At 40.8% G+C, this 121896-nt stretch overlaps 5 protein-coding genes and 1 non-coding gene across 8 annotated transcripts; 4 read left to right on the forward strand and 2 right to left on the reverse strand.

Annotated features, from left to right (window-relative positions):
- Positions 1–22802: 22802 nt before the first annotated feature.
- Positions 22803–74045, forward strand: LOC124882112 (pleckstrin homology domain-containing family G member 1). Of its 3 annotated transcripts, none has more exons than XM_047388290.1 (17): positions 22803–23105; positions 42899–43440; positions 50988–51088; positions 54053–54122; positions 59995–60041; positions 62198–62348; positions 62689–62820; positions 63801–63983; positions 64066–64161; positions 64513–64599; positions 67542–67575; positions 67673–67765; positions 67856–67917; positions 67995–68186; positions 68296–68415; positions 68543–70349; positions 71437–74045. In XM_047388290.1, exons 2-17 carry the CDS (start codon positions 43048–43050, stop codon positions 72423–72425), a joined length of 4557 nt encoding a protein of 1518 aa, XP_047244246.1. In that variant the 5' UTR covers positions 22803–23105; positions 42899–43047; the 3' UTR covers positions 72426–74045. The 3 variants fall into 3 exon arrangements, with proteins under 3 accessions (XP_047244246.1, XP_047244245.1, XP_047244247.1); XM_047388289.1 differs by lacking the exon at positions 22803–23105 and adding an exon at positions 28557–28947; XM_047388291.1 differs by lacking the exon at positions 22803–23105 and adding an exon at positions 41334–41398.
- Positions 74046–82397: 8352 nt separating this feature from the next.
- tcp1 (t-complex 1) lies at positions 82398–87594 on the forward strand. Its single transcript, XM_047388318.1, has 12 exons — positions 82398–82552; positions 83000–83085; positions 83167–83295; positions 83788–83885; positions 83968–84078; positions 84202–84383; positions 84705–84831; positions 85316–85491; positions 85590–85713; positions 86032–86224; positions 86317–86480; positions 87190–87594. The coding sequence occupies exons 1-12, from the start codon at positions 82480–82482 to the stop codon at positions 87395–87397; spliced, it is 1671 nt and encodes a 556-aa protein (XP_047244274.1). The 5' UTR covers positions 82398–82479; the 3' UTR covers positions 87398–87594.
- On the forward strand, positions 82774–82911 carry LOC124882584. The gene has a single exon (XR_007041946.1). It is a non-coding gene; the product is annotated as a small nucleolar RNA SNORA29 (small nucleolar RNA).
- Positions 87588–96084, reverse strand: acat2 (acetyl-CoA acetyltransferase 2). Its single transcript, XM_047388319.1, has 9 exons — positions 95930–96084; positions 93656–93790; positions 93375–93556; positions 92268–92385; positions 92035–92178; positions 91841–91963; positions 91600–91754; positions 89869–89979; positions 87588–88339 (listed from the first exon to the last, which is right to left on the reverse strand). Exons 1-9 carry the CDS (start codon positions 95976–95978, stop codon positions 88169–88171), a joined length of 1188 nt encoding a protein of 395 aa, XP_047244275.1. The 5' UTR covers positions 95979–96084; the 3' UTR covers positions 87588–88168.
- An 807-nt stretch (positions 96085–96891) lies between these two features.
- On the reverse strand, positions 96892–103249 carry LOC124882225 (WT1 associated protein). Its single transcript, XM_047388478.1, has 8 exons — positions 103044–103249; positions 102469–102504; positions 102314–102369; positions 102160–102218; positions 101946–102073; positions 100805–100983; positions 98163–98317; positions 96892–98069 (listed from the first exon to the last, which is right to left on the reverse strand). Exons 2-8 carry the CDS (start codon positions 102496–102498, stop codon positions 97411–97413), a joined length of 1266 nt encoding a protein of 421 aa, XP_047244434.1. The 5' UTR covers positions 102499–102504; positions 103044–103249; the 3' UTR covers positions 96892–97410.
- An 853-nt stretch (positions 103250–104102) lies between these two features.
- On the forward strand, positions 104103–111604 carry sod2 (superoxide dismutase 2, mitochondrial). The gene is made up of 5 exons (XM_047387240.1): positions 104103–104256; positions 109715–109920; positions 110112–110228; positions 110750–110929; positions 111027–111604. The coding sequence occupies exons 1-5, from the start codon at positions 104228–104230 to the stop codon at positions 111170–111172; spliced, it is 678 nt and encodes a 225-aa protein (XP_047243196.1). The 5' UTR covers positions 104103–104227; the 3' UTR covers positions 111173–111604.
- The last annotated feature ends 10292 nt before the right edge of the window (positions 111605–121896 follow it).

Genomic DNA, 121896 nt, shown 5'->3' on the forward strand with positions numbered 1-121896 from the left:
AAGAAGGCTCGGGAGATGGAGCTGCCTCCGGAAGATGTGGAGGAATTCTGCAATTTCGCAGATACCATCCTTAACCTCTGTGCAGCGTCGGCTGTGTGCTCCTCCCGCATCGCTGCTTGGCAGACCCTGCTACAGCGACAGATGTGGCTTCGGCTCTTCTCCTCCATTCCTGAGGATTTTAAGAGGGAGTTACTGGAGTCAGTCCGGATGGGCTGTTTGGTCCTCATTTCCAGTCCATGCTGGGCCACATGCAGACCTCTCAAGAGGAGCTTGAACGGGTCAGGAGACATGGGTCTCTTAATCACTCTGGCTTCCGTTCGTCCCATACCACCGGCCGTTGGCGGGATCGCCGTGATCTGATTGTTTTGAAATAAAACACATAAATTTCTCTAACAGCAAGTTTCCGGTTTATTCCGGCTCAGCCAGATCGTAGGATCTCGCTGTGCTTTCCTCACACACATCCTCCACTCCAAATGAGACAGCCCCTTTTAAACGTCCGTTTAAGAGGCCTCGCGATCTCACAGTTTTCAAGCATGACTCCACGAGAGCATCCTATGCTGCTCCGGTAGAGCCGCGCTCGCTGGCTTCTCGCTCCTGTCCTTTCCAGCTGTCAGCGGGTGAGATCACAGAGGATGCACAACAGCAGCTCCCACAAAGGGGCGCACCAGTTATGCCCCCGCTCAACACCAAGCTACGAGCCTGGGTGAATACGCCCCTGGTGAGGCTGGTTTACAGCCCTTTCGATCCGAGCTCCCCATGGGTTACCTCCGATCAGAATCCGAGTCGGGTAACGGCGGTAGGGGCTCTAGCCTGGCACCACAGATAAATGCGCTCTCAGAGCATCACTCAGAGTGGCGGCGCGTATGTTCCCTGGACAGGTGGATGGACGGACTGATCAGGAGAGGTTACACGCTGCAGTTCCTGTCACACACCCCACCGTTCAGAGGGATTTTGGAGACAGTCCTGTCCTCCCCGGAGCAGAGCTCCGCTGTCATGTCGGAACTGCAGGAACTCCTAATAAAAAACGTAATTTCCAGGGTTCCTCGCGGAGAGGAAAACACGGGGTTTTATTCCCAGTATTTTCTGGTTTCCAAGAAAACAGGAGGAATGAGACCGATTCTCGATCTGTCTCTGTTCAACAAAGCGATCATGGAGAGACGTTTCCACATGCTGACAGTCAGACAGGTGATGGAGAACGTTCACCAGAACGACGGGTTCACCTCCATAGATCTGAAGGGTGCTTATTTTCACATCCCCACCATCCTGAAACACCGCAAATATCTGCGTTTCGCTTATCAGGGGATCACATATCAATACAACGGCCTGCCGTTCGGTTACTCTCTCACCCCACGCACGTTCTCCAAATGTGTGGAGACAGCGTTGCAGCCGCTGCGCTCGGCAGGGATGAGAATCCTCTTTTATCTGGACGACCTGCTTTTGCTGGCTCGGTCCAGAGAGGAAGCGGCCGTACAGACAAAGAAGCTGGCTGCACATCTGACAGTCCTGGGGTTTTCAATAAACTGGCAAAAAAGTTCTGTTTTCCCATCCCGGATGATCGTTTATCTGGAGGTGGAGCTAAACTCAGCCACAATGAGAGCCCGGCTCTCTCAGCCGAGAACAAATGCGTTGTCGGCGCTTCTCCTCCGTGTCAAACCTCACAGCGTGGTGACAGCTCTGTCACTTATGCGATTACTGGGAATGATGTCAGCGGCTCACGTGGTTGTACCGCTGGGTCTGCTTCATATGAGACGTCTCCAGAGATGGTTCATCCACCTGCGCATAGATCCTGTGCATCAGAAGAGGCAGATGATCTCAGTCCCTCCTTCATTGGGACCCGACTTGGCGCACTGGGGAAATTCCCGCATCCTGTCAGAGGGAGTTCCCCTCAGCAGACCGGCGTCACACGTCTCAGTGTTCGCAGATGCATCCCTGTCGGGATGGGGAAGAACGTGTCAGTCTCAGGCGGTGGGAGCACAGTGGCCAGACCACATGTCTCTCCACATAAACGTGCTGGAGCTTCTCACAGTGTGGAAGGTGACACAGCATTTTGCTCCTCTGCTGCGGGATCAGCATGTTCTGATCCACACAGACAACAGAGTGGCAGCAGCCTACATAAATCGCCAGGGAGGTGTGTGCTCGGCCCAGCTGCTAAACATTTCCAGGCGGCTGCTGTGCTTGGCGCGCATGAACCTGCTCTCCATCAGAGCAGTGTACATCCCCGGCGTCTTGAACAGAGGAGCGGACATCATGTCCAGAGGTGGTCCTCGTCCCAGGGACTGGAGTCTCCACCCCGAGTTGATTATTCAGATCTGGAGCAGATTTGGGAAAGCAGCAGTGGATCTTTTCGCCACACGGGAGAATGCACAATGCCAGTTGTGGTGCTCACTGAGCCCACGGGAGGATCCACCGTTAGGAGTGGACGCCTCTGCTCACAGCCCGTGGCCGAAAACGCTCCTTTATGCTTTTCCACCAGTTCCGCTGATCCCACGGCTCCTGGACCGAATCCGAGAAGAACAGCTCTCAGTGATTCTCGTAGACCCCGAGCGCAAAAGCGCGGCATGGTTTCCGAGCCTGCAGCAGCTGGTGTCAGGTCGCCCATGGCAGCTGCCGTGGAGAGAGGATGCACTCCTCCAGGCGGGAGGGGCAATCGGGAGCGTCCCAGAGTTAGGTCAACGTCTCTGGGTCTGGCCGCTGAACAGGAGCGCTTAGAAAGGCTGGCCTCCCGCAAGATGTGGTGCACACGATTCAGGGCGCATGAGTCCCCTCTACCACAGAGTAATACGCATCAAAGTGGGCAGCTTTTCAGCGCTGGTGTGCAGAGAAAAGCGTGGAACCTTTTTCATGTCCTTTAGGCTGCGTGCTGTCATTCCTCCAGCAGCTGATGAACAGAAATTTAGCTTTCAGCACCATTAAAACTTATGCTGCAGCTATTTGTTCCTGTCATGAGGGTTTTGGTGACAGTATGGTCTTTAACCACCCGCTTATGAAGCGTTTTCTGCGGGGTGTACGTAGACACAAACCCGTGTCTCGCCCTCTAGTCCCTCAGTGGGATTTAGCGCTGGTCCTGCGCGCACTGGTTAAAGCCCCATTTGAGCCCTTAGATCAGGCTCCACTTAAAATTCTGTCTTTTAAAACAGCCCTGCAATTTGCTCTGACATCTGCGAAGAGAGTGAGCAATTTATCTGCACTCTCTGTCGCTCCTTCATGTCTCAGAATACGAGCCAACGGCAGCTCAGCTGTGCTGCGTCCTAACCCTGCTTTTACACCTAAAAGCATCACGAGTTCGTTCAGATCGAGTGATAACTCTGGATGGTTTTTATCCTCCACCTCATAACTCTGAAGAGGAGGCCACCTCTCATCTCCTCTGTCATGTGCGTGCGCTTTCATGTAACGTGGCGCGCATGGCTGCACTGCGCCGCTCCCAGCGTCTGTTCGTGCATTACAGAGAAAACTCTGCAGGACGTCCTCTATCTGTCCAGCGCCTTTCACATTGGCTGTGTGAGGCTATTTCACAGGCTTACACTTCCTCTGGATTGGATCCTCTAGAGAATCTCAGAGCTCATTCAATCAGGGGGATTTCATCCTCCACAGCTCTGCATGGAGGAATGACAGTGGAGGACATCTGCACAGTAGCCTCATGGTCATCTCCATGCTCATTTATTCGTTTTTACCTGTGAGATGTGTCAGGTTTCCCCATGACTCATTCTGTTCTGACAGAATGATTGTTATTTCGTTATTGAGTCACCCTTCCTGCATGCAGACGCAGGGTGCCATAATATTATTATCAGCCACGGTTTGTGACTTATGATGTTATTGTCACTGCGGCTGTATTCATTAAGCCTCCGTGTGAGCAGAGGTTATTCTCCTCTGTTGTGTTGTCTGTGGTTGTCTAGGTTGTTATGCTGCATCATTACGCATGATCCAGTTGCTGATCTGTCTCCATGTCCCTCCTGGAGGTTTTTTGACCTGCTCTGCTCATTGTTACACTGTTACAGTTCGTAACCTTCGGTTTTCCTATTCACAGCAGCAGGTCTGTTATCTCAGCCTTTTCATTGACCAGAGATATTCTCTGTTCATTGTGATGCGCAAGATGCTTGGAGTGCATAATTACGCATTCAGAAGGCTGAGTTTGGTGTCATTATGCGAGCAGATGTTTCAGTTGTGGTCTGGATGGATCCTCTCGATGTGGAGGAGCAGCGGCTCTACTCCGAGCCCCTCCCGGATGGCCGAGCTCCTCACCCTATCTCTAAGGGAGTGCCCGGCCACCCTACGGAGGAAGCTCATTTCAGCCGCTTGTATCCGGGATCTCGTTCTTTCGGTCATGACCCAAAGTTCATGGCCATAGGTGAGGGTAGGAACATAGACCGACCGGTAAATTGAGAGCTTTGCTTTTCGGCTCAGCTCTCTTCACCACAACGAACGGCACAGTGCCCCATTATAGTGGCAGCCGCACTGATCCGTCTGTCGATCTCCCGCTCCATTCTTCCCTCACTCGTGAACAAGACCCCGAGATACTTGAACTCCTCCACTTGAGGCAGGAACTCCCCTCCAACCTGAACAGGACAAGCCACCCTTTTCCGGTCGAGTACCATGGCCTCGGACTTGGAGGAGCTGATCCTCATCCCAGCCGCTTCACACTCGGCTGCGAGCCGCCACAGCGCATGCTGTAGGTCTTGGCTAGAGGGGGCCAGCAGGACCATGTCATCCACAAAAAGAAGAGACAAAATCCACTGGTCCCCAAACCAGATCCCCTCCGGCCCTTGGCTGCGTCTAGAAATCCTGTCCATAAAAGTTATGAACAGGACCGGTGACAAAGGGCAGCCCTGCCAGAGTCCAACATGCACCGGGAACAGGTCCGACTTAGTGCCAGCAATGCGGACCAAACTCCTGCTCCCCTCGTACAGGGACCGGATGGCCCCTAATAAAGGGCCCCCGATTCCATACTCCTGGAGCACCCCCCACAGGGCATCACGAGGGACACAGTTGAATGCCTTCTCCAGGTCCACAAAACACATGTGAACCGGTTGGGCAAACTCCCATGAACCCTCGAGCACCCTGTAGAGGGTATAGAGCTGGTCCAGTGTTCCACGGCCGGGACAAAAACCACACTGCTCCTCCTGAAGCCGAGGTTTGACTATCGGTCGGACTCTCCTCTCCAATACCCTGGCTTAGGCCTTACCAGGGAGGCTGAGGAGTGTGATCCCCTGTAGTTGGAACACACCCTCCGGTCCCCCTTCTTATGAAGGGGGACCACCACCCCAGTCTGCCAGTCCAAAGGCGCTGTCCCCGACCGCCACGCAATGTTGAAGAGGCGTGTCAACCATGACAGCCCTACAACATCCAGAGACTTGAGGTACTCAGGGCAGATCTCATCGACCCCCAAAACCTTGCCACCGCGGAGCTTTTTAACCACCTCGGTGACTTCAGCCTGGGTGATGAAAGAGTCCAACCCCGAGTCCCCAGCCTCTGTTTCCACCACGGAATGCGTGATGGCAGGATTGAGGAGATCCTCAAAGTACTCCTTCCACCGTCCGATAATGTCCTCAGTCGAGGTCAGCACTCTCCCGCCCCCACTATAAACAGTGTTGGCAAAGCATTGCTTCCCCCTCCTTAGGCGCCGGACGGTTTGCCAGAATCGCTTCGAGGCCAACCGGTAGTCCTTCTCCGTGGCCTCACCGAACTCCTCCCAGGCCCAAGGGTTTGCCTCTGCCACAGCCCGGCCGCAGCATGCTTGGCCTCACGGTACCCGTCAGCAGCCTCAGGAGTCCCACAAGCCAACCACAACCGATAGGACTCCTTCTTCAGCTTGACAGCATGCCTTACTGCCAGTGTCCACCACCGGGTTCTGGGATTGCCGCCGCGACAGGCACCGCAGACCTTATGGCCGCAGCTACGGGCAGCAGCATCGACAATGATGCGGAAAACATGGTCCAGTCAGACTCTATGTCTCCAACATCCCCCGGGATCTGGTCGAAGCTCTCCCGGAGGTGGGAGTTGAATACATCCCTGGCCGAGGGCTCCGCCAGGCGTTCCCAGCAGAACCTCACTATGCGCTTGGGCCTGCCAAGTCTGTCCGGCTTTCTCCTCCTCCAGCGGATCCAACTCACCACCAGGTGGTGATCAGTGGACAGCTCAGCCCCTCTCTTCATCCGAGTGTCCAAAACATGCGGCCGAAGGTCTGATGATACGACAACAAAGTCAATCATCGACCTCCTGCCTAGGGTGTCCTGGTGCCAAGTGCACTGATGGACACCCTTATGTTTGAACATGGTGTTCGTTATGGACAATCCGTGACTAGCACAGAAGTCCAATAATAAAACACCACTCGGATTCAGATCGGGGAGGCCATTCCTCCCGATCACGCCTCTCCAGGTGTCACTGTCGTTCCCCACGTGGGCGTTGAAGTCCCCCAGCAGAATAATGGAGTCTCCGGGAGGGGCACTATCCAGCACCCCCGACAGGGACGCCAAGAAGGCCGGGTATTCTGCACTACCACTCGGCCCGTAGGCTGAAATGATAGTCAGAGACCTCTCCCCAACCCAAAGGCGCAGGGATACGACCCTCTCATCCACTGGGGTAAACCCCAACACGAGACGGCTGAGCTGGGGGGCAACAAGCAAACCCACACCAGCCCGCCGCCTCTCCCCGTGGGCCACTCCAGAGTAGAAGAAAGTCCAACCCCTCTCAAGGAGATGGGTTCCAGAGCCCACGCTGTGCATGGAGGCGAGTCCGACTATTTCTAGTCGATATCTCTCGACCTCCCGCACAAGCTCAGGCTCCTTCCCCCCCAGCGAGGTGACATTCCACGTCCCTAGAGCCAGCCTAAGCATCCGGGGATCGGGCCACTGAGGTCTCCACCTTCGTCCGCCACCCAATCCTCTTTGCGCCGGTCCCTCACTGTTCCCCCTGCAGGTGGGCCCCTGTGGGGTTACAGTACGTAACAAACGTTACAGAAACTCTGGTAGAATCCCTTCCTATGAGGCACAGGAGAAAAACAAGATGATCAGAGAAATAGTAGAACACAGGACTCCAGCAGCAGAAGTCGAGTTGTTTACCACACTTTGTGAGACAATGAGCTGATGCCTCCCTCTGGTTTTCCACTCCTTTTGAGCCCAGGTTGATTGATCGCTGATGAGCAACAGCTGCGCAGCAGCACCTGCTGGTCACACCCAGAGTGGGAAGAAAAACACAGCGCAAACACACAGACTGCACCCAGCCTGCACACAACCACCGTATGACAATCAGTTTTTTATTAATTTATTATAAATTTCTGTTGGGACCACAGCCATGGATTTCAACATCAAAACTCCAGTACAAACTTTTCTGGAACTTTCAAAATACATTGCATCTAATCGACTTCCAGCACAACTTCAGAAGAAGGAAACGGGATAACTGCGGACTTCCTGTGACGTCACTGCCCCAATAAAAGCACCGCTCTTGCTACATCCTGCCTCTTCCATGCCGGTGATCATCGGGATAGGAGGGGAAACAGTGCGCTAATGTCTCTTTGCTGGCAAACAGATGTAAACTCTTCAAACTGGATCCAATGGTGTCATAAGATCACGCGATCATATGCACAAGTGAAGTACTGTTGAATTACTGTTGAAAGAATCCAGTATTCATTCATAAAAGGGAGATTAAGGTATAAGCATTGCTTTATTTTCTCTCTGAGGCCTGCAGAAGAAAACTGTGTTCCAGAGTTCCCTGCAGAGACGCGGTCTCTATGAAGCCGAGTCTGAAGGAAGGACAACAGGAGCCTCATCCTGTGGTAACGTGCAGTGTGGTCAGCGGACAGAACGAGCCGTCTTCCAGCCACTGCTCCGGAGGTTAGCTAGAAGCTAACCCTTTGCTCACGGAGCGGCCGCACCTTCAACCCCCCCACAGCTACGGAGGTTAGCTGAAAGCTCACCATTTGTTGACTGTGGACGTTTCTTCAAACTTCATCGGACAACTCTTCAACACGTTCATAAGAGGTTAGGTTTGGGCAGAATAATAGAGAAGGAGTTAGATTGAAATGGTCTAAACATTTTTCATTTTATGAAGTTTGGTTTTGTTTGGGTTGAACTCAGCTATCTTGGTGCTAGCAGACTTATCTGCAGCACACGTGTTCTGTTTTGTGTTCTTTGTTTGTATGTTTTTAAAGTTAAGACAAACTTTACTTGAAGGGTGATTTTAAACAGAAGATTGATCATAATGCGCCGTCTGCGCTTATGCATTTTAACCCTTTTATTGACAGTATTTTCAAAGGTGTGTGTTTGATTCTGGTGCTAAGCTATCAGCCTCCTTTGTTAGCTTCAACTGCTAACAGATAAGGACACGTGCTTGCTGCCAAATAATATTTACCCAGAAAGGTTTAGTTTTCAATCCAGTAAATGTGTCCCTAACATCATTTTACTAAATTTGATAACTAAGTAAACACCATTAAGCCCCATTTCTCCAGAAAGATTTGGCTCTTTTCCAAAATATTCCCTTAAATATTTTATCATTTCCTTTAATAATATTTCTTTAAATATTATTTTAATAAATAAAGGCAGCTAATGAGACACCATTGAGAATTAGTCATCCAGAAGGTTGGTTTTATTCAGCAGATCATTCTTTAAAACAATATTTTATTAAAATAATATTTTATCTGATCTTGCATTGTGAATGGTTGTCTACAGGTGTGCTGATTATTGCCTAAATTAGTTCCAAGACTAACGTAACTTCACTTCCAGATTCTTGAAGATAATCCTTGGTATTCCATGGTAATGTTGCATCACTCTTTTGGTCATGGTTTCAACCATCTTTAATCAATTTGTTTATATTGTACATAGCCCATTAGTCTCCCCTATTCTTTCATTCTGCTTCGTAGTTTAGTTGGATTGTTTAAGCATAGTAAAGAGTTTGTTGATTGAAAAATTTCTGACTTTGAGTTGACTTATTTTTGTTAATAAATTCTTGGATTTTAAGAAATTGTTTGAATTCATTCCATGTGTGTGCAGAGTTTTTGCTGTTCAATAATGTCAGAGCTCGTCTCACACCTTTCTATTTTGTCCTAATACCACCACTTTACTGGGCTGGTATGCACAGGATAACCCTTAACAGACCGAAATATTATTTGATAGAATATTAAAATGTTAATATTAAATGTTAAATAATATTCTCAGATTCATAATTACAACATGTCTAAACATTATGCAGCATATTTATCTTTGATCATTGAACTACTGTTAATTAAAAGACTGATATAAGTATGTAAATATTTGTTCTTACTCTGATATTTTCAGTTTCAAGCTATTTTCTCTTGTCTCTCTTCACATCTCTCACTGGTGTCCCAGATCCTGAGTTCTGTTACAGCTCCACGGGGATATATGTGTGTGTGTCTGTGTGTGTATTGCAGATTTCAGCTCTGTTCTGGACTTTAGCAGTTGCTTGATGTCACTAAAGTCACTGATGGCCTATATTAGCTACGCACTGTACAGGAAATTTGATACAGTTGGTGGACACTGCGATGAACCTAAAGGCACATCAAGACAGAAAGAGAAGTGGAGATTATTAAAGGTAGAGTTCCAGTGAAGAGCTGAAAGAGAAATATGTAATTGGTTTTGAGACTGTGCCTTAGTTTTGTCTTTGAAGGGTTGTTTAGATTTTTACTCCAGCTTGTCCCCTGTAGACACGTACAGAAAACATGTGTGTTCCAGTTTCAACTGGTAATTATTACAACATAATAGCATTTTAACCGTAAACTCTAACACCATGCAGTGGCTGTACATCTTTAAAAGCAGGTTAGAAATACTGCCTTTTCTGTTTTTATATTCACTGCTTGAGCTTTATTACAATACAGTTCAGTGCTTGTATTAAACGTTTTAATCATACTTCCTTACCCTATTACACGCATTAATTCTTTAGGTAACTACAACTTTACTTTTATACACAAATTATTACTGGTGTTTTAAATAAGAAAATCCTTCATTGCCATTTAGCTAAGTCACCAAAGAAAATATTTGCCTTAACTGAGACAGAATAAGTCAAACCTACTTCACACAGACTTTGGCTTGGCCCCCTGTGACACTTTCATAAAAAAACAGATAGGTTTAAGAGTTTAAAGTAACTCCAGTCTCCATTATTGTACATTTTATGCTTGTGTTTTTATTCCATGTTATTGAAGGTAACCTTAACACAAACATTTGGAGCTTTTTTTTGAAGCTTTTATTTTCTGCTAATTTTAGAGGATCAGCATTTTATCTCTTGTGCAATCTGCATGGATCTACATGCCTGTTTTAGGTGGCTCACTGAAGATTTGCAGTTCCTCACCGTAGGGTTTACAATTAATCTTGGGCTTGCTGGTTACAAAACCTACAATTTACTTTATTGTGGTGATGGGGAGGGGTTGAAAGAGGGTGAAAGACATGATGGAAAGAAAGTGAAGAAGAAGAGATTTCAAAACAGAATCAAAGGAAGGGGACTGGAAAACGGCAAACAGGAAATGCAGCCGAAGAAGACAGATGGCTGATTCTTGGAGGGGGATTAATATTTGGGAGAGGAGCAATTTTCTTTTGGTACTGTAAATAATGGCCCCTTGCTTGCATTGGACGGCTTTCACAGCCCCTTTTGTGTGTGCTGACATCTTAGGTTCCCAAAGAGAGAAGAGGGCCGGAGAGGGCTCAGTCTCCAGGGTTTTTCCTGGCATGGGAAAGGAAGAGTATTAGCCTGATATGAATATGGGAGAAAATAAAGCCCCACAGGTCAAAGGGAACCTGCCAACATGCACTCCTGGCTCTTTATCCTCCTCAAACCCACATCAGCACACATGCAGACACCACCATCCGCAAACTGGCGCCAGAATATAATGGAACAATTCCCCAACTGTGGTCAAATACACATAAGTTTTCTCTACTGTACTTTATCTTAGTCTAAGTGATAATGTGGTTTGACTTCTATTTTACTAAATGGCTGACTTTGTTGCCTTTTTTATCTATTTTTATATCTTCTGTGTTTGTATTTCTAAACAAATGCCAGATTAAGATTTCCGATTGAGGTTTAGGCTAGTATTAGGAATATAAATATCTGTTTAATATTTTCATACCGCAGGAGGAATTTAGATGTTTCTTTCAAACCTGCAGATGCAAAGTGGCGATGACTTATTTCTAAAAACATTTGTGTAAATTAACCTTTTTGCATGTCATTAGCCTCCTAGCATAATTGCCTAAGTTATATTTATTGAAAATATGACAGGAGCAACTATGCTATGAGGCTAACATATATTTAAATGCCAATTTGATTACATGATTTTGTACAGTTCTTTTTTTAATATTGTGAAAACATTGAAAGAATTTATGGCTGACTTTTTCCCTATTTTACTTAGGATGATTAAAGTTAAGCATAAACTCTTTTAAGCTGCATATAAACAATGACAGCCATTAAACTTATGGGGCCTCATGTACAAAAGAGTGCACAGATTTTATATTAAAAGCTTGCGGTAGGGAGAAATTCTGAGACTTGCGGTGCACAAAAAAAGTCAGATGTACGAAACTGTGCGTAGACATGTCACCGCACATGTAGCCTTCCTCCTGGTTTCCCTTTGTAACACTGAGGCTAGCTCCATGCAGAACTCCAAAATAAATGCCCTGGGCAATCTAAACTGGCCAGTAGGGCATGCATCGTCATGTGCCAGCAGGTCAGTACGATGTCTGAATAAAACGCTCCCTCTGACGTCTTCCATCCTCCAGCTGTGCCAAAGTTGCCATCATTCCACAGTTATGTGCAACTTTATGCAACTATTTATGGACATGTGTGATTGTCTACAAGTTGTCCACCATGGGAATCATCAAACCATACTTATTTGGAATGAATCTGCTGATCAGACATTGTTTTCTTTTTCAGTGAGAATGAAAGTGTCCCTTGGATGATTCACATGCATTTTATGCTCCTCAGCGCCCAGACTGATGAGCATTTCTATCTACAAGTGACAAAAGCAGAGTGAGTTTCACAGTTTACATCTGATTGAGGTTGTTTCCAACGTTTTCTGAGGTGTGTTACGTTATCGTATGAGGCTAAAAGTAATTCAGTTTCACCGCTCTTGTTTAAACCATAAAAGCTCAAATTCATAAAAAATGCATCAAGTTTGATGCTCTATGAATTAAATAAAGGTGAATTGAGTCATATTTTAGTGGATTTAGGTGAGGTTTAGTTCTCTATGGTTTATTATTGTCGATTGAGAAAGTTTGCGTGGCTTCCACAGATTTTCACAGCAGGTCAAAAGTTTACACACACTTATGTTCATTTTTGTACATGCCAAGTTGTGCGCAAAACATTGCACCACAAGATTTTTGTGCGTACGCATGCTTCGTACATGAGGCCCCTGGTATTTGTCTTCGGAGACTGCACAATCTGTAATAATTTCCATGTCGTATGACTCGAACAGTCAAGACGGTTTATTAGCATCTATTTGCTTGCCAGTGTTTTCAAAGAAATTCAAGTTCCTACATTAATTTCAGTTATTTCAGCTGCGCATCTGCAATATATTTATCATATCATCTTTCTAGAATTGCGCCGCTCAAGGTGGCAGCAGGTTGGAGTAGCTCTGTTACTTTTGATTCTGATTTATTATTTTTTGGGAACTATTCCTCTTGTGGTGGATACAGTTGATTTTTTTTGGACTACTGTCCACTCTGGTGTCGGATGCTGTGCAGCTTGGAGGATTTTTCTTGATACTTTCTATTTTTGGACATTTGTTATGATGCATTGCCATGGCAACGGGGTTGTTTCTTACAACCGGGAGCAGCTGATTAATATCTCAAAAGCTCAAATAATACTTCAACTACTACACCAAATCCCTGATGAGTTGAAAAGGAGACGCCGTGGATGCAGAGCAGGAGCTAAGAGAAGAGAGAGAAGGAGGAAGTTCAAACCATCTCCTCCGTCGATTATGATGGGCAATGTGAGATCGTTGGGAAACAAGTTGGATGAACTCCAAGCCCTACAAAGGACCCAGCCAGAGTACCGGGCATGCAGTATCATGTGTTTTACTGAGACATGGCTGCAGGATCATATCCCCGACTCCAGCGTCTCTCTGCCGGGCTTTTTAACCATACGAGCAGACAGAGACTTAAAGAGGAGCGACAAATGTAAAGGAGGTGGACTGGCAGTATTTGTGAACAACAGATGGTGTCATCCGGGACATGTTACTGTGAAGTGTCAACTCTGCAGTCCAGATATTGAACTGTTGGCAGTAAGTTTTCGTCCATATTATTTACCCAGAGAGTTCACCAGTGTTATTTTGGCAACAGTTTACGTTCCACCTTCCGCTGTTGCCGACACTGCATGTGATGCCATCAGCTCAGTTGTTGCTAAGCTACAGACACAAAACCCCAATGCTTTTGTGGCAATTTCTGGTGATTTTAACCATGCTTCACCTTCTGCTACACTTCCAACGTTTCAACAGTTTGTCAGCTGCTCTACCAGAGAAAACAAAACATTGGATTTGTTTTATGCAAATGTCAAGGACTCATACATCTCTACAGCAAGACCTCCGCTAGGCAAATCAGATCACAATCTTGTTTTTCTCTGCTCGAAATATAAGCCCCTTGTTCAGAGGCAACCTGTAATAAAGAGGACTGTGAGAAAATGGTCACAGGAAGCTGAAGAAGCTCTGCAAGGTTGCTTTGAGGCTACAGACTGGGACGCACTGTGCCAGCCACATGGAGAGGACATCAATGCCATGACTGAGTGTGTAACCGACTATATAAACTTCTGTGTGGATAACATCATCCCCACCAGAACCGTGAGATGCTTCCCCAATAACCAACCTTGGATCACCAGTGACCTGAAGGACCTGCTTAACAAGAAAAAAAGAGCCTTCAGAGAGGGAGACAGAGAATTATTGAGGAGTTTACAGAAGCAACTTAAAGTCAAGATGAGAGACAGCAAGGAGGTGTACAAGAAGAGGCTGGAGAGCAAGCTCCAGCAAAACAATATCAGAGATGTGTGGACAGGGATGAAGAAGATCACAGGCTTCAAGCAGAAGGATGATCAGACCGATGGACGTCTGGACAGAGCCAATGAACTGAACATATTCTTCAATAGGTTCAGTTCAGAAAGAAGCTCAGCATCCTCCTCTCCTGCTCACAGCCAAACAGACATCCCACCCTCCTTTGACCCACAGGATCCACAGCTGTCCAGTAACACCTCACATTTTTTATCTTCCACCTCAGCCCTAGACCCTTCTACATGTTTGCCATCAACCATATCAGAAGATGCTGATGCTTCCTTTGCTTCCCCCTTCCACCTGTGTGTCTCAAGAAGTCAGGTGAAGAGACAACTGGAGAGACTGAATAGGAATAAGGCTGCAGGTCCAGATCATGTCAGCCCTAGAGTCCTGAAGGCGTGTGCAGAGCAGCTCTGTGGGATTCTGCAGCACCTTTTCAACCTTAGCCTGGCCCAGAAGATGGTTCCGGTGTTGTGGAAGACCTCCTGTCTTGTTCCGGTACCAAAGAAAACTCACCCATCAGTCCTCAATGACTATAGACCTGTTGCCCTGACATCTTACATCATGAAGGTCCTAGAGAGACTCCTGTTGGCCCACCTGAGTAAGCAAACAGTAAACCATCAGGACCCCCTTCAGTTTGCTTATTGCTGTGGAGTTGGAGTTGAAGATGCCATCATACACCTGCTTCAACAAACCCACTGTCATCTGGACAAAGCCAGCAGCACTGTGATGATCATGTTCTTTGATTTCTCCAGTGCATTTAATACAATCCAACCTGATTTGCTTTGTCAGAAACTCCAGAAGACTCAGGTGGAGGCCTCAACAATCTCCTGGATTAAAGACTACCTGACAAACAGACCACAGTTTGTGAGACTGAAGGGTTGTGAGTCTAACCAGGTAGTCAGCAGCACAGGAGCACCACAGGGGACTGTACTCTCACCATTCCTTTTCACTCTGTACACCTCAGACTTCCAGTACAAGACAGACTCCTGTCATCTGCAGAAATACTCGGATGATTCTGCAGTCGTGGGGTGGATCAGAGATGGACAAGAAGCTGAGTACAGGATGGTGGTGGACCGCTTTGTGGCATGGTGTGGAAACAATCATCTCATTTTGAACGTGACTAAAACAAAGGAGATGATTGTTGATTTTAAGAGAAACAGGAATAAGTCAAACACTATTTCTATCATGGGAGAAGAAGTGGAGGTGGTGCAGGAGTATAAATACCTCGGTGTTCACCTGGACAACAGACTAGAGTGGAGATGCAACTGTGAAGCCATCTACAAGAAGGGACAGAGCAGACTGTACAAGTCCTTCTCAATAAATTAGCATATTGTGATAAAGTTCATTATTTTCTATAATGTAATGATGAAAATTTAATATTCATATATTTTAGATTCATTGCACACTAACTGAAATATTTCAGGTCTTTTATTGTCTTAATACAGATGATTGTGGCATACAGCTCATAAAAACCCAAAATTCCTATCTCACAAAATTAGCATATTTCATCCGACCAATAAAAGAAAAGTGTTTTTAATACAAAAAACATCAACCTTCAAATAATCATGTACAGTTATGCACTCAATACTTGGTCGGGAATCCTTTTGCAGAAATGACTGCTTCAATGCGGCGTGGCATTGAGGCAATCAGCCTGTGGCACTGCTGAGGTCTTATGGAGGCCCAGGATGCTTCGATAGCGGCCTTTAGCTCATCCAGAGTGTTGAGTCTTGAGTCTCTCAATGTTCTCTTCACAATATCCCACAGATTCTCTATGGGGTTCAGGTCAGGAGAGTTGGCAGGCCAATTGAGCACAGTGATACCATGGTCAGTAAACCATTTACCAGTGGTTTTGGCACTGTGAGCAGGTGCCAGGTCATGCTGAAAAATGAAATCTTCATCTCCATAAAGCTTTTCAGCAGATGGAAGCATGAAGTGCTCCAAAATCTCCTGATAGCTAGCTGCATTGACCCTGCCCTTGATAAAACACAGTGGGCCAATACCAGCAGCTGACACGGCACCCCAGACCATCACTGACTGTGGGTACTTGACACTGGACTTCTGGCATTTTGGCATTTCCTACTCCCCGGTCTTCCTCCAGACTCTGGCACCTTGATTTCCGAATGACATGCAGAATTTGCTTTCATCCGAAAAAAGTACTTTGGACCACTGAGCAACAGTCCAGTGCTGCTTCTCTGTAGCCCAGGTCTGGGGAATGCGGCACCTGTAGCCCATTTCCTGCACACGCCTGTGCACGGTGGCTCTGGATGTTTCTACTCCAGACTCAGTCCACTGCTTCTGCAAGTCCCCCAAGGTCTGGAATCGGCCCTTCTCCACAATCTTCCTCAGGGTCCAGTCACCTCTTCTCGTTGTGCAGCATTTTCTGCCACACTTTTTCCTTCCCACAGACTTCCCACTGAGGCGCCTTGATACAGCACTCTGGGAACAGCCTATTCGTTCAGAAATTTCTTTCTGTGTCTTACCCTCTTGCTTGAGGGTGTCAATAGTGGCCTTCTGGACAGCAGTCAGGTCGGCAGTCTTACCCATGATTGGGGTTTTGAGTGATGAACCAGGCTGGGAGTTTTAAAGGCCTCAGGAATCTTTTGCAGGTGTTTAGAGTTAACTCGTTGATTCAGATGATTAGGTTCATAGCTCGTTTAGAGACCCTTTTAATGATGGGAAGCAGCATCAGAACCAGGGACTTAAAAAAGCTCAACAAGCTGATAAAAAAGGCTGGCTCTGTTCTGGGGACTCCTCTGGAACCTCTGGAGATCATTGTGGAAAGACGGATTCTTCATAACATGAAGAACATTATGGAGAACTCTGAGCGTCCTCTTCATGAGACTGTCCTACAGCAACAGAGTGTCTTCAGTCAGAGGCTTCTTCAGATCTGCTGTAAGACGGAGTGCTACAGGAGATCCTTCCTGCCCACAGCCATCAGCATCTACAACGGCTCTTTGAAGAAACCTACATAATATGAGCTATAACAACATTTAATTTCCCTTTGGGATTAATAAAGTATTTTTGAATTGAATTTGAATTGAATTGAATTGAATAAATGCAGGTAGGTCAAGAATTTTTCATTTGTAACCTTTGTGTGCTAGACCAACCAGAGGACCCTCAAGTCATCTAGTTGCCATACAGGTAATTTATAGTTGATTCATGTTACCTACTGTTTAACATAACATTTTAAAAAACATCAACTATAATCATCCTTACTTCTTGCAGTACTGGCTCAGTAGACAAAAGTGTCAGAAAATATCAGAGAAGAAGGGGAGGCATCTTTTGACATTTCTGGAAGAAAATGCGTATGTCTCTGCTCAAGCAGCATTTTCACAGTGTTCTGACAAATAATCAGACGTGTTTGTCGGCATTTAGGAAACTAGCCATCAACATTTTAAGTGGTATTACTCATTTGAAAGAAATTCATTGGTCTTCACTTCCTACCATATTGAGAATAGGATGCCTCTGAATGAAGACGTTGTCACTGATGACCAGAGTGTAGATAAGAAAAAATAAGAGATAGTATAATTTTTAGTTGTGCATGCACTAATATCACAGAAAGGTATGACAATACTACAAGATCCTTGATTCTTCATTTTTTTATGTACCTATTGGAAAACTGCTAAAGAAAAACAACATTTTCCTTTTTAATAAAATATGTCTTTACATTTTGGCAGTTAGAAAGAGTTAAATACATATTCTCCTTTTTCATATATTTGCATAGTTGCGTTTGGAGGGATTTTGGGCGCTATTATTGGATTGGTGTCATTTGTGTTCAAGTGTTTGTCAAAATAATACATTTATTCTTCCTTATAATCTCTTTCATCTTGGAAAGGGTCACTTGAAGGTGCAAGATAAATGAAAAGCATACACTTGGATTTTTTTGTAGCAATTTATAATATGAAAACCAGAAATTGTATGTGTTTTAGTGCTATTGTATGTGATAACCCTACACAAAGTGGCGTATAATTGTGATGTGGAAGAAAAATAATACATGTTTTTCTTTTTTTTTCTTTTTTACAAATTATAAAAGTGTGATGTGCATATTTATTTGGTTTCCTTTACTTTGATTCACCTTAACAAAAACTAATGCAACCAATTGCCTTCAGAAGTCAACAAACAGTGCCATGAAGACCAAGAAACACAACAGACAGGTCGGGGATCATGTTGTGAAGAAGTTTAAAGCAGAGTTGTTATAAAACAATATCTCAGTCCATCAACCACAAACAGAAAGAGTTGCGACAGATGATGTGCCATCACATGGTGGTGGCAGCATCATGCTCTAAATGCAGTGAAAGGTGGTTCTAGAAAGTATTGACTTATGGTGGCTCTCAGAGGGTCTCTCCATCCACTTCTTAATTATGTACTACTTTGTGTTGGTCTAATGATTGAATTAAAGCAGTGCTTTTCCGTGGTCCTTGTTTTTGATTTGTCTCTACTTCGGCTTTTGCTAAACTGCAATCATCAGGGGTGTTAAAGCAGAGAAACGTCTAAAACATGCAGGGCAGTGTGCCTTAAGGACCAGGGTTGAAAAATATTGCATTAAAATGTGTGGTTGTAATGTAATGATGTGTACAAAATATTAATGCACATGAATACTTTTGCTCTGCACCTGGATTACCATGTACTCCTTTACAGTTAATGTCTCTTAAACTACCATTTTATTAACCACTTCCATTATTATTCAGAGCAAAACTGACTGCGTTCATTGACACATATGAAACATAAAAGCTGTGAGATGTGGGTGGAGGCTGGAGCGACTCAGAACACTCAGAGTGAAATCACTGTGGCGGACATTCTGAACAAAGGGGACAAATGCTTTACTTATTAACACTTCCTCTGATGAGGAGATGCAAGGAGAACCTTTGGTGACATTTAAATGACAACCGTAATAGGAACATGATTCACCTGCTTAATTATGTGACATCCTGTTGGCTCCTCGTCTGTATACAAGCCACTGAAGATAGACGGGAAATGGGAGGAGGGGCCCTTCCTGTTTTGGGAATTTTTTTCTGTGCTTTTTTTGTTAATGTTGGATAAAACCTCTGTCAACTTGTAAATGACAGCCAGGTGTCATTTACAGGCAAAATTATTTTATGTTTTATGAGGTCATTCAGTGGTATGAACAGACCCTGCAATGGCTGCCAGATCGGATATGACTGGTTTCCTAATGTAGTCGCCCAGTTGGCTTTAGCATGTAACATCAGTATGTTTTCTAGCTTAATGTTTGTTCTTTAAGCATTTTAAGAGGATGCAGTTAAATTAAACTTTCACTGGAAATGTACATTACTCTTTGTGCCTTTCATGTATTAAGCAGTAAATGACATGAAAAGTTGACCATAGTTTTCTAAATATAGTGTAATAAATTAAAATGTATTATTGATAAACATGGTGTAAATGGCTTGTAATACAAATCTAACTTAGAAAAACAAAAATAAAAAATACAACTGTAACCTAAATATACAGTACATCAGTTAAGAAAATCAACCTTTTAGCTGGGATAGCTTTTACAAAATAAAAGCTGTTGAAGATATTTATGAATAATGGTTGCATGAAATTTTGTCAGCAATTAATAAAAGATTTTATTCTACTTTTTTTAAATTTTAGATGCTTCACTGGTTGAACTGCACTCTCTTGTTGTCAGAGTGCTGTAGAAGAGAGCAGCTGTTTGTTTGTTTTTTGTTTTTTTTCCAGACACAGATCTGCCATTGTACTGGAAGGTAGAGTATTCTGTCAACTCAACCTTTCCTATTCATGTAAGTATCCACAAAGTCTTATAAACCTGACGACACATGCATGTTACGGTTCCAACTGTTTTTGGAACAACTGGGTTGCAGTGTTACTCGGGGGGGGGGGGGGTATATAGTTTTTTTGGCAAATAATTGCAGAGAATACTTCCTTTTTTGTATTTCATAATGTTTCATAGATCACAAACTGTTAAGGTTTGCGAGATAGAACCCCAGAATGCAGACGAGCAGGCAGCGTGATGGTAGTGAAAAACAATTTAATAAAAAACAAAAACTCACTCTAAGAAGAGGTAGGAACAAAACAACGGGCAGGCAGAACAGGCAAAAAAACAGACTTGGCCAGGCTGGTGAGACAGGCGTGGCGGGACTACAGGACAAGAGCAATATCTGAGTAATGTCTTCGCGATGAACAACTGAACAGGAGTGAATATATGGAGAGTAAACCAGGTGGAGCTAGGAGACATTAGTTTGGAGCAGGTGAACCAGATAAAGATAATTAACAGACAGAACAGAACGTTGCGGGAGCAAGAACAGAGACTCTTGAATACAAGCAATAACTAAAGCATGCCCAGAACCAAAAACCAAACTTGACAAAACATGAACAAGACTAAAACATGACCAGAAAAATAATAAACAGAAGCATGATTCAAAAACTGTGAGAGAAATATAAGAAAAATCCAGAAACCAAAAACCAAACAACCCCAAATCATAACAACAAATCGTCCTAAATAGTCTCTGACCAGGGAAGAGTAATGTAGTCCATGTTTGTTCAGACTATATATTGTGATTCCCATGCTCGTCTCAATCTCTGACCCTAATTTTCCCCAAAAAACTGAGCTTTTTTTTGTTTTTCATAAAAAGAATAAAGGTTAAATATATTTTCTGAATATGTGCAGTATATAAAGAACTAATTCAGGTTTAACCAGACCAAGTATTTTTGTTTTTGAGTTAGAACAAATTAAATGTTTTCCAACTTCCTCTTGTTTTGCCATGGGAGGAAGCCACAAATCGCATGCAAACTTGGGTGTCATTAGCTGTGGCATTACCCAAACTGTACAAACGTGCTCCTAGCATCATCAAAAAGCCTATGTTGCTCAGTTGATTACCAGCCCACTGTTGCCAAATCATCAGAAGGGGAACTGGCGTAACTAGAAGGGATAAATGACTGTGTGTGTGTGTGTGTGTTTGTGTGTGTGTGTGTGTGATTTCTATTAGCTTTCTAAAGCTAAAGAAAGTGGAGTTGAATGCCAGTGCAGAAACGATGTGGGTACATAGACATCTGCAACTAAGGGGGACTATTAGGTAAGGACTGCTTACTGTGAGTGGTTTGAGACAAGGGAGTTGCCCACAGCAGAACCAAGCGCTGAAGAAATGAGAAGAGTAAGAATGCTGCCATTTAAAACTAAAAGTTGCAAGAGGGTTCTAATAATTATTGAATTGTTTATTTGGCAACACAGAGCCAAGCGACACGCTAACTCCAGAAACACAGCAGGGCAACTTAAAAACCTCTTCTTTTAGCTCTTCTAAATAAAAGTCTCAAACATCAATACAGTATGCCAAGCTTAAAGCCCATGTCTTTGTATATGGGGCTCATAATAATTGTTTACAATTATTTCTCATGCAAAAGTGAAATTGTGTCACCAACTGGATAGGTGTTGCTTTGTGAGACAGATGTTTTGATGAGAAATATAATCACCTTTTTAATATTGTGTAATCTAGAGCCACAAGATCTTTACTACAGCCTATTAGGTTGTGTTAATGTGACAGTTCTCACCCGAAACTTGGAGCATATATTGCTTACTTAACTGTGGACACTGACCATCTCCTAAAATTGCATTTCTTCAGATCCGGTATTCCTGCTACGTTTCTTGCTGTGCTTATTGGTTGTCTTTCACAGTCTTTTTGGTCTTTTTTGTATTAGACCGCACCTGTGAAATGTGTAATCTATGGTCCGTGTTGGCACTCACAGTCTGTGCGACCACATTAAGCTGGGCAAAAGACTTGCTTGACCCTAATGGACAATTACAGATGTTGGAAGTAATTCACACAGACCTCATAGTCTGTGTGAATTATCTTGCAGACTGGGAATAATGTATTTATCCTTGAAAGGCACATTACTGTTGGATAGATATTCCAGGCCATTATATTTGCACTCAGTCTCTAACCTATGTCAGCTCTGTTTTTATTGTCACCTCTCACTTGAGTAAGGAAGTTCCCTCAAAAATATTATGCACTTAGAAATGTTAAACAAAGATTTAGGGCATTAGAGCGAGTTGTGTAGTTTTCTTATCAGAGTTGGTACTTCCCACCATCTGTTGTTGCTGCAGTGGCACTTGCAGTTTTGTTTTCCCTGGAAGAAATGGTGAAAACGTGGAAGTGAGAAAGTTGTGTGCTGACATGGCCATGAGTAGCTTTATCAATCTCAGGAAGCCTTGCTACCAGGAGGAAGGAACTGCCACTGGCTCCAGGAGAAGGGACTTTTTCTTCATTCTGCCCTCCTAGCATACAGCACAATGACAAAATAAGTTATACGTTCATGGTAGCCATTTCCATGGATTTGTGCTGTTGCTACAAATGAGTTCATGAAATGTGTACTTTTGTTGTTGTTTTCAGTAAAGTTAACCTTTCCCGCCCAGAAACCAAAGCATGCATTCCAGGCATTTGGATATGAAAGTTTGGGTTAGGCAGGAAAAGGTCACTTAACTGCCTCTGCATGCAGTGTGACCCACTTGTTGGTGTATTTTGGGGGTTAGACAAGACAGGTTATCCATCTGTAGTCCTGTTTCTTGTCTTCTTTTGCATGAATGTCACTTTTTTCCTCACTCGTCCCACTCCTTTTTAATGCTAATCACTGTCATTTCACATTAACAGTTTGTCACTGCTGCTCATCTTCCATTAGCCTTTCAGCAGGTTGTCACAGTTTCAGTGACAGCTCTTGCGTTTTCCAGTGTCACTTGTGTTGCCTGCAGAGCTGGCAGCTCTCCAGGTACTTGAAGCGATTGCACTATGCAAAGTGAGGGAGGATGCATAGAGCCACTGGCCATTTGGAAAAGGAGAGAGAGACTCTTTTTGCAGCAGTAATTGTTCGGGAAGTGGGCTGCTTGGATGTGCAAGCTTTTGCTCCCTGTCGCTCCCCCTCCCCTCCCAGTGGACAGTCAGTTCTGTTGCGTTGTTTCCATCTGCCCCCCTTGCTTTCCTTTCAGTGTCTCTTTCTCTTTGAGCTGACCTCATATTGTAGAGGTGTGGACCGATAAAACAGAGAACTACCTCTTTAAGTCAGTTGGCCTTACTGAAACTTTGCGAATTTTTGGACATGGATCTAACATGTAAAAGGATACTGGGAGATGACTAACTGAAGAAAGGCTAACTGCGAGAATGGTCTCTTAGAGGTGAGTGACAGGTTGCCTCACTGTGTAGTGAATTAGAGAGACATTAGTAAATGTTAAAAGGGACTGTAAAAAAATTTATTCTGGGTATTGGCTCTGACATTCCAGGTTTTTGCTTGTAATAAGAGGTCAGGTCCTTCTTAAATCATCCTTGAAGATGTTGCTGCCACCAAAGGGAGTCTGACCAGAAATTACACACGCTAAAGTTTCAATTTGGCAGAACTCTAATGGCACCTTTGCCTACTCCTCCGTGTTTAAGCCTGAAAGACCTGTTAAATGTCCGTGTTTAAAGAGTCAAGGACTTAGCAACTTCTAGTTGAGTTCTATCTTAAACATTTTTGAGTTCCAACATTAGCCAATATGATCTGTCAATACATCATTTTTAGGGTTATTGCAATGACATTGGACTCTTGCCTGAAGTGGTGTGTGTGTGTGTTTGTGTGTGTGTGTTTGTTCTCCTATGTGGTGTGTCCTCATTTGAGGAGTCCTAAGTGGAGCAACCAGCTTTTTGATGGGACATGAATTTAGATACAATTTGTTAGATAGAGATTATTTTATCATTTTAATATGATGGCTGTTTATTGGTTTCACTGTTTTTTTAAAGTTTAAGAAAAGGAAATATTCTCAAAGAGACATCTTTGCTCTGATTTTTTTTTTTTCTGCTTTTCAAATGTTCTTTTGTTTGAGCTTGGTTAATCTGTGGTTCAAATTCATAAATATGGTTCATTTAAGAAATAAGTGTTCAAATCTATTTTTGTCTACACAAGGACAATCAAGGACTGTAATATTATCAGTAGGCTACTGTAAGTAATTTTTTAATATGTCTCTTTATTTGCCACTTCATTAGGTACCTATCGCTTGTACTGGGTTGGACACCTCTCTGGTCTTCAGACCTGCATTGTTTTTTGTGGCATAGATTCCTCAAGAAATCTAAAGCATTTCTGAAATGTTTGGTCCATTGACATGCTAGCATCATATAGTTGCAACAGATTTGTTGGTGGCACATCCGTAATGCAAATCTATCACTATACCACATCGCAAAGGGGATCTATTGGATTGAGATCTGGTGAATGTGGAGGCCACTGGAGTACTGTGAACTCATTGTAATGTTTAAGAAACCTGTTGGAGAATATTCAAGCCATATGGCATGGTGCATTAAGCTGTTTTAAAGTGCCCATCATAAGGTGGGAACGCTGGGGCTATAAAGGGTCATCAACAATACTTAGGTAGGTTGTAGCATTTTAATGATGCTCATTTGAGGCTAAGAGTGTTTAGTGTGCCAAGAAAATATCCCCCATGTCATTACACCACCAGTAGCAGCCTGAGTCATTAATGCGAGGCAGGATATACCCATGCTTTCATGTTGTTTATCCCAATTCTGACCCTATCGTCTTAATGTCACAGCTGAAATTAAGACTTGTGTGTTGTTAGCTGACAGGAGTGTCATCAGTGATCATATTTGCCAAACCCTGGTTACAACAAGTTATTCGTGCTACTGTTGTCATTTCATCATCTGGAACCTGTCTGCATTTTCTCTTCTGATCTCTGGCATCAACAAGGCATCAAAAAACTGCAGTTTACAAAATAGTTTCTCATTTTCTGACCTCTCTCTGTGAAGGCAGGAGATTGTTATTCAATAAAATCCCAGTAGATCAGCGATTTCTGAAAACCTCAAACTGGCTCGTCTGGTAACAACCAGGCCTCATACAACGTCACACAAATACCCTTTCTTCACCAATTCAGTGGTGAGTTTGAATTTCATCAAGCTGTCCTTACCACAGCTAGAACTGAGTTGCTGCCATACATTTTGCACATTTGCTATTTGAAGACCTAATACATAATAAAGTGGCCAGTGAGTACATGTCCCTGATGGAGGGAAAATTTCCCCTGTTCGGTCTCTTTTCCTGGAATGGGAACCCAGTCCTGTATTTTAATCTGAGGCCAAACACAGCTTCCTCTGTATATCCACCACACATGCTCATACACACAGTGACTGTATACCCATGCAGGTTGTTGTTCTCCACCCTAATACACTATTGTTTTAGTAGTTAAATACAATAATTCATTTCTTCTATTCTAAAATAAAAGACACGTGTTTCTGCTTCTTTGCTGCTCTGTGTTTATTGCTCATCATTTATCTTCCACAATTCACACCTAACTTGTTGTAAACTGTTCTAAACAAATACCTTAAATATTTTTTTCTCAGGTTCTGCATTAGCCATAGTACCACCCTGCTCTATCTTTACCAGTGGTTGTCCCTGCCGAAGTTGCTATGTTGACGTAACTGCTGAAGTTTTTGTCTGTGTCGCCACTGTTGTTGTTTAGTCTACTGGAATGGAAAGGACGCTTCTTGATTTGCTAGATGCTATCTTTTGAGCTCTTCTGGCAAAGTCTGAGCGATTCCTCCTCTTACGTAAGCTGCAGCTGGTGCCGCAGTCAGGCTGCTTTGGCCTGTAGGACTTAGCAATCCCTGGACCTGTCCTGGCACTGCAAGTGGACATCTGCAGAGAGAATGAATGCCATCCAGGAATCTGGAATGTTTAGAAATATGGAAGTGAAAGGAAATCAGTGGTAAAGTCATGAAATGTAGATTCCACTGAAAAAAAAAATGGCATTTGTATGAGCTAAACCTGCTCTTTATTCATCAACTCCAATGCTGGACAGGTCTTCCAGCAATAGTTTCTGCATCTGGAAACACTTAAGTTGAAACAGACGTGATTGATCACATTAACAAAAATGTTCAATATGTAAATAAGATTTAAAACAAAGCTGAATGAGAAACTGCATGGCCATTTTGAGCAACTGCAACTCAAGTTCCGCAAAATACCTTTTGTTTGCATTTAGTAGACTCAGCGCTCAGCAGCACGAGGAGTTCAGGAGGAAGTTTGCTCATAGCAACACAACAATAGATAAAAGACTTTAAGAAAACATAATTCTACTTTCATGTACAACATGAAATCAAAATATTCATTGCTGGTTATTTTACACAAGTTAATGTTTTAAATACTATATACTTTATAAAATGTAATAAAGGTTTGAAAGTAGCTCTGGTATATTGTTTTTTTTAGGATCATTCACTTTATAATTTACTGGCTGTGTGTGTTTAGTTTGTTCTCTACAGTATGAGACAGTACGACAAATTATTTTTCAAACATACGAACTTCTTGGAAGAAGGAAAAACAGACAAAACTGTTGATTAATTCAGTTGTCAGGCTGCAAACAGAAAAGCTGTGAGTGATGGTGACACTTTCAAGAATCTGTAAAGATAAAGCGGGACTGTGTATTTTTTGCAGATGATCCATCAGCATTGACAGTGTCACAGAGGGAGGGGGAAACCATATATGAATGACCCCTCCACCCACAAACTCCCGCCATTAGTCACAGTCTCCCTCGCTTTCCGGATGTATTTTTGTTAATATTCACAGTTCACTTGTTACCACAGAAACACTTAACCTCCTTTTATAAACTGGACATTTGAAGAAGCTGTCAGATTGTCCGAGCTGGAGTTGGGACCTTATTTCACACTCATATGCAAACACACTCACACACATTGCCAACTGCAGTAACAAGCTTCAAATTAGTTATCCGCCTCTATCTGGGCTTGAAGTCCTCCTCTGTTCAGTGCACAAGTATAAATGGAGGGAGAACATGTTTATATTTGATCACACAAGGAGCTGAAACTTCTAATAATACAGTGTATAATCCTTTTGGAAAAGAAATTTTAACGTGTGTACAAGTAAAACCTTTTCCATCAGGATGAATTTCTTTGTTTTGTTCATCATAACCATCTTACAGCATGCGTTTAAAATTTTAATATCGTCTCAAATCTTCAACTTTGTGTCTATTGAGAAATTAGTGAGTGGTGATGGGTGAGAAGTCGGAGGGACGTGACATGAGCTGTAGACAAAAGGTGAAATATTGGTGGAACTGTTAAAGAAAAAAAGTAAAGTAATGTGCCAGAGATACAGAAATAATTTTGGGGTCAATTATATTGAAAGAAATCAAGTTTTTTCAACAATTCTTTCTTTCCTTTTTGCATCAGAAAGTGCATATATCAAAGCTCATTCAATTCAATTCAACAATACTTTATTAATCCCAAAGGGAAATTAAATGTTGTTGTAGCTCATATTATGCAGGTTTCTTCAAAAAGCTGTTGTAGATGCTGATACATAGTCTCTTCCTACCAAATAAGAGAGTATTGTTTCTCTCATCGAGTTAAGGCTTGGGGAGCACCCACAGGTCATCAGATAAGGGGTTTCTGCTGTAGCCTTATGTCATCAGCAGGTCATGCTTGGCTGAGCTGAGGAGTTTTGAAGATCCCTCTGCATGTTTGCTAAGCTTGTGGTGCTCATTATAGAAGGCCTGTGTGTGCGTCAGAGAAGAGGGGGTTGCAGGTGAACCATTGGGATTCAGAGCAGAGCTTGAGGTCCTTCGTGGGTCAACGCATCCTCTGACCATTTGAGAGACGGGTTGTGATTCTCAGGCTCTGTTCTGTTTGTGTGACTTTATGATGGTTGTCTGGGGAGGGAGGGTCTCTATTATGGCAAAAAGGGAATGCAAATTTGTACCTTTACTTAATTCTTTTAATATGAGTTCTTGTCTTCCACAGGTCTAGTTGGCTTTCTGCAACTCATTGTAAAAGTCTGCCAACTTCCTTTGTTTGCTGTCCAACCACCAGTTTTCTTAATTCAGTAAATAGCTTAATATAAATTCAGTGAAATTAACTGAGTTGGTTATGGAAAAACTGTTATAATGACTCTGGTCAGTTTTTGTATTATTATTATTTGGAGTAAAATACCAAAGTTAGCCTAGCTTATTTTTAAAGTGTCAAAATCCTGAAAGGTTCGGAGCTACAGCTTTATTCAGATTAATATTTTAAAAAGAAAACCTTTCTTTGTTTCTTTGGCATTCTTATTTTTTGGGAATGTTTTGTGATCATTCTGTCCTGCTTTTTCTCTAATCTGCAACACAAAAAGCAGTCCAATTTCTCTCAGTGGATGAGGAGCTTTTGTCCAAGCCGGCTCGCAGCCTATTGATCACTCATAACCCCCTCTCCTTCTTGTGAAGTGTGGATCAGTGTGCAATCTGCAGTTGTGCACCAGCTGCAACAGCTCAACAGCTCTCTCGTTGTGCTACAGATGCCCATAAACATTTTTTCTTGCTGTGGAAACTTTTAAGCAGCAGCCTAAAAGTTCAGTTTTTGGCTAGACTGGCTTTGAATAAAATAACTAAAAGCTGGAAAAGATAAAAGACCTAAAATAAAGAGCAAAGGACGCACTTAATGTGGGACTCCTGTCTCCTTGTAATTTGCTGCAGGAGAGTGAGAGGAGGAGTCAGGGGGAGGGGAATACCCAGCAGGGAGGGGAGCATGAGAGAGCAGAGGCCATTCACTTTGACACACACATACACAGACTCCAATGCAAACACATGAACACTTCCAGACACACACATGCACACTGTGCGATGCAGAAGAGAGGGAGGGAGGGAAGCTTTCAAAGACAGAAGCAGACAGAGGAGATCCTTGGCAAGCTGAAGAGAGCGCAAGTAAAGAGCTGGAGGAGTGGGTTCAGGAGAAAACCTGGCCTTGGTGTGTGAGCTCCGGTGTGTCTTATTAGGACAGGACCGCACACTAACTTCCAGAAAAAAAGAAGGACACAATGTGTTGGAGAATTTGAAAAATCTAAGGATTTTTTTCCTGGAGCTGCTAGGAAAACTTTTTTGTAAAACTCTGGATATGTCACTTTCTGTGGAAATCCAGGTTCCATCTAAACTTGCTCGTCATTACTTCTGAAAAACATTTTGCTTTCATTTCTGCTATAGAGGGGCCAAGCCACAATGCCTACTGGTAAGACGGGAAATTGTCCAGATACACTTTTTTGTTTTGTTTTGTTTTTTCTTAAATATGCACTGACAGAGTTCTGATGTGATGAGACTAGATTTGCTGCCCGACATTCTGCTTTGATGTTACACATGCTGGCGGTTGTAAATTTCTACATTTTATTAATTTTTGCAATCACTATTACAACCACAGTATCCCTATCCAAGTGCAAAATTCCTGTGTACTCCTTGGTTTATTACTTTCTTTACAAATCTTAAAGTAAACATGTGGTGCTTCCCTCTTGCTGCATGTTGAGATGCCATTCTGCAGCCTGTGACCCAATTTAGAGCCTCAAAGGGCAGCAGCTGGCAGCAGGCTGCAAATTGGTATGAAGCAAAAAAGGAGAGGAGGGGGAATAATTACTTTTTAGCACAAACTCTTGTGTTTTGAGGTACTGGAGACAATGGAGTACTCAGTTTTTCTGCACCCTCCCTGTATGTCCACTGGGATGGGAGGGTTGCCCATCCTGAGCACATAAATGCACATGGTTGGGTGTTTGTGATATAATCCCCAAAAAGTTTTTAGTTTTAGAGTCTTTCACCTGAGACCACAGATGTCACCTTGCACCTCCAGCTGTAGGATATTTTTTCCAGTCATGTCAGAAATGAAGGTTGGCATGTCACAGTCACAGGAGAGACTAAAGGGTGTGAACAGCAAGCGTTGCATTGGTGTCCCGTAGGCAAGTACGAAACTGTGGGTGTCTGAAAATAGGGACAGTATGCGGGTGAATGCTTTTCCCACAGCAACACGGCTAAAACTACACTGCACATTCCTGAGTGGTGTTTCCGCAGCGTCAAAAACAAAGAAATCTTTGAAGACTTCAACTTTCATAGGGTAGCTTTATACTTTAAAGGTGTTGTGGTTGTGCTGGGTGTTTTCACTTAATTATGTGAAAATGTTGTTAATTAGTTCACTGGCTGCATGAACGTGTTTACTTCGGTTTTATGAGACCATGAAAACCCAGACGTATGCTAAAGGGATAGTTCAGTAAGGTGAAGTTACATTAACAGGTAACAATCAGGTAATTTCCTACCTACACTAGATGATTCATGATGTCCTCATTTAGTGTAAATCCAGATTCATTGAATGAAGAGGCTGAAACTGACAGCTAGTCTGAGAGGGGCCGAGACCAAGATTACTTCTACCTATTTAAAGCAAGCCCCATCTCAGAAACATCCAAGCAAACTATGAACCATTAAACCGTCCATTTTCATTGGACGGTGATTTACTAACAAGCTGACGATTATTTACACAGGAAATGTAGTTAGGAAGCAGTGCACCACCAATGATCTTCCTGTGTAAAACGTATTCTGAGAATGATACGTGTAAAGTATTTCTAGCTTGAAATAGATAGTAAAGTGGTGTAAAAATCCAAAATATAGAGTGAGCAGTATTTTATCATTTTTCCCCCTGTTACTTTTATATCAGGTTGTTATTGTGACCAGAAATGTTTCATATGTTCCAATCTCAAAATGTAAAAATGTAAGTCTGAGTATGTTTGCAAGAATTAGACTGTCAACGCTGATAGAAGTGCCATTGTCCTTGAGAAGAGAGGTGGAAGTTTTATCAATCGGCCGCATAGTCCTATCAGCACACAGCTGGTAGGGGATTGCTGGGGAAGAGCGTTGTGTTTATATAACATCCAGGAGATATTTTGTTTTCATGAGCTGTATGCCAAAATCATCCGTATTAAGACAATAAAAGACCTGAAATATTTCAGTTAGTGTGCAATGAATCTAAAATATATGAATGTTAAATTTTCATCATGACATTATGGAAAATAATGAACTTTATCACAATATGCTAATATTTTGAGAAGGGCCTGTATAACATCCAGGAGATATTTTGTCGATAGCCAGTTAGCAGAAGTCGCCAAGGCCACATTGGGGCGCCAGATTTAGAAAAACAATAAATGTTGTGGTTCCGGCAGTTGTGAATTTCCAACTACCTTAAGAGTTTTACTGGTATGTCTCAATTGCAAATTCGAAAAGCCAAGTTTCTGGTACTTTCCGCAGATCTGGAGCGTACAACTTTTCCAAGATTATATCCTTTAACCTCTGAGTCCAACTGCTGCCAGGCTGCAATTCTGTTCAAGAATCGTGTCCAGCTTGCGATTCTGCTCTCTTAACATTCGAGTATGAATGTTGATCACTCTACAGACTCCATCCAACATCGCAGGCAGCTTTGGAATGCTTTGAACAGCTGCCCATGTTTTGCGAATCACTCGATAAGCCAGGTAACCACCAACTCCAAAAAGCAGACATCCTGTTATCAAAAGTCCAAATATGTACACGTTATATGTCCTCGACCGACATCGTAGTCAGGCACACAATCTTCCACTGCTGCCAAGAATCCATTGTGTATCCAGAGAAGAACGTCCCGTCTGGACAAGAGGGTCTCCTTTACCCTGTCTTCCTGTTGAAAAGAAAAAAATTTGATCAATTACGTTGAGAGTCCAGTTGACCAAATCCATAATTTAAAAGTTTGGAGGATATGCAAAGCGAGGCTCTGAGAAAAATACAGACAAAAAGCAGAAGCAGGGATCTGCAGGGATGGAGGGAGAGAAAACATGTGTGCCTTCCACCGAGAGCAAGAGAAAAAAATATATATATATATTTATTAAGTGAAGTGTTTTGATGTTAATTGATGCACCGGCTGTATGCTGTGTGTTTACTTTGGTTTTATTAGGCCATGAAAGCACAGAAGTGCAAAGTTTAAAGGTCAGTCATTACCAGCAAAGGGACTCAGCAGCAATAATCTTCAAAAGAGGCATGTTTTCTCTTCTAGCTCCTCTAGTCTTGCTCCAGCCATTCATGCACAGCAATTGCATTTGAGTATATTCCCCGAACCAGTGCAGTTCTTTGTAGGTCTAGTGGTGAGTTCAGTGGAAACCCGTCCTGTGCCTCCAGTCCTATGTTTCACCTTTATCTTTATGTCTCCAACCTCTGGCCCCTCTGTTCGTCTGCCTCTGCTCTCCGCATTAGTTGGGCCGTAGTGTGAAATCTAGAGCGACACTTTAAGGTCTTTAGCGTCAGTTGCGATCAAGGCTGTATCTCTATCAGAAAGGGAGACAGACTTGAAGACAACTGGAAAATGGGAAGGCGAGGCTCAACAAGGCTATAGACTCATAACTGTTGCGTTGTTTGGTCCAATTTACACAAGGATAAACTGTTAGTGCATGATTGGGTAGAATGGTTGGTTTGAAGCAAAAGGCAGTATTTATAATAGAAATGTTGAGTGGGGAATGGAAGAAAGGAAAAAATATGGGAGTGGGTGGTGTTTAACCCCTGGCCTTCTTTCTCATCTTTTCTTCCTACTTCTTTCCTCTGGGACATCTACCCCTTATTCCTCAGTCATACTCGCAGTTACTCATGTCCCCGAGGTTAAAGACGCTGCCAAAGTGAAAACAAAAGCAACTGCACTGCAACTGGTTTCAGTTATCTGTTCAGAGTTCTTGAGTTTCTAGTTAGAAGCTTTCAGGACAGTCAAACATTGAGTTGCCATCTTGAAGGCATACAATAAACAAAAAGTTGCAAGGAAAATTGACTGAACTAGTAATGAGTTGGGCAAAGTGTGTAGCCAAATCCTGCCTTGGGCTCTCACTCTTTGTGTTGTGAAAGGTTTGTCTTTTCCTGCAACGGTTGGTTGTTTTCAGTTGAAAACTTAAGGTTATTTCTGCATTTATGAGAAAATCGATTTAGTTTTCAACAACTGTCATTCGCAGAGCAGCAGATGGGAAATGCTTGTAATGGGATGCCCAGTATAGTGTTTTCTGCCAATCATGTCTTTCAATGTGCATATCCCTTACAAAAGTAATCAAATCCCAACCACCACTGGAAGAAAGTCAAACAGAAATCGTCTTGTTTGTGCTCTGTCAGTTTTACCACTTTTATTTTTTTTACTTAACCAATATTTGCTTAAAATTGCATTGAATTATCTCTTTTCATGAATCTTCTTACTGGGTAAAGTACATCTGTGCATTGAGCCTTAGAGAGAAAACACTGCCCCTAAATACGAACATGAGCCACAGTGTTAAGTACCCACATGATTAACAGGTTGGTTGATGGTTATTTTCTTAAATGTAAAAGAATGGACATGGTCTGATGATAAGGAATGTCAGATGGAAGCTGAATTGTGAAGTTGGCAGGGTTCCTGTTGAGAAATGCCAGATGTGTTTTAAGTTTCATCAGAAAATATGATGATGGAGAAAGACAATGACAGGAAGGGAGAAAGAAAATGATCGGAAGTCAGTTTATGACTGACTGTGAGTGGTATGTGAGAATGTTATTAAAGGTGCAAGTGGGCAAGAATGAAAAAGGGATAATTGATGGAAATAGCTGAAAAGAAAAGTCCTTCAACTTGTTGGTTTGGTTTGATGTCTTGGCCTCTCCATACTGAGATGGAACAGAGAACAATGATCTTGTTTTCTCTCCTTTATTACTCCCAGTTACAAGCGTAAGTTAATTTTCATAAAAAAGCTGCTGTTGGAACTGGAGATTAATTTGTTGTTTTTATTTTAAATTTTTTATGGCTAGCTTTAGGTGTTTGCGTTTGGAAAACTCAGCTGTTTTATGAGAGACCGACTGATATCAGACGTATTGTCATATGTTTTTGTCCCTTTTTCTGAATTTAACTCCAGTAAAGAGGGACATTTTTTGGTCATTCAGAAAACCCACAATCAATTAGTGGCTTGTCTGCAGGCTACCAGTGTTTTGGAACCTCCAGTTTGTCTTTGAAGAATTTCATTTAAGGCAGTTGTTAAAATAGCTGCAAAAACTGGAGTAAACAGTAATAATTTGACCATAAAGCTCTGCAGCTTTCCACGACTATCCTAGATGCTCCTGGCAATATCCAAATAATTTAAAATAGTCATGCAACTAAAACTTAATCAAGCTTGCTTGTATGGTAGCTAAGTCACAGTGTTTCAGGCCAGGAATTCAATATGTCATCTAATGTTTTACTTCCTGAAATGTAGTCCTGAAATGGCATGAATAAAGTGAGCAGCTTGAAGGTCCAACAGATGAAGATTAGGGCCCATGATGATTGTAGTATCTAAAATTGTCTGGTAGTAATGAAATGTTTTTCTTCCATATTATTATACTTTTAGGTTTTAGAAGGTCAGTCTTTCTGCCTTTGGTTTGCTTGCAGTGTCTTTAGAGAGAAATAGGGATCTAATTTCTGCATTCAAATGTAGAGTTCTCATAAAGCTACCAAAGGTTGTTCTGTGTAGACTTTTTTAAATTAGATTAGAAACATATCTTTAGCCTTTTTTAGGACTTGGATGCACACAACGTAATTTCTGTAGATTTCTTTTTTATCACATTTATGGTGCTTTCTATTTATGCTCTGAAGTCAGATTTTCTTGAGAATCTGCGCCAAAATCAAGTCGACTGGAAAAGCTGGAGCTTGCCAGCAACCCTGAGTTTATTATCCAAGGCAACAGTGTGTACATTAAATGTAGTTTTTTTTATTTTGTTTTTTTTAAATGTCTCCTGTGGATCATTTGCATATAGGTCCAAACCAGTAGTATTCTGGACATTTAACATGCAGATTCAGCATACCCTTGTATTCATGAAAGTCTGGGCCATGTCACTTTATCTGCCTCTGTAATGTATTTGTCTGCCTCTAAAATGTTTCCTCTCTTGCTCTTTCATTTGAGTCTCTTGATGTAGCCAAACCAAAATGGTATTTTCTCAAGTGGCTGCCTTTACAGGATGAAGTTCCCTTCTTTGATATTCCCTGTACTGTGTTTTATTGCCGAGGGATACACCCTGGGAATCACATGTTGGATGTTTGTTGCTGGAGTCACCATGCTACATATTGTCAGTGTCTTTCTCCTGCTAGAACCCAATGATTTAGGGAGTCACTTGACTTTAAATGAGCACGTAACATCTGCGCATAAAGTAATGTTTTGACAAAACAGCTTCATAGTTTAAATGACTGCTGGAGATGCCAATTACAAAACGCTCCCAGAGCCTTTTGAGCTACTTGTGAGGCCCCCAGGGCCGTAAAGAGAGAGCAGTGCTCTCAGCTGTTTGCTGACCACTTCACTACAAAGAGCACTTCAGGTGGCTGTAAAGAGTACGGCTGAAGTGAACCGGTTAAAATTAGCATGAGTCATTAAACCTGTCTGGACTGGTAGTGAGGCATGTCCGGCTGGCTTGCACCAGTGGAGGGAATTCACTGCACTGCTGTTAGAGTAGCTACAAGTCGGTACACTGTGAGTCTGTGTGTTAAATACTAGCCACCTTGTTAAGGCTCATGTTGGGTTTTTTTATGCAAGTCTGTTAATGCTGCAAACCAGCCTAGATAAGGATTACTTGTAATGATAATGAAAATGACAGTGTGACTTTGATGAGAAAGTAAGAAGCTTTCCCCTTTTATAACAGAAAAATGTCTATGTGCTGAATATTTGGGAGCTTTAAACGTTATTTCTGTGCATGATTTAAAGATTATCCATGACTTTAGGGCTAACTTACATGAGTCAAGAACAACGGTTCCTGCAGTTAGTAATCCCGATGTTGTTCTCTTATGACCATGAGTTAACCCTCCTGTTATCTCATGATAACCAATATGTTTATCTCTTTACCTGGAGACATCAGTCTCCCATTTAGTCAAGGCAATGGTATTTTATATCCCCAGAAAACTATATTTTCAACTCATCACAAGGTATTTATGGCAAGAAACTGAAAGTATTCTTTCAGCATCAGCAGTAAAATAATTTGCAACAGTAAGTCAAGTCATACATGTGTAATTGTTTCTGGTGATGATCCCTAATGTGATGTTTTCAGCTCAGCATTGCTGCATGGCTTCCTTAATGTCTCATAAAGAGGGAATAGTTTTGTTATTTTGTGATCCATCTGATCACTACTTCATAAATGTTAAGAAATGTTTGTAAGAAATGTAACAAATTTCCTGTTGGCTTATATTAATTATTGCATTGATCTAAAAAGCCACCAATGAGAGCCATTAGCCTTATGTTTTTAGCGACCCCTTGTGTTGAACCTGTGGTGATGTTTATTTGGTTAGATTTGATTAATGTCATAAAAAATTTGCAGAATTGCAAGCTGACAGGAGTCTCCACTGAGGACGCCTACGGCAAGTTATAACTGTAATGGTAGCATGTACTGCACGGTGGCACAGTTGGTAGCACTGTTGCCTTGCAGCAAGAAGTTCCTGGGTTTGATTCCGGCCTGGGGTCTTTCTGCATGGAGTTTGCATGTTATCCCCGTGCATGCGTGGGTTCTCACCGGGTAATCCGGCTTCCTCCAACAGTCCAAAGACATGCCTGTTAGGTTAATTGCTCACTCTAAATTGCGTGTGTGCATGGTTGTTTGTGTGTTGCCCTGCGATGGACTGGCGACCTGTCCAGGGTGTACCCCACCTCTTGCCCATAGACTGCTGGAGATAGGGACCAGCTTCGCCATGACCCACTATGGAATAAGCGGTAGAAAATGACTGACTGACTGGTAGCGCTTAATTTTTATTTAAAGTTTGTTGAAGAGGTTTGCACAATTTATTTGCAATGATTCAAGGCAATGCAAGTATTGTTTTAAATTACAAACATCTGAAAAAGTTTACAAAAACCAAGGTCAACCATAAGTCGCAGTGAATCAAATCTTCATATTATATTAATGTATGCTGAAAATAGGAGGTCATCAGGAAAAATTGGTGTGTTTATAATTTCCTAAAAGGTTTGTGAAAACAAATACTAAAATACTGTAGTAACCTTGTCAGGCTTGGGTGGTATGATAATGTTGCCACTAAAATACACTGAAAACGGAAAAGAAGGCATGGGGCATGTGCAGAAAGCAGGTTTTTTTTGCCTTAAAAGTCATTTGAGAAAAACATATTTTGGATATACAGTGGGGAGAACAAGTATTGATACACTGGAGATTTTGTAGGTTTTCCCACTTGTAAAGTTTGTAGAAGGCTTACATTTTTTTCCTAGGTACTCTTCAACTGTGCGTGACGGAATCTAAAACCAAAATCCAGAAAATCACATTATGTAAAGTAATTAATTTGCATTTCATTGCATGACATAAGTATTTGATAAATCAAATCAAATACTTCTGGACTGGCTAGGCCACTCCAGGACCTTGAGATGCTTCTTACGGAGCCACTCCTTAGTAGCTCTGGCTGTGTGCTTGTTGTCATGCTGGGAGACCCATCTACGACCCATCTTCAGTGACCTTACTGAGTGAAGGAGGTTGTTGGCTAAGATCTCCCGATACATGGCCCCATCCATCCTCCCCTCAATACACTGCAGCTGTCCTGTCCCCTTTGCAGAAAAGCATCCTCAAAGAATGATGTTTCCACCTCCATGCTTCACGGTAGGGATGTTGTTCTTGGGGTTGTACTCATCCTCCTTCTTCCTCCAAACATGGCGAGTGTAGTTTAGACCAAAAAGCTCTATTTTTGTCTCATCAGACCACATGAACTTCTTTCATTCCTCCTCTGGATCATGCATGGGCCTGGACATGCGCTGGCTTGAGCAGAGGGACCTTGTGTGCGCCGCAGGATTTTAATCCATGGCGGCGTAGTGTGTTACCAATGGTCTTCTTTGAAACTGTGGTCCCAGCTAGCTTCAGGTCATTGACTATGTTCTGCCGTGTAGTTCTGGGATGATCCCTCACCTTCCTCGTTATCATTAATACCACATGAGGTGAGATCTTGCATGGAGCCCCAAACTGAGGGAGATTGACCGTCCTCTTGTACTTCTTCCATTTTCTTATAATTGCGCCAACAGTTGTTGCCTTTTCACCAAGCTGCTTGGTTATTTTCCTGTAGCCCATCCCAGCCTTGTGCAGGCCTACTATTTTATCCCTGATATAACAGCTCTCTGGTCTTGGACATTGTGTTTGTTTGACTGAGTGTGCGCACAGGTGTCTTTTATACAGATAACGAGTTCAAACAGGTGCAATTAATACAGGTATTAGAGGGCTTCTTAAAGAAAACAGGCCTGTGAGAGTTGGGATTCTTACTGATTGGTAGGTGATCAAATACTTATGTCATGCAATAAAACGCAAATTAATTACTTAAAAATCACACAATATTATTTTCTGGAGTACCTATGATAAAAATAAAAGACTTCCTACATGTTTTGTAAGTGGAAAAATCTGCAAAATCAGCAGTGTATGAAATACTTGTTCTCTCCACTGTAAAATGCGCTTTCTTATGGGTGCAAGCCTAAAATGTTAGCATAATTCACACAGCACAGCCCCTATCTGGACGGCACTGAAATATACCATTGAGTAGTGTTTTTTTTATCTGTAGTTAATAACGTCAGTCAACTAACTAGGACTGCAAAATTTGTTTTGTAATCTAAAGATAATTAGAAATGGAAATAGAAAATTTGTTCTCTCAAGATGGCATGATTTATAATGAACTTTTAAATATGGCTTCTGTCGGGTTGTGCACAGACTTTCTTCTAAATCTAATTATTGAATGCAACAAGCTCTTAGTTTTGTTACTGTCGCTTATTATATTGAAGTTAAGTCAAATCTATAAAAATAGTGCACATACTTGACAATGCTAGTGTCCACTTGGTTTCTCATAAAATATTTAAAAATCCATTTGCAAACATTTTGTTAATCAAAATGAATGATCAAACCCTTGCACTTAGGGCTTACTGTTTGCCAATCTTCAGTCTGCTTCTTTCTGGCTGTCAGTGTTTGCCTTTCAGCTGGGCCTAATGTTGAACATATGAAATCCTCGCTCTTTGTTTGAATTCAATGAAAGCCAGAGATTGAGGCCAGGTTGCTGAGACACTCGCTGTATTCACTCTCTCCCTCCTCTGCCAGGAAACACCGGCCTTACACACAATCCTTAATCCTCACGTGCATGTGGAGAGACAAAACACACACACACACACACACAGAGGAGAAACAGTCCAGCCCGCATACTTAGGACCATAATTAGAGATCATTTAAAAGGATCAAGTTGAAAATAATCTGGACAGCAGGTAACTAAATCCTGGTCATCTTTAGTCTGTGCCTCTGTGTGTGTTTTGAGGTTGGACTAGTTGATGTGTGTTTGTTTGAGAAGGAAAAGAGTCTGTTCACCCAGGAAACGGACAGGGTGTGCCCCAAACATGAAGCTACAGGGTGGGAAGAAGGGGTCCAGCAAACACAAGATAGGGCAACCTTTCTGTGGTGTTTGGGTTTCTTGTTTGCTTGTATTTTAGTGTGCATGTGCAGGATGCACAGATTTGGGCATTCTGACTAGCTGTAATTATTGGTGATCTAACCATTAAGTAATCAGCTTGGATAGTTATTTCTATGAGTGAAGAATGACAAGTCATTCTCAAGATTTGTCAAACAGCAAAAGAAATGGATAGTTACCTGTTAATGTCTTGGAGTGTAATTTAATCTGTCTCTTTGTGCACTGTGTGCACAAAAGCAGAGCGTGGCTTACTGAAAAGCCAAGAGTGCTGGCAGTTGTGTGCATTGTTTTTGCTCAGTAGATTCGTCCTTTCTGATCTTTAATTGTTTGAAAGTGGGTCAGGGCTGGGATTGCAAACATTTGGAGGACACAAAAACAAGCAGCAAATCCTCCTGAACCCTTGTCATAGTGAAACTAAAACTTCATGCCACTTTAATATTTGGATGTTTGAGTTCTTTCCTGCTTTTCTTGGCCCCACTGAAGCAAAATTCAAACTGAAGAAAGCTGGGAAGCATGTGTGCCTCAAACACTCATTTTCAGTGTGGCTTTTTATGATGTGGATTTCAGTAAACACGATTTTCCTTTACAGGAGCAAAGCAGGAGTTTTGGTTTTATTTCATGGCAATCAACCAAAAGTTTAGCTACAATGATGTTGATGACCATCATTGAGTTTCACTTGATTTTAGAACAAAAGCCTATAATAATACTAAGTAATTTTATATTAAATAATTGAGGGAAAAACAAATGCTGTCAGTTCTCATAAGGTAAAATCATCAGCTTTGCTGTAACATAACAACAAAGGGGTGTTGAACTATAAACAGTATTAAAATATTCATGTTAAAAATATGTTATGAGTTTTTTTTTACTAGAATGGGTATGTTTGTTTAGGTTTTCACTACAGAATAAATAAAAATAAGGGGTTTCACTCGCCTCCTGCCCATAGACTGCTGGAGATAGGCACCAGCTTCCCAGCGACCCACTATGGAAAAAGCAGTAGAAAATGAAAAAAAAAAAAAAAGGTTTCACAAAGAGGAGTGTTATGAAGTCCATTTTTAATGCAGATGACAGTTTTCTGCAGTTTCTGCTGTTTCATCTATGACTTTCAATCATAAAGTAGTTTTCAAATTGATTTTACAGACACAAGAGAACCCAAACAGTAGAGAGTGAGAAATATTTGAAACTCTACTTTTAAGTATTACAAGCAGTTGCACTTGCATGAAGTATAACTGTACTGTTTTAAAAGTACACCATGTATACATTGTGACCTTGTATTTTTTTTATTTTTCTACTGTTATAGGGTTGGTGAAAAGAATTGAAAATTCTGCAAACCAATATACAACAGATGAAACATGATGTTGTGATTGTACAGGACTCATCAAATCCCAACTCTGAGTGTGTACATCAAGAACATAGTGCTATGGAGTAAGGCAAGGGGTAATATAGGATTCGGTCAAATAAGCTGTTGAATCCAGCCTGTGATCTTCTTATCAGAGACCAGTCCAACTAGAGGGAGGCTTTTAAAAGAGGCGTTTCTGCAGCAAAAAGGCTTGCTGTTTCAAAAGGGAAAGAGTGGGTATGTAGCTGGATTCTTTGAGCTTGTTCTCAGTTTCACGTTTCATGTTTTGAACCTGAACCTGTGATCTCTAATGCTTTGAAGTGAGAAAGGTTGAGGTTGAGCTGGTGCTGCTGGCAGAGATGGTCTTCCTGTACTAAAGGCTTCTGGATGTCACTGTTGCCATAACTCGGCAGCTGCCGCTACACCATTTGTACTTGCTTCGGGAAGAAAGACAGGAATTGTTCCCATCACAGCCTTTTTAAGAAATGAACCTTGGAAAAGGTTATTGGAGCCTTGCCAGATTTCTGTTTGAAACGTTCAATGTTTGGTTTTTCTTTAGTCCGGCTGACTGTAGGGCCCTCGGAGGCTGGTAAGCGGTATTTTAACAGATTTCTACAAATAAACACCGTTTTGACCCAGTTTGATGCAGGCTGGATGCCAGAGAGACTCCTGTCGGTGCACATATCATTGAAATAGAGCTTTTATTCATAACTTGGAGTGCTCGTAGCGTTCAGTGATCAAACAAATACTCACACGTACACTTATGATTTGGTTGAACAAATTAGAATTCTGCAACATTTGGTTTCTTTCATATTTGTTTTCCTAGGTGGTGCGCCAACTACGTTCTGCTTTCTTTGTAAAAAGTAAAGATATTCTTTTGGAGGAACTGAGGATAGATCTCCAAGTGGCCCTCATATGGTGGGTGGTCTGTTAAACTGCCATCAATGAGACTGTGGTCAGAAATAAGGATGCTAAACAGATGGACCCTGTAAAACTGTCAAAGTAGCATCTGCAGTAACAGACAGGGAGTCCTTTTTAGCATCTATGCTGTTTTTGGTTCATTTAAAAATTAACATCTCCATATGACTGTTGGACCTCCATAAATCAGTTTTTATATTTTAAGTGTTTTTTTGTTAAATTTCATTTTAGGCTTTCCTTATAAGATGCAATAGTCAACTGATGATATTTTTTACATCATCATAAAGGAGCTCTAACACAGTAGGCTTTGTATTGGCAGGAAAAGATGTCTAACAAATCATAATTAAGTCCAAAATTACATGGTATTGTTCTTGCTATGAAAAAGGGACAGCAAAAAAAGGATTCAGCAAAAAAGGATTTAAATACAGATTTAACTACCTTCTGTCAATGTGAAAACAAAATAAAAAAATCTATAAAATATTTTAACCAACCACCTGGTGTGAAACTATTTGAGCAATAGGTGGTGCTTGTTAAAAATTTGGTGTATACAGTTTGGTAGTATTTAATAAACTTAATAAAATGTTACAGAGCATATATAAGAAGCTGCAGGCTAGTAAGCAAAAAAGCTATATATATATATATATATATATATATATATATATATATATATATATATATATATATATATATATATAATATCAATACCTAAATGGATTGCTTTAACTAACTATTAAATCAACTCCAGATTGCCTTTAGGTCTGCTGCAGATTAACTCAACTCTCAAAACTCAAACCTCCGTGGTGATTAAAAGCAAGCTTTAACATCCTGTGTGTCATTATTACCAGCCATGCCGTTGGCAGCTTTACATAGCAGTTAAATCTACTCATAGATGTGTTCTTTTTTGAAAAAGATGATTACTGGTGACTTATGTATTCTTTGTTTAGTACTTCAACCTGTGTGCAACATCTGTACCTTAACCCAGATATAGATACAACACCTCCAATTAGTTTTATGGTGACTCCAGGTAAAAAGTGTACATAAAAAATGAGCTTACATTTTAAGAAGTTAGGTGAATTTGTGTTCTTATTATTTAGGTACTTTTTTAAATCCTAATGTTCTATTCTTAGAATTAAAAAAGAAAAGGCAGGGTTTGCTTTAAAGTAGGAGTACCTTGTTGCAGTCTAAAAGAGACAATAATATAACAGCTTGTGTAAAATATGCTCAAAATGTGTAACTTTTGTGATAATTTGCTAACTTGCTCAGTGATGCTTTGACCAGTCCCACAACTGAAAAAAACCTAGCTCTAGCACTCAAAGTTAAAGGTTTCATTTATACATACTGAAGTAAATGAGGAAATTTGTGTGTTTATGTTTTTATGCAGTTTTTTCTATCCTGCAAGGTCCTAAAAAGTTCCTTCAAAGTCTGCAACTGGATAAATAAGAACAACTCTTGGCCTTTTAAATGAAATCTTAATTTTTCTCTCTGTTTTTTTCTCCTTAGACGATTATAGCTACCTGCCTGATGTGCTGCCTCCTCTTCCTGAAGTCCCGGACTCTGGCTCAGACCTGAGCTCCGTTGACATCCCAGCACGCTGCCTCCGCAACCCGGCCTTCCGTCACGCCTCCTCCCGTTACTGCTCCGCCATCAGCATGGACTCCTCTCCTGACAGCGCTGAACGACCCATCAGCTACAGCTCCACTTCCTCCTCCGCCTCATCTAGGGACAGTCACTGCTCCTTGGGCAGCCGATCTACCCTTGTCGTGGCCCCTCAGTGTAACCCCATCACCAGTGACCGCGACTCTGGGGCGATTCGGTTGGAACTGGTCCCAGCCAGGCAGCTGGGATGCGAAGAGGAAGATGAGGGAAACAATGGAGAGGGCAGCAGACAGACTACAACAGAACATTTACAGCCTAAGCTGAGCCCAGAAGTAGGAGAGAAGATGAGCCAGGTGCAGGGACCCAGGACGTATGTGGACCGGGTGGTGCAGGAGATAATGGACACAGAGAGAACCTATGTTCAGGACCTGCGGAGCATCGTAGAGGTGAACAATAGTTTATTTATATAGCATCATACCTATGTTGTTTCAAAGTGCTTTACAGGAAATCAAAAGAACAGTACTACACATTTAAGCACCACAGAGCTGAAGAGCATTGCATACCAGAACTTTGAAGCCTAGAAACTAACACCATTCAGTGCCTTATAGACCATCAACAAGAATTTGAATCTATCCTTGTAGTAAAAGGGAACCAGTGCAGTGATTTAGGGCATGTTGAGATTTAAACCAATTTTCAATGTGGTCTTTGGCCAAGTTTGTAAAGTATGTCATCAACATTGACATAGTAAGAGATGTGGTGAACTAGGGGGATCAAGTAGATGTTGAATAAAGGTGGTGTGACAACTGGGCCTTGAAGAACCCCACATGGGATCTTTGCTTGCTCAGATTTATAACAAATCACATTATATGCAAGAAAATGTAGTGGAAAAGTAAATATTCTTCGCAAATCTACTAGAAGTGAAATACTTACCTCATCTTACTTGCATTATTTCAAGTAACATGACCAGTTCCACACCTTTTGCTGTTAACAGTTACTTAACCCCAAGAATTAAAGCCATTGTAAGAATTGTGAAGGGCATATATAATTAATTTTCCGAATTTTCCTTCTTCCTTATATTCAGGCTTTTAGCTGATGATAGTTATATTCATACAGTTTATTAGACACTGTGGATCCAGACGATGCGCCATCATCCATATATGGTACTGACTTTTTAAGAGGCACGACTACAAAAGCTTTTTAGTTTTGATAATTAGTGTTTTAAAATGATCTGCTTTGAAAAGTAAGGCGAAGGTTTGTTTGCCATACGTTTTATGGCTCTAAATGATATTTGTCCTTTAACTAGAAAGAATCGTTTCCCTTTCTTTAAATATTTTCTTTCACACAGAAAACGGCCTGAATTATTATTTTTTTGTTGGGGAGGTGTGAGGATCAACCCATCCTTTCGGTTTTGTTCACATTGTTTTCCACCACACGTGGGCTGTTCTGCTTGTCGCCTGACGGGAATCATTGAGGTCAACGGTGTGGGTGGGGTTCGGTCCAGTTATGACACCGTGCACCTTGGTCCTGCATTCACTGGCACATTTTGTTGTATGCGTTCACAGTCAAGAAAATGGGCTCCTTTAGTATTGTTGGCTTTGAACTGCAATACACATAGCCTCAAGTCCGAGCTCGAGTGGTTTTGTTAAGGACTGGGTGTACCAGTTTGCATCAAAGCTTGCACTCGTTTCCTTTACCTTCCTTTTCTTTCTTAATTCACATCAAAGGTTTGTTTTTGTTTTTTTGTTATTGATATTTCAGGAATGCAGACTTTAAACATACACTGTTTTCTACATAAACATAGTGTGGTTTATTGCTACTAATTGATCTAAAATGACCAAAATCCAACATTTTCTCCTCACCCCTATAAGTCATGCTTCCACCTCCATACTTGGCTCATGACATGAGCTGACAACCATTTACTTAGAATCTTTTCGTGTTTCCACTGCTGAATTGTTTTGTCCTGTTAGAGCCACAAACTTCAATGTGTTATATTGTGATTTTATGTGACAGAACAACACAAATTAGTTAAGTTTATTTATATAGCGCTTTTCAACAACAAGGCACTCAAGGCGCTGTACATAAGGAAAAACATTACAATGATACAGAAAATCAAACAGAGGTCATTAAAAAAAGAGAATAGAATGATGGATAAGAAAATGAAAGGAAAATTGGACTGAAAACGTAACTAATTATGCTTAGATGGCATAGTCAAAGGCCACTCTAAACAAGAGGTTTTTAATCTTGATTTAAAGCAATTAAGGGTTTTGGCGCTTTTACAATTTTCTGGGAGTTTATTCCAGATTAGTGGAGCACAAGAACTAAAAGCTGCTTCTCCAAACTGCTTCTGGTTCTGGGTATGCAGAGTAGATTTGAGCCAGAAGACCTGAGAGGTCTGGGTGGTTGATACACAGAAGTATTTTAAAGTCTATTCTCTGAGCTACAGGGAGCCAGTGTAGGGTTTATGTGCTCCACTTTCTTAGAGGACGCAGGCAGCAGCGTTCTGGATCAACTGCAGCTGTCTGATTGACTTTTTACCCAGACCTGTGAAGACACCGTTGCAGTGATCAATTCTACTAAAGATGAACGCATTAATTAGTTTTTCAAGGTCTTGCTGAGACATTAGTCCTTTAATCCTGGAGATGTTCCTTTAGGTGATAGAAGGCCGACCTTGTTACTGTCTTTATGTGCCTCTGAAGGTTCAGGTCTGAGTCCATCACTACACCCAGGTTTCGAGCCTGATTGTTGGTTTCTAGCTGTATTAACTGAAGCTGTGTGCTAACTTTTAAACGCTCTTCCTTTGGTCCAAAGATTATTACTTCAGTTTTGTTTTGATTCAGTTGAAGAAAATTTAGACCCATCCATGCATTGATTTCTTCTAAGCATTTATCCAGCGCTTCAATGGGTTCATAGTCACCTGGTGACATTGTAACGTATAGCTGTGTGTCGTCTGCATAGTTATGATAACTTACTTTGTTGTTTATTAAAATCTGATTTAGGGGGAGCATGTAGATATTGAATAGAAGGGGCCCCAAGATGGATCCTTGGGGAACGACACATGTGATTTTTGTGCTCTCTGATGTAAAGTTATCTACTGACACAAAAAAGTCCCTGTCCTTCAAGTAGGATTTAAACCAATTGAGTGCTGTACCAAAAAGGCCGACCCAGTTTTCCAGGCGCTCTAATAAAATGGAGTGATCATCAGTATCAAAAGCTGCCCTAAGGTCCAATAATACCAGCTCTGTGGTTCTTCCACAGTCTGCATTTATACGGATGTCATTGAACACCTTGACAAGAGCAGTCTCTGTACTGTGGTGAGCACGGAAACCTGACTGGAAGACATCGAAGTGGTTGGTCGTTGTAAGGAAAGTTGTTTAACTGTTGAAACACAGCTTTTTCAATAATCTTACTGATGAAGGGGAGGTTTGAGATAGGCCTGTAGTTCTGTAGTAGCAGCTTGTCCAAGTTGCTACTACAGTAGTGCAGATTTTTAGAGTGGAAAATATTGCCTAATTATAAAAATAAAAATCCTATAAAGTGGTGTGTGCATTAGTTTTTAGCTTCTGTGAATCAATACTATGTAGAACCAACAACTTTGCACATATTTTCAAACTGATTTTGCTCCATCCATCTTTCCATCAACTCTGACCAGCTTTTCTATCCCTCAGAAGAAAATTACTCCTTTAGCATTATTCTGGCACCACCTTGTTTCACAGTATGGTGTTAGTGTTAGTTGTCTATTACACATAGTATTTAGTTTTAGACCAAAATGATTGTTCTCATCTGACTAAAGATACTTCCCCTATGTGTTTGCTTTGTTCCCTACATGGCTGTTGGCAGAACTGGGACAATTCTTTCTGGCTTTCTTTCAACAATAGCTTTTCTCATGCCTTATTTTCATAAAGACCAGATGTATGGATTGCATGAGTGGTGGTTGTCATGTCAAGTGATTGAACTGTGTTCCTTGATCTTCATGATGCGTTTGTTCACTAATGTTCTCTAACACAAAACAGCTGTCTTTTACGGAGATTAGATTACACATAGGCAGACTCTCCCATTAGGATGGCTTAGGAAGGTGGTTGATTCCATCGGATTTTATTTTAAGGTATCAGAGTAACATCTAAAGACATATGCCTGCCACATTTAGATTTTTATTTCTTAAAAGGTTTTTGCAAAACCATCTATCATTTTCCTTCCACATATGCGCTTTTATGTAAAATCCCAATATTGTGAGAAAACTTCTTGCTTTTTGGTCCACAGACCACCTCTAGCTATTAGATGATCCGACCACCCAGCAGCTGCTCTTAAATGGCAGAGCAGCAAATTCTTCACCAGAGCTTTCTTCACTCTTGTAGCAAAGTGAAAAACAAGACACACACACACCCACACACCACAAATTGGCCTGTGTGAGTTGTCCCACAGCCTGTGTTTCAGTAATCCCTCTGCCCAAAATGCTTCCTGCAAAGGAAGAGGGTGTGACAGCCTCAACACAAATATTTACCCAGGCTCCCCTGCGTTCACCTGTGTATCATCTGTCAGCAGGACTGTTGTTGCTCACTTTGCTTTTTTTCCCTTCTTCTAGATGCATTTAAAGATTTTAAATATCTCTTTTAATGTATTTTCTCAGCTATAATGATATTGTGGTGTTTAAGCTACTATGCTGTGTATTTTGTTGTCTTGTCGCCTCTCCATGACCACCTTTTCTTGGCTCAACTATTATGTGTAATCAGATCAATCCATCACCAACACAAAGTAAATGTTTAGAAATTGTTTGGATCTTATTTTTCCCTCCTTCCCCTCCTTTCAATTTCAGACTTGGACTAGGTTATTTGGAAATAATCTCCTGGTCTGTGAAAATACTGGAGCGGGGAGATTTAGTTGTTTGCACTCTGCATTTTGTGGAGTAATAACTTCCTACTGTGATGCAGCGTTAAGGTTATATTTGGGTAAAGACTTGTTCGAGGTTAATGGTTAACACATGAAAGAATCAGGTTTGTACTTGTCATGTCTGATGCTCAGAGAAGGGAGTGAACCTTAAGGTGTGTGCATGTGCTGATCTGAACGCTAAGCTTTGTTGAGCTCAGTGAGGCAGAGCATGATATGAGCAGGTCAGGCCGGGTCAGATCCCTAACCCTGTGGCTAATAAAGCATCACCTTACACATTACTGCTGAAAGTCAACAAATCCTAAAAATGACCTGCTAACACGACCTGTAGCATAGCCACCAGCCTGCCCGTAGGTGGATTTCCAATGTTTCTGTCTATAACTCAAACCCTTGGATCAGGACATTGTGCTCATTTTGTCAGGATGGACTGAATGAGCCTCCAGCTCTCAGTCTCGCTATATAAGGTTGATTCTTTTAGTTCTTAGATTCATGGTGAATTCTGGTCAGGGTACAGCATTTAGTTCCAATAACAGTCACCATATAAAAATAAATTTATGGACATAAATTCACATTTTTTTATAAAGACTGCATTACTCCAGTTTTTTTTTTAATAATATTTTTGTTTTTACTTTTTTTTTACGATTTAGCAAATTATTTCTGAGTCCACAAGCTCAGTGAAATCTACAACAAAATAGTGGAATACCAGTGCATTGCCTATAGGTGATAATGATATCAACGATAATGACAGATCAAGATGCAATGGAAAAACATCCTCCACATGCAATTGTAGCTATTGTTTTTCACTTTGCTCCATTTTTATAAAGTTTGTTTAGGGTTTTGATGTAAAAATTATTTTCCATCTCAGGTATGAAAATTTACGTGACTTTACCTAACCAAATATTCCTGCAGCTGGAACATGGTCTTGTTTTTGAGCTTTTCGCATTGATAACAGTGGAATAAGTTTTCATGAATCATAGTTTTTCAGATAATTTTTCAATTTAAGCCATATTTCCTGACTCTTTTCTTTCTCTTCATCGCAATGTAACTGGTCTTTGTGAACTTTACCATTGCAGACACTAAGAATATGCAGGAAGTATGGGCCTTGAGGGCAGTGAAAGTTAATTTAATGACCCATTAAAGTATAGGCATCCAGAATTTGCATCTATCCATCCATCCATCCAATTTCCTGCAAAATATTGCATTCAAGCAGTATTTTGTGATTGTAGTATTGTACACATTGGTATTGCGATAGGATAATTAGTGCAGCTGTGAATAAACTGGCTCTATTGTTGTTGCCATCATTATTAACCAGTTCTGCACACATGCAGAATCTTCTTTAAAAGGTGTCTTTGACATGTTGTAGTTTTTCTCACCAAAAACAGTTTGCATCAGGACAATAGTAGCAGATGCTTAAGAAAAGTGTTATTACTCTTAGAGTAGTGAATGATTGTATGGATTTTTGTCCTTTCACCTTAACAAAAAGAGATGAAAGGACTGATGTTCAGCTGCTCATGATAATAAGGGACAAACAAAAGAGCACCAGGAACACAAGCTAGACCATCAGAATAGAAATAAAGTCAACAGATTGAAGAGAATAAATAGGAAAACTCCCTGACATTCCCTCTTCTTTGTATCATATAAAGTTAGCTGTATGTAATAAAATTTTTACTGGGCGTTTGTGAAGGTTCAGGACACCCTTGTTTTCCTCCTTTTTCTGAGTGTTGTAACATCTTTGTAGGGTAGTTTCAGGCTTGGTCTGGTTTCAGAATTGGTGTCGAGTTGATACAGTATGTGATTCCAGCGCATCATTGGGATTACTTAAGTGTGTGTGTAGGTGTGACCTATGACTGTAACTTGTTTCTGGGATGAACTCAAACCTGTAGTAACAGATGCCATCAGAGTTCTGACTGAGACAGACATTTCATATACACTTAACAGAAGTGAGCAGACAGTGGAAGTTTACTCTGAATATATCTGTACTATCTGACTAATATCACTATGTAAAGTCTACATTAGTGATCACTTCTGATTTAGTTTAGTCAACACCTGTATGTTTCCTAATGGTAACTTATACTTCTATGTGTCTTCTCTCTTTTACTGACTCATAAGTCATTCTCTTCTACCTTAATGTAAATTGACATACATGTAAATTTACATCTTTCTTCACAGTCTCTTATATCAATATAAGAGACACAGATTATTCTTATAAAGAAATACATTACAGCAATTACTATAAACTATTTTGAATTACGAACAACATGGTGAACTTCAGTAGATATTTATACAAGAAATGGTTGAACCAGAATGAACAATTATGCAGCAGTTAATCTAGTTTTCAGTGAATTATTCTGTTTTGAGGTAGACAGTCCAAATGCAAATATAAATATTTAACCTGTCTTTGTTTCTCTGTGTTTCACTTTCTACATGCAGGGCAGACAGAGGCTGGAGGCTTTTGTCTAAACACCGTTCATACACATATCAGCACTCATCGGTAATAGATGAAATTTAGGCAGCGATAAGGTGTGCTGAGTGAAATCCTCCCAAGCTTACATATACCTGTTTTTCTAATAGACTCATGTTAAACCTGTCTTTCACAGCAGAAAACTAATTTGCAGTGACATAATAACCTGCACTATCTCTTTATCAAGCTGTTTACACAAAACAAAAAAGTGAGCAGGCTTTTAACTTTAAAAGAGACTAAGGAATGATTTAGAAAGCTTTCACAGAGTTATTTTGGATTACAGTCTTTTTCTCACAATTTAATATAAGGAAAGAGAACAATTTTGTGATAAAAGGTTGGTATTTTTGGACGAAGAAAGTGAGGGGACAATTCAAGAGTGATTTACACCAGATTAGGGAGTTATTACCTTATTAGCTGTAATTGTTGGTGGAACATCGGACAGCCAGGTGGTTGTAAAGCTCACATTACAGAAGGAACTTTAGCTTTTTTGAACATTTTTATTGTGATGCTTTCCTCTTTGTCTAAGGCAGTGCAAAGTATGTATAGGGGGAGACTGAAAACCTGAAAAATAAAGTCAGTAAAGTGAATCAAGATGTGAGCCTCACTGTTTATAGTCTCTCTCCTGACTGCTCTCTCTCTTTCTCTCTACAGGACTACTTGGAGTGCATCAGTAACCAGTCTCGACTGGCCCTGAGCTCAGAGGATAAAGCTTCGCTGTTCGGCAACATCCAGGACATCTACCACTTTAACAGGTGCTGTATACAAACAAAAGCTGATTTAATCTTAACAATGAGTCAGAAAGTATAAGAAAAACAGAGGTTGGTTGATATCCCTGAATCTTGTGGTATTAGTGTCCTCAGTGGCCGACTAGTTGACAAAGTCTGCACCACCTTAAAATTCTGATATGTTGGAAGAAAAGCATTCTGGTCTGTCTTTATTGTGTCAAACTGATGGTTGTCTAGAGTGGAACCACATCACTGTGCAGTGATGGTGTCTTTAGCTTTCTATTTGAACATTAGCTTCTATTTAGTCACTGCTGTGAAGTCTTCCAATACTGTTAAAGCATGTCGATGCAGTTTGTGTTTAACAAATGAGTAGAGTGAGCAAGTGGAGGACAAACGGTATCTGAAAGTAATGTCTTGAAGAAATAGGAGAAAACTCAAACACAGGACCTGAAAAATGCATCATTTGTCAGTAAAGATCCAGTTTAATTTTGGTTATTTAAGTTGTCTGTATTATGTGAACCCAACAGCAGTTAATTCCTCCATTATTCACAAGTGGGATGACAGAGAATCAGGAGAGTTCAATCTAAAAAGAACAAACAAAATAACTACAATTATGTATAAATGGTCAACTACTGGACCATAAAAACAAAACAAAATTGCCACTGTTCAAACTGACATTTCAAAAGGCCTTCAGAAATCCTAAGAAAATAAACACTACTTTGCAAGGATTAAAAAACTATCTGGCTGCATTGACCAAAAATGCTTTTGTACAGAACTTTAAATATTTTTCTGTTGAGTAAATTCCTAATTTCTTAATTATTAATTTGATGAAAGATATTGATACAGGTATTGGAAGTTGGCAATAAGTGGTAAGCGTGCAGATCCATAAAGTAAGTGTATTTTCACACTTTTTCTAACACATGTATGAGAAAACAGTGGCTATGTTTATCAAAAAGAATTCTTTGTAGAGTAGATTTAATGTATTATAGCATTTTGAATTCTAGGTTTTTGCAATAATTTTCATGCAATCCTTACAGCATATGTTCACTTATCTGGATTTTGTATTCTTATTGACTTTTGTAGAAATATGTTTCAACTTAGTTTTTTGTTGTTGTTGTTGTTTTGTTTTATTTTGTGACAGTAGAGGCCTTTATTTTGTAAGATGACCGAAAGGAAATGGGGGTGGAGAGAGAGGGTAAGACATGCAGCAAAGGTCAACGCCCGGATTTGAATCCGTAATTGCTGCATCGAAGACTGTAGCCTCTGTACTTGGGTTGTGTGCTTTACCACTGCCCCACCACCACACTGTTTCAACTTACTAAAAGGAGGATAACCTTTTTATGCTCACCATCTGGCATTAAGACAGTCTAACCTTTTTCTGATTTAGGTCAGTTAGGATTATCAAAATAATTTCTATTTGAGATTTTGTTTTAGATTTTTTTTTCAGTCCAGTTGTTGCACACACTAAGATTACTATGCCTTTAAACAATTAGGAAAAGCCCAGATGCCATAGCTTGGAGGCACCACTGTGGATGTATTTTACCTTAAATACACTGCGTCCTTGGTTTCCTATGGTATCACTGGAAAATAAAAACAGCCATGACAGTAGAAAGTGAATTTTGAACCTCTCCAAGTCTGAATCCCCTTGGTTATAATTTCCTAATCCCTGAAGGAGCCACTTTCATCTGTTCAAATAATTATACACCGGTAGAACAACCAATCAGACATCCATCATGCCGTCTAAGAAGGAGGTGGTCATCTCCTTTCCAGAAATGTTTGTATGAAATGTACATATAAAGCCCAGAACTAAACTAAAATTCTGTCTGACACTGTTAAGTGTGTCATGATTCACAGTGAGTTCTGTACCAACATGGGCTAAAAGGCCACTCAGTGTTGAAGAAGCAATTAATTGAAAAGCAATATAACAAGGGAAAGGCTTGCAAGCCTGAAAACACTATCTGCATTGTGAAGTTCAAATTAGCCAAATTAGTTACAAAGTGGCTTAAGGACAATAAGGTCAGCGTCTTAGAATGACCCTTAAAAAATACAAAAGAAGTGTATGTAAACTTTTGACATGGCAAAAAGTAGTAAAAATATTTTAAAACCTTGTATTATTATTGTATTTAGATAAGAGCAAATATTGGTAATCCTAACAGACCTCAAACGGGTTTCATTGTTCCTGTTAAAGGTTACTTTTCACATGAATCCGGAAAAGTGTTAGACGCCTGAGTATATAACGTGTTCCACTTCAGCGCCTTAATTGTTAATTTAGCCAAAACTAAACAACAATTACCAATTTTTGACAGTGTCTAAAATAGCTTAACTTTGTCAGAATCTAAATTTTAAAAAAGCAATTTGAGATGCTTCAGAGAAAAATAATATGGCACCTGATTTAGACTGACATGAGAGTTAGCTTTTGGAAACATCTTTGCTACATAAAGACACCCTGAGTCTCTCTTCTCTTTCTGGCTCCACAAACAATGCCCAGCTACCAGAGAACCTTGGCTGAGGTGTTCACTGATTTCTAACTATAGCTTTCCATCAGCAATCAGGTTTGTTTACTATATGTTTTTTGTGTGTTTGTGAGTTCTAAATCCAGAAGATGTGGCGAGTTGAGCATCACCCACGGTGGTCTGGAGACACAAACGTTTTATCCTACCTATTCATTTCTCGGCAGCTGCACACAAACTGGCCTATAAAAGGAGGAGTTAAAGTAGTTTCAATCGGTCGTGATGGCCTCATGCTTTAGCCACAAAACAATAACCTCAACAGCGGTTCATTTTCCTCAGTGTGCAGTAATATGCCCATACAGAGCTACACATGGGAGCTAACTTTGTGAAAACATGGAAGTTTCTTATTTCTTTAATATCAGGTGACATAAGACCTTCTTGCACTCTTACTCTTGAAACTGTTTGGAAGTTTAAAGTTTATAGAACCAGGAAAAGACTGGTGTGCACAGTTGGTTTCTGACTTCTCCTTCATCTGTTTCAGGGACCTTCTTCATGAACTGGAGAAGTGCAATGCAGACCCTGTGGCCATTGCAGAGTGCTTTGTATCCAAGGTAAACATGGTCATGTCTCTTTTTCCCCTTTCTCTTTATCATCATTCACATCTCAGTTTTTAGTTGTGGAGGCTCTTTAAATGTATTTAATTAAGGAGTAAATTATGGTTCAGCAATTGCCTTCTGTCAGATTATCCACTTTTACAGTGTAGCTTTGGTTTTAATTTAAGGTTCTGTTAAGTTAGGGTTTGTTTGGAGGTGAGACTTTGCTTCATCTGGAGCAGGGGAGCAATAACAGCTTCAGAGGACTTTTAGCCATTGTTCAGAATGCAGTCATCTTTTTAAAAAAAAGTTGATAAATAGTAGTGCTTCTTTGAGCAACTCTGCTTCAAGAATCCCTATGTTCATGTGGTTCAGCTGTTCTTCCACACCCACTTTTCGTTTGTCTAGATCCCACAGAAATAATTGCATGATCATGTCCCATGATAATGTGTTGCATTCCAGCACTTCCTCCTAAACATATTACATTCCCTCCCTACCATACTGCAAATTGCCCCCACAACCACAGAGCCACTGTCTGACCAAATACAAAAAAAAGAGAAACACCCATCCAGCATCATAAACTCCCAAAATACAGCAGCTGTTGTAGAAACACTTGGGTTTGTTTTTGTAGCCCACACCACTTTTTGGATAATTAGCTGAAATCCAAAAACAAACAACCACACAGAGATCCTGTGTCTTGTTGGACACTGGTTAATGCTACAAGAACTCTCAAAATGACTTGTCAGAGTGAAAAATGTTGTGGTAATATTTTGCTTCCAGATAAGTGTTCTACTTACTGGACCAAATATGAGTCAGAAGCTGTTGACTTTTTTTTCCCTTTTCAGCCACTGCAATGTGGATCATTAAAACAAAAAAACGTATCTTTGTGGTGTTAAAAGTTGCTTCAGTCAGGAGTGAGATTGGGTCAGGGTGAAATGAAAGACTGTCACCACCCTTCTCAAATCAACCGATTGTTACAAAGCATCTGAAGTATCTGCACTACATTTAGCTGGCATATAACTAATTGTTCAGTTCCTTACCCTTTGATATTGTTTGATTTAATTAATTTTCTTTTTTTTTTTACTTAGGTTGATCATTTTGTTTGCATTACACTTATCTAAATGAAAGTGCTCTACAAATAAAGTTTTATTGAAGGGCCCAAGAACGGAGCCTTGAGGAACTCCATATGCAAGCTTTATTGGCTTACTCTCTTAAACATTCTCCCTGGCTGAACACATTAACCTTTGTTAAAATTGCTCAAATATACACCATGTTATGCAATGTTTTCCAAATAAGTTGATTTTGTGAAGTTTTTGTTCTAGCCACTAATTTAGCCACAGTTTCCTAAACCTAACAGCGTCGCAAGATCACGACACCCTCGATCATAACATATCAAAAGTGAAAACAGAACATATAAACAAATGCTTTTTAACATAATAACTAATAGATAATAACACAATAACTAGATAGCTATTACTTACAATAACTGTTTACCATTTGACTGAATTTATTGCTCAAATCATATGCATTGCTATATTTAGCCATCCTAGTTTCAGTCATTTGAAATGTTTGTTTGAGTAGCAGCGCCTGAAAGTTGTCTCTATGCATCTCTTTTGCTCGAGATGAGACGATTATATTAAATATATATGTACTCTCATTATCAAGTCATGAAATTAGTAATTATCATTAGAAAAATCTTTAACTGATTGAGTTAAAAACTTTCTGTAAGTTTTTGAAATCTTTGCATTTATACTTGTAAAAATGCTGAACATTTCCTGTAAAAGTAAGGAATTTAGACCTTAAAATTACACAGGAACCCATATACTAAAACATACATTCTCAAAAAACATTTTAATACATTTACTTAGACTTCCAGAGATCTGGTAACTTGTATGGTAGCTTGTATGGCTTTGTCATTTTGGTCTGGAGAAATGAATCTCAGCTTCTGCAAGTACTTAGTCATCCCTGACTGTCTCTTACATTGTGTGGTAATGAGAGCTGCTGCTCTATGTGTGTATGGCTTCATATTTTTCCAGACTGATGTCTTGTAACAGAGTTTGTTTTTATTACCAAATGATAATTTAAGAATGGTTGCTAAGACCTGGAAAACCATACATGCACATTTATCTTCAGGTTTTAACAGCCAAAAATCACAACCCAGGAAAGATTTTGAAGACATGGATGTCATTGTAAATTCGTCCCAGATAAGTGTTTTTTTTTTTATATCCTTATGTTCTCTCGTGTTTGACCCTCCTCACTGTGCCATGCAGTAAGTCTTTTAAAGTGTTGCATGGGCTGCTACATACTGATAGAAGCACAAAGAGAACAATTACACAAGAAGCTATAACTTTTTTTTTTTCCTGATTTACAATGTTCATTGCCTACTTGCTGACTCACTTTGATCGGTTTGTTCTTGAGAAATCATTGCTCTGGCAAAACCTTGGGCTTTATTACTTTGTTATTAAAGTGATGAGTGGGCTGTGAACCAGCATTAACTTTTTTTGTTTTTCCTTGGTAGTGATTACTGGCTTCAGCTCCAACAAGTCAAACTCGCTCTATATAATTTGTCTCTTTATGCTGCAAAGGAAGATGGCTCATTTTCTATATGTATACCAGCTGCACACAAGTGTTCAGAACGCTAACATGAAGAATCAGCATGTAGTGATTATATGATTTACCATGGCTTGTATATATTTCTAAAAAGGGAAGTGTATTACAGATGCGAGTTATTCCAAGGTCCACTGGTGAACTGGTTAGGTTCAAAGAGTCTCTGCAGATGTGTTTGCCTTGCATCTCAGTGTCTGCACGCATGCAAACTTTGCAGAATTTGTTTCCATAGGGCTGCTTATGTACTTTGCGGTCTTGTGTTTGTAGCTGCAGAGGGATGTTAAGAGTGTGTATTGAGGAGTGTTTGTCATCAGAACTCAATGGTGGCACATCTGGTTGTGTTTAGGACCGGTCTGTGGAGGCAGCATGCCGGAGACAATGAGAAGGAGGCGGAAGAAGGAGCTCTGCTTTTTAATTTAGGAAGGTTCCCACGGAGTACCTCAGGCTAACACCTCAGAAGAATCTGAGTTCCTATCTTAGTATAGTTTGGTGGAATACTTTGTTTATATACTTTACTTTGGATATATTGGATTAAATTAGAGATACAACTCAAGTATTTGCACACAGCTGATGTCTGAAAATGCAAATTTACTGTGGATTAGATGCTCATAACTGTCAGTTTGCTTTGTATGTGTGCATGTGTACATAGACTAGAAGTAGCTTCTATCATCTGCCCCGTGTTTGTGTTAATGTTGATTCCAGACGTCCTGCATTCTGCTCACTCCTCTGCTCAGCACACACACGCAGAAGAACTACCAGAGACTTTGACTCTTAGTTTTGCAAGAGAGAGAAAATTAACTGAAAGCTTCAAAGAGAACATGGACAAAGACAGTGGAAAATGTCGATAAATAATCATTCAGGAAAAGATGTGTTGCATAAACAGAAATAAAGTGAAATCCTGGCTAATGTGGAGATGAACCTAAAAATATCTTATTTCCAGCTTTGATAAAGTCACGCTGCCCTGATGTCTTTGATGTTCAGAGAGGTATGCAAGGTGGGACAATGTATCAGTTAAAGGGGCAGCGATGAGGAATGAGGGGTAATTTAATCCGCCCGCTCAGAGCTGTTGGGATAAACTGAGAATTAAAGGCTAGAGGCTCTGTTAATCATAAGATACAAGGACGAGTTTTAGTTAGGATGAGTGAGCAGAGGAGAGTGGAGGCCTTGTATGCAAGCTCATGCTGTGCAGGGCAGTAAACATGAAATAAGGAGCTTGTCATCCAAGCTGAAATTAGCTTCAGTTAATGTAAAATTTGTGATAAACAGCACAATATTATATAGACACATCTTGTTCACTAGCTCAGCAACTTAGAAGTAGTGTTTACCATCTTAAAACAAAAGGTATATTTAGTACAAACATTATAAAAAATAATGCACCAATTGGATTTTTATAGCCAATTTTAAACATTAATTATTTGCATTAGGAGCTCAGAAATCTGCTTCTTATATCTCTGTGCTCTTTCTGACTTTTCTAATTGACACTAAAATGCCTTACTTTGAATCTTCTTCCCTCAGTAATAGCATCCACACCGAATAGTGGTGTTGTCAAAGAGACCTAGCAGCGCTTAGTGTGGTGCATTCACTGATTGGAGGAATGTACGTTTTTTTGACCTATTACAGTCACCAGCCAAGTTCTCTGTACATCTCAAAATAAAATTGGCATAAATATTGCAGATCGCACAACTTTAACAAAAGCAATACCGCATAAATACCAAAAGCAATGTTGCCAAGCACAGAGCCATTAAATAAGATAAGACACACTGATGCTGATGGGAAACAAAGCAAACCCTTTATCATGTTTAAATTCTTCTTTGCTGATTACATTACGTTTGTGGTAAACTGTCCCAGAGAAACATCACTGGCTTTTGTTTTCATTAAATCATTTTCCTATTAAATATTGCATAGCAACAACAATACAAACTCATAAATGCAGAGCTTACGTTTACCTCACTGCTTTAACAGTTTATTGTTGTAGGCTTAAAACTCAATGGCATTGCTTTGGCATTGACACTGCAGTCAGTCATAAGAAATAGAGATAATTATGAGTGAGTCATTTGGATTTTACATTCACCTCAAAATATTCAGTCAAAGAGGCTCCCAGTGTTAGAAAAATAAGATGCTCATAATTAAATAAAAAGAAGATGGACTCCCACAAGAGAAAGCAAAGAAATATGTGTGTCCAAATTAAAGAATTGCTTTGGTGAAAAAAAAAACATGCACAAGGCCAGGGTGTTCATGGAAAACGGTAGTGGCATATCTTTATGCCAATAGGTTACCCACAAATTCTAAACCTGTGGAAAACATCAGGATTGTGAAGGTGATATTTAACAAAAAGAAAAGTAGAATAGAAGAGGCTTGGCGACGCTTACGATCTTACGAGCAAAGAGTTTACTATCAATAAGGCAAAGGACCTGTCCAGCTTTTATTGTCATTGTATAATCAGTCCACAATAATATTTTGAGATAATGTGCAGTTCAATTCATTTTATAATAAATAAGACATGAAATAATGTAAAATGCCACTTCAGCAGGCATTTAGCAAATTGATGGTGAAGATGCCATTTTTGAGTCTCGTGCACAACAGTGAAATGTCTGTAGGTTACACAGGGTGGATAACCTGAAACATTCAACAAATGCAATGAATTTTTTTTAATAAACACTAAATGTTCTGTCAATCTTTGTAAGAGATGAACGACATTTTGACTATTGAACAGAACAAGATAACGGTTAATACAATGCAGGCTTGTACAATATCTCATAGGAAGAAACTTGAGTTTTTGGTGACATCCATTAGTTCCAGACGATATGCATCTATTGCCTTTAAAGGATTCTTGACTTTGTGATTATTTATGTATAATTAAGGTGATGCTTTCAGACATTTGCTACCATGAAAAGAAAAAGCTGGATTTTCTTAAATATTTACCCAATTTGGATTTGAACAAGTCATTCTTTCACTCTTTCGACAAAGTTAACAACTGTAGTAGGGTGTCAGTGCCCAAATGTTTCTGGATGTTATTTTGTGCAATATCCAAATATATTTTGGTCAAGACTTTGATTTGTCCAGAGGCTAAATTCCAAATCCCCCAAAATGCATAATCGTGTCAAAAACTCCCCATTGTCCAAGATTTGGATTTTTACTGACGAGCTGATTCCCGTCAGCTTCAGCTCAGATCCTAAAAACTGTTCTGAACCAACACATTTCCGATGAATATTTAGTGATTATGATCTGGCTATTTGTTGCATATTTACAAAAGTTCATTTGCTAATGTTATGTTTTTTTACAGAGTGAAGAGTTTCACATTTATACCCAGTACTGCACTAACTATCCACGGTAAGCTATTGTTTTTGTTGTTTCGGTAAAAGCTATTGTTTGGTATGCAGCACAGCTAGCTACTGCAGGAAATTCAAAAAGTAACTATTTGTAATTCCCATTAGCATCTCATGTTTTGCTTAAACAAGTTGAGGAATTTGTATTATATATTAATTTTTGTCATATTGGAATGATTTAGCAAATAGTAGTTGAAGTTTGTTTGATACTGGCTATTATACTGCAAGTGTTTAAATATGGGCAGTATTTGAAAGGCAAACATATAAGTTTTACAGGTTTCTTTTCATTCCAATTAATAATGAACTCCAGGTCTGAAATAGCATTGCTCCATCAGACATTCTTCTATTTGAAGGCACTCCCACATTTATGAACATCATCCAAAAGTGTTTTCTACATTTATTTAATTTGTAGAATTTGTTTTTTTCTCAAATTCATCCCCCTCCTAGAAATGTTCTGAGACATCTATTTTTTATGTCTGAGACATTGCACATTCTAAGGCTTATTGTATAGATCTCATCCTCACCTCACCTACACATGCAGTCTTCCCAGCGTCTCACCTAGCTCCATTGTGTAGGCCATTCAGTGAATTACATTGACCCCTCTTTGACAAGCTGACACACTCTTTGGAGGCCTTCTTTAGCAGGAGTCAAAGTGTCTACCGTCAGATGTGCCTCAGGGTTTCTCCGCCTTCCTTCCTGCTTTCTCCAGTTTATTTTCCTCCTTTCTCTAATTGTTACAGCTCACACGCTGACAGACTGGGTATTAAAGTTGTCACCCTATCGTACCTGATGCTGTTAATGTTTTATTCTGCAATGTACAAGTTTTGCAGTGCCTTGGGACACCTGGGAGGAATAATCTGGGGTATATTTCTGTCAGTGTGTACGTTGTGAGTGATCAAATCAATCTGAAACATGAGGTCATTTTTTATGCTCTGACAAACGGCTCCTGTCTGACACACCTTCTCCTCGGGCGGCAAATCTTTTCACTAAGAAAAGCACATGACAGGACAATGCCTGCAAGTGACTGACTAATTAAATGCTGATTTGTATGCTGTCATCAGCTGTTTACGATTGGCCTTCTCCCACATCCACCCACAGCTGGTGACCCTAGCCGAGGTCACACACAAGGAGACGCTTTGCACATAAACGCATGCTCACTATGGCTGTGAATGCATCACGGCCATCGAGATCTCTAAGGTCGGGTTTCCTCCAGAACAATGTGAGGCCTGTGTTTGAGCTGCACTGGAATTTAGACATGCAGACATGCACATACGCACACACACACACACACACACAAAGGGCGCAAAAGAATAAGGCAAGTTCACAACTGTCTTTTTCTGTCTTTTTCCAATGTGCTGAAAAAGCTTTTTATTCTTCTGTAGGTCGGACAGCAAACCAGCTCCGCCAAGCATTAAATCTGGTTGTTACAAGTTTGTAAAGAATTGCTGTGTCAGGGGAATGAGTTGCAAAATTTAGTTTAGGTTGGCTAAACCTAAAAGCATTTGGCACGTGTCACACAAATAAACTAAAATCTGGCTGTGAAAATCAATACCTTTTATATACAGTCAGTGGAGAAGTGCAGAAATAAATTTATCTGACTATGTTTGAAGGTCATTGTATTGCACGATGAAACAAGGTAGTATAAAACCACCAACCTCAATGGATTTTTTGGGGATTGGACGCTAAACCATAACACAAAAGCATGTAATTATGAAGTGATTTTCAATTATTTTATTAATATTCATCTAAAAAGTGTGGCGTGCATTTGTATTCAGCCACCTTTACTCTAATACTTCTTATTGAAATCCAGTGTAACCAGTAGTGCAGAAGAAGACACTTGCTTTTCAAATATTTGTTATTAAAACATTTAGAAAGCCATGTATTGTTTTCCTTGAATTTCTCAATGATGCTTTAAGAATACATGCATATAGGTAAAAGAGGTACATTTTAAATGCTTTATTATTTCATTGTTTGAAATTTGAACACCATTGTTTTTGTCACATTATCTTACACATCCTCCTATTGTGTTTTTTTAGGAAAACATTTTCAGTCAACAGAAGTTTTCTTTTTTTGGATTGTCACTCAGAGAACACAAAAGCTTAATTCCTCCAGCTCGCTGTCAGCCTTCCCCATCTAATTCACTGAGCTTTATCTCCACAGGTCAGTGGCTGTGCTAACAGAGTGCATGAGGAACAAGGCGTTGGCCAAGTTTTTCCGCGAGCGCCAGGAATCTCTGAGGCACTCCCTACCCCTGGGTTCCTACCTGCTCAAGCCAGTGCAGCGGATCCTTAAGTACCACCTCCTGTTGCATGTACGTCTGTCTGCCAGCTGTCAGTTTTAAACACATACATACACACACAATGACGTGCAAAAAACTAAAAATCATCTTTTTTAGAGCAGGGGCAAACTTGCAATTGCAATCTAATGTTTTTTTATCCATATCAATGCAAATGTCGAGTAGACTCGGCTTCAAACACGGCTCTGTTGGAGGAGCCAAATGTTCTAGCATATGGTGCTCAGTGTGACTGTTCCTGTGGATGCCCATGTTGTATCCCCTTTTTTTATAACCACAAAATGAGTGAGCATTCCTGTGTATGTGCATGCATGCATGCATTTCCTAACTTAAAGCTCATTTGTATGTGTTGGTACAGGAGATAGCAAACCATATGGAAAAGGACACAGAGACCTACGAGGTGGTGCAGGAAGCCATCGACACCATGCAGAGAGTGGCCTGGCACATCAACGACATGAAGAGGAAACATGAGCACGCTGTCAGGCTGCAGGTAAAAGATTTCCAAGGCACTCTTGACTTAAAAGGGATAGTTCTTTTTGTGTCCTCCTAAGCAGTCATGTGGACTCACCACCATTGCCCTGATCTTCCCAATATCTTACGCAAGACATCCTCCTAATGATGGCCTTGCATAAAAAAACGACATAAAAGGATAAAAACATTTCTTCTGTTTTGGGAGACAGGATAGTCTGGAGGACTGCAGGAATGTGTAAAAACATTCACTTTATCGACACACAATATATATATTTAGTTTTTGTTGGGCTTTAGACAGAAATGCACTGATCAGGCTTTTACTGGCTGATGCCGATTTCAAGTTTTGTTTTTAGGTCTGACCTGGTAACTCCAGTTTTGACTGATTTAGATTATTGTTAAGGAAAATAAAGCATAAAAAGTTAAAGGCAGTAATTCTGAATTCAACAAAAATAAGGGCAGTTCAAAGAATATTGCAATGTATGCATTATAAAGCATCTGTGCCTCAGGATTCTTTTGTCTAAACTTAAAAAAGTGATTCTAAGTTCATGCTGTTGATTGATGCATTTAAAAACCCAAAATGTTTTCATAGTTTTAATGAACTTCGTTTGGGGGGAAGAATTCAGATTTCTGTGTATTTAGTATGCTGATCCCCACTCAGAGCCGTTCAGAGAAAAATTAGCCATTTTACTGGTGTATCTCCTAATGTTATGTTAACTTCTGTGTTTTAATGGCCGTTCAGTATTTCATGTCAAAGCTCTAAATATAGACATAAGGGCTCATTTTTAGAAAACAATTAGCAAAAAACATCAACTTCTACCTTTAAATGAGAGGTGGGAAAAAATTATTATTATTTTAGGATCATCATTTTATAGAACAAGCCTGTTCAGTGTAGAAACAGTCTAGAAATTTTCTATTTTCATTCCGATTATATAATAGCTCTTCCTGTTTTGTGTCAAAACAAACATTATTATTTAACTGCTATCTGTGTCCTTGCTGCAGGAAATTCAAAGCCTCCTGACCAACTGGAAGGGCCCGGATCTGATCGGCTACGGAGAGTTAGTTCTCGAAGGAACATTTCGTCTGCAGCGAGCCAAGAATGAAAGAACACTCTTCCTGTTTGACAAACTGCTGCTGATTACCAAGAAACGAGAAGAAACCTACACATATAAGGCTCACATTTTGGTCAGTTGAACAACTTAAAGTACCAGGGGTTTTCTGCTTTATAGCTACAATTCTAATACAGCTTTCTGTTTGTCTCTTCCAGTGCTGCAACCTTATGTTGGTGGAGGTTATTCCTAAAGAGCCGTTGAGTTTCAGTGTTTTTCACTACAAGAATCCCAAACTCCAGCACACAGTCCAGGTACACCAACGCTGCATCCAGATGCAGACGTCAATTTGATTGTAATTACTTGTTTGGAAATGTTTTGTAGCTACTGGCAGCATTGTGCAACAGCCAGAAAGTGTGAGGATTGTTTGCAGGTTTCCTATTGTTTTCTAGAGCATTCAGACTCATTAAAATGAGCTGCTCAGACATGTTTAGTGTTTAATGGCTAAAGGCAGACATTGTTATTACCTAACTGCTCTGTTTTGGGCATTCATTTGAAAAATAATTGTTTGATGTGCAGAAGCCATATTCTAAAGGAATCCTGTTGCATTTGAAGCTCATGTATGACATAATCTTCTTAACAATGCTTTTTTGCTCTAACCTCAGGCCAAATCCCAGCAAGACAAGCGCATGTGGATCTTGCACCTTAAAAGGCTCATACTTGAAAACCATCCGGCAAAAATTCCAGCCAAGGTGAGAGGAGCTCACTGCAGACTGAGGGAGTAAGAATGTCCTCAGTTCAACTCCCAGCCAGGGGGTCTTTCTGCACGGAGTTTGCATTTTCTCCCCATGCATGCGTGGGTTCTCTCCGGGAACTCCGGCTTCCTCCCACTGTCCAAAAACATGACTGTTAGGTTAATTGGTCTCTCTAAATTGCCATTTGGTGTGAATGGGTGTGTGCATGGTCGTTTGTCCTGTGTGTTGCCCTGCAATGGACTGGCGACCTGTCTAAGGTGTACACTCATGCGTAGACTGCTGGAGATAGGCACCAGCTGTCCCGCGACTCAGTTTGGAAGAAGTGGGTATAAAAGATGGATGGATAAAAAAAGTTATACATATATTGTGTATGACTAATATTGCTTTGAACCTGTTCATCAAGATCAAGAGTAATGTGTATAAAAAATATGATATAGTTGAAGTGGATTGAAATTCATGGTTAAAAAGAAAAAAACAACTTACAACTTAGTGAATCCAGGACATTTTAAATATATAGGTCCTTCTCAAAATATTAGCATATTGTGATAAAGTTCATTATTTTCCATAATGTCATGATGAAAATTTAACATTCATATATTTTAGATTCTTTGCACACTAACTGAAATATTTCAGGTATTTTATTGTCTTAATACGGATGATTTTGGCGTACAGCTCATGAAAACCCAAAATTCCTATCTCACAAAATTTACATATTTCATCCGACCAATAAAAGAAAAGTGTTTTTAATACAAAAAACATCAACCTTCAAATAATCATGTACAGTTATGGACTCAATACTTGGTCGGGAATCCTTTGGCAGAAATGACTGCTTCAATGCGGCGTGGCATGGAGGCAATCAGCCTGTGGCACAGCGGAGGTATTATGGAGGCCCAGGATGCTTCGATAGCGGCCTTTAGCTCATCCAGAGTGTTGGGTGTTGGGTCTTGAGTCTCTCAACGTTCTCTTCACAATATCCCACAGATTCTCTATGGGGTTCAGGTCAGGAGAGTTGGCAGGCCAATTGAGCACAGTGATACCATGGTCAGTAAACCATTTACCAGTGGTTTTGGCACTGTGAGCAGGTGCCAGGTCGTGCTGAAAAATGAAATCTTCATCTCCATAAAGCTTTTCAGCAGATGGAAGCATGAAGTGCTCCAAAATCTCCTGATAGCTAGCTGCATTGACCCTGCCCTTGATAAAACACAGTGGAGCAACACCAGCAGCTGACACGGCACCCCAGACCATCACTGAGTGTGGGTACTTGACACTGGACTTCTGGCATTTTGGCATTTCCTTCTCCCCAGTCTTCCTCCAGACTCTGGCACCTTGATTTCTGAATGACATGCAGAATTTGCTTTCATCCGAAAAAAGTACTTTGGACCACTGAGCAACAGTCCAGTGCTGCTTCTCTGTAGCCCAGGTCAGGCGCTTCTGCCGCTGTTTCTGGTTCAAAAGTGGCTTGACCTGGGGAATGCGGCACCTGTAGCCCATTTCCTGCACACGCCTGTGCACGGTGGCTCTGGATGTTTCTACTCCAGACTCAGTCCACTGCTTCCGCAGGTCCCCCAAGGTCTGGAATCGGCCCTTCTCCACAATCTTCCTCAGGGTCAGGTCACCTCTTCTCGTTGTGCAGCGTTTTCTGCCACACTTTTTCCTTCCCACAGACTTCCCACTGAGGTGCCTTGATACAGCACTCTGGGAACAGCCTATTCGTTCAGAAATTTCTTTCTGTGTCTTACCCTCTTGCTTGAGGGTGTCAATAGTGGCCTTCTGGACAGCAGTCAGGTCGGCAGTCTTACCCATGATTGGGGTTTTGAGTGATGAACCAGGCTGGGAGTTTTAAAGGCCTCAGGAATCTTTTGCAGGTGTTTAGAGTTAACTCGTTGATTCAGATGATTAGGTTCATAGCTCGTTTAGAGACCCTTTTAATGATATGCTAATTTTGTGAGATAGGAATTTTGGGTTTTCATGAGCTGTATGCCAAAATCATCCGTATTAGGACAATAAAAGACCTGAAATATTTCAGTTAGTGTGCAATGAATCTAAAATATATGAATGTTAAATTTTAATCATGACATTAAGGAAAATAATGAACTTATCACAATATGCTAATATTTTGAGAAGGACCTGTAATACTGCATTCCGTAGTAAAATTTTGTGCCTTACAAAAATACTCATTCCTCTTGAACTTTTTAATATTTTCTCAAATTGCAACCACAAATCTCAGTGTGTACCTTTAGTATTTTACGGGGTAGAACAGCACAAAATAGTGCATAACTGGGAAGTTGAAGGTAAAGGATACACAATTTAAATTTGGTTTTTTTTACAAATAAAAATCCAAACTGATTCACCAACCCTGAAAACACCATCCTCACAGCGAATCAATGTGGAGGCAGCATCTTGCTGTGGAGGTGGGTTTCTTCAGCAAAGACAAAGAAATTAATCAGAGTTGATTGGAAGATGGATGGAGATAAATACTGGACGAAAGCCTATTATAAAATGCAATAGACTTGAGGCTGGGGTGGAGGTTCACCTTCCAGCAGGAGAACAACTCTAAACAAATAGCTAGAGCTACAATGAAGCAATCAAGATAAAAGCATAATCATGTGTTAGAATGGCCCAGTCAAAGTCCATGCTTAAATTCAATTGAGAATCTGTGACAAGACTTGAAAATTGATGTTCAGTTGTGGTCTTCATCACATCTGACTGACGTTTCTGGTGGTAATGTAAAAAACTGTATAAACATTCAAGGGGTTTGAATACTGTTGTGTGGCAACTGCAATTTTATTAACTTCATAACTGTTCGTTACTGACTGCTTGTTAAATGTTAAAGCTAAAACAAATTAAGACTGTAATGCGGCGCCACCTAGTGTAAGAAAGCCATTTGTTGATTTTAAAATAAAGTAACTTTTTTTCTGATCCATGTTATTAAATTTCAGGCCAAACAAGCCATTTTGGAGATGGATGCAAAACGTAAGTTCTAGTTTCCATGAAGTTCATGTAGTGCTGCGACATATAAACAATATTAAATATTAATTATTTGGTTGTGTGTGGCTGTTTTTTTGTATAGACCATCCTGGGTTTCACTACAGCCCTGATGGTGAGAAGAAGGACTTCCTTCAAACCAAGGAAGGCCCCACTCCACGTCGAGGACGCAGAAAAGGTGAGAAATTACATGATTTACTAAACTTAAGACGGTTATCCAAAGAAAACTGTAAGAGGTATTTATAAATGTTATTTACTATATTCCCAGAGCCCCTCTCCAAATTATTGAAGAATGCAAAGCAGAACGCTGCCAATATCGATGGTGAAAAAGTGAGTAATAGCCAAAAACGGTCACTGGTTTTATTTTTTCAATTATATTTAAACATGCTGCTCCTTCTTCTTCGCAGCGTACCAGTCTAGGTGCTACCCTGCTGTCCCCTGTGTCCCAGCTGGCTCTGGGCACTATAGGGCGCAGCCGAAGCTTGATTAACCAATCACAGGAGTCCCTGGACCCTGGAGATCACTACGAACACAGCGACAGGGAGGAAAGGGATGAGTCGCATCAGCAGGATGCTGACGATGAGGATGATGGCGTTCTGGTGAGTTTATGCCAGCTGAAAGCAGAATGAACGTACACTTGTCTTCTGATAATTATTCATTAAAAGGTGCCCAACTTTTCTTGTGAACAAGTTGAACTTATTTGTTCAGGGAGGTGGAAGGAGGCTGAAAGTTCCTGGCAAGGGCAGCAGAAAAAGATTGAACCCTCAGGCGTCTGTTGACAGCATAGAGCAGTGGCAAGCTTTTAACATGAGTGCCTCGGACCTGCAGGTGTGCTATTAATTCGAAGCTGTAATGCTTATTTGGTATTGGCATCCATTTGAAGGGCATCTTTCTGTCTTCAGATTGCGTAAGCCGCATGTACCACTTATTATTTTTGCATTTCTTTTTAACTCAGAGAGCCAGGGAATCTCTAGTAAGGGAAGGAAGTCACCACCCTCCACTCCTGAGGACCCCTCGTGTGATGGAGGAACCTCCAGACTCCCCAGTCCCCTCTGTAACCGTGAAAGAAACTGATCATTCAGTGAGGAACATTTGGGCTGATCACCAGGCTCGTAGGGCCATGTTCCCCACCCGCCAGAGAACAATGCAGCCAGACGATGAGGATGAGGACATCTACCAAATGTTTGTCCCCACAGAGCCAAGCGCACCAGAGCCAGAAACACCCTCCGAGAGACTGGAGACCCCCTCGTCACCCAGAGCAGCCCGGCCCTGCAGCTGGCATGTTGAACAGGTGCCCACAGTTCAAGTTGACCCTCCTGCTGATGGCAGCAGAGTCCTAAGGAGGGCGAGCAGTGCAGGAGAGAAGGCTACAGAGGCTCGGGAAAGACCAGCGGACAACGAGAATGGCCACAACAATTTGGAAGTAATTCACACTGAATCATCCAGCAATGACATATCTGGATCTTCCTCAGCTGAGCAGCTGACAATAGATGATATCGAAAATGTATATGATAACATCAGCTATGAGGACCTGAGGAGCATGGGTTTAATCAGGAGGGACCCAGGTGAAAGTCAGACACAGAAAGAGATGTCGAGAGAACAAAGTGCGGCAAAGGTCAGAGAGTCTCTCATTGAACCAGATAGTTCGTCAGAGAGCAACCGGTCCTCCACACAGGATGTGAAGCCATATGGGAGCTGTGATCTTAAGATAGTCGAAGAAAATATATATGACACCATCTGTTTCAGAGAGCCACTGTCAACTGAGCTCAAGGGAAGGAACGAAGGAAGTAAAGAAAAACAAGAGAGGGACAATTTGTCGTCAGAGCAAGACCTGGCTCAAAGTCTTGGAGGGTTTATTTCTAAAGAGAGACTCAATTTCCGAAAAGAGGAAGAACCTGAAACATCCCTTCCTGTCCTCTGCTCTTCGGAGCCAAATTATACCCCCTCTGCATCTAAAATCTTTCCTCCGCACTCCAAGAGAGCTGATCGGATGTCTGAGGTGGTTGATGAGCTTTGTAATGACTTAGAAAACTACATGAAAAACACCAAAAAAGCTGAACGACTTCCTGCTGCATTCCCTGTGAATTCCAATGATCCACCCAAGGTCTCGTCTGTTAAAAACAGCCCTACAAAAAGCTGCCCTGTGGTTTTTGCTCAAGCTGCCAGTCCTGCAAACAAAAGTCCACCAGCACATAAACCCAAATTCCCATCTGTCACTTCCACACCATCATTCACCATCCCACTCATTAACCTTCCCGACTTTCTAAATGAAAGTACCACTGAAGAAGACACCCACAGCACTCCTCCTGCATCCCGCCACCTTCCTGCCACCCCAGAACCCCCTCCAGGCACAGTAAAGAGCATCCGAAACAGACTGGCGCGCCTCAGCAGCGGTAGCTTTCGCCTTGAGGACGACGATCTGGTGGAGCTTCCGCAGCGGAATGCTGCTCCGAGAGAGGGCTCGCTGAAGGACCTCCAAAGTTTGTTTCCAGGGGAACTGGCGGGTCTGGACTCTCCCCTGGCAACCTCATCTTTCCTGCTGGGGGAATCTGTGGACTTTTCCCTGGAGCTGATGGACAAAACAAAGAGCCGTGTGTTCTTGATGGCCCGGCAATATAGCCAGAAGATCAAGAAGGCCAACCAGCTGCTGCGAATGAGGAGCATGGACCCAGGAGACTCTTGCAGTCGGGCCAGAACAGAAAGGAAACAGAAGGATCTTGCTGCCATCTTGGAGGAGAAAAAACAAGGGGGTGCAGCCATAGGTAACATGAAACATTTATCTTATATACAAAATTGATCAGATTTTTCTTTTTAACCTGCCTCTTTCAGTACATGTGCCAATTTCAATTTCTCTTGAATAGCTAGAATTAACAGAAATAAGAGTTCAGTTAAAACATTTTATATATTAGAAGCAAGGTTACTGTCACTGCAAAATAGGGTTTTGCTCATTTAAAACACTTTTAACTGTCTTTAGCATCTTCTGTTAGCGATTAGCAGAGTTAGTATTACTAACTGTAAATGGTCTTGGTATGTATTAAGAATATAGGCCCTTACCTTCACTCTAAGATTTCCAAATAGCTGCAAAATGTTTTAAAGCTAGCATGTTCTAAACCAGACAGGCTAGAAGAATAAATCAGAGAAACATTGCTGTAATTTGTTTAACCTTCCTGGAATCTGATCAAAACAGCAGAAACGAGGACGCTCTTTGTTGTAGAAGAATGAATGACTGGCTGGAATGACTTTGTAGAAAATATAGCTTCTTACAGCATTATACTTCCCTATTCTTTATTTGTAACCACCTAACTAAAACTGAAAATGGATAACTTTGACCCTTCATATTTCAATTACAACTTCTTCACCAAACGGGTCAATTTCAGGCATGGTGCATTCACTGATTGAAAATGGATTGGATATTTGAGTCATACACAGTCAAGCTGAATGTTGATGTCCTTTTTGCATCATTACATCTTACCTAAAACCATATGCTTATGTGGGAGGCAGGATGATTTTTTTATATTTTTTATTTTTAAATTGAGACAAAACTGGGGTAGGTCACATGTGGCCAGTAGAGAAAGTCTAATGAGGTCAGTATCTGTGTCAATGTACTGATTGGTACAAGAGATGGCTCCATAACTGAACGTTTCAAGTTCGTAACAACAGGGAAGTTGTATTTTTAGTAAATTCATTGCACAGAAATAAAAGTGTCAATGTTATCACATTTATTCTGTGATTTTAGTGTTCTAATAGGTTGTGTTTGCCCCAGATGACCACAATATCAAATTCTGCAGAGTTTGTAATATTTTAGATAATCACTCACTCTCTCTTATATCTTCTATGCTACCCTGTCAGGTGCAAGAATAGCCGAATACTCGCAGCTCTACGACCAGGTGATGTTTAAGGATACCCCTATTTCGACCAGTCAGACCTCAGCCTCCTCGCATCACTTCCACCCAGGGCTTCCTTCCTCTCCATCAATGCCAGAAACTTCCCTGGATGACGACTGGCTCCACTCCATCTACAGTAATGGGGAGCTGATGAATTTTATGTCCTCATCCAGTGGAGGAACAGACGCTCAAATGTCCTGCAGCTCTCAGCATAGACTTACCCACACCTCCTCCAGCCCTTCTCTCAAGACCATACCTCCCACTTCATGTGCTCCAACATCACAGAGGTGGAGCTCATGCATTTCAGCACCAAGCAAAGAAGAGCATGTGTACAGTTCAATAAAGAGACATCCTTCCTTTAATGCTCCCTCCTCGAAGTCTTCTCTGTCGGATCAGTCTCAATCAGCTGGTTCTGTAAAAAGCCCCCAGCAAGAGAAACACTGCCAGTCTGGACTCAGTTGTAATGGACCCAATGTGGATCCCAACACAGACAGACCACGTGGACCTAGTCTGGTCCGTACCGGTCGGCAGAGCAGTCTCCCAGACCAGTCCACCCTGAGACAGTCAGACCTCACCTTACATGATGGCCAGCAGGTGGTGGTCCTGAACCGAGCTTCTGCTCTGACCATCCTCAACGCCACTCAGAACTACCTGGCCAACTTCAGAGACAATGAGGAAGATGACGATGACTACGTTGAGATCCGCTCAGAGGACGACAGTGAATCGAAAGATGACGGGCTGAAGCAGGGAACCGCCACTTCATCTCAGAGTCGGAGCGTTATCCAGTCTCGGAGTTTGCCCTGCACTCCAGTCCACTCCTGCCACCCGCTGAGGCCGTTGGAGCGTGAGCACTTGGAGAAATACATGTGGAGCGAGCAGCAGCAGAACCAACCCAACATTGTCCAGTCTATAAGGGAGAAGTTCCAGTGTTTGAGCTCCAGTAGCTTCGCATAAGACTACATAGGAACTAAAAACCCAAAACAATGCTAATATATCGTATATAGCTTGAAGGGAACAGTGCTGCTTTGCATCAAATACACTACACCTTTCGCTAACAAGAAAAATAAATATTAGACAAAAAAAACACATCTTTTAAAGCAATCCTTTGCAGCTTTAATTTTAGGAAACTATATTACAGATATAACAAAACAGTATAGATCACCGGTAATGGTAAAAACACTACATCATTAGCTTTTACGTGAACTTTGTTCCACAAATTTGGCTAGTTGGAATTAATTGTGATGAAATATAACTTTAAGCAGTTTAAAAACTTTTAAACTGCTTTACATCTGAGCCTTGTAGAAACATTTTGTTTTGTACAGATGCTGTAGTTCAGGATATCTGTTAATTTTGCTCCTAAGGACATTTAACTGCATTGTCATCTTAAGCAGGAGAGCTGAAGCACACTAACCTCTCGTCTTCTTAATTGTGCTACTATATAATATTGAAAAGTTGTGAACAAACCGCTTTTACAGTTCAAGCTTTCGTGCAACCCGGGATACACTGCTCAGGCTAGTTTGTCACTTTTAGGAGCTTTTAACAAGCAGGATATAAAGACAAATATTTGGGGCTATTATTACATCCAGTAGGTTAAATGTATCTATACATGGAGTGTTAGTCTATTTTTAAAATAGTGAGTCAGTCTTCCTCTCACTTTGATCACCAGTAGAGTATCATGCTTAAAGAAAATCGAGATATTCTCTAAGAAATAATGAGTATCTATTTATTTTAAATTTGAGAGCATCTGTGAGAAACGGTTTCTATGTGCAGTAGTCAATGCAAGTAGATGCTGTTTTATTTTCCTTAAATCTGCTCCTTTCAGTTTTTGTTTTGAGGAGGGACCACAAGGGTAAACAGGTCAATTACTTTTAAACACTCCAGGACTGTATTTGGTGTATTTTTCTTTACTCAAATGCAAATGTATTTAAATGATTTACTTTATGGGACACCATCGCACTACTGATTTCACGTCCTCACTCACACAAGGAAAGTAACATTATGACAAGACACTTTAAGGTTCACAGTTGTTTGCTTTCTCCAGAATTTGTTTAATTTCATATAAACTGATGACAGAAACACTAAATATAACGTGTTTGTTTGAATACGTTCCCATGTTCGTATTGCGACCAGCGTGAGCCACCAACTGTAAATCAGAGTAAAATATATTTATTAAAAGCTGTGCTTTCATTTAGGGACACAAAATCTGAAACAAACTGTGAATGTTGTTGGAAAATTGTAGATTTTCATGCACTATTGAATCATTAATGACTACAATAAAAAAGCACATGGGCAAAATGGCAAAATAAATAAAACATCAAATCCAAAATGAAGTATGTTTTGTTGTACATTTTTACATTTTATTGGTGATAATTTTTTTTTTTGCACTTTTTTTATTTTGCAGCTTATTTGTAAACACTTTGTAAAGATGTATATTTTAGAAGTTATTCTTGTATGCCATAGATCTGCTTCATAATGCTTTGACGTTTAAATTAAGTATACTGTATTTTTGTAACTTGCTAGTCATTATTGCTCAATAGAACAATGTATCTGAGGTAATAAATTCAGATTATTCTCCTCTTTGTGTCTTTTTGTGAAAATCAGTGAAATGAAAATCGGTGGCACCACACCAGAGAAGCAATAAGAGCTTCAGTTAAGCACACTAATAGAATAGAATAGTTTCTCTGTCCCAGATGGTGACAATTATTTTCTCTAAAAGGGCTACAACAACAGCATTCCTGCACTTAACATACTCTCACCGGACACTTTATTACGTACAGCTGTCCAGCTGCTCGTTAAGGCAAATTTCTAATCAGCCAATCACATGCCAGCAACTCCATGCATTTAGGCATGTGGACAAGGTCAAGACGATCTGCTGTAGTTCAAACCGAGCATCAGAATGGGGAAGAAAGGTGATTGAAGTGACTTTGAATGTGGCATAGTTGTTGGTGCCAGACGGGCTGGTCTGAGTATTTCAGAAACTCGTGATCTACTGGGATTGTCGTGCACTACCTTCTCTAAGGTTTACAGAGAATGGTCCAAAAAAGAGAAAATACCCAGTGAGCTGCAGTTCTGTGGGCGCAAATGCCTTGTTGATGCCAGAGGTCAGAGGAGAATGGCCAGGCTGGTCCGAGCTGATAGAAAGGCAACAGTAACTCAAATAACCACTCGTTACATCCAAGGCATGCAGAAGAGCATCTCTGAGTGCACAACACGTCAAACCTTGAGGCGGATGGGCTACAGCAGCAGAAGTCCACACCGGGTGCCCCTCCTGTCAGCTAAGAACAGGAAACCGAGGCTACAATTCGCACAGGCTCACCAAAATTGGACAATAGAAGATTGGAAAACGTTGCCTGGTGTGATGAGTCTCGATTTCTGCTGTGACATTCGGATGGTAGGGTCAGAATTTGGCGTCAACAACATGAAAGCATGGATCCATCCTGCCTTGTATCAACAGTTCAGGCTGGTGGTGGTGGTGTAATGGTGTGGGGGATATTTTCTTGGCACACTTTGGGCCCCTTAGTACATATTGAGCATCGTGTCAATGCCACAACCTAACTGAGTATTGTTGCTGACCATGTCTATCCCTTTGTGACCACAGAGGACCCATCTTCTGATGGTTACTTCCAGCAGGATAACGTGCCATGTCATAAAGCATGAATCATGTCAGACTGGTTTCTTGAACATGACAATGAGTTCACTGTACTCAAATGGCCTCCACAGTCACCAGATCTCAATCCAATAGAGCACCTTTGGGATGTGGTGGAACGGGAGATTTGTGTCATGGATGTGCAGCCGACAAATCTGCAGCATCTGTGTGATGCTATCATGTCAATATGAACTAAACTCTCTGAGGAATGTTTCCAGTACCTTGTTGAATCTATGCCACGAAGGATTAAGGCAGTTCTGAAGGCAAAAGGGGGTCCAGCCCGGTACTAGCAAGGTGTACCTAATAAAGTGGCCAGTGAGTGTACAGTAAACACTTCAAAATGTGCATAAAAAGCACATTAAAACACATAAAAGCGGTCTGTCAAAAGCAACTGTTAAAAGTCTGTAAAGTACAGTTTTTATTGTTTAAGGTGGATAAATACCTTTTTGGAAATTGCTTTCCGGGCCAGGGGGACTTTAAACCTTCTGTTTAAAGGGAGCAGCTAGAATGATGGAGGGGATGAGGAGGATCTTCTGTGATCCTCGTGGCCTTTCTGATCATGGAGCGGTTGTGCAGTTTGGAAACAGAGGTTTGAGGTGAACCAATTATTTTGATGGCCTGGTTTGTGATCCAGTCTGGTTTTGTGTTTCAACATGAGAAACTTGTACCAGGATAAGATGAAAGTGATGACGTATTTAATGAGTGATTTAGAAACCAGTGTTAAAATGTCCTCCTTGATTTCAACATCTTCTCAGAAGGTGGAGATGTTATGTGTTTTAAAAAATGGAGACAGCTGGATGTCAAATTCTGTAGGTATCTAAAAGACTCCACTTGCTCCACCTGGTGGCCCTGGATGTGGAGTAGCTGAAAGAGGGACCTGGGATCCTTATCTCTGCCCCTTCAGCAGAACTCTTAGGTCTTTCTCACAATAAATTGTCACAAACACTTTGACCAAGTTGTCAACTGCCTGTTGGTACCTGGGCAGAGAGAGCATCAGAGCCAGTCATGTGAGCTACCAGGGTCCTGTTGTCTGCATATTCAAAAAGTAGCACCTTCATTGTTGCGGGAAATGCTTTTGGTATACAGTTATAAAAGGACAGAAGATAAAACACAACCCTGAGGGAGCCCTATGTTTTAAACTAGCTTACTTGATTTAAAACCATTTAAATCAAGGTCCATTTAAAAAGGACCTGTTGTGCTCTGGTTTATAAAAAAAAAACTGAGTCCATAAAGTCAGTGATGTGAACCTGTATGTCTAAATGCAATGCAGTAAAATGCTCATATTTAAAGTGTTAACAGCCAAAGAGAAGTCAATGAATACAATTATTGTGAGTGGCTGTAAAGAGTAGAGGTGTTTGTTTATAGTTTCTAAAAGCATGAGGCTCATGTCTTTCATCCCACACCTCGTCTTACAGGCAAACTGGAGTGGGTCCAGTTTATCCGACACCATCCTTTTCAACTGGTCACACACAGTTCTCTCCATGCATCTACATAAAATTGAAGTCTGTAACCCTGTAAGTCTTTCGGGTGGGTCTTTTGGAGAATGGATGTCACCAGGTTGTGACTGTGGCTCAGTGTCTTATAATCTTAAAGTTGCGGGTTCAGGTCCACCTTCTTCCCTTCCCCGTGTTGATGTGCCCCTGGGCAAGGCACTTAAAATCAAGCTGCCTACTGATCAGTGTATGAATGTGTGTGATTGGGTGAATTGTGTAAAACGCTTTCAGTGGTTCGTATGACTGTAAAGGTCCTTAAATTTAGTCATTTTATCATTTACATGTGTCTGATGAGATGTGAGAGGAGGGAGCTTGGCAGTGGGTAGGTCCAGTTTGGACAGATAAGTCAGAAATTTCAATTTTTTGGACACCAGAAAAGGGGATATATTTAGCTTGACCACATGTTGCAGTAGGATCTGGCCAGCTAACAATCATAAAACCAACCTTGAATCATACCATTTATCAGAGGTTGCTTGAGGAAAAATTGAGACCATCTCTTAAAAAATTAAACCTGAAGCAAAACTGGACCCTGCAACATGACAATGATTTGAAACAGACCAGTAAATCCACCAAGAATTAAGAAATGGAGAATCCTGGAATAGCTGGGTCAAAGTCCAGATCCTAATCCCACCGAGATCTCATCTGAAGGCTAAAAGAAGCATCTCACTGAAGTTATTTCAGCCAAAGGAGGTATTACTAGCAATTAGGAGGCAGGGTGTTTGAACTATTCTCAGAATGCACGTTTATGTTGATGTCTTTTGTTTAATGAGTTAAACAATTTACTTGAACGGAGATGAGAAAAATCATGTTGTTTTCCAGAGATAATTAAAGATTAGATATCAATGTGAAGAAATTCAATAAAGAACTGGATATTTATTGTGGAGTCGCAATATTTACACATGACTGTATACTGTTTGTCTGACAGGACAGAAGAACATATTCTCCTGGAATATAATACAGGCAAATGGAGATTCGAAGCTTTTTCAATATTTTCATATCGGCTAAACTTTTTTCACATTACAACCACCAACTTAAATGAATTTAACTTTATTTGTCAAGAAAAATGTTTTAAAAAGAAAAACCTGAACAGTATAGCATGCATTTTAATGTCATTCCTCAATTAAATCCAACCTGTTTTTTTCAGATGGTGTATAATGATACAACCTTACTGATATACAGGCTGCCTGGATTTATTTTGATTTTATGGCTGTTGGGTTTTTATAAACTGCAATAAAGGAATTTTGCCCTGTATCCTCAGACTTCTTCAACCTTCAATATCAGTTGTTCTATTTTCATGTGTTTTTTTCACCATCCAAAAATAGTTTAAAGCAGAAGGAACCAGAGTTGGATTTGGAACAAAATAACAACTGAAATGAAACAAGCTAACAATTTCAAACCAACAATTTAAACTGAACTATTAAATGACTACAAAGGTCTTGTCTGTTTTTAATGCCTGTTAAGGCATTTTTATCTCATGTGGTAGTGCTTAAAACAGTTCCTCTCTAGCTGCAGACAGAGCCCCACATTGCATGCCTCACATTGCCATGGGGTGCTCCTCTTGCACTCTGTGCACTGTCGTCGACCCCTGCTGGCTCTTTGTGACCTCTCCTGTCCTGTACTCGTGGAAACAGGTAAATGGTTTACAGCGGGGGCCATCTGTGGCGTTCCCTCCTGTGGGACTCCAAGGAGAAACACAGCAAGCTCTTCCTGACAATGCTGCTGGGTTTTAGGCCTTTACTTCTGGCTGGCACACAGCTCCTTGTGGATGATAAAGCTGTTGGTCACAGTAATGTCCAGAACATGCTGGAAAGCTTTAATGTGCTTTAATGTGCCACCTTTAGTCCCTCCAGCGTGTCGTGGGCCGTCCCCTGGGCCTCCTCCCGGTGGGACGTGCCTGGAACATTTCCCGAGGAAGGCGTCCAGGAGGCATCCGGTATAGATGCCCGAGTCACCTCAACTGGCTCCTCTCGATGTGGAGAAGCAGCGGCTCTACTCCGAGCCCCTCCCGGATGGCCGAGCTCCTCACCCTATCTCTAAGGGAGAGCCCGGCCACCCTACGGAGGAAGCTCATTTCAGCCGCTTGTATCCGGGATCTCGTTCTTTCGGTCATGACCCAAAGTTCATGGCCATAGGTGAGGGTAGGAACGTAGACCGACCGGTAAATTGAGAGCTTCGCTTTTCGGCTCAGCTCTCTCTTCACCACAACGGACCGGCACAGCGCCCCCATTACTGTGGCAGCCGCACCGATCCGTCTGTCGATCTCCCGCTCCATTCTTCCCTCACTTGTGAACAAGACCCCGAGATACTTAAACTCCTCCACTTGAGGCAGGAACTCCCCTCCAAACTGAAGAGGACAAGCCACCCTTTTCCGGTCGAGAACCATGGCCTCGGACTTGGAGGAGCTGATCTTCATCCCAGCCGCTTCACACTCGGCTGCGAACCGCCCCAGCGCATGCTGTAGGTCTTGGCTAGAAGGGGCCAGCAGGACCACGTCAACTGCAAAAAGAAGAGACGAAATCCTCTGGTCCCCAAACCAGACCAACTCCGGCCCTTGGCTGCGCCTAGAAATCCTGTCCATAAAAGTTATGAACAGGACCGGTGACAAAGGGCAGCCCTGCCGGAGTCAAACATGCACCGGGAACAGGTCCGACTTAGTGCCGGCAATGCGAACCAAACTCCTGCTCCGCTTGTACAGAGACCGGATGGCCCTTAGTAAAGAGCCACCGATTCCATACTCCTGGAGCACCCCCCACAGGGCATCACGAGGGACACAGTCGAATGCTTTCTCCAGGTCCACAAAACACATGTGGACCGGTTGGGCAAACTCCCATGAACCCTCAAGTACCCTGTAGAGGGTATAGAGCTGGTCCAGTGTCCCACGGCCGGGACGAAAACCACACTGCTCCTCCTGAAGCCGGGGTTCGACTATCGGCTAGACTCTCCTCTCCAATACCCTGGCGTAGGCCTTACCAGGGAGGCTGAGGAGTGTGATCCCCCTGTAGTTGGAACACACCCTCCGATCACCCTTCTTATGAAGGGGGACCACCACCCCAGTCTGCCAATCCAAAGGCACTGTCCCCATCCGCCACGCAATGTTGAAGAGGCGTGTCAACCATGACAGCCCCACAACATCCAAAGATTTGAGGTACTCAGGGCGGATCTCATCCACCTCCGAAGCCCTGCCACCGTGGAGCTTTTTAACCACCTCGATGACTTCAGCCTGGGTGATGAAAGAGTCCAACCCCGGCACGCGTGGCCCCACGGTACCCGTCAGCTGCCTCAGGAGTCCCACTAGCCAACCACAGCCGATAGGACTCCTTCTTCAGCTTGATAGCATCCCTTACTGCCGGTGTCCACCACCGGGTTCAGGGATTGCCGCCGCGACAGGCACCACAGACCTCACGGCTGCATCTACGGGCAGCAGCATCGACAATAGATGTGGAGAACATGGTCCATTCGGACTCAATGTCTCCAACATCCCTCGGAATCTGGTCAAAGCTCTCCTGGAGGTGAGAGTTGAATACATCCCTGGCCGAGGGCTCTGCCAGACGTTCCCAGCAGACCCTCACTATGCGCTTGGGCCTGCCAAGTCTGTCCGGCTTTCTCCTCCTCCAGCGGATCCAACTCACCACCAGGTGGTGATCAGTGGACAGCTCAGCCCCTCTCTTCACCCGAGTGTCCAAAACATGCGGCCGAAGGTCTGATGATACGACAACAAAGTCGATCATTGACCTCCTGCCTAGGGTATCCTGGTGCCAAGTGCACTGATGGACACCCTTATGTTTGAACATGGTGTTCATTATGGACAATACGTGACTAGCACAGAAGTCCAATAACAAAACACCGCTTGGATTCAGATCGGGGAGGCCATTCCTCCCAATCACGCCTCTCCAGGTGTCACTGTCGTTTCCCACGTGGGCGTTGAAGTCCCCCAGCAGAATAATGGAGTCCCCAGGAGGGGCACTATCCAGCACCCCCGACAGGGACGCCAAGAAGGCCGGGTACTCCGCACTACCACTCGGCCCGTAGGCCGAAATGATAGTCAGAGACCTCTCCCCAACCCGAAGGCGCAGAGATGCGACCCTCTCATCCACTGGGGTAAACCCCAACACGAGACGGCTGAGCTGGGGGGCAACAAGCAAACCCACACCAGCCTGCCGCCTCTCCCCGCGGGCCACCCCAGAGTAGAAGAGAGTCCAGCCCCTCTCATGGAGATGGGTTCCAGAGCCCATGCTGTGCGTGGAGGCGAGCCCGACTATTTCTAGTCGATATCTCTCGACCTCCCGCACCAGCTCAGGCTCCTTCCCCCCCCAGCGAGGTGACATTCCACGTCCCTAGAGCCAGCCTAAGCATCCAGGGATCGGGCCGCCGAAGTCTCCACCTTCGTCCGCCGCCCAATCCTCTTTGCACTGGTCCTTCACGGTTCCCCCTGGTGGGCCCACTGGAGGAACCTTTATTTCAGTCCATTTCATAGAAAACAAACACAATATCTGATGTCACTATATGCTGGAGTTGACAGAGCTCTATTAGGTTGTTTGACAAATTCAAACGGCACATAAATTTATACTTGTAATTCATCAATAAAGCATAAAAAGTAGGGATGTTGCTTGTAACAAACATTTGATTTACATGTGTCCATCTTGGAACCCTGATGAAGATTCTAAATGCACCCTGAAAGGCTACTTGTAGTTTCTTTATTACAACTTTACTGTAGTTACACCACAGGTGAGCCATATAAAAGGAAGTGCAGTAAGCTCAAACAGGCTCCCTTTAATAACTTCTGTGCACATGTTAAATGTACATGCTAAAGTATTAGCTTGCATATACAGCTTGCAGCACTGTCACTCAACATCATCACAAAGATCACCCCTTAGAATATGAGGTAGATATTTCACTCTAATCACCAAGTCCAAAACTTAATTAGCTAAATGAAAAGAAGGAAAATTCATCTTCTGATTGTCTTTAGTTGTAACAATCATAATAGTCTTTTTAGAATTAAGCATGATGTCAAATTGGACACCATACCTAGCACAGACAATGAGTAGCTGCTGCAGGCCAGCACTATGAGACAAGAGAACCAAATTGTCTGCATCCATTAAATCTTTTACAACAAGGTTACCAACCATACACCCATTCTTAGAAGAACTTAGTTCAGCAGAGGAATAATCAAGATACAAGTTAAAAAGAACTGGAGACAGAACTCCTCATTGTCTTACTCCATTAGATACCAAAAAAGGTTCAGAAACCTCCGAACCCATTTTAACTTCCATAGAATGATGAGAGTACCAGAAATGAAAAATCCTCATTAAATAAACAGGGACCCCTATACTTTGTAGTTTAACTAACAACTTATGATAGTTAACTCTATCAAAAGCTTATGACACATCTAAAAAAACACATAAAAACAGATGTGTTCTATCTTTTATATATACTTAGAATTTCCTTCAAGGAATATATTCATAGATCATCAGTACTGAGCTGACTTTGATTTGCAAGCGCCTATAATGTTGGAAGCTCCATTTGTCCAACTCTGAAAATGTCAGTAGGGGGCGCCAAATAGGCCAGTAGAAATTCGTGTTAACAACAGAGGGCACTAAAACCCGAATAAGTACGCAGCGGCATCCTGGGAAATGCAGTTCATACATATTATCACATTAAATCGTTCTGTGCTTATTCCACAAACTAATTGATCGAACGTAAAATGACGACAAATATGGATTATTGGGTTCCGCTACTCCAGTAGAAAACATCGCGTTTTGCAATTAGCAATTTTTTTGAACATTTTTCTTCTCGAACCTTCTGGTCCGTAATACTTTACCCACAGAGCACCGCGGCGCTTCCTTTCTTCTCGGCGTTGCGGTAGTCCAATATGTCGCTGTTAGATGGTCCGTTAAACGTGCTCGGCCAGAGAACTACTGGCGAGTCTGTTCGCACTCAGAATGGTAGGGTGTTGTGCATATATACTCTCTGCTGTGGTTCAACCCTCTGAATGTATTACAAGGAGCCTGAGTTTTAACTCCGTTTCTATGTATAGCACACGTGCGGCTAATGCTAGCTTTATTGCTAACTTAAATGCTTTGTTGTGTCCTATTTCATTAAACGGTCAATGTCTTCTGTTTTAAATAATGGCTGTGCGACACTACAAGTTTTAACTGCGAAGTGTAATCCCATTTTAGTACCATCCACTCACTATCTAATGAATGGAGGGCTATGCTAATGGGGTAGAGAAACGCAGTCATGGTCTGAAGGTGTGGCTAGCTGCTTGTGCACCCCACTAAATAAACTGACGGAACAATTGAATCATAAAGTTACTTTACAGTGAAGTTAGTTTTGTAAAATGTTTGTTTTTCGGAAGCTCCAAAGATTACGACCTGATTCTGTTTTTACAGTCATGGCTGCATCATCCATCGCCAACATCGTCAAGAGTTCCCTCGGACCAGTGGGCCTCGACAAGATGTTGGTGGACGACATAGGGGTCCGTGTCATTTTTAATGAACGTATGCAAGCAGAAAGATGCATTGGTTGCTTATCAGTTTTTCCTTGGTCACCCTAACAGGACGTGACCATTACCAACGATGGCGCCACCATCTTGAAGCTGTTGGAGGTAGAGCATCCTGCTGCCAAGGTCCTCTGTGAACTGGCTGACTTGCAGGATAAGGAGGTCGGAGATGGGACCACCTCTGTGGTGAGTGTTAGCTGTCAGTGCTTCATAAAAATATGTGCATGATATCTTGTCAGGTAAATTCCTGGTTTGAGATTTCTAGCGATAACTATATAATGAAATAGTCTGTCAAACAGACACGTTTCATTTATTTTCCTGGAATGTTTCATTCAACTTTGTGCAGAGTAATATGCATTACAAGATTAAAAGAACCCCAGCCAAACCCAGTACCTCAAATCAAGCAATAAAATGCATATTCATCAGAAATTAATATGAGGAACTTGAGGGGAGAGTTGTAAATTTTTGCCCTGCACACACCTGGCCATATTGGGGTTTTCAGGAAGTACATTGTAGAGGAGCAAGCTTAATGGAATTTTGAGGTTTACAACACATTTTTCGGCAGCTTTATGTCTACCACTTTAATTTGTGCGTGCAGAATGGAAGTTAAAGCTTAAAATTAATATTGTTTCAAAAACAAAAATGTTCTATGTTACTCTTTGTGTTTCTGTAATAAAGGTAATTCTTGCTGCGGAGCTGCTTAAAAGTGCAGATGAGCTGGTGAAGCAGAGGATTCACCCCACGTCTGTCATCAGCGGATATCGTTTGGCGTGCAAGTAAGACAAGGATATCAAAAATGAGACTTCGGTGACAGCATACCTGACTCATCTTTAAAACCGCTTATTTTTGATCTTCCAGAGAGGCCGTGCGTTACATAAACGAAAATCTGACTATTGGGACAGATGATCTGGGAAGGGAGTGTCTAATCAATGCAGCCAAGACCTCCATGTCTTCCAAAATCATTGGAGTGTATCCTAAATATTTGTCTGATTTAACATCATATAAAAAAAGATGTTGTGATGGTCTTTGAGTTTTCTTTGAATGTAGAAAGCATTTCAGTTTCCTATATAGACCTTAACTGTGGACCCGTAGTGATGCAGACTTCTTTGCTAATATAGTGGTGGATGCTACCATAGCTGTGAAGTTTGTTGACAGCAAAGGAGTGGCCAAATACCCCATCAACTCTGTGAATGTGTTGAAAGCTCACGGCCGCAGCCAGAAAGAAAGTTTCCTTGTCAATGGATATGCACTGAACTGTACAGTTGGTTCACAAGGTATGCATCTTACTGACATATCTAGAATATATTCAGTCACATTAGTTTGGGTCCTATTCACTACTGGCCTTGATGAAACTCCTTTTTTTTTTTTTTTTTTTTTTTTTTTGCTGCCATGTCTTTGTAAGTGATGTACGCAGTGATAAGTGTGGGAGACAGTAAACTGGTTTTAAAAGGAACAAAGTCACATTTGGAATGTAAACTGTGATGTTTTCTTTAGCCAGAGAGCCAATCAGAAGCTGTGATCAAAACATAAAAATATTCCTTCTTTAGAGTCGCTTCTATTTCTACCGTTGAATCCATTATTTTTTACACCTACAGAAATGGTGAAGCGTGTTGTGAATGCTAAGATAGCCTGTCTGGACTTCAGCTTGCAGAAGACCAAGATGAAGATGGGGGTCCAGGTCCTCATCAACGACCCGGAGAAACTTGACCAGATCAGACAGCGGTAGGTTATGGATCATTTCTCTTCCTGCTTTCCCTCATCTTCAAGAATAATCCCATTTTAATTTGCTGTGGTACTGGTCCAATAGTTCACACAGTGATACGCGTGGGAGAAAACATGAGCAGCCACGAGTCGAGGCAGCAGCTTCTCTCTAAACTGCAGGGCCACTACTTTGAGCTGGACACAATTTAAGCACACTTCTCTGATTTCATCACAGTTTATAATAATAGGATGAAAGTTTTATGTGTTAGATACAGTTGAATTGTGCTGTACTGCGTTCCTGTTACTGCATTGCCTTAAATTCCCTGTAGTTAATAAGTTTATCTTTATTGTCCACATATGTGGAAATTTGGATTTGGCTTCAGATGGCGGTTAAAAGAAAATATAAAAGCAAGGAACCAAAGAATATATTTGGATGTTGATTTCTTATTTATATATATATATATATATATATAAAAAAAATGTATTGGTTGGTTGGTTGGTTTAGAGAATCTGACATCACCAAAGAGAGGATCCAGAAAATTTTGGCAGCAGGAGCAAATGTGGTGCTGACCACTGGTGGGATTGATGACATGTGTCTGAAGTACTTTGTGGATAGTGGAGCCATGGCAGTTAGACGGGTTCTCAAGAAGGACCTTAAACGCATCGCAAAGTCAACAGGAGGTAGGAATGTAATGGTTCTGTATGTCTTGATGTCATTAAATACTCACTTTAAATAAAAAAATATTTGCATTTAATTTGACTTCTTTGTGCATTTTTAGCCACTGTCTGCCCCTCCCTCTCCAATCTGGAAGGAGAGGAAACATTCGAAGCCACTATGCTTGGTCAAGCGGAGGAGGTTGTGCAGGAGAGAGTCTGTGATGACGAGCTCATCCTCATCAAGAAGTAAGAACTGTAACAATGCATAGCTGTTAGGTTTGATGTAAAACAGTACTTATTAGTTCAAAAGTTAAACCTTTATCTTCATCTGAAGTATTTTTTATACTTGTGTGGCATTCTTTGACAACTTTATACCCAATTGGTACATTAAGTTTGTGCTGTAGCTTGTTGTCATGATACAAAGGTTGCAGTCCTAATACTCTGTTTAGAGAATTGGTTAAATTCAAGTACTCAGCTACTTGAGAGAGGAGAGGCTGCACATAGTTTTCAGCTGGGAAGGCACAGATGCTTCTTCTAGTAATTATGTTGCTCTTACCCCTTTAGTACAAAAGCACGCACATCAGCCTCCATCATTCTGCGTGGAGCTAATGACTTCATGTGCGACGAAATGGAGCGTTCGATGCACGACGCTCTCTGTGTGGTCAAGAGGGTCCTGGAGTCAAAGTCCGTCGTGCCAGGAGGAGGCGCTGTTGAGGCAGCTCTGTCAATTTACCTGGAAAACTATGCTACCAGCATGGTGGGTTTATTAAACCTCAAGCACTTACCTCTAGGGCTTTCTTCAAAGTATAAACCACAGTTAATTACAAATCCATTATTTTCTTTCTTTAGGGTTCCAGAGAGCAGCTAGCTATTGCTGAGTTTGCACGGTCTCTTCTCGTCATACCTAAGACTCTGGCTGTGAACGCAGCGCAGGACTCCACTGACCTGGTGGCCAAACTGAGGGCTTTCCATAATGAGGCTCAGGTTAACCCCGAGCGCAAGAATCTCAAATGGTGAGTTTAGTGTTTGTATATTGGTTGCAGAACTGAATTTGGCTGAATGCAGGGTCCATATGCAGTTTGAAAAACTGACCCTGAAGTCTTTGGCAAGAATGGTTTTGAATAAGAAAAAGTAAGCAAAAACATTTTCGTTTAAGATTTTATTTCCTATCCCATTGTCTAAAAGTTATATCCGTCATCCCTCAATTTCTGCAAAATCCATATGATCACTTTACAAATATGCACGTTAAAATCTTGTAAAACCAATGTGAATCCTAGAAAGTTAAATCTGCAAAAGTATGAAAATTGGACATATGTATTATCTCTCTGAATATAAGAATGCTCATGAATATTTTCATCATTACAATATCGCAATGGAGAGCCTGCGTGCAAAATGTTGTTGGGGTTTATAGTTTAAATGTAAAGTTTGAAAATTTTTCATGCCACTAATATATTTAGCCTTTTGGATAGACTTTCTCTGGCCTTGATTCCAATAATTGATGTATCTTTTTGTGGCTAAGATGCTAAAGTTGACTGAAAATGGTGGGGACATCATGACAAACGAAGAGTTGAGAAATTGTGGGTTAATCATAATCAAAGTTTTAATTACAGCAATTATATATATCGTTCTGCTTTCTAATGTAGAAAATCAGATCTCAGGCTTCTGTAAAATTCATTTTCTATTTTTGAAGTTCCATGTTAAAGTTCTTTATTTGTTTTATAGGATCGGTCTGGACTTGGTGAACGGCAAACCCAGAGACAACCGTCAGGCTGGAGTCTATGAACCCACTATGGTCAAGACGAAAAGCCTCAAGTTTGCTACCGAGGCGGCGATCACCATCCTGCGTATTGACGACCTCATTAAACTGTTCCCAGAGCCAAAAGAGGGAGGAATGTCTTACAGAGATGCTGTAGAAAGTGGATCTCTGTAAGGGTGAAATGTTCGCTGGTCCCTGTAGGTTCAACATCTGTATTTATAAATTACTGAGCTCTTCATGTCTGCTGTGCTAGTGTAGGTCATGCACTTTGCCTCTTCACATTTCTCCCACGCCCATCATCTTCGCTTCCAAAGGAACTGTTAGTGACTGTTTTTGTTTTTGGACACAAATAAAACTTCAGTGGTTGTAAATGACTGATGTATTTATTATAATCAGCACGTAACTTTCTGGACTACAGTGAAGCATTAAACGTTAACAGGAAGCACTAGATTAGAGAAGGCAACTAATTATGGCACCCTGACATGATTTAGGGTTATCTGCACAACTTTGAGGAAAGACTGTTTCATCCCACAAGCAGATATTGGAATGTTGAGAAATGTAACCCTTTAAAAAAAATGCTTAAAACATTGCTTAAAAATTAAACATTGCAAGACAGTGCTGTCGTTAACAGCAGCACACCAAGTAACAAATTCTGTTTCACAAGTTGGCATTTCAGTTGTTTCGGTAGTAAAGTACAGCTGTCTTGACAGCTACTGCCTGCATATTAGCTTAAGAAAACTTGACAGAATAAATGTTTAAGATCTTTAAGTCAAACACCAAAAGCTGAGAAATTTAAATTCACAGTGATGTTTTTTTTTCAGTACTTCATACTGCAGAACACCATTTTTTACATGTCATCCAGCAGTGTAAACAGATTTCATAATCCCTTACTCATTAGCAAAAATAAATCAAGTGCAATCTATTAAGCAGAATGGGGTTGGCATCTCAAACCCTCTCCACACACATGGCGACACCCATCCCTCCTCCAATACAGAGGGATGCAACGCCCTTTCTTCCTCCAGTCCTGTTCAGTGCGTGCAGTAGTGTCACCAGGACTCTGCAGCCAGACATGCCAATAGGGTGGCCCAGAGAAATGGCCCCACCGCTCACATTCACCTGAGGAATGGGAATAAAACAATTATGTGGAATCAGTAGTACCTCAGCCAACTTCTTGTCCATCACAGTGAATTTACAGAAGAGAGCAATAACCAGATGCCAGAGTGAGTCTAAAAAGGTTTATTTCATGGACAATTACGTTTCTGTGCTATGAGATGGATTTTATAGGTTTAGGTTTTATTTTTTGTCTGCCACAAACCAGGAAGAGAACACGTGTTTGTGGTTGTTGACAACAAGCACGCAAGTAGTTACATGACGCAGCACTAGGGCTAAAAACAGAAGATCCCAACTATTTGAGCATGCAAGCATTCCTGCCAAACTAAACTGGGGTTCAAACAGCCAATATTATTTTTTGATCGATTTACAAGAGCTTTTTTGTTTTTTTTTTACCCCTTCTAACATCTATAGTTGAATTTCTGAAAAGAATGTCAAGACCCCACATTTGTTTTATGATCCTGAGAGAATTACCAACCCAAACCTTGGGAATCAGTGTTGCTTTTTGGCCATTACCAGGCTGCTGCCTACACTCAGCTCTAGGCCGACAAAATTATTTTAAGGATGCAAGATGAGCTTCTATTTACAAAACTTGAACTGATTGAAAATAAACATCTCATGCACATACATTTGCAAATAAACCAGAACAGAAAGGGGCCATTTTATTGTTTTAAGCAAGCTAGATGTATTTAGCATTTAAGCTTGTGGCAGCGTAGGTTACTGACAAGCTTTACAGTTTTAAATTTGTTATATACTTGTGACTGGTAGCAGTAGCCAGTGGTTAAATAAAACCACTAAGGTTTTCTATCGTGTCAGTAGGAACAGCACTGATACATTCCTCAATAAACTAGGAGTAATGTTTGGTACCTTAAACAATCATATAGCAGACTAGAGTTGCACTTGTGTATATTTATGCAGTATCTGCCTTGATTTTTTTACGACAGAATATCAGTAATAGTACAAGGAATCACTTTTTCAATCATTAAGCCACAAACTGAGCTGTTTTTTTCTTGTTCCATAAATATAGAATATTCCATTCATAAAAATATGTTCATTCTTTCTTTGTAGAAGTTAGATTTTTTTTTTTTTTTTTAAGCCAAAGTATAGAACTGCAAATTCTTTCTAGGACCCAAATATACAAATAAAATGACAGCTCAATGTAAAACAAGGTTCACATAGTATGTATAAAACTTGTGTTGAATACATTTTAGTGAATGGTCATGTACGTTTTGCAGCTCTAAAGTTTTATTTTCTCAAAATGAGTGTGAAAAAGCTGTGCAGATTGTAAAAATGTCCAACTTAGTCTAATCTAGTGCATCGATACATTTAAACTCTGTTTTTGTTTTATTCATTTAAACTGACTTTAACCCCAAACAAATCAAACTTCACTTATCGGGTTTTGATGCTTGCGACACAATATACAGTATTATGAAATTTATTCTGAATGCTGATTACTAGGATTCATTTCACATGAAGTCATAAATGGTTCTAAAAATCTGCATCAAACTTTGGGACATAAAGCTTTAGCCTGTTACCTTGTCTTCAGTTAGGCCGAGCTCCTTAATTACAGCAAGGGACTGTGCGGCGAATGCTTCATTGATCTCAAATAAATCAACCTGATCCAGCTGCCAGCCTGCTTTCTTCACCTAAAGGGGAATAATATCCACTGATAAAAACTATTAAAGGAACACTTTTTAATCAGAGTATCATAAGAGTATGAGGTCAAAATATTGATCTGGTCAGTTAAGTAGAAGGGGGCTTTTTAAAAAAAAAATCAGTGTCAGTTTTGGTGTTAAATTAATTTACAACAGGGGCAACAATGAGACGACCCCACAAACAGGAATGGTTTTGCAGTTCGAGGCCGCAGACTTTTTTTCCTCTCCTCATTTTTGTTTGACTGCTTTTCAGTAGTTTTGCATTTGACCAGGGTCAGTGTCACTACTGGCAGCATGAGATGATACTTGGGCTCTACAGAGGTTGCACATGGAGTCCAACTCCATCAGGATAGTAAATTAATACGTGCCATTGCCTGAAGGTTTGCTGTGTCTCCCAACAGTCTCAAGAGCATGGAGGAGATTCCAGGAGACAGGCAGTGGCTGTAGGAGAGTTGGACAGGGCCGTCAGAGGTCCTTCAACCATTAGCTGACCAGTATCTGCTTCTTTGTGCAAGGAGGAACAAGATGATTACTGCCAGACCTATGCAAAGTGACCTCTAGCGGGCCACTGGCGTGGATGTCTCTGACTAAACCATTAGAAACAGACTTCATGAATCTGGCCTAAGGGGCCCGACATCCTCCAGCAGGGGCCTGTGCTCACTGCTTGGTAACATGGACCTCGACTGGCATTTGCCAAAGAAAACAGGAATTGGTGCACTGTTTTTTTTACAGATGAGAGCAGGTTCACTCTGAGTTCATGTGACAGACATGAAAGGGTCTGGAGAAGCTGCGGTGAAGGTTATACCGCCTGCTGCATTGTTCAGCCTCATGAGTTTGGTGGTGGGTCAGTGTTGGTCTGGGTTAGGCATATATCCATGGAGGGACGCACAGACCTGTACAGGATAGACAATGGTACCCGGACTGCCATTAGGTATCAGGATGAAAACCATAGACCCACTGATAGACCCTTCAAAAGGTGGAGTGGGTCCAGATTTCTTCTGCTGCGTGATAACGCCTGGCCTCATGTGGCAAGAGAATGCAGACAGTTGCTGGAGGATGAAGGAATTGATACCATTGACAGGCCTCCACTATCATTTCTGGGGCATCACATTTAGGTCCATCTGAACCCACCAGGTTGTACTTCAGACTGTCAAGGAGCTCAGTGATGCCCTGGTCAGGATCTGGGAGGAGATACCCCAGACACCATCATTCATCTCATAAGGAGCATGCTCTGATGTTGTCAGCATACGTACAAGCACATGGGGGTCATACAAACTACTGAGTACCATTTTGAGTTGCTGCAATAACCTTTCAGCAAATTGGACCAGCCTGCCGCATTGGTTTTCCAGTTTAAATTTCTCCATGACTTCGGAATAAGCCCTCTGTGTGTTCATAACTTTCATTTTCATCAAATAATGTGTCATCATTTTGATCCTAACACGTAACTCATTCCATATCAGTAGCTATCCAGCATGATTATTTTTCCAGTTGAGATTTGATGTGTTTTAAAAGTGTTTCTTTAATGTTTTTGAGCAGTGTATTTAGAAAATGGAAGTTGGATAAAAATAATCTTTTCAATATGATACATTTAATGTTCTGCTGATATCTCACCGCTTTCCTGATAGCTGGTATTGGCCCGGTTCCCATGACTGAAGGGTCAAGGCCTACCTGAGCCCATGAAACAATTTTGGCCATGGGTTTTATGCCGCGTCTCACAGCCTCTGATTGGCTCATTAAAACAGTAGCTGCCGCTCCATCATTTATTCCTGTAAAAACAGCATTAAAACAGCTTTATATTTCTCTGTATACAAAGACTCATTCTCTGTTTATGGTTCATAAGTAACTCTGGAACCTGAAGCGTTTCCAGCAGTGACGGTGCCACTACTGTCCTTAACGAAGCATGGTTTGAGTTTGGACAAGCTCGCAATGTTGCTTCCATGTCGAGGAAACTCGTCCATCTTCACCTCAACAGGACCTGGAGAGAGCAGCATTTGACATGTAACGACAGAGTGACAAACTAGTCACCAAGCAACTAAAGTCCTTTACCTTTTCTAGATGCCACCGTGATGGGGACAATCTCCTGATCAAAATGTCCTGCTTTCTGTGCGGACTCTGTTTTGCTTTGAGAATTGACTGCAAAAAGGTCCTGCTGCTCTCGGCTGATTCCGCACTGCTTTGCAACATTCTCAGCTGGAAAAAATCGATGATCAACAAGAAATATCTATACGCTAGAGTACACAAAACTGGCTGAGTTGTTAAACTATTGCATAGATTAAGACCTGTGATTCCCATGTGATAGTTGTGGAAGGCATCCGTCAGGCCATCCGCAACCATAGAGTCCTGCAGTGAGACGTCGCCCATCTTCACTCCTGCTCTCATTTGCATAGTGTGAGGGGCCTGAGTACAGACAAAAGAAGCAATCACTTTTATCCTCTAAGTGATGGCCTTGCAAAAGTATTCAAACCGCTAATCTTTTACAAATTTCATCACGTTACAATCAAAAATATAAAAAATGTATTTTATTGATATTTCATGTGATAGAAGAACACAGAAAAGTGCATAAAGGTGAATCAAGCAATGCGGGGGACACAGCACACATGTGGCAGATGGTACTCTGGTCAGATAACACCAAAGTTCAACTGTTTCCACACACATGCAAAACACTGTGTGGCAGAAAACTAAGCATGCAAATCACCCTAAACAAAACATTATCACCTTGAAGCATGGTGGTGCCAGCTTCATGCTCTGCTTTTCTTCAGCAGGGACACGAAAGCTGGTCAGAGTTGAGGAGATGATGGCTGAGGCTAAATACTGGGAGAACACCTGATGGATGCTAAGAAAGACTTGAGACTAAGGGAAACCTTCATCTACCAGCAGGACAAGGACCCTAAACATAAATCTACAGTAGAATGGTTTAGCCCAGTCAAAATCCAGACCAAGATCCAATGGTCCAAGATCTATGGCAAGACTTGAAACTTGATGTTCATACACTCTCCAACCAAATAGCCTGAACTAGAGCTTTTTTGGAAAAACATCTGACTCTAGATGAGCAAAACTTGAAAAAACCTAAATCCAAAAACGTGCGCTTGGCACGGCAGCGAAAGGTGGTTCTAAAAAAAAAAGCATTGACTGAAGAAAAGTTGGAAAAAAGTGGATAGCACATTTTTCAGTTTTTTTATCTGTGATTTTTTTTTTTAGATACCCATGCATGTTTCCCTGTTACAATTATTTATGACTATGTGTTAGTCTATCCCTTAGAACTCCACAAGACATGTTAAAGTTTGTTGTTGTAATGAGAAAAAATCTTAAAACGTTCAAATGGGTATGAATACTGTGCAAGGCACTGTATACTCATATCCTTCTAAAATGATTTTCTAGTTACCAACCCTGCTCATGCTCTCCATGCCCCCTGCTACTACCACAGTGGACTCTCCAGTCTGGATGGACTGTGCTCCCAGGCATACAGCTTTAAGCCCAGAGCCACACACCATCTGGCAGCTCCATGCAGGGACAATGTATGGGATACCAGCCGCAACGCTGGCCTGACGAGCTGGGTTCTGCCCTTGACCTGAAAAAGAGTTTTAGAGGACTTATATACATGTAGGAGGCAATAAATAATGTGAAAAACGTGACCCAAGAATTTCTTAAAGGTTTGTCAAACTTTTACCTGCAGTGAGGACATGTCCAATGATAACCTCAGAGACCTCTTCTGGTTTCACCTCAGCCCGCTTCAGAACATCCTTTATCACTGGTGAGCACAGGTCACGCAGAGTGAGTGTGGACAGAGCGCCACTCAAGCAGCCTGCATTAAAATGACAAGTTATTACAAGATGGATGTATAAATCTATTTTCAGTTTTACAATGTGAACAAATGTTTTCAGACTGCCATATCTTGTATCAAACTCTTGGAGAGAAAATGTCCTCTGAAATTGTTTCTGTGTTGCTGTTTCTGACATCGGTTCATGTTGTATCTGTTAGGATCTTCAAAAAAAAAAAAAAAAAGGCCCATAAAAAAAGATGATCATCATTCTCGGGAAGAGTTTTTACCTTTTAAAACTGTTACATTACAGGTCTGAGTAGTTTTTTTATTTCTCTACAGTCTCTCGTCAGACTCACCTAAAAATGCGTAAAATCTCGGAAACGTATCGATTATATATGTGAATATCTGATTTACCACACTTTAAAAAATTCATCCCAAAACTTTGAATTACACAAAACATTAAAGCCTTTGATATATAGATGTAAATGTTCTGACCTATATTGTCTCAGGCATTAAAGCAATTTATTACATTTTTGAAGTGAAGATCTGTTAAAGGGATGTAGGACGTTTATATGGTCCTGCAGCGGTGTACTTTCTTATTGAGTTCTATATGTAGTATAAATCCATATTAGCTGGTCCAGGAGGCTGAAGCTGACTCCAGGCTATGTCTACTCCAAGAGAGGCCAAGACCAAAGCAAGCTTCTACCCTCTTAAGATTAAAATCTAAAGAAACGTTTTTATTAAACATTTAAAAGAATTTATTTAATTGCTATTTTATACATTTTTTTACCCTCTGTTCATTTGCATTAGTTATTTACAGAAAATCTAAAAATTATGTAAATGTGAACTGAAAATAAGAGATTGTGTGCTACTAATGATCTTTCCTGTGTGAAATACATCCTGAAAACAGAATATTTAAAATCATATCAAGTCAGAGCAATTGTCTAATATAAAAGTAAAGCATTATTTAATTTAATGAAACAGCGTTTACCTAAACTGGTATGTATGGTTTTTACAACCCATTACTCTGAACAGCAATGTTTTGCATATTTGATTCTAAGTAAACGTTTTAGATGGGAAGATTATTGGTGCTGCCCTGCCTCCAAGCTCCATTACTTGTGTAAATAATTGTTGATTTATCAGTAAATAATTACCCAATGCAAACACATTACCATGTTTATGTTTTATTAAATATATTTGCTTATATTTGGCTGCACGGTGGTGCAGTTGGTAGCTCTGTTGCCTTGCAGCAAGAAGGTCCTGGGTTCGATTCCCAGCCGGGGGTCTTTCTGCATGGAGTTTGCATGTTCTCCCTGTGCATGCGTGGGTTCTCACCGGGTACTCCGGCTTCCTCCCACAGTCCAAAAACATGCCTGTTAGGTTAATTGATAACTCTAAAATTGCCCTTAGATGTATGAATGAGTGTGTGTATGGTTGTATGTGTGTTGCCCTGCGATGGACTGGCGACCTGTCCAGGGTGTACCCTGCCTCTCGCCCATAGACTGCTGGAGATAGGCACCAGCTCCCCCGTGACCCACTATGGAATAAGCGGTAGAAAATGACTGACTGACTATTTGCATTAAGAGCTCGAATGTGTTTTCAGGCAGAACTAGCAATTATTTTCAGATACTGGCTGCTTATAGGCTTTTAATTGCACCTCAGTTAAAAATGCTTTAATGTCACTTTATATTTAAATGTTGCTGATTCTCTATAAGTCACTTTTATCTAACAATAAGTGGCCAAAAATACTTAAATGGGGAAAAGTTCATAAATCACAGATCAGAGAAAAGGACGAACTATTTGTCATCTCACGTTATGTATTTGGTAGCCAATAGTAGCAGCCTCGTTTGCCATACCACTACAGCTAACAGCCAATCAGCAGCTAAAGAATACTCCGCAGATATGAGCCAACCAATCAAAGCTTACCAGGAACTCTGCGTTTAAGTGGCGGACAAAACCACTTTAGTTAATTAAAAACGTCAACAACCAATGACTTTATTCATATATCATTCGGCGTATAAATATGCATAAAATAAAAATGAAAATCTACATAAATGAGTCAGTTATTAGCGCATAATTAGACAACAGTTATAGACTAAAATGTTACAAATGCATAGTAACAATGTATGAAAGTCCTGTTTTAATAATTGGTTCTGGCACTTTAAGGTGTTCTGGCCTTACCTATTGGAGTCCGGGCGGCGGAAACGATAACAACTGGTTCGGTGTTCATCCTGAAAGGCGCTGGTTTGAAGCTGAAGTCCTAGCTTCTTTCTATCCCTGTCTGTCCACTGACGCTCAGATCTGTTGACACTGCGTGGACGTTTAAATGGGAGGAGTGGAAATGAAACACATGGGGACAACAGCGCCACTGTGTGTGCGGGAGGATGAACAGCATTCCAAAAAGGTTTGCAGAAGGAAGAATATAGAGGTCCAAAATGTCCACAATTTATTAGATAAATAATAAAATTATTACTTAAATGTGTCCGTGACTAATTAAAATCGAAAACAAAAATCTAGACGATTTATTAAATACTAAATATTTTGTCCACAAAAATATTTTTTGTCAAAAATAATTTATATTTGTTTCACTAATTCTAACTTAGCATATGCTACAACACGGTTTAAGTTTATTCATCAGTTTTATACATAATTAGTGGGCGGGGCTACCACCACATAACTGAGCTGCTGCGCAGGTTAATCAATCAATTCTTATGGTCTAATAGCCAGTGATAGTTTAAAATTATTTCAGTAAACTGTAGTACAGGAACCATAAATACTAAAAAATTAATAAAACTAGTTTTAACAGAATTAAAATATTAACGATTTAATAGTAGGCAACCTGAAATAACTACTTCCAATTTTTTTTATATCAAAATAATTTGCATTGTGGCAATAAAATGAGGCCACTTATTTTTTTTGCCTAATATTTATTCTATTTCTAATCATACAAAGTGTTGAAAGATTCAAGTCTTAAACTGCTACCTTTCCGATTATTTTAATGTTAAAAAGGGAAAAACATTTTTTCTTTTATATTTTTCTCAATTCACAAAATTCAATGTTTTCATTTACTTTCTTCAACACATCTAATTATGCTTCTGCAAAGTTAGAGCTTTGCTTGATTGTTAATAATTGCTTTCACTCTATAGTATTAAAAATCTTTATTTGTATTTTGGTCAGTACATGAAAAGGGCTGAAGAATAATATGGACATCGCATATGAACTACTAACATTTTAACAGAATTGTCAAAACTGATTTTTTTTTGCCAATGAAAATAAAAACTGTTCTAAAACAAAAACCCCCACAGGCCAACATCTAAAAATGACCTTGAATATTGTGAACCTAGTAGAATTGAGTGATTTTACTGACTTGATACGTTACAACACCAGACGGCCTGATTTCAGTGTCAACAGCTTAAACACCATAGCCGTGCTCAAATAAACAGTGAAATGTACTAGTTTTAAATCATACATCCACGCAATTCAAATCTAACATCAATCCTGTTTATATCCCCATTAAGCAACACAAATGTGACAAAGGCATCACGACAGGCAAAGGGTGAAAACAAAACTTCTTGGACAACGGTGCTGTGTTACAGACTATGTATTTGCTGCCTTGTTTTTATACTGTATAAAAAAAAAAATACAGAACGCATTAAAGTACATTACAAAACTCCACCATCACTTGTGTTGGAGTCCAGGCCGTTCTGGGCATGACGTGACACTGCAGTCCTGGTGCCCTTGGTCACCAGGGCAGCCTTGTCCTCGTTGGGATCGGTGGTGGAGTCTGTGTCATTTGAGTGTTGAGTCAATGATGTCTCGCTGCCTGTTGGAGAGTCCACACTCTCGTACCCCACACTCAACTGGCTCCTGAAACCGGCAGGTCCTCCAACTCTACTGGAAGTAGTCTGACTTCCTGGTGCCTCCTCTGAGTGGTTGGGGAGTTTGGTGTCAGTGTCACCGGGGCTGGACACCACAGGGGACATTGGAAAGTCTTCTTCGGCGCTGCTTACCTCTCTGTACAAGCTAGGCGTTGTGGTCTCACTCCTTTGGGATGAGTTGCTATTTCTAGGACCATTGGAGACCCTCCCGTAGTCTTTGCCTCCTTGTTCAGATGGAGCACTGGTCTGTTCTGGCTGAGTGGAGGTTTCGGCAGATGAGCTGGAGGCAGTGGGTGAAGTCCTACTAGGGCCTGCTCCAGCCGAAGCGCCCTGAGACTGAGCAAGCTGCTGACGGGAATCTTTCAACTGTTGCTGCAGGACAAGGATGGTGCTCTGCATCCCTTCCACCTCCTCGTCTAGCTGGATGATGAAATCATTTAGCTCTGGAAATGAAAATACAAGAACAAAAATTATTTTAAAAATTGCTTCAAATGTAATACTAATACAAAAGACATGGAGATGTTGTTTCCTCTTACCGTCTTGACTGCTCTTGAGTTCTTCGCTGTACTTCTTCTGCAGGGCCAGCTCAGCCTCCAGCTGGGCGATGCGTCCCTGGGATAGCTGCCGGCCCAACTCCTGGTTTTCCTGAATCAGCATCCGGCATTTGGCCATCAGTTTCTTCCCTGTTTGGCTGCAAGGGAAATAAGTCTCACATCACACAGTGAACAAGCAGACAAATGCAAAAGGCAGGCTAATGACCTGTTCCCACTGCCTGGATCCGTCCCCCAGGATATCACAAGCCAACAGAAACTCTTCAGTCTCGCACTAACCATATGACCTAACCTAGCCTTTCATTAAACCCGCCTGCTTTAAAATTGTATAAACATCAATAGGGACTTTTTGGAAAAAGCTTGATAAATACAAATATATGTTAACCATTTTGGTAAACTGGTCTGAAGTTGTTTAAAGTCTAAAAGAAACTGCCTGACCCAAATACTTTCAAAACATTTGACAATTAAAAAAAAGCTGTTTTAATCTACCTCAACTTACCATGATGCACATGGATGAAAGATGAACATTGTACATGGCAAGTACGATCACAGTGGCTTTTAAATGTTTTACCCTTTATCCACATAACTCTAACTATGTTTTAGGATTAATTAGAGCAATGTCACAGAGCATTACATCCACACAAAAAAACCTTCAACCTAAATAAAATCAGTACCAAACAGAAAATGTGCACAGGAAATAGATGCACAGATTCTTTAGAGTATTCACGTTAAAGACAAAAAAATGAAAACTTTAACACAATCAACCAGCTTAAGATGCCATTTGTCCAACTTTCCAACAGATCAAAGAGAAGGAAGAGAATGTTATAGCTTATTGTGGCTGTATGTTTAAAATACCCTAATATAGAAGGCAAAACTGGTGATGGTTCAATTAGCTTTAACACATATGCCTATGGTACTGTCCCCAAGAGTTAAAATAATAAAGACAGCAGCAACTGAATCTAGTCATAACGCTTAAAATTAAAATGAATTACCGAAAACTTGTTATTCTTAACTATAATTAATCTGGAACTATATATTTTATATTAACTACTTGATTGCATTTACTACATTTTTCTTACATTATGATTTTTTACAAGTCATCAGAAATAAACTGCCAACTTTAACCATGAGCTGCAAGATATTAGCAAAACAAGAACATGCAATACCACTGCTGAATATTGCAATATTGATGCTGACTGAATAATCCACATTTCTTTTCCCATCGTGATGATGACCCCACCACTATCCTTGTGTTGTGGCATTTAAGTGACTAAAATCTATATCAGGCCTGGGCATATAAGGCAGTAAAAGTCAATCCAACTGAGTTTAAATACATGGCACCTAAAAAAAATATTTCTCTACCATATACTGCATCTAAGTAGCTCTGTGTAATTGCGATGTTATAGACATTAAAATTGCAATGCTGGTTGTGATTGAAAAATCATGGTGCAGCTCTACTTGATGTCCTGCTTTATAGTTAAAGAATTAAAATAGCTTCTAGCTTCACTCCATGATCACAAGTTAAATACCTGAGCAACATATTTGGGAAAACAGTTATTTTCTAAGCTGTGGAAGAAATGATTTGGTCAATCACAAATATACACAATACAAAACAATACATCCTCATCAATTGATAACATGAACATTTTCACTCACAGTTAGATAACAGGACTCAGAACACCTACAGCAGTGTGTTTCTATAAAGAAGTTCAGCTATCTGTAAAATCTGTCAACTTTTACACCAGTATAAATGAGGACCAATCGTGCCTCTTGGTTTCAACACACACTGCTGTAAGTGTTTGCTTTAGAGAAATGAGAGATCAAATTAAAAAGGCAAGGAAAAGAAACAATTCACAAAATAAAACATTTAAATAAACTCTACCGTGTGAAGGCCCATGTTCAAAGACATGGGCGAATGGACCCTCGTGCCTGAACCATGGTCCCTTTGTGGACCGAGGATCTGGCTCCGCTCACAGTCTTATATCAGTTCTAATGTCTCTTCCCCCAAAAGTCTTACTTTTTATTCTAGTAACTTTCCTCACATGAATGGAATGTGTCTAGACTGTCCAAAAGTCTTTACATTTCACAGAAAGGCTAGCAGGTATTTGTGTGATGTGATCCACTGTTAAAATGTCTTTACAAAACCAAGTATGGAAGTTTTCTTTAAAATGTTCAATTGATGTTTTAGGCTAGGGATGCTCCCCGCCTGACACGACCTCCCCCATATGCCCCTTATTTTATATGTGAACTGTCTGGTTTGAGCTGAGGGGTTGGGAAGGGATCATCCGGTGCGGGCAGTGAGCGACCACCTCTTCGGAACAGTCTGGACTCCTTTGGGCCCTTGGACGGTGAGGGAATAGAGCTGAAACACAAGTGTCACCTGACCATTCTGTCTTTTCTCTTTAGATTATGTGATATGTAGCTGGCACAGTACAAGAGAACAAAAGCAGTTTTGTTTTTGCAGTGACTGGCTTTCTGTAAAGTCTGAGTCTTGTGACGAGTACAGCATTTTGTCAGCCTTCCGCCCCACCATTGTTCCTGCATGCCTGCAGTGAGAGTGAGGGTGGGGGGCGTGAGGAAGTCTTGACTTTTGGTTTGAAGGGGGGAGTTATTTTGATTGTCTTTACCTATCAGGTGTAAATTTCCAGGCACTCAGTTCATTTTGGGCCTGCTCCAGTTTGTCTTTAGTCTGTTCCAGTTCAGCCTTCATTTTGAGGAAAAACAAGTTGATGGCTGGATCCACCATGGACGACCGCAGCTGGGCCACGCTCGGCTGCTGGACTTGCTTGAGGTACTGAATCTGGGTCTGGAGAATGTGACAAATACATCTTAGTCACACAGTGCGACCAAAAAACTTCATTCATTTAATTTGGCAACAGCAGTCTACTCCAGAACGTACATAAAAATTAGGACCAGAAAACATACAATTGCGATATTCATGTTGAACAGAGATGACGATATTCATTGCTACAAACCCACACTTTCCTTGCTCTTCTGTTTTGTTAAAATGTTCAAACCCCCCTAATGCGCTTTAGCACCTCATCCACCATAATCTTTATTAGGCGCAGACATCAAGGCTGATGACATCGCATCCAACCACCCAAATATATTACAGTTATGGAAAGCATTTATTTACTCAAAATAGAACAATCCACATAATATCGCTGCCAAGCAGTTCTCGGTGAAAGTAATAATACACATGCTGACATTCCAATTCAGCAAACTGTGAAGCTCTAAAAATAAAAAGGAACGTTTTCCAACACAAACCCATTTTATGTCTTTCAATTGAATTTAAAACTTTCTTACTGGTATTATTAAAAATATGGACACCAGTTTTGAGCTCTATCTAGATCTCAAAATTAATATAACTTGTGATCCCATAGAAAGAATAGTAAAAGACCAACATGGCAGCCTGGAACTGCAGATGTTTGCAGACATAAAATCAATATTTTAAATGCTTGGAGTCGTGAGTAAAATATCTGTTCCTTTTCTGAACCACCAGTTCTCAAAATCAAAAAGAATAATGATTCTGATATTTTATGAATTAGTCTTCTGAAATGTGTTCTGTATTGTTAGCTATTAAATGAGTATAACTAATGAAAGTGCATCAGCACTGATTCACTGAAAAACTATTAGATCAGCTATTGTTTAAGGAGCAATAATTGTTGTTCAAGGTATCACAGTTTTAATTTAAGAACTTTTTGCTGCAAAACTACATAATTATAAAATATAAAACAGAATCAATAATAATGTTAAACTAATACATACTGTGCATTCTTGCATTTCCTGCTCCTTGGTGGCGAGTCGCATCACCAAGATGTTCTCTCTGCGTGCAGACTCCTGCTGCTGCTGCTTGAGCTTTTCCTCCGACTCCTTCAGTCCTGGCACATCATTGGCTACAAGAGGGGAAGAAAATGCATCAATGGGCTTATTTTCACTGGCAAAAATAGTGATATAATGGGCTTACATGAAATGTACTTACAACAGAGCTCTGCATATTTTGCTTCTAGGACCTGGACATATGCATCATGTTGCTTCCACCTATAAAAAACAAAGCAAACTTATTAATCAATAAAAGACTATAAGAAATGAAAACAAATATATCAGTTTGCACCTATAACAGAGTGAACATTTACCTTGTACATAGCTCTTCTCTGGTCAAGGTCTTCATGTCAGATTCACTCAGGCGAACCTGTAATAAGAGAAAAACAGACAGGTCAAATAACTAACATTTTAGAAATGAGGGGTTCTACAGACATCCTTGTAACAGATAGGCAGAACAGAAACTAACCTTTTTGGGAAGCGGTTCCTCGTTGGTCATTGTGAGCTAGAAATGAAGAAATAAGAGAAAACCGATCAGCAACCGCTGCTTCAAGTCACTGCATCATCTTTTTAGATGCCAAGGGCTGGCTGTTGGCAACACAGTAAAAATGTGCCATGTTTGACAGACACGCTAAATTGCAGCGCACAAAGTGAAATATAATGAGTATTTAATGGAGGATAGACGGCGCAAGACGGTTTAACTATCTGACCTACTAAAAGTTAACATGACCAGTTAGTAAGCGCTGTGGAGCCAAATGTTCGATAGTGTGGGAGCACACAGAGAAGAAGCTAACCAAGGTTAACTACTGACTACTAAAAACATTTATCAACCCGCTGGACATCAAACATCTAAAACACCGCTAGAGCCACGCTTTAGTGTATTTTATTGGTCGCTTGAGTTACGTTTAATTCTTGGCTCCGGTTCGACTCCTTGTTATCACAAAATGGCGCTGAAGGAAATGACTCCCTCCCTTACGCTTCTTTTCCTGAAACTAGCGGGCTCTTGGCCGCGGTGGCCAGGCCTAGAGCTATCAAAACACTCACCAGGCCCGTTCCTTTCGATGTTTTTAGGGACACTCTGCTTTACTAACTCTGTACAGATCCAAATGTTCGAAACGCGTTAAGTTTCGCAAAGGAAATTCAGAAGTTTCAGTGACGCTTCGTTGTCCCGAGTTTCATCTTCTTCACCGAGGGCAGAACAGAATGGCTCTGAACGAGCTGCGGCTGTGTTGCACTCCGGTTGCTGCGGAGCAATACCAAAGAGGGATTACAAAGGAAGATATCTCACTCCACATTTTTTGTTGAGTTCTTCTGAGTCGCATGCAAAATTGTTGCTCTTTTTCATTTCAGCCCTACTGCTGTTTCTACATTTCTTTACAGACTGGTTTGTACATTCTATTTCATTATTTTTATTTCTGTTTTACATTTTTCCTGAGCACCACACGATAGCCTCAAAATTATTACATAGAAATTCACAATTTTTATTTCGCATAAAGACTCTAAACTTAATCATTTTGTATTACAGAAAAGCACCACCTGTTTTAACTGCAAACCATTCATGGTTTCAACAGTCTTCCTCAGAAATGTAACAATATCGCGTTGAATTTTAGATTTTTAATAAAATGCTCACGGAGTTCTCTCCAAAATGAATGCTAGTCTTTTTAGAAGAAAATCTTTCATAATTGACTTAAATATTAATGAGCAATCCAGCATTACTGACATAGACGATCTCAGATATCACCTTTGACGTAGGGAACGGACAGTTCCAATTCACACTGTCTTGTATGTGTTTTTTATGTTTATTTTATACAATTTTAGTTTTTCACTAAAACTTTATATGTCCTTTCAAAATGTAAGTGCAGCATAATAAATTCAGGCGTCTGTTAAGTTTAGAACTATTATTAAAAAAAAACCTGAGATTGCGCTCACGTGAATACAATGAACCAAGGCCATAGAAATGCAACCCGAGTTATTTCAAAATAGTTAAAATGGGACATGGTCAGAATATTTAAAAAATCGCAATTCTAGTGTGTAGTTCGTATCATGTTTCTATTTTATGGAATTTGGTGTCCATGCTGAAGCTAATATAAGTCCTACGCATTTCATGAATCCCCCCTATCTGCTGATTATGGTTTCGTCCACTGGGCTGTCAACTTGAAGTTACACATTTCAAGGGCAGTTACAGTTACTCCCAGTTTGCTATATGCTTGCAGAGATCTAGGAGAAGAATGCTTTGTAGAGTTGGAAAAATACGCAGGTAAGGCAGTTTTCTGCTTAAAACTATCAGGGAATAGCACAGCTCAAACTGCATAGAGAATGAGGACAGCTCAGTCTTGCTAGCGGCAGTCAAGCCCAACTTGAAACAGTTGTGTGTTGAATGTTAACAGTTAGCTCGTCAGATGCTAACTTAGATTAGCAAAGAGTAGTCGAAGCCACAGACCCATTTAGCTGAAGTCTATCCAACTTAACAAAGGCTAAGTCCACACCAGGCCCTAAGTTCTTTTGAATCCTAACATTTTAATCTATATGTCATTTTTTTAGTCCACATTGTGCGAAATTGTTTTTTTAACCCAGTTATGTTTTTTTTTTTTTTTTTGGACATTTTAACTACCACAACGTCTTGCTCTCGGTGTAAGGTAAGGTAAGTTTATTTATATAGCGCTTTTCAGCAACGAGACACTCAAAGTGCTGTACATACAATTACAATACAATCACAAAGCAAATAAACACAGTTACAGACACAGAAAAACAAATCAAATGATAAAATCAAACAACAGAGGTAATTTAAAAAAGAAAAAGAAAATAAAGAGAATAGAATGATGGATGAAGAAAATGAAAGGAAAATTGGACTGAAAACGCAACTAATCATGCCTAGATGGTACAGTCAAAGGCCACTCTAAACAAATACGTTTTTTATCTTGATTTAAAGCAACTTAGGGTTTCGGCACTTTTACAGTTTTCTGGGAGTTTATTCCAGATTAGTGGAGCATAATAACTAAAAGCTGCTTCTTCATGTTTAGTTCTGGTTCTGGGTATGCAGAGTAGATTTGAGCCAGAAGACCTGAGAGGTCTGGGTGGTTGATACACTGAGGAGTCTGTAATGTATTTTGGTGCTAAGCCATTCAGTGATTGATAGACTAACAGAAGTATTTTAAAGTCTATTCTCTGAGCTACAGGGAGCCAGTGTCTGGACTTTAGAACCAGGGTGATGTGCTCCACTTTCTTAGTTCTAGTGAGGACGCGGGCAGCAGCGTTCTCAATCAACTGCAGCTGTCTGATCAACTTTTTACCCAGACCTGTGAAGACACTGTTGCAGTAATCAATTCTACTAAAGATGAACGCATGAATTAGTTTTTCAAGGTCCTGCTGAGACATTAGTCCTTCAATCCTGGAGATGTTCTTTAGGTGATAGAAGGACGACCTTGTTACTACCTCTTTCATTTCCAAAACAGCCAATTTCTGTAAAAGTTTGTCGAAGTCCTCTGTGGTGAAGGGAGGCATTTTGTGCTGATTAGCTGGCGTCAACTTGCCCTGCTTTCGAGTTCGATTATAAAAACATCAAAGTCCTTTAAAAAATAATAATCCTTGGGAGTCGCTGGTAAGAAGTTGTTTTAGTCTAATATTTCCGTAATTTTGGCTAAGAGATAAAAAGTTGGGAGTAAAAGAATGCAAGCAAGCAGGGAGCTTAGGAGAAAAGCGTCTGAGCTGGCAGAGAGGTGAAATATTAAAAAGACGCGTGTCTCTCCCTCCATCCCTGCAGATCCCTGCTTCTGCTTTTTGTTTGTATTTTTCTCAGCCTTGCTTTGCACATCCTCCAAACTTTTAAATTATGGATTTGGTCAGCTGGACTCTCAACGTTATTGATAATTTTTTTTCTTTTCAATGGGAAGACAGGGTAAAGGAGACCCTCTTGTCCAGACGGGACGTTCTTCTCTGGATACACAATGGATTCTTGGCAGCAGTGGAAGATTGTGTGCCTGACTACGATGTCGGTCGAGGACATAGAACGTGTACATATTTGGACTTTTGATAACAGGATTTCTGCTTTTTGGAGTTGGTGGTTACCTGGCTTATCGAGTGATTCGCAAAACGTGGGCAGCTGTTCAAAGCATTCCAAAGCTGCCTGCGATGTTGGATGGAGTCTGTAGAGCGATCAACACTCAGACTGAAATGTTAAGAGAGCAGAATCGCAAGCTGGACACGATTCTTGAACAGAATCGCAGCCTGGCAGCGGTTGGACTCAGAGGTTAAAGGATATAATCTTGGAGAAGTTGTACGCTCCAGATCTGCAGAAAGTACCAGAAATTTGGCTATTTGGATTCGCAATTGAGACATACCAGTAAAACTCTTAAGGTAGTTGGAAATTCACAACTGCCTGAACCACAACATCTATTGTTTTTCTAAATCTGGCGCCCCAATGTGGCCTTGGCAACGTCTGCTAATTGGCTATCGACAAAATATCTCCTGGATGTTATACAGGTCCTTCTCAAAATATTAGCATATTGTGATAAAGTTCCTTATTTTCCATAATGTCATGATGAAAATTTAACATTCATATATTTTAGATTCATTGCACACTAACTGAAATATTTCAGGTCTTTTATTGTCTTAATACGGATGATTTTGGCATACAGCTCATGAAAACCCAAAATTCCTATCTCACAAAATTAGCATATCATTAAAAGGGTCTCTAAACGAGCTATGAACCTAATCATCTGAATCAACGAGTTAACTCTAAACACCTGCAAAAGATTCCTGAGGCCTTTAAAACTCCCAGCCTGGTTCATCACTCAAAACCCCAATCATGGGTAAGACTGCCGACCTGACTGTTGTCCAGAAGGCCACTATTGACACCCTCAAGCAAGAGGGTAAGACACAGAAAGAAATTTCTGAACGAATAGGCTGTTCCCAGAGTGCTGTATCAAGGCACCTCAGTGGGAAGTCTGTGGGAAGGAAAACGTGTGGCAGAAAACGCTGCACAACGAGAAGAGGTGACCGGACCCTGAGGAAGATTGTGGAGAAGGGCCGATTCCAGACCTTGGGGGACCTGCGGAAGCAGTGGACTGAGTCTGGAGTAGAAACATCCAGAGCCACCGTGCACAGGCTTGTGGAGGAAATGGGTTACGGGTGCCGCATTCCCCAGGTCAAGCCACTTTTGAACCAGAAACAGCGGCAGAAGCGCCTGACCTGGGCTACAGAGAAGCAGCACTGGACTGTTGCTCAGTGGTCCAAAGTACTTTTTTCGGATGAAAGCAAATTCTGCATGTCATTCGGAAATCAAGGTGCCAGAGTCTGGAGGAAGACTGGGGAGAAGGAAATGCCAAAATGCCAGAAGTCCAGTGTCCAGTACCCACAGTCAGTGATGGTCTGGGGTGCCGTGTCAGCTGCTGGTGTTGGTCCACTGTGTTTTATCAAGGGCAGGGTCAATGCAGCTAGCTATCAGGAGATTTTGGAGCACTTCATGCTTCCATCTTCTGAAAAGCTTTATGGAGATGAAGATTTTATTTTTCAGCACGACCTGGCACCTGCTCACAGTGCCAAAACCACTGGTAAATGGTTTACTGACCATGGTATCACTGTGCTCAATTGGCCTGCCAACTCTCCTGACCTGAACCCCATAGAGAATCTGTGGGATATTGTGAAGAGAACGTTGAGAGACTCAAGACCCAACACTCTGGATGAGCTAAAGGCCGCTATCGAAGCATCCTGGGCCTCCATAAGACCTCAGCAGTGCCACAGGCTGATTGCCTCCATGCCACGCCGCATTAAAGCAGTCATTTCTGCAAAAGGATTCCCGACCAAGTATTGAGTGCATAACTGTACATGATTATTTGAAGGTTGACGTTTTTTGTATTAAAAACACTTTTCTTTTATTGGTTGGATGAAATATGCTAATTTTGTGAGATAGGAATTTTGGGTTTTCATGAGCTGTATGCCAAAATCATCTGTATTAAGACAATAAAAGACCTGAAATATTTCAGTTAGTGTGCAATGAATCTAAAATATATGAATGTTAAATTTTCATCATGACATTATGGAAAATAATGAACTTTATCACAATATGTAAATATTTTGAGAAGGACCTGTATAAACACGACGCTCTTCACCAGCACTCCCCTACCAGCTGTGTGCTGATAGGACTGTGCGGCCGTTTGATAAAACTTTCACCTCTCTTCTCAAGGACAATGGCGCTTCTATCAGTGTTGACTGTCTAATTCTTGCAAACACACTCAGACTTATATATTCACACCCTCAAGATTCCACCGTACCCTTGATAAATCTTTACTTATGTGTGTGTTGCTTACCCCTGCTGAGGTTTTTTGTACTATTTCAGACTCTATTCTGCTAAGAATAGAGTCTGAAATATGATTTTTTTTTTCATCCTATCTTACTTTACCTAGATGTGTGATTTCATTACTTTTCATAGATTCTTTGTTTTATCAGAAGGATTACCAGCGAAAACTAAATATTATTAGTGATTTGGACTTTAGCCTGCTCTTACACCAATGACCCAGCTTTCTTAATTAGTCTACAATGAACTGTTATTACTTAGTTCAACTTCAGTACCAGTAAAAGCAATATATTATTAGCACCTGAATATGTGGATTAAAGTTGTTTTGTTCCAGTGACTCAGCTTCACTAGTTAGAATTCAGTGGAATGATGAGACTATCAATATTATCATCTTTCTTTAGCATAAGATGCTTTATTATTAAGAGTGGCTTGGAACCAATTTCTACCAGTAAACATGGAAGGATTATTAATTATTATTACTCCCAAGGATTATTAGTGTCATTTGATTTGTTTTTCTGTGTCTGTATCTGTGTTTAATTTCTTTGTGATTGTATTGTAATTGTTCTTCCTCATGTACAGCGCTTTGAATGTCTTGTTACTGAAAAGCGCTATATAAATAAACTTACCTTACCTTACAAACAAATATGACCAGAGCACCTGCCCTCACATCTTTGCTGCGTCTAATGTACTGCTTGCTGCAAACTTGACAGGCCTTCTGCTGGGCACTCTTCCATAAAGGCCAGATTTATGGAGTTCACTACTAATAGTTATCATTTCAACAGATTCTCCCACCTAACTTCTGGATCTCTGAAGCTCCTCCACACCTATCATTGTTCTTTGGTGGTTTCTCGAATTAATGCTCTCCTTACCTGTCCTGTCAGTTTAGGTGGATTACCATGTCTCTGTAAGGTTTCCATTTTCAGATAACCAACTGAAAGCTTCAAAAAATGTTTCAAAACCTAATCCCAGTTTAAATTTCTCTATAACTTTATTCTTTACTTTTCTTTTGTATTTCTTGGTCTTCGTGACTGTATTCTCTAAACATCGACACACAGAGAACAGCTGGATTTCTACTAACATTAAATTACACACTTTTTACACTCATTTTACTAAATAGGTGATTTCTGGATCTTGGCATTTGATTGCTCTCAATTTTATTTTAGGGTAACGGAGTTAAGTGGACTGAATTCATATGCACATAACTCTTTTTTTGTTTGTTTGTTTGTTTTATTCAAATTAAAATAAAACCATGGGTCATTTTCCTCCCACCTCTCAATTATGTACTTTATTGTATTGCTCTGTCACATAAAATCACTGTAAAATACTTTGAAGTTTGCAGTTGTAAAGTGAAAAATGTAGAAATGTTCCCTCTAGGTTTATATGCCATCAACAACTGGTTCACTTTCCTTTGTTTTCTTTCTAGGTGTGCTGCCAGCCTCAGCCAAAGCATTAATCAGATAACTACGTCGAGGCAGAAGCACACACTTCCTGACCTTATATACGACTATGGAGCCCTGGAGCCTCACATCAGTGCAGAGATAATGCAGCTGCACCACAGCAAGCATCATGCCACATATGTCAACAACCTTAATGTTACAGAGGAGAAATATCAAGAGGCTCTTGCAAAAGGTACAATCAATCATCTGAATTAGTTTGAAAGAACTCTCCAGGATTTCATATATAATTCTAAAAGATTTATAATGGGGATGGTTTGGACATCCTTATTATGGGTTCATTTTTACATTTCCCCCAAACCTCTGTAAGCTGTACGTGTCTTAAATTTTGACATTTATCAATCTGTGTGTATGACATATTTTTAGGAGATGTGACGGCACAAGTTGCCCTTCAGCCCGCGTTGAAGTTTAATGGAGGGGGACACATTAATCACACCATCTTTTGGACAAATCTCTCGCCGAACGGAGGTTGTGAGCCCCAAGGTAAGTCAAAAACACAAATTTATTGATTTCCATTTAATTTTCCTACTTTAAGATTATTTATTGTTCCCAAGCTAAAATAATAGTGGTCATTAAATGTGAATACACCAAGGGGTCAGAAACCGATTTGACTGATTGCATTTTTTTTGTTATTTTTTTATCTCTCTGTCCTAGATTAGCTGGGGGAAACCACATGTGCTAACTGACAATGTGTGGAAATGCATTACACTTCTTGGGTAGCTTAAAAACTTAATCCTCCATCTAGGACTTATACAAGTCCAGGGTCAGGAAAATGGCAGCTAACATCTCTGCAGACCATACACCTGGACATAAACTGTTTATATTTTTTTACCTTCAGGTCGGTGCTACAGAGCACAATTTGCAAATACCCTTTTCCACAGAGACAGTCTTCCACTTGTTGCTAACAATCCACTTTATAGTCTGCAAGTAAATTTTAGAGTTCTTTTTTCTGATTATGGCTGCTATTGTTTTAAAGTAAAAACCATTTGTTTGATGTTTTGCAGGGGAGCTGATGGAGGCCATCAAGCGAGACTTTGGGTCGTTCCAGATGATGAAGGACAAGATGGCAGCTGTTACGGTAGCAGTACAGGGCTCAGGCTGGGGATGGCTTGGTTACGACAAGGAGAGCGGACGACTTCGCATTGCTGCTTGTGCTAACCAGGATCCGCTGCAGGGGACAACAGGTTCGTTTAAAATGGGATTCAAGTTAATGAGACAGGACCATCAATCTCTGGTGTACTGCTGTCATGTAATAAAAATTAAAAAAAATGTATCCCTTAGGTCTCATCCCTCTCCTTGGCATTGACGTATGGGAGCATGCTTACTATCTCCAGTACAAGAATGTGCGTCCTGACTATGTGAAGGCTATCTGGAATGTAATCAACTGGGAGAACGTGCAGGATCGTCTGCACATGGCCAAAAAGTAAAAAAAAAAAGAATCCCTAATCGTTCGCCCACTGCACCTTTTATCAAAACCTGATCCAATAAATGGAAATGTTTTTTTTTTGGTGAAACAGCACTTAAAGCTTAAACTCAAAGATGGTCTGTTCATAAATAAAAAAGTAAACCCTTTAAAGTGTTTTTGCAAACCATATTTCCCTTAAGGAAAGAAATGTGAAAATCTAAGCAAACACCCATGAATTCTGCAAAGGCAAACCACCAGACTCTTGACAAAGCGCACAAAAATTGGCCACCTTTTGACATAGAAGTTGTCTTTTGTTATTTAAACCCATGTAACTAGTGCCACGGGAGTGCATACTTAAATGTGAATCTCTGCGCAATTAAGTGACACTAGGATCAGACAATGTAACTGCTCCCCATGTATTTCATGTAATATAATAAATAGTATTTCAATTGTACAAGCTTGACTTGGTTTTTGTTTTTTATGAATATCTATTCTGGTTATGGGTAATTTATAAGTTGTGCACTAGACATTGTAGTTGGCCCAGCATTTAACTGAACAAATGTTCGTTCATACTGAAATCTGAGACGGAGGTCATCTTTATATGTTAATTTGATACTTTAATCCTACTGGTTTAGGCAATTTGCATGGTCTTGCTGGAGTAGATTGGTTTGCCACTATGTTTAAGTGAAAGTTGGTAATATTTCCATCTCAATGCCAGAAACACGGGCTGCATTAAGGAGATAATGGTAACTTGCCTTGGTTTTAAGATGGGGCTGTTTAGCTGTGGATTCTTCATTGTCTAAGAGATGCACAAATTACCTAATATGGGTAGGTTTATAGACTTTGGCTACTTCAGAGTTCTTTTTATATAATTCTAATTTTTCATCTGAGATTCAGCTCTGTTTTTGATTTGAATGGCACTAATTTGCCTTTGCCTCTCTTCAATCCCAAATGCATTACAGTCAAATTAGGGTCATTTGTATAATGCCAGTTGGTAAAAAAAAAAAATTGTAAGGAAGCCAGGCCAATTGCATTAAGCCAATTAGCCAGAAGCATCAGAGGAAAACCGCCCACTTCTAACAGGATTAAACTCAAGAAGAGCCAGGGTAAGTATGAGCAGTATCTGCTGCCTCAAGGTGGAGAAGATGGGAAGGAGGAGTTACTGAAGAAGCACTGGTCCAGGAGCACTCCTATGGGAAAGGGTACACAAAGATAATGGCACCAAACCTGCTTCCATTGATTTGTGTAGGAAAGGCACGGTTGAACACAGATGCAATGATCCAGGTGTGCTTTCAATGGGAAAAACAATGGGAATCAACATTATGAGCAATAATTTCAAGCGATGTAGTAATAGAAAATAGTAGGAGTGTTCAGGAGAATCTAAGACACTAGCTATGAGCTTTTAAAGAAATCAAAGTTTCAAGAGTAAACTTAAAAGTAGACCGTGTGTCTGCCCAATCAAAAAAAAACCTGAGTTAGTTCTGAAGGTAGATGACAGAAATCACTGACCCTCATTCTACCTCAGAAGCCAGTGCAGTCTGAGAACAAATTTCTGTGTTGGGGGCATGCTTAATGCGTTTTTACAATGGAACTTGTTTAGTCAGTGCAGAGGAAGATATTTTTTTAATTCTTTTGTGGTTTCTGGGTTGCTACCTAATGGCCAGTAGTCATTTTCTAAACATTCCTACGATTTGTTTTCCTAAAGTTTGACCAAGATGACTTTGCTTGAATTCAGTCAAAAAAAATTATCATAAAAATTGCCTGTCATAAAGAAACCGTAGTTGAAAAAGTTCACTCAAACTGACGTGTAATATTGTATGAAGAAACTAGAGGCCTTACTTGGTGCGCTTTTCCTTTGGTCCAGCAGGTGGCAGTGTTTCCAAGCTCAAATTTGCTGAAACAAACAGCTATTATAGCAATGACTCATACTGAGATTTTCAGATCAGTTACTAGCGAACATCCAACCCAATACCTGGTATTAATTGTTCTGCAATGGTTAATTTTAATTTGATATACACTTTTTTTTTTTTTTTTTTGCTATTTCCAGTCTTTTGTTTTCCGACACATTTCCAGCAGAATGCTGTTGATATTTTGTTAATGCTACGCCTTGAAAACAAAGGTTTACTAGCTTATAAGAGGACTAAATATGGCCCACTCTTTTTGCTGAAGCTTATTTGTACAAAAGATTGTATTTTAACAGAATGAAGAATCTCCAACCTCTGGAATGAGCACTTGAAAATGCTGGGCAAATATCATTCTAAAGTATTTATTTCCTCTCAGTTGCCCAGATTTGGTTGAGCTTTCTTCAAACCCACAACACACAGAGATCATTTGAAACACAAGCTCGGTTTCTGGTGCTGCTAAATGTCTGTGGGATACGCAGGCATGCAATGATACCGGAATGAGGGTTTGTTTTGCATCCGTTTTTTTCACTGTCAAGACATTAGTTATGGAACTGGCCCAGCTATGCCAGACACAAGATTGTATTTATTTTCTTCTGCATTAAATGGTTATTTAATTTATAAAAATATCTAAACATATGTACTAAGCATCAACATATACATGTGACCTTTCATTCACAGGAACTGTATTGCTCCAAATTCCCATCAAAATATCCTTGACTGACGTTTTAGATTAGTCATAACAAGATCTTTTGCTTGCAGATGGCATTTTGAGTCTTTAGTATATATAAACAAGCTTTTATGAGCCTTAAGTTTTATGCTTAGTCTTGTCCCCTTAACATACTGACAGGCATTCATCTGGATATAGTTTTATCAAGGATAGTTGGTTTATATTCTTGGTGTCTTCCTAAGTTCAAAGAGTTTGATTAAAAAAAACAACAAACAAGCAAAAAAAAAACAAAATCAGTTTTCCATGAATGCATGTTTCCCATAAGTTTCCTCTGATTGGCTAATCAGCTTTATGAATCTTTTCAATGAAAGTCGCTGTATCCCAAGGTAGCAGAGTTTTGAGGGAGACTAAGACAGGGGTGTCCAAAGTGCGGCCATGGGGCCACTTGCAGCCCCTGAAATGTTTTTCTCTGGCCCCTGATTTCAATTCAAGGATAGTACAAATTTGACCTTCCAGCACAGGCATCCTACACAGACGGACACAATTTGTAAGTTTCTAGGGGGAGATTATCACTGAGATTTTTTCTTGAGCACAATTCAAAGATCTTGTATTTTATTAGTCATATGTTTTCAGTTTTTCTTTTTATTTTTGCTTTCATTTAAAGTTAATGGAAAGTGGGATGGGCTGCATGGTGGCAAAGTTGGTAGAACTGCTGCCTTGCAGCGAGAATGTCCTGGGTTTGACTGCAGGTACTCCAGCTTCCTCCCACAGTCCAAAAACATGACTGTTGGAGAAAGACCGCTGGAGAAAGGCCACAGTCCCCCCACGCCCTGTACGGAAGAAGCGGGTATAAGAAAATGGATGGATAAAATGTGGGACCACAAACATCCAGCGACAAAACAAGCTGTGACCCATACTTTGAACTTGGCAAATTCTGAACGTGGCCAAAACCTTGGACACCCGCTGGACTAAAACATTAAATAATCCAAAATTAGCAAGAAGCCTTGCCTAGCCAAGTCAGAACAAGGACTGACCACCCTGTTCAGATTTGGTAATGGATAAGTGTTTCACTTGTCTATTTTTGTGTAAAATTCCTGCAGCTTTTTTGTTTTGCTTAAAATGAGAAACCACCACAATATCCTACACCAGAATAAACAGCCTTTCAGTTTGAGTGAGCTTTAAATGAGAACATAAGCTGTGCTAAAATTTACCCATCAGACAATTTCAGAAACAGGACCGTTGGAGCCGCAGAACTTGAATGATGCTGTCAACTGTGTGAGTGAACCAATGATTAGATTTCCGGACCACAGTAGGCACTCTTTTGTTGTTTCTATTGCTTTGGTTCCAGTGGGAGAGGCTGACCTATTCCAAGGTGGCTCTAAATTCCTCCTCTTGTTTCCTCTTAAATGTTTCTGTTTGTGTTTTTTTTAGATATAGGAAAGTAGATGTTAGTTTGATTCATACTAAATATAATCCTTGATTAAAGTGTGATCATTCACAAGCTGCCATTCTCCTACTTGGACTGAAATAGTGTCAGCATTAAAAAAAGTATTTTCCAGGGTTTGGCGTCCACTGTTCCTGGCAGATATGTTGTTGGAGAAAAATTCAGGGCACCCATTTGGGTCTCAGCCCGCATCTGAATGCTCAACCAGGTGTTGAGTGCCAGGAACCAGACATTTCAGAAGCTGTGAGACTCTGTAGGAAGGTTTAGTACTCCAGTCTGTGGATGATTGATTCATCATGGCCAGTGAAAACACCATGCAGACAGATGTACATTCCCAAGAGCAAGAATAAAGTAAAGGTATATACAGTAAATTTCATCAACTCTCCTTTGAATTTGAGAAAGTCTGCCTTTGAAAGTGAGGAAAAGATTGTTTTAGTAACGGGGTGTGACTGCGTCTGCTAAATTATTTACAGTTATGTAAGAGTTGGTCTTTGCTCCGTCCAACGACTTGGGACATCCTTTAGGCAGCATGGCGGGATAAATCACTGCAAAGACTGAAGTCATTTGGGTTCATGTTGGATTGATTTAAGCTTGGAAAATCCACACGGAAATCTCAGTTTTCTTTCTGAAAAATAAAAAGCTCCACTTATTGTAAAATGTGGTTCATGCAGGGATCATGACTGCAAACATTAGAGCTTTGTATCCCTAAATGGAAGAATAGTTTTATAGGATCATGATAACCAGTACTTGAGAAGCCTTTTTGAAACATGAAAGTAAAAGCACTTTGATCAAGTTTGTTTGGTAATTATTTCTTTCCACATTTTTTCTGGCTTTACCATTATTTGGTACTGCTTCATGAAGTAGTGTACTACTCATCTACGCAACTAAGGCCCTTTGGTGTGTAATGTAATAAAAATCTTTTGGATTTAACCCTGAGAGTGAAATGATTTACTCACAGAATCTGTCTCTTTTCTCCTGCTGTGCGAGAGTCAGCACTTAGCAGACCCTTTTTGGCCGCCTGTTCAGGATGTCAGAGGAAAAGAGAGACGAAGGGGAAAGCTCAGGGAAACTGGATGACTCCCAGCAGCTAGAACACCATAATACAATAACCGTCCTTCATGCACAGCAGACTGGATCTAATCCTGGGAATACTCTTCCTGGCCCACCATTGATCCCACTTGAAGTCACGTATCTGTCTCTTCAGAGGTGGTATTTTACAACAACAACAGACAGACACAAAAACTATAATTTCAAGTTATTGGCAGCATTTGGTGACTCATTCAGTTTCCCATAAACTAATTGTGTGAGCCAAGCTTTTGAAGCAAATTTTACTGAATTAAGAAGATAAAGGGAATTGGTAGGCTTATTTATGAGGGCAGGTGTAAGTGTATACCATATCACAGGGGAAATGGGCTGGTATTTAGAACATGACACCTAATTCCTTCTTTACATTTTCTGGTAATTGTTTTTTCCCCATCAGAGACCAGTGATGAAAAAAAACAAACTCAACTTTAAACTTTACACTTATAAATAATAAAATTCCGTCACGGCACAGAGAAGCACAAAATAGACACCCTCCATACTTCAACATTTGTCATAAATGTAAATGCTTCATCCGGAGACGTCACTGCCCACATATTTTAGGAGTGTTTTCGATATCTGGCTCACAATGTAATAACAAACGCAACAATTTTACATTTTACATACACCTTCAAGGTGTATGTTATTTTACCAGTGAATTTTCAAACAATTAAAACTAAATTGTGTTACTGGTTGTCACCCCCGAAAAATAAAAACAATGTGCACTTTAATAGGTTGTAGAAGTATATAGAAATAAGTGAGTCATCCAATTTAATGTCTCCAGACTGGAACACAGAACTCTGTTCTGATGATGTCTTCAGTAAGCCTTTCGTTTATAATTAGAAAACCTGAAAATTATTCTTTCATAACAGTTTTGTCTGAAAATACAGTTTCCTTTAAGATGCCAGACGTTTACCCCGAAAGGTTTCATCGTGGGAATTGCAAGTTGTTTTTTTTTTTAGTGAATCTAAAGGTTGAGCAATAATCACATCAAATTGATTCAGAGCTTCATGATTCATTTGGCTCACTAAATCAGCATTACCACTTGAGGCCCAACTTCTTATTCTTTTGAGCTATTTCCAATTTTTGCTGTGCTGTTGCAAGGTTTTTATGTCCAACGGTGAATGGAAACACTCTTTCCGTAATTGGCAGATGCACTGATGTGAGAGTTTATGCTTTTATCTCAGGTTCTTTGTTCATATTCTAATACTTGAAACAGATGGTCACATTAGATTTTTGAGCATAAAGCAGAACAACAAAGGAGGGGTTTAATGTTGTAAAATCACAGCTGTATTTTATCTTTTTTGAGGTCAGGGACAAACACTTTGGAACCTGTCTGGCGTTAAAGCATTCTGCAAACACATGCTGCGATTCAGACCAAGAACAACTATCCGTGTCAAATTAAAAGTACTTGTTTGTGCTATTATCCTGACATGCTTTTGTGAACACTTAAGCCACGTCTGCTAAAGACTCTTTATATACAGCCTATATACTATGGGTACACTTATCCAAAGAATGAATGTGCCAGGGAAACCTTTTTCTTTTAGTAACCATCAGCAAGCTTGAAGCATAATGGGACCCCCAAGATGTTAAAGATCTGCCTTTCAGGTCTTGCATAGTGTCACCTGCTGTATTTTGTGTGTTGCAACAGAATAATATTGATTCTTCTACACATTTAGTCTAAGACCAAAAAATGAACGATGAATTTCTTTCTTTAAAGCGGACGTTCAGCAGAAGTTCAGAATGTGGAATCATTACTTTTATGACGAGTAACATTTTTAATTTTACAGTAAATTATGATCTGAAAGATTCTATTTAAATCCTCATGCCACAATATTTCTTTGCTAAGGCAGTTTTTATGTTAAAAGGTGTTATTGTTTAATTTGAATAAAGTTACTACTCTTGAAGGGTATGGTAGGGTATGTGTGTGGTTTCTGTAGACAAAGCATAATCATATAAATTAATTAGAAACTTAATTACATCATAAACATAAAGAATACACCAGAGCTGTACAGTTTATAACTAGATAAAACTAGCATATTGCTTCGGACTAGTTATGTAAACTTAAAACCTTCCTTTACGGATTAACACACACCATACAGATCCGCATCAAGGGCAATATGCACACTGTTTATTATCCTCCAGTACACAGCAACTCGTTAGCAATCAGATCCGCAATGCTAGCTAACTCCCATCAATGCATAACTAAATTCAAACAGAAGCTGAAAAACTGATGACAAGTCATCGAAATAGACTTTTGGCTTAACATAAACAATTTTAAGAGCACCAGAGCATCAAGGTTACATTCTACATTGTGTCATTTTCGGTATAGATCTGACCCACATACAGAAACCACTCAGAAGAGAAAATTTTACGGATTTTATTGTCAGCAAAGTAATCTGGGATGAGGACTGGAAACACCAACTGTACGGGAAGGAAGAAGAATGAACTGGTGAACACATGAATGATATGAAGTAACTGATTACTTAGATCTGAAAAATGGCTTACTAAATTGTTGTAGCTTGAACCACCAGGGGTAGAGAGATTCAGAGTCTTAACTTGCAAAGGAAGATCATTCAGTTGTCTTCTTTTTTGTGATCTTGGTGCCAGCCAAATGGAGCTCAGGTGCCGATGTTTGAGATGGAGGAAGGGACAGGGTATGCTGATGTCTGGGTCCTGAAGTTGGAGGAAAGGGGAAGCCGCCAGCTTGGTCCGTGTCCGAAAGGTACAGATGCCAGTGAAAGAAATCCATAGGAAGTTAGATCCTTAAATCAGTAGTTGATAATCCAGATGCTCAGAGAAACTCTGGAACGAAGTCGGAACTCAGCAAGGTAAACAAAGCCTCAGGTAAAAACCACTAAGGCAAACACTCTGGCATCGAAGTGCTGGCAGCCTCCCACTTAAGAACTCCTCCAAGCAATCAGCAGATAGGAGACACCTGTCCTCCAGCGCACCTGAGAGCTCCAGCATCAACGAAGCACTAGGTATCCAAGGCTTTATCTGTGAAACATAAGGTGTATGCGGAGGCTTGCAGACGAACCGCTGAGGGACTGATCACTGTCTCAATCTCATAAAGTCCGATGAAATGAGGCGACATAGACTTCAATGGTACGTCACGTGCTGATAACCAAACCTTTTGGCCAGGCTGATATTTTGGGGCAGGTCGGCGTCGTCGATCAATGAACCGTTTGTCCTGTTCTGCGGTTCATTGGAGGGTTTGGATGGTGGAGTTCCATATGGCTTTGCAGTGACGGATGTGTTGGTGGACCGAAGGAACCGTGATGTCTGTCTCATCGGCAGAAAACAAAGGTGGCTGGTAACCTAGGGATGCTTCGAAAGGGGAACGTCCTGTAGCAGAGGAAACATGAGAGTTCAGAGCATATTCAACCCATGGCAGGTATGAGCACCTGTCTGTTGGATTAGTAGAAGTGAGACAGCATAGAGAGGATTCAAGTTGTTGATTGAATCCTTCTGTTTGTCCGTTGGATTGAGGGTGATAGCCTGAGGTTAGTGAAACTCTAGCTCCCAAAGTTAAACAAAACTGCTTCCAGACCTGAGAGATGAATTGCGGACCTCTGTCAGACAGGATGTCATGTGGTATGCCATGTAAACAAAAAACATGTTTGGTGAGAAGTTTGAGCTGACGGAAGTTTCCTGAGTGGAATGAGATGACATGTTTTAGAGAATCGGTCAACAATTGTGAGGATAGTGGTCATACCTGAAGATGAGGGTAAACCAGTAACAAAGTCCAAAGCAATATGCGACCAGGGATGACCAGGGATACTGAGTGGTTGGAGGAGACCTGCGGGGTGTTGATTGCTGGTTTTGTTTCTGGCACATGTGGAACAAGCCTGAACAAAGTCTTTAACATCCTTGTGGACTGAAGGCCACCAAAACCTTCTCTGTATGAGAGCTATTGTCCTGCTCACTCCGGGATGAGCAGAGAACTTGCAGTGTGCAACCAATCAATGAGTCTATGACAAACCTGAAGTGGGACGTAGGTACGAGTGGGTGGTCCTGTGCCAGGGTCGGGTTCCTGTTGTTGTGCTCTGAGGATTGCATCTTCCATCTCCCACCTGAGCGCCCTGACCGTCCAATTGGGCGGTAGAATGGGAGCTGGATCCTTTATAGAATCATCAACTGCAAACTGTCTGGAGAGTGCATCAAGTTTAGTGTTCTTAGTTACAGGTCTGAAAGAAATACAAAGATCAAAATGTGAAAAAAACAAAGACCACCGGGACTGATGTGGGTTCAGTCTTTTAGCAGACTGTATGTAAGCCAAGTTCTTATGGTCCGTCCAGACTTGAACTGGATGTTCCGCGCCCTCGAGCCAGTGGCGCCATTCCTTAAGAGCTAACTTAATAGCTAGTAGTTCTCTATCCCCGACGTCATAGTTTCTCTCTGCATTGTTCAATCTGCGTGAAAAGAAAGCACAAGGATGTAGTCTCCCATCCTCAGAGTTCTGCGACAGAACTGCTCCAACCCTAATATCAGAGGCATCAACCTCTAAAATAAACTGTTTCGAAGAGTCAGGGTGAATTAAGATGGGAACTTGAGAGAACTTCCTCTTTAGTGCCTGGAATGCGTCTTCAGCCTCGGGTGGCCATGAAAATGAAACTTTTGAAGAGCTTAAGGCAGTAAATGGTGCTGGCAGTAAGTGGTGGGTGTCTGACTGTAATTTCTTATGAAGCGTCTGTAAGAGTTTGCAAATCCGAGGAATCTCTGTAATGCTTTGCAGGTGTCTGGTACAGGCCACGCCAGGACTGCCTTGATCTTCTCGGGGTCAGATCGTACCTGTCCACCCTCGAGAATGTATCCTAAAAAGGTGACTGAGGTTTGGTGAAACTCACACTTTTCACCCTTTACAAAGAAATGGTTTTCCAGAAGACGTTGAAGTACTTGGCGAACATGGCGACTATGCTCCTCAATGTTCTTAGAATAGATCAGAATGTCGTCTAGATACACAAAAACAAAAATGTTCAAAAAATCTCCAAGCACGTCATTAACAAGGGCCTGAAAGACAGCTGGAGCATTGCATAGACCAACAGGCATGACCAGGTATTCAAAGTGACCGACTGGAGTCTTGAAGGCTGTCTTCCACTCACCCCCCTGGCAGATCCTAACAAGATGGTAAGCATTTCTCAGGTCTAGTTTAGTAAATAATGTGGCACCATGAACTGGTTCAAAAACCGAGGAAAGTAGTGGAAGAGGATACTTGTTTTTGACAGTGATTTGATTAAGAACCCTATAGTCAATACAGGGTCTCAATGACCCATCCTTTTTCCCTACAAAACAAAATCCGGCCCCAAGAGGTGAAGAAGATGGTTGGGTTATACCTGCAGATAAGGATTCACTAATATAATTCTCCATAGATTTCTGTTCAGGATGAGAGATATTGTATAATCAGCTAGATGGTAAGGGGTTGCCAGGGAGAAGGTCGATAGCGCAGTCATAAGGCCTATGGGGTGGTAAGGACAAAGCCTTGTTCTTACTAAAAACTCCCTTGAGGTCATGATATTCTGGGGGTACATGTGATAGATCAATGTCCTCATTCTCCTCACTACTCTGTTCAGAAAAGCTCGGAGAAAACACTGACTGAAGGCAAGATGAGTGGCAACTAATGGACCAAGATTCAACACAACCTTTCGACC

The sequence above is a fragment of the Girardinichthys multiradiatus genome, chromosome 15, assembly GCF_021462225.1.
Source record: "Girardinichthys multiradiatus isolate DD_20200921_A chromosome 15, DD_fGirMul_XY1, whole genome shotgun sequence".
NCBI classification, from domain to species: Eukaryota; Metazoa; Chordata; class Actinopteri; order Cyprinodontiformes; family Goodeidae; genus Girardinichthys; species Girardinichthys multiradiatus.

What these genes read in the sequence shown, in the direction of transcription:
- LOC124882112 (XM_047388289.1), top strand. An exon ending in ACCTGCGGAGCATCGTAGAG is followed by an intron (nt 43,441 to 50,987) that starts GTGAACAATAGT and finishes TTCTCTCTACAG; the next exon opens with GACTACTTGGAGTGCATCAG. An exon ending in TTTGGAGATGGATGCAAAAC is followed by an intron (nt 67,576 to 67,672) that starts GTAAGTTCTAGT and finishes TTTTTTGTATAG; the next exon opens with ACCATCCTGGGTTTCACTAC.
- tcp1 (XM_047388318.1), top strand. Translation starts at nt 82,480, where the DNA reads ATGTCGCTGTTAGATGGTCCGTTAAACGTGCTCGGCCAGAGAACTACT. An exon ending in GTCTGTTCGCACTCAGAATG is followed by an intron (nt 82,553 to 82,999) that starts GTAGGGTGTTGT and finishes CTGTTTTTACAG; the next exon opens with TCATGGCTGCATCATCCATC. An exon ending in CATCGCAAAGTCAACAGGAG is followed by an intron (nt 85,492 to 85,589) that starts GTAGGAATGTAA and finishes GTGCATTTTTAG; the next exon opens with CCACTGTCTGCCCCTCCCTC.
- acat2 (XM_047388319.1), bottom strand. Translation starts at nt 95,978, where the DNA reads ATGAACACCGAACCAGTTGTTATCGTTTCCGCCGCCCGGACTCCAATA. An exon ending in CACGGTGGCATCTAGAAAAG is followed by an intron (nt 91,964 to 92,034) that starts GTAAAGGACTTT and finishes TGCTCTCTCCAG; the next exon opens with GTCCTGTTGAGGTGAAGATG. An exon ending in TCGGCCTAACTGAAGACAAG is followed by an intron (nt 88,340 to 89,868) that starts GTAACAGGCTAA and finishes CCCATTCCTCAG; the next exon opens with GTGAATGTGAGCGGTGGGGC.
- LOC124882225 (XM_047388478.1), bottom strand. Translation starts at nt 102,498, where the DNA reads ATGACCAACGAGGAACCGCTTCCCAAAAAG. An exon ending in TGGAAATTTACACCTGATAG is followed by an intron (nt 98,318 to 100,804) that starts GTAAAGACAATC and finishes TTTCCCTTGCAG; the next exon opens with CCAAACAGGGAAGAAACTGA. An exon ending in ACTCAAGAGCAGTCAAGACG is followed by an intron (nt 98,070 to 98,162) that starts GTAAGAGGAAAC and finishes TTTCATTTCCAG; the next exon opens with AGCTAAATGATTTCATCATC.
- sod2 (XM_047387240.1), top strand. Translation starts at nt 104,228, where the DNA reads ATGCTTTGTAGAGTTGGAAAAATACGCAG. An exon ending in AGAGTTGGAAAAATACGCAG is followed by an intron (nt 104,257 to 109,714) that starts GTAAGGCAGTTT and finishes TTTTCTTTCTAG; the next exon opens with GTGTGCTGCCAGCCTCAGCC. An exon ending in TCCGCTGCAGGGGACAACAG is followed by an intron (nt 110,930 to 111,026) that starts GTTCGTTTAAAA and finishes TGTATCCCTTAG; the next exon opens with GTCTCATCCCTCTCCTTGGC.